General features: G+C 41.6%; 1 protein-coding gene, 4 long non-coding RNA genes and 1 pseudogene across 11 annotated transcripts; all 6 read right to left on the minus strand.

The window, feature by feature from the left end:
* PONPYGV1R-PS1936 (vomeronasal 1 receptor ponPygV1R-ps1936 pseudogene) lies at positions 16,394 to 16,776 on the minus strand (annotated as a pseudogene).
* Positions 18,878 to 48,970, minus strand: LOC129051906 (zinc finger protein 728). Its single transcript, XM_054540031.2, has 4 exons — positions 48,823 to 48,970; positions 34,136 to 34,262; positions 33,130 to 33,225; positions 18,878 to 22,947 (listed from the first exon to the last, which is right to left on the minus strand). The coding sequence occupies exons 1-4, from the start codon at positions 48,823 to 48,825 to the stop codon at positions 21,302 to 21,304; spliced, it is 1,872 nt and encodes a 623-aa protein (XP_054396006.2). The 5' UTR covers positions 48,826 to 48,970; the 3' UTR covers positions 18,878 to 21,301.
* Positions 48,971 to 59,862: 10,892 nt separating this feature from the next.
* Positions 59,863 to 70,478, minus strand: LOC134760699 (uncharacterized). Its single transcript, XR_010138581.1, has 3 exons — positions 69,057 to 70,478; positions 63,448 to 63,636; positions 59,863 to 62,157 (listed from the first exon to the last, which is right to left on the minus strand). It is a non-coding gene; the product is annotated as an uncharacterized LOC134760699 (long non-coding RNA).
* An 837-nt stretch (positions 70,479 to 71,315) lies between these two features.
* LOC134760701 (uncharacterized) lies at positions 71,316 to 89,424 on the minus strand. 4 transcript variants are annotated; one of them, XR_010138584.1, is made up of 6 exons: positions 88,976 to 89,118; positions 88,127 to 88,247; positions 82,050 to 82,142; positions 77,416 to 77,570; positions 75,737 to 75,892; positions 71,316 to 71,744 (listed from the first exon to the last, which is right to left on the minus strand). It is a non-coding gene; the product is annotated as an uncharacterized LOC134760701 (long non-coding RNA). The 4 variants fall into 4 exon arrangements; XR_010138586.1 differs by lacking the exon at positions 71,316 to 71,744 and adding an exon at positions 89,127 to 89,424 and having other exon boundaries at positions 74,511 to 75,892; positions 88,976 to 89,024; XR_010138583.1 differs by lacking the exon at positions 71,316 to 71,744 and having other exon boundaries at positions 74,511 to 75,892.
* An 881-nt stretch (positions 89,425 to 90,305) lies between these two features.
* Positions 90,306 to 101,716, minus strand: LOC129051919 (uncharacterized). Of its 3 annotated transcripts, XR_010138588.1 has the most exons (5): positions 100,805 to 101,716; positions 99,261 to 100,187; positions 97,328 to 98,554; positions 97,094 to 97,240; positions 90,306 to 90,908 (listed from the first exon to the last, which is right to left on the minus strand). It is a non-coding gene; the product is annotated as an uncharacterized LOC129051919 (long non-coding RNA). The 3 variants fall into 3 exon arrangements; XR_008516471.2 differs by lacking the exons at positions 90,306 to 90,908; positions 97,094 to 97,240; positions 97,328 to 98,554 and adding an exon at positions 98,635 to 99,109 and having other exon boundaries at positions 99,261 to 100,151; XR_010138587.1 differs by lacking the exons at positions 90,306 to 90,908; positions 97,094 to 97,240; positions 97,328 to 98,554 and adding an exon at positions 98,635 to 99,109.
* Positions 101,717 to 102,556: 840 nt separating this feature from the next.
* LOC129051927 (uncharacterized) lies at positions 102,557 to 115,905 on the minus strand. Of its 2 annotated transcripts, XR_008516492.1 has the most exons (5): positions 112,575 to 115,905; positions 112,428 to 112,476; positions 111,978 to 112,095; positions 106,950 to 107,019; positions 102,557 to 105,665 (listed from the first exon to the last, which is right to left on the minus strand). It is a non-coding gene; the product is annotated as an uncharacterized LOC129051927 (long non-coding RNA). The 2 variants fall into 2 exon arrangements; XR_010138596.1 differs by having other exon boundaries at positions 111,978 to 112,476.
* Between the last annotated feature and the right edge of the window lie 5,991 nt (positions 115,906 to 121,896).

Consider the following 121,896-nt stretch of genomic DNA (forward strand, 5'->3'; position numbering starts at 1 on the left):
TGGAGAAATAGAAACACTTTTACACTGTTGGTGGGAGCGTAAATTACTTCAACCATTGTAGAAGACAGTGTGGTGATTCCTCAAGGATCTACAACTAGAAATACCATTTGACCCAGCCATCCTATTACTGGGTACATACCCAAAGGATTATAAATCATGCTACCGTAAAGACACACACATACATATGTTTATTGCAGCACTATTCACAATAGCAAAGACTTGGAAGCAACCTAAATGTCCATCAATGATAGACTGGATTAAGAAAATGTGGCTCATACACACCATGGAACACTATGCAGCCATAAAAATGGACCAGTCCATGTCCTTTGCAGGGACATGGATGAAGCTGGGAACCATAATTCTTGGCAAACTATCACAAAGACAGAAAACCAAACACAGCATGTTCTCACTCATAGGTGGGAATTGAACAATGAGAACACTTGGACACAGGATGGGGAACATCACACACTGGGGCCTCTTGGGGGGTAGGGCCCTGGGGGAGAGATAGCATTAGGAGAAATAGCTAATGTAAATGATGAGTTGATAGGTGCAGCAAACCAACATGGCACATGTACATCTATGTATCAAACCTGCGTGTTGTATACATGTACCCTAAAGTATAATAATAATAATTAAAAAGATTTGTAAAAATCTCACTTCATGGTCAAACTGGTTAAGATTAAATAGAATTGTCTATAATTTCATTAAAATTGCAGGTAACATTAATAGTAAACTAATGCAATGGTAAAATTTGGCTTTCTCTTTTTAACAGGATTTTTATGTAATAGTAAGGGCTAATAAAAGGTTTTTGCTTTTTCAATTTTTAATTCTTCATGTTGGCTAAACAAACAACTTATGATAATCTAAAATTCTATTCCATAAGATTAACTGTTTTATACCTGTAACATATTTAACAAGCTCCCCAAAATCAAACTTCCATCTCAAGGTTGTCTTTTCTGAGTCCTGGCTTTTTGGTGCTACAAACAGTCCCTAAAGCATTCAAAAGAAAGGCAAACAGAATTATTTAATATGTTTAGGAACATGGGATTGTCAAAATGATGTCTAATTTTTTTCAGTTTATATTTGAGTATATAATATTAACATATGTTCCAAAACCAGCTAGGCGCGGTGGCTCACGCCTGTAATCCCAGCACTTTGGGAGGCTGAGGCAGGCAGATCACCTGAGGTCAGGAGTTCGAGACCAGCCTGATCAACATGGAGAAACCCTGTCTTTTTTTTTTTTTTTGTATATATCTTTTGTTTTTATTAAACTTTTTTTCCCACTGCACTTACAAGTAAATTTGTCATGGACTATGGTAATTTTTATTGTAATCTTACTGTAGGTACATTCTGTTAGCAGGTTAAATAAAATACATGATAAAAGTCAAAAATATATGCAAGGAAAATATAGAAAATTTAAGTTATAAAAAGCTACTGTTGGTCACCGGTGGCTGGCAGGCTGGCAGTCCTAACACAGGCAGGGCTGCGAGTGCAGTCGCCCAGGTCTGCAGCAGCAGCAGGCCGAGGCCAGTGGAGACGACCCCGATGAGCCCACTTCAGGTCAGGGTTGAATGTGGGTGCATGTTCCTCAGCAGCATGTGACCCAGTCCTGGCCAGCCGCCACCCTCTGCATGTGTAAGTGTCCATGGGTCCCAGGGCTGCCAAGAGGCCTTCTGCCTGGGTCAGTATCAAGGCCGCAGAGTGAGAAACCCTGTCTTTACTAAAAATACAAAATTAGCTGGGTGTGGTGGTGTATGCCTGTAATCCCAGCTATTTGGGAAGCTGAGGCGGGAGAATCGCTTGAACCCAGGAGGTGGAGATTGCGGTGAGCCAAGATCGCGCCATTGCACTCCAGCCTGGGCAACAAGAGTGAAACTCTCTCTCAATAAATAAATAAATAAATATGTTCCATAACCATATGGGGTGTCTAAGGTTCTAATGTCTAAATATGTGCTATCAATCAAAATTAAGGTTGTTATGTTGGGTTATTGTAAACTACAAAGATAACCAAATGTTTTTGTCAATCATGTTTCTAACTGTAACCCTGGACATTTTGTCATTGGCAGACAATTTTCTTGTTTTTAATCCTCTTAAAAAATGGTTTATAATCAGCTGTGGAACTTTAACAAGTGCTCTCAAATGCAGGTTTCTGATAACAGATAAAAGTACAGAACTCATAAAAAGCTAAAATGTTTATGGATATCAAGCAGAACAAAGTTAATAGAATGGATTTAGCTAATAGAAAACTAAAGCAATGTTTTTAACTTTCACTTAAAACATTGCTAATTTTTATTTTGTTTTTCAGAGTCAGAAAAACTTTCTTGAAAGTTTTAAACTGAGCAAGGTGTACTGCTGTAAACATAATTTGGACCATGTCTGTTTCTCTTTGCCTGGTTCTGCTAAAAATAAAAAACTAGTTATAAGTATTCTTAACTTAAAACAATATAGTTGTTTGCATCAGTGAAACAAAAATCCATTTTCTTTTTTTCTGAGACATAGTCTCACTCTGTCTGTGGCTGATGTGCAGTGCCACAATCTCAGCTCACTGCAATCTTGCCTCCTGGGTTCAAGTGAGTCTCCTGCCTCAGCCTCCTGAGTAGCTGGAACTACAGGTGTGCAACACCACAGCCAGCTAATTTTTGTATTTTTAGTAGAGATGGGGTTTCACCATGTTGGCCAGGATGGTCTCAATCTCTTGACCTCGTGATCTTCCCACCTCAGCCTCCCAGACTGCTGGGATTACAGGCATGAGCCACCATGCCCAGCTGAAAAATCCACTTTCTTATGCAGTGAAACACAATAGAAAAATGCTAGTTGTTTTACCAAGGCTTTAATGGAAGGGTGTGTGTGTGTGTTTTTTTTTTTAAGAAATCAAGTTTAAGTTGCAAAGCCAGTAACAACTTCTTGGGAAAGCTGGCCTCATACCTTGTCTACACAGTCCTCATACAGAATTCCTGGCCTGTGGTGAGTAAAAAATGTCAATTTCTAACAGGCTCAGAAACACTATGATCTTGGAACCTCAAAAATACAGTTTACCCAACTCACAGGTATTTAAGGGTACAAATCCATGGCTTGGCCCAGCTTCAAAAAGTCCTATCTAAGATTTCTTTTGGAACAGAGTTTCATCAAAGCCTATCAAAAAGGCCTACATAGCGGTAGTTATTCTTGCTGCACTGTGATCATATAGTCAGGCCAAGTATAATACTAAAGTCTATTTTGCAAACAATTCAGTCTATTTTGAGTTGTTTTTAACAAAACAAAATCTAAAAAAAAAATCTTTCAAAACTTACCACACATTTCTCATGAACTTCTAGTCTCATTCATTGTTTTAAAGTTTTTGATGACATTTTAAACTAACCCTGCTTATTCCTGTAAACTAACCAGCAATCTCTGCCTGCAGCTCAGAAAACATAGAAAGGGATGGGTAATGTAAAAATCTAAATCAATATTCTAGTTCTAAGCAATTAGTCTGCAAATTCTGCTGGGTGATGAGAATAAATAAGGTGCCAATAACCCAGATGTTTCTTTTATCAGAAAGTAAAATCAAGGGAGCTAACCAAAGCCAAACCTCATGCACCCAAATCTCAGCAAACATAACTATAGCTACCAGTTATCAGGGTGTGTCAGCAGCCTCAACATTTTTAGGCTTTTCCTACTCCCCTTGTTTCATTTCAATGAATGTTCTCTACTAAACCAGATTGTTTCTTTTTTCCTAAAAACTATCGAGCTCCAAGTGGTAATGAAAATGGAATGATGCATATACACACGTTTCTTCCAAGGACCCTTAAACCAACCCTGGAAGAAATCCTAGCTGCTGTTTTCTACACAGCACCCCTCTCCAGCAAGGAATAGCCAAAAATATCAATGCCTATTCTCCCTAACAGCAGTTAGGGTCTCCACTCCTGAGGGGGGACTGAGAGGGATTAGCTAGCTAGCCTAAGGTGGACAGCAAGGGAAGGGTCCCCAGAGAGGCCCCAACCCATGAGTCTGTGCCTCATAACCACATACCTACCAAGCCGGGCATTATGGCACACTCCTGTAATCCCAGTGACTCAGGAGGCTGAGGCATGAGAATTGCTTGAACCTGGGAGGTGGAGGTTGCAGTGAACTGAGATCACACCATTTCATTCCAGCCTGGGCAACAGAGGGAGACCCAGTCTCAAGAAAAAAAAAACAAAACTCATCTTTTATCAATATTTTAATAGTTTTATGTCTGAGCACTTAAGCGTCAAGGACAGGACACTGAATGATGATAAGTGCATATTTAAATTTATAAAGTAAAAAATGACCATGAGAGTCTAATAAGTGATGAATACAGCAACATCATACTTCACAAAATCATTCTGGGTATGTTTGACAAACAAGAAGGTTGCGTAGGACCTTCTTGTGCTACTCTTGTGAAGTGTTCTCTCTCACTTTAGTCTCAATTCCCAACCTTACAGCTACCACATACTCACATACAAAGAATAAGAAAAATTAACTTATTTTCTTAGAAGGCTGCGATTCACATTTTATTCTATTACATCTTTTACACATTGCTGTTACAATACTGTTGAAGTGCACCCTCTTTGACCACAATAATACTTTTGTGAATGTGAATAGACTGACACTGGAGAAGACCAGCTCAGCACACTCACTTGAATGATCCCTTTGCTTTTCAGGCAGTAAAAATGCCTTCGAGGAGTGAAAATAAAGTGACTGCGGATTAAGCAGAGAGTTATACATGGAAAAACATTTGTCAATTGTTTGAAGATTACATTGCATGGTCTACAACTTTTAAAATATAAAATGCATAACATAAATACTGCACAAGAAAATAGAATAAAAATGATGTAGTTGACCACAAAGGACAGCCAAAGCTGTATTATAGCAATACAGAAAAATATATATCTGGCCGGGCACGGTGGCTCACGCCTGTAATCCCAGCACTTTGGGAGGCCGAGGTGGGCAGATCACGAGTCAGGAGATCGAGACAATCCTGGCTAACACAGTGAAACCCCATCTCTACTAAAAATACAAAACGTTAGCTGGGCGAGGTGGTGGGTGCTTGTAGTCCCAGCTACTCGGAAAGCAGAGGCAGGAGAATGGCGTGAACCCGGGGGCAGAGCCTGCAGTGAGCCGAGATCGCGCCACTGCACTCCAGCCTGGGTGACAGCGAGACTCTATCTCAAAAAAAAAAAAAAATATATATATATATATCTCTACTGCCAGAAGGTAACTTGAAGTATTTGAGAGATGTTCTCTAAGAATCTAAAAATATTTTTAGTTTTAGGTTCTATAAAAAACTTAAGCATTTTTAATTTTCAAAAAAATTTGAGTGCATTTTTTGTCAGCTTAGTTTTCCTGAAGAATTTAAATATAACAGAGTAAAATAATACATATTAAAAATGACTTTTCTGGTAATAGAGCAGTTTAATTTTTAGATTAAAAAAGTAAAATTTTACAAAATTATATGCTGACCAGTTTAATCAGAAGCTTCTTTCTTACAACTGTGAGAAATGACACAAAGATTCAACTTTTATGTCAGGTGGGAGAGAAAATGATTACTAGGGGCTAGAAAATTGTTTTTTCACTAATCAATGTCGATTTTTATTGCTATTTTGTCTCAAATTATGTTAATAATAAAGTAATGGCCTTGATCCAAAAAAATTTTTAAAAACGTATTTTTTCTTTTTTTTTTTTTTTTTTCTTTTATTATTATTTATTATTATTAAACTTTAGGTTTTATGGTACATGTGCGCAGTGTGCAGGTAAGTTACATATGTATACATGTGCCATGCTGGTGCGCTGCACCCACCAACTCGTCATCTAGCATTAGGTATATCTCCCAGTGCTATCCCTCCCCCCTCCCCCCACCCCACAACAGTCCCCAGAGTGTGATGTTCCCCTTCCTGTGTCCATGTGTTCTCATTGTTCAATTCCCACCTATGAGTGAGAATATGCGGTGTTTGGTTTTTTGTTCTTGCGATAGTTTACTGAGAATGATGATTTCCAATTTCATCCATGTCCCTACAAAGGACGTGAACTCATCATTTTTTATGGCTGCATAGTATTCCATGGTGTATATGTGCCATATTTTCTTAATCCAGTCTATCATTGTTGGACATTTGGGTTGGTTCCAAGTCTTTGCACAATAGCAAAGACTTAAAAACGTATTTTTTCAATCAGCCAAAATATTAACCAAAAGGATAGAGGTATTTAACAGTCATAATTTATAGTATAAAATTAAAATGTTTCTAGAAATAAAAAAGGAAAAAAGAGAGATATAAGAAATAAGAAAAGGAAAAAAGTGGATTACTCACAATAGCTAAGGTATGAAATCAACCTAAGTGTCCATCAACAGGTGAATAAATTTTAAAAAGTGGTATATTTACACAATGGAATGCTATTTATTTCTTAAAAAGAAAGAAGTCTTGGAGGTGGGCTCAGCAGTCTGTGTCCTAGAAAGCCTTGCACACTGAAGTTTGAGCGTCACTAGAATGGATAGTGTCCATATGATTGCTGGGTCACCCGACCTATCCTGAATGTCAGGAACATCCCAAGTGAGACCAGTCAGTATATTGCAGCTCTTTCTCCAGCCACAACCAGAAAGTCTTTGCTTCCCCTTTGCCTTCCACGATTGTAAGTTTCCTGAAGCCTCTGCAGCTGTGCAAAACTAGAAAAAGATGCACACCCAAAAGCCTCGTTTGAAACTTCCAGAGAGAAAGCCAAGCATTTGGAGAGCCTCTTTGGACAGTTTTAAACACAATTGCGGAAAAGAAAGCAACTCTACTCAGTGTGAAGATGATGAGAATGAAGACCTTTATGATGATCTACTTCCACTTAATAAATAGTGACTTCAGAATCTTTAACACAGCACTCAGCTACCAATGCCAATGAATAAGATTTTGCATCACAGTTGAAATCTGTTCTCCATTCCTTTTGTAAATGTTCTGAATTGGTTACCAGAAGCCAATTGTCTCATTATTAAGATGGCTTCTAAACTGATTCATTTTTGTGACACATACTGACTGTTAGTGGAGGTCTAGTTGTATGGTAAAAAATGCTGATGAAAAATGTTGTCTACAGAGAGGATAGTCAACTAAAATTAACTGTGAGTTATGCTAAGGAGCTATACTTAATTTGTTTAGACTTTATTTGGCCAGGTTTTTTTAATATTTCAAAGAAGAAAATTTTTTTTAAAAAGTCTTTTTATTTGCAACAACATTGATGAACCTGGAAGACATTAGGTTAAGTAAAATAAGCCAGCAATAAGCCAGCACACACACAAAATAATAGCAAATTATCACACTTCTATGTAGAGTATTAAAAAATTCAAACTCACTCCAGGTGTGAAGTGGCGGCCTTGTGTGTAATCTTTCTGCCCTCCCCAAGTTTGCATTTTCGACATTAAAGTCTACTTTTTAATTAAAAGCTTTAAATTGGAGAATAAAAAAAAAATGGAAACTCATAAAAGCAAAGAGTAGAATGATGATTGCCTGAAGCTGGAGGTGGAGATGTTGGTCAAAAGTAATGAGTCTTTCCTACATCTCTTACCTTAACAAATAAGTTATTCTTCTCTTTTTTAAATCACCAGGGAATTGAATATTTCCTGAAGAATTAAAATTGAAAGAATAATATGTTTATTAAAGCAATGCAGGTTGTATACTGAAATTTCAGAGGCTTAGTAAAATAATATATATTCTGCTAAAATCACCATTTCCTTTTTTTTCTGATTAAGAGGACTTTTTTATGATCTTTCAGGGATTATGTTTTCTTTCACCTTCTATCTGCATTCTCTTTCTTCAGCCAACTGATTAAAAAAAGAGGCAGAGAACACACATTTTCTTCTCATCCACACATCACTTCCACTTGCTATTAGTCAATGTGAGTAGAGCTGAGAATAGCTGTTTTCTAGCATAACAGCAACTTCTCAGAAATAAAAAACACTCTGAAACAAAACTATAAATCTTTCATCAAAAGCTAATGTATTTTAAACAAAATAAGCAGACGCATCAATAATAAAATGCTTGTGGTAGAATTATTTATTTTGTTGATTTCTATTGAGTTCAGATAAGATTTGACTAAAAGCTAGCAAATATAGAGCAGAAAAAAGAATATTATCTGAAATCAGAATAAGGTAAATGAAGTTAATTTGTCAATAGAAATAAGAGTATTATGACCTCATGCTAATAGTCTCATCTAAAGTTGTACAACACTAAATGCTACATTTTATTATAAACTGTATTTCACATAACTATTCAATTTATATCATCCTCTTTCACCATTTCAATGCCTTCTCCACTGTGTGTCAGTGGAAAACAGGCCAGCTGCTTCCAGGAAAGCAGCCAATGCTCTTCTTACTTTAACAATAATGATGAAGAGCACTTGTTTTGGTGATGCCCCCGTGCCAAAAACTGTTATTTTGGTGGAAGTACTAGTTTTCTATTTTTCTCTATATTTATTAATAATAAAATTCTTAACCAAGAGGAATTTATCTCATTTAAGTTTTAAGGAATTTTATCTACATTTAAGTGTTTCTGACTTTCCTGGAATATTGAAATTTTTATGAATCTAAGCTAAGTACTATAAATAAACAATCTTTTACTAAAAGACTTTTTGAAGTGGGGTGATATTTATAAAAACTTTTCATAACATTGAAGATATGTTTTAACCATGTTCCCAGTAATCACTCTGAACATAGAATTTTCAATTTTCACTGAGTCACTCAGGGGAAATTGATATCTTTACAAATGGGCAAAAAAAAAAAGGTGCTGAGTGGAGGTGCAACACATTGCACATCAATGCTTTTCACATGCAACTATTAGGGTCTTAATTTAATTGAACTGTCATTTGCATAGCTAGACACTTACTGAATCTAGTCATACTATTTTTTGGCAACTAGTGCCATGTTTGTCACCTATCAGTTTTATACACTTATTTGCTTGACTGAAAAAATAAATCTTCTCTTAATTTACTCTAAATTGAGAGACTAGATTTACAGTCTGGAGCTATAATAGAAGTTGAATGTTTTTAATACTATTCTTGGCAAATTCTCATATATTCACATATAAATTTTATGAAAAGATAGGGAGTTGACAAAAAGTAAAAAATTTCAAATAGGTTAAGCAATTTTGAGATCTGTTGCACAGCAGGGTAACTATAGTAAACTATAAAGTATTGTATATTTCAAAATAAGAGTAAATTTCAAATGTACCACCACAAAAATTATAGGTAAGCAAGTTCACAGATATTTTATTAAACTAATTATTCCATATTTTATAAATATACTAAAACATCACATTGTATCCCATAAATTTATGCAACTGTGATTTGTCAATCAAAAATACTACTACTTTTTTTATGAGAGTGAAATAAGCTTTAAGATATTGCACCAGAGAAAAATGTGTTTGTTCATCTTAAAATTTTAGAAAACGTATACATACATATTTTTTATTTCAAATGGCTTGCTCATTTACTGATGTACGTAAACTTTTAATATCATGAACAGTCAGAACCCAGCACTCAGAAGTAGACTGTTGATTTTTAGTGTTCACAATAATATAATACTTTAAAAGACAGACTCTAAAGCAACTGTTTAGAGTAAAATTCTCTTTAAATTTTTAAATAAATGATTTCCTTCACTTGTTAGAAAAAAACTTTAATATGTTTTTAAACTACATTGAAATTTATCAAATTAACACAAATTTATTAGACAAGTAAATAAAAAACAATATGCCTTCTTCTAATTATAAAACTGACAGACACTCTGCATTTAACCAAATACTTTGGTAAACGGATTTTAACGATGTCTCTAATGACTTAAAAGGGCCACTAGTTTTAATTTAGAAATATATTAAAATCTAGGATTAGCCTATTATTACATAGAAAATTTGTGGTCTGCATGTACATCATCATCGAGTGGTCTACAGTTTTGGAGTTTCAGAAACACTAATATAAGAATACTTCTTCCGATTGAGTAATTTAAGTTTTCTCAGTTACTAAAAAAGATTGGAATTACTGATCACTCACTTACAATGTGGTTTTAAATGTTATTTAATGAAGATATATAAAGTTTCTTTTAAAATCATTTTAACAACTTATTTCTTTTGCTTTTTCACTTTTATTAGAAAATAAGTATGAAAATTTATGTTACTACAAACCCATACATTTTATTTAAATCTAGACATAGTGCTAATCTTAAAAGATCTGTATATTTAAAATTTTGGATAACCTATTCACACTTAGAAGATAAATAACTGCTTTCCAGTAAATCTAATGGAGCAATTCTGACTCTCAATTATAAGCTATTAAAATATTAATACTATCATCTAGGTGGAAATTTTAGGTATCTGCATGTTCAGGTTGTTTAGCATATAATAAATCAGAAACTATAAATTTTTATAAACTATAAATAATAAACTAAAAATATAAAGTATCACTTTCTTTTTCTCAGTTTTGAAATACTGTCATTATCTCTAGGTGACATAACACTCAATTACAGAGGCTGTGGCTGTTGAAATTAGAAATGTCATGGTTCATTCTTCTTTACTTGCTGCCTTTTTATTTCACACAAACACAGCAGCAAAAGTAAGGCAAGAAAGGCTACACTTTGATTGCAAACACATCAGTGCCCTTCTAGGGAGAATAAATGTGTGAGCATATTCACTTGAAATTCATGGCATCTTTTGTTCAAGTACAGACTTTCATATGGAAAGTAAAAAAGACAATAATTTCACAGCAATAGCATAAGAAAAGTATTCTAAAAATACCTTCTGACCCATTATTTCTATTTTTCACAAGAATGATTGTGATGGAATGAGCATTTGCAGCACTGTGGTCTTAACCTCCACTTTCTGTTTAATTATTTTTGGAATACGACCATAAGACTTTTGTGCCTTTTTTTTTTTTTTTTAGAAAAAATGTTTTATATTTCTAATTCAGTAATTTAGCATAATTTTTTGTCTCACACTTTCAAAAATAGTTCATTGTGAAAAAAATGATTAAACCACTACTTACCACTTTTTCCCCAAAAAGAGTAGAGTAACAAATTAAGTCTATAGTCTAGTGTATGGTTAATACATAAATAATAAAGGTGTAATGTGTTTTAGTTGTACACTTGAAAATGAAACACTTTTTGGACTATAGCCCAAGAGTTTTCAGAGAGGTTAGCTTGTAACATGTGAGGAGACCTGGTATAGAAACATTCACCCTTATGCCTTAAGAGGTGAAAATTTGTCTTTCACTCCTGATTTCAACTATTAACCCAGAGCTGGAAAAATAGAACATGTCATTATACCAAAAAGCATTTTATTATTTTTATATTTAAGGGGTACATGTGCAGATTTGTAAAACAGGTATACTACTTGATGTTGAGGTTTGGACACTTAATTATTCCATTGCCCAAGTAGTATACATCATACCTAAGCAGATTTTCAGTGCTTGTCTCCCTTCCTTCCTCCTTCTCTTTAGAATTCCCAGCGTTTCTTGTTTTCATCTTTGTTTCCATGTGCGCCCAATTTTTAGCGTCCATGTATGAGTGAGAACATGTGGCATTTGTTTTTCTGATGCATTAATTTGCTTAGAATAATGGCCTTCTGCTGCATTCATGTTGCTGCAAAAGATATTACTTCATTCTCTTCTGTTGCTGTATAGTATTGGAGGTTGTATAAGTACATCATTTTTTCTTAACCAATAAAAGATTCATGGGTAACTGGTTTAATTCTGTTTTTTTACTATTGTGAATAGTGTTGCAATTAACATGTGAGTGCTGGTGTCTCTTTGGCAAAATTATTTTTTCGGGGCAGATCCCCAGTAATGGTTAATTGGTCAAATGGCAATTGTATTTTTAGTTCTTTGAGAAGTCTCCAAACTGCTTTTCACAGGGCTGAATCAATTTGCATTCCGATCAACAGTGTAGAAATATTTCCTTTTCTCCACAACTTCAACATCTTATTTATCTTACTTTTAATAACAGTCATTCTTACTGGTGTGAAATGGTATTGCACTGTCACCCTGATTTACATCTTTCTGATAATTAGGAATGTTGAGCAATTTTTATGTTTACTGGTAGCTCTGTCTTCCTTTGAGAAGAAGCTGGCTATTTATATCATGTTTGCTTTTTTATTAAAAGTTTTATAGATTCCATATATTAATCCTTCATTGTCTGCAGTTTGCAAATACTTTATTTCATACTGTAGGTCATCTATTTACTTTGTTGGTAGTTTCTTTTACTGTGCAGAAGCTCTTTGGCTTAATTAGATGCCATTTTTAATTTTTATTTTTGTTGCACTCATTTTAGATGTTAGTCATAAATTCTTTCCAGAGGCCAATATTTTCTAAGTGTTCTCCCAAGATTTTTGTAGCTTGAAGACTCACAGATCAAGTCTTTAATCTATGTTTTTTTTTTTTATATAGAAAAAGGTAGTTCAGTTTTCTTCCACATACAACTAACCAGTTTTCCCAGTATTATTTACTGAATAGGGAATTAATTCCCCTTTTATTTCTGTTGGCTTTGTAAAAATAACCTGGTTGTAAAGTGTAGCTGAGCTCAGGACTCTCTCCCATTTCATTGGTCTATATGTATATTTTTGTACCAGAACCATGTCATACTGGTTACTCTGCTGCAATCTTGGCTCACTGCAACCTCCACCTCCCAGGTTCAAGTGGTTCTCTTGCCTCAGCCTCCCAAGTAGCTGAGATTACAGTCACGCACCACCACACCTGGCTAATTTTTTGTATTTAGTAGACACTGGTTTCACCATGTTGGCCAGGCTGGTGTCAAACTTCTGACCTCAGGTGATCCATCTGCCTTAGCCTCCCAAAGATGACAGGCATGAGCCACCACACTCAGCCCAGATTTATTCCTTTAGTCTGAAGTAGTCTTGGCTATTTGAGCTCTTTAATTCTTTTGTATATATTTTAGAATATTTTTTCTAATTCTATAAAAAAGCATCATGGATAGTCTGATAAAAATAGCACTTAATCCGTAGGTTGCTTTAGGCAGAATGACCATTTTAACTATATTATTTGAATCCATGAGCATCCAGTATTTTTCCATTTATTTGCATTCTCTCTCATTTCTTTCAGCAATGTTTTGTGGTTCTTTGTCGATATGTTTTACCCCCTTGATTTAATGTATTTCTAGGTTTTTTTTGTTGTTGTGGCTATTGTAAATAGAGCTGCTTTTCATTTTGTTCTCAGTTTATTATTGGTGTACAGAAATTCTATGCATTTGTGTTGATTTTGTATTCTGAGATTTTTTTGAAGTCTTTAGGCTTAGGAGTCTTTTGGTGAAATCTTTAAAGTATTCTAGGTAGAGAAGTTTGTCGTCAGTAAAGATAATTTGACTTCATTTTCTATTCAGATTCCTTTTATTTCTCTGGCTACAAGTCCATAACTATGTTCAGTAGGATTGTTTAGAATGGATATTCTTATTTTTATTCTTATGGAGAATGCATCGAGTTTTTGTTTGTTTTAGTATCATGTTGGCTAAGGATTTGTCACAGATGACATTATTTTGAGGTATGTTTCATCAATGTCTATTGTGTTGAGAATATTTTTGTCAATATTGGATTTTCTTGAATGCTTTTTCTGCACCTATTGTGTTAAATATTTTTTTCTTTTAATTATCTTTACATGGTGAATCACATTAATTGACTTGCCTATGATGAAACACCTTTGTTTTTATGGAATAAAGCTCACATGATTGTAGCAAAATAACTTTGATTTGCTTTTGAATTCAGTTTGCTAGAATTTTATGGATTATTTTTCCAATGGTCACCCAGAATATTGACCTGTTGTTTCCTTTTTTTGTTATGTCTTCACTAGATTTTAGTTTCATATATTTCACTGATTTCATATAGTTAGGTTGAAATGCTACCTTGATTTTTTGGAATACATTCAGTAGGATTAGGACCAGCTTATCTTTGTATATGTAGTAAAACTTGGCTGTGATTTCATATGATCCAGGGCTTTTTATGGTTAGTAGTTTTATTATTACTTGTTCGAGGTCATTATACATTTTACATTTTTGCTTTGTTAAAGACTTCTGTTATTTTCTGTCAATATTGGGAAGTTTTGTGTATCTGGGAGTTTATTTTCTCTAAATTTTCTATTTTGCATGCATGTTCATGGAAGTCTCTGAGGATATTTTTAAATCTATGTAGAATTAGATGTGATTTATCATCTCTAACATTTAAATAAATGCAGAATAAGAGTTTAACAAAATTCAACATTTCTTCATAAATTTCTGAAAAGTAGGTATAGGACAAATGAACCTCAAGCCAATAAATGTCACATATAACACATACACACAAAAAGCACAGCTAATAACATACTAAACAGGGAAATCTTGTAAGCTTTTACTCTAAGATCAAGAAGACAAAAATGCCCACTTTTTTCAGTCTTATGAAACATAGTACGAACTATCCAAGACAGAAAAATTAGAAAATAAAATCAAAGCACTGAGATTAGAAAAAATGTTAAATTATTCCTGTGTAATTTTTCATTTCTATACATAATTTTAAGTAAACAAAAGCCTAAGACATTACTAAAAATTAGTAGGACTAACAAATTTATTAAATTTGCAGAATACAAAAGCAACACCCAAGTGTCAGTAGAATTTCTATACATTGACAACTATCTTTAAATGAAATTAAAGAAATTAATACACAATTGGAAAAATATTACTTTCGTAAGTTGGCATTAATATTGTTAAACATCTGTATTGTACAAAATTATGTACAGCTACAATGCAACCTCTATCAAAATACCAGAGACATAATTAACAAATTTTTAAAAATACATCTAAAATTTACAGGATACCAGAAAAGGCCCTGAATAGCCAAAGCAACCAAGCAATAGAAAAAGTGAAGGTATCACTCTACCAGACTGAACTGAAATATACTAAAAAGCTATAGTTAAAAAAAAAAAAAAAGTATAGTACTTGAATAAAAACAGACACACAGGTGAGTAGAGAAGAAAAAGGAGATCAGAAATATATTGATGTTTATATTGATTTATTTACAGCCATCTGATTTTTAAATAAAGGTGGCAATTTCTTAGGGAAAAGGCAGTATATTCAATAAATGGTGTTGAGAAAACTTTATATCCACATGTAGAGGAATATAATAAGACCCTCAACTCACACCATATATAAATAAATTAGATACTTAAATAAAATAAAAACATAAAATAAATTAGATACTTAAATGGAAGGTCTAAAACTCTGAAACTACTATAAAAAACACAGACTGAAAGCCCTGTAACATTGGTTGGGCAGTCACTTTTAAAATTTGACCTCAAATCCCAAGAAGCAAATTGAAAAAATAGACGAATCAGATTATTTTAAATTTAAAAACTGCTGCATGGAATATAATACAATCAACAGGATGAGGCAACTAAAAAATGGAAGAAAATATTTGCAAATCATAAATGTGACAAGGGATTAATATCAAAACTATATAACAAATTCAAATGACTATACAATAAAAACAAATATTAAAAATGAGAAAAAGTCTTAAATATTTTTCAGAAAAAGATATACAGGTATATTTTTTAAAATGCTCAATGTCAATTATTATCAGGGAAAGGCAAGCAAAAAAAGAAGTATGAGATATCAACTTACTTCTGTTAGAATGACTCTAATTAAGAAGAACAAGTGTTGGCAGAATTCTGAAGAAAAGAAAATGCTTGCACACTGTTTGAACATAAGTGAGGACAGCCATTATGAAAAACAGAGTTTTCTTAAAAAACTTAAAAATAAAACTACCATATGACAATTGCACCATTGTATATCCAAAACAAAGGAAATTAGAATGAAGAAACATTCACACTTCTAGGTTGTTTGCAGCACTCTTCACATGTAAAATATATAAAACCAACAGTTCAACATCTAATGAGTAAATAAAGACAATGTGGTAGATATACACAATGGAATAATATTCATCTTTAAACAACAAAAATTCTATTATTTTCAATCACATAGATTCCCCTAGTGGACATTATATTAGTTGAAATAAGCAAGGCACAGAAAGATTAATGTCTCATGATTTCACTTACACATGGATTCTAAAAAAGTTAATCTCATCGATGTAGAGAGTAAACTGGTGACTACCAAATGCCAAGGCATTTAGAAGAAATGGCATTGAAAGATGTCTGTCAAGGAATACATAATTATACTTGGATAAAAGAAATAATTTCAAGAGATTTATTGTACAGCATGGTGACTATAGTTCATAATGTATTTGTATTTTTGAAAAATGCTTACAATTTCATGTTGTCTAACCACAAAAATGTTAACAATATAAGATAAAGCATTAATTACCTAGAACTAAGCATTTGACAATGTACATATACTTCAAAATGTTGTTTAACAAAAGAAATACACATTTTGTCAAGTTAAAAATATATTTTTAAGACACTATAGAAGGATAACAATGTTTCACATACTGTCTGTCTCTTTGCTGTTTTCTCATGTCAGTCATAACCATAGGAACTTTGATGTTTAACAGCATGTTCTGAACCCAGCACAGTGCATGGGAGAAGCCAATGACTTTAGGGCTTTTATTTTAAGCTTGGGGTACCTGGAGTTACTGGTGCTTATGGTGATAATATGAAAGACACGAAAACGGAAGGCTTGCTTATGCTCCCATGACTGGCCACTGTGTGATCACAGTAAACTGGTTTGCATGCAAACTAACAGGGAATGTTTTAATCCAAAAGCTGCCATTATCTCCAAAAGTTTTCAGAGAAAATCTAGGAGATCGCTAGTTAGGTGACTAAGAATATAAACTGTAGACTAAACTTCAACCACTAAAACATTTTAAAAATGAGTGATAAATGTCTCCAAATTGTAATATCAATATGGAAAATAAATATTATTCCAAATTTACAGAGGTCATTTTATTGCTTTGCAACCTTTAACATTTACACTTTAAAATAGAGGATTTTGCATGGAAATGTAAGTTGTGCTGTAAGTACATCCTAAATAAATTTTAAACTGCTCACTTACTATTCTCTTAAAAATTTAATTTTTATGTTTGTTCTAGCAAATTACATATTTGCCACACTTTGTAGAAAAGCCTAACATTTTTCTTTTACAAAGAAATACCATGCTGATTTAATCCTCTCTTCGGTAGGCAGTGTATGTCTTTTATGTTAATTAGCCAATCTTAAAGTTGTATTCATATGCAAATCTTCCAGTTAAAACCAATTTTTCAGTGCATTTAAAAATATCAATGTTCTCCTTAAAACCTACAACATATCTTGTGAATCACATGGCATGAAAACAATAGTGAGAAAACTATAGCCATAACACAGAAAAAGATGGGCTGTGATGCATATATGGTTTGAATGCAAATAAAAAAACAAAACTTAGATAATTAGGACATGAATGAAGCACTTCTCTTTAAATTCAGCAAGATTCAACTTTGCAGCCTGGAAAAAATGTCCTCTTCAATGTTATTTCTTTGCAACTGATATCTTCCATCTCTGACTTGAAGTTATAAACTAACTTTAGCAGGAATATTTATGACGAAATATGGAGCATCTGTTACACACTGAGCACTGTCATGTTTTGTTTGCTACATTTATATATAAAAGCATCCACATGACTTATGAAGCTTCCCTAGTACTTACTGAAACAAATTGACTCAATAAATAAAATTTACATATGTCACTTATAAAAAGTTAAGGGAACAATAACTTAAGAAAAGTAAGCTTATATGGGGTTCTCCCATAGAGGCTAATGGAATGTTTTAACTAAATAAAATGTAAAAATACACAAATTGTGGAATTACATCTAGAAATAATTTTGTGTGCATGATGAAATTTTATAAAAAATATTCTTATAACTACAAATCAGCTCAGATAAATATTTCATAAACTATAAAACAAAAACATAAGAAACAAAAAGATTGTGGGTCTAGGCTGGGCGTGGTAGCTCATGCCTGTAATCCCAGCACTTTGGGAGGCTGAGATGGGTGGATCACCTGAGGTCAGGAGTTCGAGACCAACCTGGCCAACATAGTGAAACCCCATCTCTACTAAAAATGCAAAAATTAGCTGGGCATGGTGGCACATGCCTGTAATCCCAGCTACTCAGGAGGCTGAGGCAGGAGAATTGCTTGAGCCCACGAGGTGGAGGTTGCAGTGAGCCAAGACCACACTATTGCACTTGAGCCTGGGCAACAAGAACGAAACTTGGTCTCAAAAAAAAAAAAAAAAAAAAAAAGATTATGGGTCTAGCATGAGTATCACGCAAGTAAAAACAGAAAATTTGCATGGAAAGATTCTAAATGATAAGCTGTAAGATAGTGTAATAAATTGAATACAAAGCAGAGTATATACATTTGCTTTTAGCATTTTTGAGGATTTTTGTTTTCTAGTAAATTAGACATCTTATTAAAATGCTTTGTTTCAATATTGCTCTTTTCTTCTGAAAACAGTTACAAACTTATATTCAAACACCTTACTCCTTAAACCTGTTATATCTTTAGACTAACAGATGTGTAAAACTAAAACTCTATTATGTGCTCTCAGGCAGAGGCCACATGTTCAAAAAATACATAATAATAAATTTTTGAAAATTATTCAGGACTCAGAAATATGTTGATTTTATTTACGCTTGTATATAATTTTTATGATGACCATAAAAATAACCATGTAGCCAATAACAATTTAACTGTACAACTTAGAATAACTAAGACTGTAGAATTGAATTGTTTGTAATACAAAACATAAAAGCCAGAGGTTATAGGTACCTTATTTATCACAATGTGATGATTATATATTGTATGACTGTACTAAAATATGCCATATATGGCATAAATATATACACATGTAAACACAAAAACTAAGAAAAATAAATTTAAATGTAAAAAAAATTTAACCTATAGGAACCATATTCTTCAACTTATTTGTAGTTTAAAGCCACTGAAAAAGAAGAATACTAGAGATGTTGGTCTATTATCAAATAGTGTACGGTAACCATCTTTTAAATATACCCTCGAGTAAGGTGGAATAGGTTAAAATTAGTGGCATAACAACACTTTATTGAATGTATAACAGTATTTAACATTATCAATGTTGAATTGAAAAATTAACACAATCTAAAACTTTAAAAAAAAGTTTTCTCACATAAAAGTACAATTAGTAAAATGACATAGTAATTTTGATTTAATTTTAACTATAAGAATGATTTTCTCTCATAATAACGCATTAGAATATTACTTAGGGCTGGGCGCAGTGGCTCACACCTATAATCACAGCACTTTGGGAAGCCAAGGCAAGCAGATCACTTGAGGTCAAGAGTTCAAGAACAGCCTGGCCAACATGGTGAAACCTTGTTTTACTAAAATAGAAATATTAGCTGGATGTGGTCAGGGGCACCTGTAATCTCAGCTACTTGGGAGGTGGAGACAGGAGCATAGCTTGAACCTGGGAGGAGAAGCTTATAGTGAGCTGAGATTATGCCACTGCACTCCAGCCTGGGCAACAGAGTGAGATTCCCTCTCAAAAAAAAAAAAAAAAAAAAAAGGAATATTACTCGGAATGCCCTACATCACTCAATTCTGTAAGTTAACCACAAACAGCCTTTCTACTTAGATTTTCATCATGCATCTTACATTTTAATGTCCTTAGTCATCCATAAGGTAATAAATAATGACCACCTAATAAAGTCTCCCAAATCTGTGATGCAGAACTGATCACATTTTTTTTACATGTGAATACAACAGAAATGAAGAAATAGCATGAAATAATTTAAGAGTTGAATTCCATCATTATTCAGTTTCCAAATAAGCTGTTTTTTTTTTTTTTTCTTTTGAGACAGAGTCTTGCTCTGTCACCCAGGCTGCAATGCAGTAGCAACATCTCAGCTTACTGCAACCTCTGGCTCCCAGGTTCAAGTGATTCTCACGCCTCAGCCTCCCAAGTAGCTGGGACTACAGATGTGCACCACCATGCTTCGCTAATTTTTTTATTTCTTTTTAGTAGACATGGGTTTTCACCAAGTTGGCCAGGCTGGTCTTGAACTCAGGTGATCTACCCACCTCGGCATCCCAAAGTATTGGCCTTACAGATGTAAGCCATTGTGTCTGGCAAAAAAAATCTGTATTTTCAAGACAAAAGTGTACTTTAAATGAAATTATAACTCTTCAAAGATCTACTTCTTTCAAAGTTATATACAAATAATTTTTCTTTTTACCAACTTTAGTTTTGGATTTTTTCCTATACTCAGCAATCTGATTAACTGTAATGTCTGAAGTTTGAGACACAGATATTTCTACTGTGAATTCTCTGATATTTACTTAATTTTGGATTAAATTTTTTAAATATTTACTTCATCTGCAAAAATATATTTTAGTATAAACTTTCATGTTTTATAATCTGTAGTTTTTGAAAAAATGTTTGTCCAAATTCATTAAATTTGCAGGGTTATTCTTCAATATAAATTCCCTGATGTTGAGCAAAGTTGGAACAACTACCTCAGGGTTTTCCTGTAGTACAAAATGTGTACAATAAAACCTGTGATACACGTAAAGGTACTACAACCCTCTTTATATTTATAATGTGTTTCCTCAAAATAAATACTCTTCTGTACTTTAAGGGCTTATATTTTCTGAAAGATCTATTGACAGCAATTGCACTTTTAATGCTTTTATTTAGTATGAACTCTGATGCTGAATAAGATGTGAGAAGATATTAATGACGTTCACATTTTCTTCCCCCAGACAGAGTCTCCCTCTGTTGCCCAGGCTAGTGTAAATGCTTTCCTTTGCAATAAGGCATGAACATTGGTTAAATGTTTTGCCACATTGTTTATTCTAGCAGTTTTCTCCAGTATGAGTTATCTTACCTACAATCAAATGTGACAACCATTTAAAGGCTTTGTCACATTCTTCACATTTCTAGGATTTCTCACCAGTATGATTTCTTTTATATTCAGAAAAGTTTCAGGTGTTGCCAAAAGCATTGTCACATCTTTCAGGTTTGTAGTTTCTCTCTAGTATGAATTAGCTTATGTCTGTTAAGAATTGAGGATCTATTAGAGGCTTTCCCACATTCTTCACACATGTATGGTTTCTCTCCAGTATGACTTGTCTTGTACATAGTAAGCCTTAAGGACTGGTTAAAGGCTTTGCCACATTCCACACAACTGTAGGAATTCCCTCCAGTATGAATTACCTTATGTTTAGTAAGGACTGAGGAACAGTTAAAAAATTTGCCACATTCTTCACATTTGTAGGGTTTCCCTCCTGTATAAATACCCTTATGTTCAGTAACGGTTGAGAACTAATTGAAAGCTTTGCCACATTTTTCACATTTGTAGGGTTTTTCCTCCAGTATGAATTCTCTTATGAGTAGTAAGGTGTGAGGATTGGTTGAAGTCTTTACCACATTCTTCACATTTGTAGAATTTCTTTCCAGCATGAATTTTCTTATGTTTGTTAAAGACTGAGACCCAGCTAAAGGCTTTGCCACATTCTTCACATTTGTAGGGTTTCTCCCCAGTATGAATTCTCTTATGTTCACTAAGTCTTGAGGACCAAATGAAGGCTTTGCCACATTCTTCACATTTGTAGTGTTTCTCTCCAGTATGAATTACCTTATGTTTAGTAAGGTTTGCAACCTTACTGAAGGCTTTGCCACATTCTTCACATTTGTAGGGTTTCTCTCCAGTATGAATTCTCTTATGTTCCATAAGGTTTGAGGACCACTTAAAGGCTTTGCCACATTCTTCACATTTGTAGAGTTTCTCTCCAGCATGAATTGCCTTATGTGTAGCAAGGCTTGAGGACCAGCTGAAGACTTTGCCACATTCTTCACATTTGTAGTGCTTCTCTCCAGTATGAATTACTTTATGTTTAGTAAGGCTTGAGAACACAGTAAAGGCTTTGCCACATTCTTCACATTTGTAGGGTTTCTCTCCAGTATGAATTATCTTATGTTTAGTAAGTGTTGAGGACCACTTAAAGGTTTTGCCACATTCTTCACATTTGTAAGGTTTGTCTCCAGCATGAATTCTCTTGTGTTCAGTAAGGCTTGAGGGCCAGCTGAAGGCTTTGCCACATTCTTCACATTTGTAGGGTTTCTCTCCAGTATGAATTACCTTATGTTTAGTAAGGGTTGAGAAGTTACCAAAGGCTTTGCCACATTCTTCACATTTGTAGGGCTTCTCTCCAGTATGAATTCTCTTATGTTCCATAAGGTTTGAGGACCGGTTGAAAGCTTTGCCACATTCTTCACATTCGTAGGGTTTCTCTCCAGCATGAATTGTCTTATGTGCAGTAAGGGTTGAGGCCTTACTAAAGGCTTTGCCACATTCTTCACATTTGTAGGGTTTCTCTCCAGCATGACTTCTCTTATGTTCAATAAGGCTTGAGGACCTGGTGAAGGCTTTGCCACATTCTTCACATTTGTAATGTTTCTCTCCAGTATGAATTACCTTATGCTTAGTAAGGATTGAGAACTTACTAAAGGCTTTGCCACATTCTTCACATTTGTAGGGTTTCTCTCCAGTATGAATTCTCTTATAATACGTAAGGGCTGAGGACCAGTTTAAGGCTTTGCCATGTTCTTCACATATGTAGGAATTCTCTCTAGTATAAATTCTTTTATGTTGAGATAGGTGTGAAAGCATGTAAAATGATCTGACATATTCTTTACATTTCAAAAGTTTCTTTCCAGTATGCCTTATCTTATGTCTTTTTGAATTTGAACATTTATGAAAGATGTTTGCATATTTGCCACATTGAAATACTTTGCTTTGTGTAGTTGTCAAACTCTGGTTAAGCTTATTATAACCTTTTTTGTGCACCTTACAGTCATCCACATTGGTACAACCAATTTTTAACTGTAAATTCTCATGTCCACATTTTTCATATCTTCTCAATACCACTTTTTGGAAAGAATCTTCTTTGCCCTGCTCTGGCCAAAGGTGTTGAGCAAAATGAGAACGTGTAACTGAAAAGAAATAAAAACAACAAATTAGTCCACTTATTAGACTCAGATAAATATAGTTTCCAAATTTAACCTATAAAATTATTCAAACTGCATAAGCAAGATGACATTGCATTATGACACAGGCCCTAATTCTTCACAGACATATAAACGCAATAAAAGCATACAGACCAAAATACATGTGTGGATAATTTATACATGAGTTAAGTGTGTACAGTGTCTGAATTAAGCCCAATGCAAAGAGCCACATAGAAAAAAAGAAAAGTTTGTTAAATTTACCCAATCAACTCTTTCTGCTCCTCAATATTACCTAGTCCCTTCAGAAGTAAATTGTCAGCTTCTGTTTTTTTTTCTAAAGGCAAGTAAAATATTGGCACATACAACTTAATTTCTGTCTTCTATGGGCCTTTCCACACACTGGTTTCTGTCTCCCATGACATAAAGTGCTGAAAGATATGGTGGTATACTTAGAAATGACAGTTTGAGTCTGCTGAGACCAAAGGTAAATACACCGCAGCAGAGCACTGCAGTGCTGCAGAGAGAACAGGTGTACCAAGTAACTACTTTTCAGAAGAAACATAAATAATCTCTTTTAACTAAAAGTAAGCAAAATTTCAGACAAGACAAATCTGAAGAAGATGTTTGAGAGACCCACATAATCTCTAGCCAAGACCATTGTTTTCTGACTACACCAGGACAAAGCTACATTATAAATTTTTAAATGTCCAAATCTCAAAGATTACAATCTATACAAAATAGGGCAATATAATCCCATCAAAAATATTATAAAATTTTCAGAAAGAAACCATTAAAAATGTACATACTAATTTTAAAGATTGAATAATACTCTGAGTGAAATAGGAACACAAAAGACTATAGAAAATCAGAAAAATGAGGATAAGAACAAAAATATCTACATTGTGGTGATAAAAAATACAAAAAGAAATAACTGCTTCTAAAATTAAGATAAAATAATGTAAAAATAAAAAACAAGCTCAAAAAGCAAATTAGGATACACACAAATACATTTATAACAAAAACATATTTATAATCACAATTTGAATAGTTACAGACAAAAAGAGAATCTTGGGAGCTGCAAGATAAAAGTGATTTGCAAACAGTCTTACGAGATAACCAGTGAATTGTCAACAAAAGATTTACAGGCCAAAAGAGAACTGTGTGATATAGTCAAAGTCCTAAAAAAAAAAAAATAGCTATCAAGTGAGAATAATACCAAATCAGCAAATCTGTCCTGCCTAATAGAAAAAAAACCTTTCAAAATAACCAAATTCATAAAAAGTATATTGGCACTGCATATGTCTTCCATAGGAAAGATGCTGAAAGCAGTTCTTACCACTGAAAATAACATAATGTAAAAAAACAACACCTAGCATTTGAGCTCTGCTAAGGGTCAGACTGCCACCTCAAGTGGGTCCCTGACACCCATGTCTCCTAATTGGGAGACACCTCCCAGTAGAAGCTGACAGACACCTCATACAGGAGAGCTCTGGCTGGCATCTGGCGGGTGGCCCCTGGGACGAAGCTTCCAGAGGAATGAATGGGCAGCAATCTTTGCTGTTCTGTAGTCTCAGCTGGTGATACCCAGGAAAACAGGGTCTGGAGTAGACCTCCAGCAAGCTCCAGCACATCTGCAGCAGAGGGGCCTGACTGTTAAAAGAAAAACTAACAGAAAGGAACAGAAGCAACGTCTACAAAAAGGATGTTTACTCAGAGACCCCATCTGAAGGTCATCAACATCAAAGACCAAAGTTAGATAAATTCATAAAGATGGGAAGAAGCCAGTGTAAAAAGGCTGAAAATTCCAAAAACCAGAATGCCTTTTCTCCTACAAAGGATCACAACTCCTCACCAGCAAAGAAACAAAACTGAACAGAGAATGAGTCTGACAAATTGACAGAAGTAGTCTTCAGAGGTGGGTGGGTAATAACAAACTCCTCCGAGCTAAAGGAGCATGCTCTAACCCAATGCCAGGAAGCTAAGAACCTTGAAAAAAGGTTAGATGAATTGCTAACAGGAAGAACCAGTTTAGAGAAGAACATAAATGACCTGATGGAGATGAAAAACACAGCATGAGAACTTCGTGATACATGCACAAGTATCAATAGCTGAATCGATAAAGCGGAAGAAAGGATATCAGAGACTGAAGATCAACTTAATGAAATAAAGCAAGAAGACAAGATTAGAGAAAAAAGAATAAAAAGAAATGAACAAAGCCTCCAAGAAATATGGGACTATGTGTAAAGACCAAATCTACATTTGATCAGGGTACCTGAAAATGATGAGGAGAATGGAACCAAGTTGGAAAATACCCTTCAGGATATCATCCAGGAGAACGTCCCCAACCTAGCAAGACAGGCCAACATTCAAATTCAGGAAATACAGAGAACATCTCAAAGATACTACTCGAGAAGAGCAACCCCAAGACACATAATCGTCAGATTCACCAAGGTTGAAATGAAGAAAAAATGTGGATGGCAGCCAGAGAGAAAGGTCGGGTTACCCACAAATGGAAGCCCATCAGACTAAAAGTGGATCTCTCTGCAGAAACCCTACTAAGCCAGAAGAGACTGGGAGCCAATATTCAACATTATTAAAGAAAGGAATTTCAACCCAGAATTTAATATCCAGCCAAACTAAGCTTCATAAGCGAAGGAGAAATAAAATCCTTTACAGACAAGCAAATGCTGAGGATTTTGTCACCAGCAGGCCTGCCTTATAAGAGCTCCTGTAGGAAGCACTAAACATACAAAGGAACGACTGGTACCAGCCACTGCAAAAACATACCAAATTGTAAAGACCGTCAACACTATGAAGAAACTGCATCAACTAATGGGCAAAATAACCAGCTAGCATCATAATGACAGGATCAAATTCACACATAACAATATTAACCTTAAATGTAAATAGGCTAAATGCCCCCAATTAAGACACAGACTGGCAAATTGAATACAGTCAAGATCCATCTAAGTGCTGTATTCAAGAGACCCATCTCATGTGCAAAGACACACATAGACTCAAAATAAATGGATGGAGGAATAGTTACCAAGCAAATGGAAAGCAAAAACAAAACAAAACAAAACAAAAACAGGGGTTGCAATCCTAGTCTCTGATAAAACAGACTTTAAACCAACAAAGATCAAAAGAGACAAAGATGGGCATTACGTAATAGTAAAGGGTTCAACGCAACAAGAAGAGCTAACTATCCTAAATATGTATGCACCCAATACAGGAGCACCTAGAATCATAAAGCAAGTTATTAGGGACCTACAAAGAGACTTAGATTCCCACACTATAATAGTGGGAGACTTTAACACCCCACTGTCAATATTAGCCCCATCAATGAGACAGAACACTAACAAGGATATTCAGGACGTGAACTTAGCTCTGGACCAAGCAGACCTAACAGACATCTACAGAACTCTTTACCCCAAATCAACAGAATATACATTCCTCTCAGCACCACATCACACTTCTTCTAAAATTGACCACATAATTGCAAGTAAAACACTCCTCAGCAAATGTAAAAGAATGGAAATCATAACAGTCTCTCAGACCACAGTGCAATCAAATTAGAACTCAGGATTAAGAAACTCACTCAAAACCACACAACATGGAAACTGAACAACCTGCTCCTGAATGACTACAGGGTAAATAACAAAATGAAAGCAGAAATAAAAAAGTTCTTTGAAACCAATGAGAACAAAGACACAACATACCAGAATCTCTGGCACACAGACAAAGCAGTGTCTAGAGGAAAATTTATAGCACTAAATGCCCACGAGAGAAAGCAGGAAAGAACTAAAATAGACATGATAAAATCACAATTAAAAGAACTAGAGAAGCAAGAACAAATAAATTCAAACCCTAGCAGAAGATAACAAATAACTAAGAACAGAGCAGAACAGAAAGAGAGAGAGACACACAAAATACCCTTCAAAAAAAAAAAAAAATTTTCAATGAATCCAGGAGCTGATTTTTTGAAAGATCAACAAAATAGATAGACTGCTAGCCAGTCTAATAAAGAAGAAAGGAGAGAATCAAATAGATGCAATCAAAAATAATAAAGGGGACATCAGCACTGATTCCACAGAAATACAAACTACCATCAAAGAATACTATAAACATCTCTAAGCAAATAAACTAGAAAATCTAGAAGAAATGAATAAATTCCTGGACACACACACCCTTCCAAGTCTAAATCAGGAAGAAGTCAAATCCCTGAATAGGCCAGTAACAAGTTCTGAAATTGAGGCAGTAATTATTAGCCTATCAATAAAAAATGTCCAGGACCTGATGGATTCACAGCTGAATTCTACCAGAGGTACAAAGAAGAGCTGATCCTATTCTTTCTGAAACTATTCCAAACAATACAAAAGGAGGGAAGCCTCCCTAACTTTGTATCAGGCCAGCCATCATCCTGATACAAAAACCTGGCAGAGACACAACAACAGAAAAATTTCAGGCCAATATCCCTGATGAACATGGATGCAAAAATCCTCAATAAAATACTTGCCAACTGAATCCAGCAGCACATCAAAAAGCGTATCCACCACGATCAAGTCGGCTTCATCCCTCGGAGCCAAGGCTGGTTCAACATATGCAAATCAATAAACGTAATCCATCACATAAACAGGAACCAATGATAAAAACCACATGATTATCTCCATAGATGCAGAAAAGGCCTTCGACAAAATTCAATACCCCTTCATGCTAAAAACTCTCAATAAACTAGGTATTGATGGAATGTATCTCAAAATAATAAGAGCTATTTATGACAAACCCACAGACAATATCATACTGAATGGGCAAAAACCAGAAGCACTCCCTTTGAAAACCGGCACAAGACAAAGATGCCCTCTCTCACCACTCCCATTCAACATAGTATTGGAAGTTCTGGTGAGGGCAATCAGGCAAGAAAAAGAAATAAAAGGTACTCAAATACGAAAAGAGGAAGTCAAATTGTCTCTATTTGCAGATGACATGATTTAAAAAACCCCATTGTCTCAGCTCAAAATCTCTTTAAGCTGATAAGCAACTTCAGCAAAGTCTCAGGATACAAAATCAATGTGCAAAAATCACAAGCATTCCTATACACCAATAATAGAGAGAGCGCTAAATCATGACTGAGCTCCCATTCACAATTGCTACAAAGAGAATACCTAGGAATACAACTTTCAAGGGATGTGAAGGACCTCTTCAAGGAGAACTACAAACCACTGCTCAAGAAAATAAGAGAGGACACAAACAAATGGAAGAACATTCCATGCTCACGGATAGGAAGAATCAATATCGTGAAAATGGCCATACTGCCCAAAGTAATTTATAGATTCAACACTATTCCATCAAGCTACCACTAACTTTCTTTACAGATTTTGAAAAAACTAAATTTAATATGGAACCAAAAAAAAGCTCATATAGCCAATCCTAAGCAAAAAGAACAAAGCTGGAGGCATCACACTACCTGACTTGTAGTATCAAACTATACTACAGGCTACAGTAACAAAAACAGTATGGTACTGGTATCAAAACAGATATATAGACCAATGGAACAGAACAGAGGCCTCAGAAATAACAACACAGATCTACAGCCATCTGATCTTTGAGAAATCTGAAAAAAACAAGCAATGGGGAAAGGATTCCCTATTTAATAAAAGGTGTTGAAAAAACTGGCTAGCCATACTCAGAAAACTGAAACTGGACCCCTTCCTTACACCTTATATAAAAATTAACTCAAGATGGATTACAGACTTAAATGTAACACACCAAACCATAAAAACCCTAGAAGAAAACCTAGACAATGCCATTCGGGACATAGGCATGGGCAAAGACTTCATGACTAAATCACCAAAAGCAATGGCAACAAAAGCCAAATTGACAAATGGGACCTAATTAAACTAAAGAGCTTCTGCACAGCAAAAGAAACTATCATCAGAGTGAACAGGCAACCTACAGAATGGGAGAAAAATTTTGCAATCTATCCATCTGACAAAGGGTTAATATCCAGGATCTATAAAGAACTTAAACAAATTTACAAGAAAAAAAAAAACCATCAAAAAGTGGGCAAAGGATATGAACAGACACGTCTCAAAAACAGACATTTATGTGGCCAACAAACATGAAAAAAGCTCATCATCACTGGTCATTAGAGAAATGCAAATGAAAACCACAATGAGATACCACTTCATGCCAGTTAGAATGGTGATCATTAAAAAGTCAGGAAACAACAGATGCTGGAGAAGATGTGGAGAAGTAGGAATGCTTTTACACTGTTGGTGGGAGTGTAAATTAGTTCAGCCATTGTGGAAGACAATGTGGCGATTCCTCAAGGATCTAGAACTAGAAATACCATTTGACCCAGCAATCCCATTACTGGGTATATACCCCCAAAATTATAAATCATTCTACTATAAAGACACATGCATGCATATGTTTATTGCAGCACTATTCACAATAGCAAAGACTTGGAACCAACCCAAATGCCCATCAGTAATAGACTGGATAAAGAAAATGTGGCACATATATACCACGGAATAGTATGCAGCCATAAAAAAGGATGAGTTCATGTCCTTTGCAGAGACATGGATAAAGCTGGAAACCATCATTCTCAGCAAAGTAACACAAGAACAGAAAACCAAACATAGCATGTTGTCATTCATAAGTGGGAGTTGAACAGTGACAACACAGGGACACTGGAAGGGGAACATCACACACTGGGGCCTGTTCGGGGGTGGGAGGCTAGGGGATGAATAACATTAGGAGAAATACCTGATGTAGATAACGGGTTGATGCGTACAGCAAACCACCATGGCACGTGCATACCTATGTAACAAACCTGCACGTTCTGCCCATGTACCCCAGAATTTAAAGTATAATAAAAAAAATCAAAACAGAATATTAACAATGAAACGGACTACTTAAAGGTGGTATAAAACAACTATTTATGACAGAGGTATAGAGAGCACTCCTCAACATCGGGATATACACCCTTCTCAATAGCTCATACAACATATTTCTTGATAGACCACCTCTTAGGCCAAAAAAGAAGTCTTACCAAATTTTTTAAAACTGAAATTTTATGAATTATTTTCTATGACTAAACTCAAATGCAAGTATACAACAATAATAGAAAAAAATTGAAAAAAAAAATATGCCAGGCATGGATGGCTCACGCCTGTAATCCCGGCACTTTGGGAGGCCCAGGTGGGCGGATCACCTGAGGTCAGGAGATAGAGACCATTCTGGCCAACATAGTGAAACCTTGTCTCTACTAAAATGTGAAAAACTAGCCAGGCTTGGTGGCATGCACCTGCAGTCCCAGCTACTCAGGAGGCTGAGGCAAAGGAATCGCTTGAACCTGGGAGGCGGAGGTTGCAGTGAGCCAAGATTGTGCCACTGCACTCCAGCCTGGAGATAGAGCAAGACTCCATCTCAAAAAAAAAATACACACACACACACACACACACACACACACACACATACACACACACATAGGAATTTAACAAAACACTCAAGCATGCTCTTATGCAAAGGTTGTAATAGTTAACATTGTAAAGATGTTCATCCTGGTCAATGTAATCTACAAATTTAATGAAATGTTTTTCAAATTTCTCATTGCATTTTTGAAGAAATAGAAACAGTAACCCCAAAAGTATATAGAATCTCAAAAGACAATAAAGTTCCCAACAATCTTAAAATAATAATAATAATAAAGCAATGTTACAGGCATTAAAGTTCCTGATTTCAAAAGACATTCCAAGCTACAGAATTAAAACAATCTGGTATAAGGATGAAAAATTAGACTAATGAAATAGAATGCAACACATATATATACTTTAACATGTATGGTCATATGAGGAGTCATTTACAGAGCAATAATTATTACTGTAAGCTAATAGGTAAAGGCAATGCAAATTTCTGTCACCAAGTCATTCAGTAAATATAATCTGAAATACAAAAATACTGTAATATCACTCAGTTTGCAAAAAGGAAAAAATGTTCTACCAATTATAAAGATAAATCTTGATAACATTACACAAAATGAAATGAGTCAGCCACAAAAAGACATAGATTATGTGAGATATACAGCTATAAAGCATTTACACTCTTAGAAGCAGATAAAAAGAAAAAGGTGCCCTATTTGCTTAACCCCCAACAGCAAGAAAGTCTGTCAATCATCCATGACAAAAATGTCTTAATGAGAGAATCAGGCATCATGGTTAACATCTGTAATGACAGCTACATGGTACAGTAAGGTTGAAGAATTGCTTCAGGCCAAAATTTTAAGACCAACCTGGGTTATGCAGTGAGACCCCATCTCAAAAATAAGTGCCTTTAAGAGAGCTTTGAGATCCAGGGAGGCAATTGGGAAACTTTGCTAAAGCCCAAGATTGAGGAGCACCCTTTTCAGAAGGCAAGCTTTCATTCAGGTGGCAAACTACAGGACCCCTGCTCTTGACTACAGACCAGAAAATGTCCCACCCAACTTGGTCCCACTGAGAATTCTGAACTTACTCTGTAATCATCCCAAACTCCTCCCAGCCACAGTCTGTGAGAGGTCTTGGGTCTTCCAGAGGCCTGGAGAGTGATACCCATTTAGAGCAATGCTGGCAGGCCTGCAGACCTTGGTCCCAATAGCAGTTCCATGACTCAGTTCCAGCTTCCTAAGCCACAGTTCATGGCCAGTTCTGCCTATGTAGAAACCACAGTGACCTCAGAAATCCTCTCTGGTACTCAGTGAAAGCCACAATAACCCACATCCTAATATAAAGCCCACCATATGCAGACCTGACTGCAGAAACCTGCCCTAGCATCTACCCTACTGAGCAAAGTCCTGAAGGATATTTACTCTGTCCAAAAATAAAATGGGAATTACAACTACCCAAGCCCCTTGTAATAAGCCAACCCTAGTGCAGAGCCAGCAGCCTTGTGACCAAGCTACAACCCTGCTCTACTACAAACCCAGAGGGCATTCTATCGCCCTGGAGGCCCAACAAAAGAAGATTTTTACCCTCTGAAACCAGTTTATAAAAACTTTAAGAGGTGTTTGCACCTTCAAATTCAGACACCAATGCAAAAGTATATTGTGCCCATTGTCAATGCTTCTATTTTAACACAGCACTTGATGTATGTGGAAGAAAAATTAGTCAAAAAAATTTTAAAGTCATTGAAATTGAAGACAAATAAATAAAACATTGCTGCTTGTAGATCATGCAATGTTCTCTATAAAAAAAAACCATAAACAGTACATTAAAACCTTTTAAAATACACTCAGTAAATTAGCAAAATATAAAATTAACATACAAGTTATGATTCCATACACTTGAACTATCTGATAAAATAGAGGAAGAAAACAATCTTATTTACAATAGCACTAAAATAATAAATATCTGAGAACAAATTTAACCGAGGAGCTGAAAAACGTTTCAAGTGAAAGATTTATCAATGAAAAATGGGAGAACACAAATAAATTTAAATATATTTTGTCTATCGATTCAAAGAATAAATGTTAAAATGCCATATTATCCAAAGTGGTCTCTAGATTCAATAAACTCTCTATCAATATTCCAGTGGTTTTTTTTCACAGTAATGAAAAATACAATCATAAAATTTACATGAAACTACAAGAAACTATGAATAGCCAAGGCAATCTTGAGGAAAAAGAAAAAAGCAGGACAACATACTTTATAATTTCAAACTGTATTTCAAGACTATAGTAATAAAAACAGGATGAAATGTGCAGAAAAATGAACCAAAAACACCCAATGATACAGAAACCACTACTCTCACACATTTCAGAGATGATGGAAAAAGAGAACTTAAAAGATAGTTTAACATGGAGTACCTTAAAATTATGGAAATATCTGTGTCCACAAAAACAAAAACAAAAAAACTCAGATTGTGCACTCTCTTGTATGCCATGAACAGTACTTTGGCTGTCACTGTAAACTTGAAGGAAGATTACTGAAGGGAAAGAATTCTTAGAAATTTTAAAAGCATAAGACAGAAGATGCCACTGTGTGAGAGAAAATTAAAAAATAAAAATAAAAATTAGGCTTTCCAGAAACTACTTCTTTTGGAACACAGCTTCCCATATCACTTTAAGGACTGGCTTTCTCCTTGACTTTGGACCTCTCATCCATGTTGTCTGTATTCATTCTCACCTACCTGGCAGTTCTTCCACCATCTCATGTCTCTTCATATTCCAGGGCTCTTTTCCTTGCTCCAGAAAAATGATCAGGTCTGGCTTAGGGGCAGCAATACCTGTTTTATTAAAAATAAGTAACATGCATCTTGCTCATATTCTCCAATTAACAACTTAGTAATGTGTTCAGTAAAGAGGATGTAATAGAATATTCTAATACATTTATCCCAAAATACTAAATTACAACAGAAATTTCTAAATATTTAGAAAATACTCTAATTTTGTAAGTTCTTAATTTTATCACCTGCTACTACTGAATTAAAAATTGGTGGTGGCAATTAGATTTTAAGGTGTGAGCACCAGTATTTTATGCCAGTAAAATTTTGAAATTACCATTAATCTAAAGTGAAGGACAGAGATCACCTCAAGAATGTGGTAAGTTAAGGTCAAGATGAAACATCTTGAAATTTTTTCTCTATGGAAAAATCCCTATGATTTTCTTGAAAACAGAAATCTGAAAGCATAAATTACCAAAAAGAAATTATACAAAAGATAAATGATGTTGGGAGCCGAAAGGCTGAGGGTTGTGACCAACTCAGCATGCCACTGGAGGCTATATGATCAAACAGCAAACTGTTTATCATGAATGCAGAATGTGGGCAAATTCGCTTCTGCTCCTGCCGCCAGAAGGTACACTAAGGACAGTCATTCCCTGGTGCCATGCTCCTTGAGGTTATCTACTGGAACATCTGGAGAGTAGTGTTTAAAGAATACAGTCATGCAGGCCTGTACTAAGTCAAGCAGCTGACCACAACCTCCCCCTTCTCCCTATCTCCTTTACTCAATCTATAGAAGCTCAGGGCCCTTATTCACTAGAAGCAAGGAGCCCCCTGGTGCCGTCTTCCAAATACACTCTTTTGTCTTTGTCTTTATTCCTGCGTTCATCCTCCTTTGTCCAGGCCAATAAAGTCCACAGCAAAATGAAACCTATAGTGTATACTAGGAATTGCGTATTAAAGTCATTCTCACCCAGGAAGGCCAGGTTTCTGTAGTTCTCTAACATCACATTCCTATATAAATTCTGCTGTGCAGTGTCCAGGCATTGCCACTCCTCCAGAGAGAACTGTATGGCCACATCCCGAAATGTCAACGATCCCTGGAAAACACACACAAACACACATATTTACCAACTGGTCATGGGCAGAATTTTTAATTTGACTCAAGGTAAAATGGAGAGAGTAAAAAGAGCTGGTTCTCACTTACAAGAGTGACTGAAATCATTCATAAAATAGTTTTCAACACAACAATATTCTCTAATGTATTCTCTAACTCTGAGAAAAGAAAGTGGTATAAGATCCATAACATCCGTGTATATATAGTACTTTTCTAGATAATAAAGTGTAAACTTGAGGGCATAAACACTAACATGTACAATTTTGAGTGCTATATTTACATCATACAGAATTAATTGTGTGCCAGGCGTGGTGGCTCATACCCGTAATCCCAGCACTTTGGGAGGCTGAGGTGGGCAGATCACCTGAGGTTGGGAGTTGTAGACCAGCCTGACCAACATGGAGAAACCACGTCTCTACTAAAAATACAAAATTAGCTGGGTGTGGTGGTGCGTGCTTGTAATTCTGGCTACTTGGGAGGCTGAGGCAGGAGAATCGCTTGAACCCAGGAGGCGGAGGTTGTGGTGAGCCGAGATCGAGCCATTGCCCTCCAGCCTGGGCAACAAGAGCGAAACTCCGTCTCAAAAAAGGGGAAAAAAAATTATTTGTATTTTTCAGATGGAAAAGACATAGTTTTGTATATCATTCAGATGGAACAGACATGTTGAGTTAGAAGGTATCACTCAAATTTTAATGTGTACAATAAGCTGGAGATTCCATTAATGCAGATTATTTTTTTTCAGAAGATCAGGGATAAAGTTTGAGTTGCTGAATTTTTAACAAGCTCATCAGTATGTCAATGGTTTTGGCCCAAAAAGACTATTTTGTCAAATATCCAGTAATTGAATGAACCTGTGTTTTTCTCAGTTTTTCTGGTTTGTAAACAAAGATGAGAGCCTTCATTTCCCAAAAACAGACAAATGCAAAGGAAACCTAAGAAAGAAGGGCAGCTGCCAGATTAAATGTGTTGGTTTGTTCACATCAGCTGCATAAAGATACTTAACGATGAAGAGAAAAATAATTCTATAGTGAAAAAATGTGTCAGAGAGCTTATCAACAAGTGATTTATTAACATCAACTACACTAGAACAAATTTTTATAATGTCCTGATGCACCCAGAAGGATACAGCATTACTGCTGAGATATTGCCCCCCGAAAGGTAAATTATAGTCTGAATTTAACCATAAGGAAACATTAGTTTTATGGAAAGTTCAAGATAGAGATATCTCCCATGTTCTGTAATTTTTAATAGTGATTTTAAATAGTCTTTCTTTAGCACTGTAGACAGCAGTTATCTCCTAACAATTTTTTAGAATTTTCTGGGTAATAAATACCATATACTGCTTCAATGAGTGTTTTCTTCATCCTGTACTGCACAGACATAATAAGGAACACAGACGAAACCTCAACATTACATGTTCTCTGCCTTCACTAAAAACCCCAGGTTTTCCCCAATAGGAATTTTGAGTATCTACACCTTCCCATGTTCAACAGCCACAAAAGGACATTTTTAATATCGCAGAATATAAAATCATAGTGAGATTTCTGCACAGCATATAAGAAGCTATAATGTAGAGAAGGCTCTGGTATATAGAAAAAATTATTTTTCAGAGACTTTTGACTATTGTTAAGAATTTTTTAAAGTAGTTAAGACAAACTCATTAGGGAGGAAAAACACAAGTAGAGAAGTACAGGTTTGCAAGTACTAAACGTATGTTTCCTGGAGGAAGCAGAGCGGACACAGATCTTGATCTGAGACACATTTAGCTGAAAATAAAAGGCCATTTTTTTCTCTTTCTCAGATAAAATTCTCTGGACAAATTACACCTGCATCTTGAGAATATGCCTTTAAAAGGGTCAGCACCACAGGTCTACCTGCTGTCACCACATCCATAGGCAGAAGGACCAAGACAGAAAAACTCCACCCAATTCTGTCCTTTATAGCAGAAGAGATGAAGAAACAATGAGTAGCTCCAGAGAGATAAAAATATGCTTTTCTTTATTTTGTCCTCAGGAGTCATCCCCTGACACAGGCACCAGCAGTTCTACTACAGTAATGGAAATATGGGCCACGCTGTCCTGCCCCTACCAAATTCAAACAGAACAGGTTCTTGGACCACCCTTTAATGCAAAGATGGAACTTAACTCTCATGAATGTATTTTGAATTCCTCATACTTGATTCTGGCCTCACCTTACAGTCACATGAGCCACTTAATTAAAACAACATGGATGCTTCCACCAAGAACAATAAACAGAATCCATGGAAAGGGCACAAGTAAAAAGAGTTCTGCAAAATAGCCAAGTGATACTACTTAGAGGCCTGGGCTGATAACCCCTTAACTAAGACTAAACATTTCCTCTCAAGCTCTAACGAGCTTATAAACCACTTGGTAATTTTCTCCCCACTCTATGAAATGTAATTCTGAAGGTATGGAAAGGGTCCATAAATGAGTCTTTTAAACAAGTGCCCTGTCAATAATGATGTTGCTCCCACTGGGTTTATTCTACCATTAGTTAGAAAAATGAGGCACAACACAGAGTCCCTTACACCCAGCACTCTTGTCACAACACAAATACTTCTGGTACAAATGAAGACAATCATTCTTCATCCTAAAGTATTACATTCTTTGCTGGCTCTAAAGTTTACAGAGAAAACAGAAAGCAGCAATTTCTGAGTAAGTCTGCGTTTGGAAACAACATGTTCACATATACTAATGCAATTTTTATTAAGTAGGTATTATATGCTCAATAGGACATTACAGAGCGCTGTGATACCACATTATGTGATTTAATCCTAATAACACCCTGTGAGTTGATATTAAGTGTTCAGTAATTCCAACACTTTAAAGGACCCAGCATTTTTATTTCTATTTCTGTTTATCTGTCACTGATTTTTTCAAAAAATGCATAGAATAAAAGGCAAAGATAGACAGATGAAAGGGATACAGATGGAAAGAGTTTAATGCAATTTAGATAAATTTTTATTGTGTTTATATTTACTTTCTTGTGACTTGTGAATCAACTACTAGATCTGCAGGAACAGAAAACAGTTGCTAAATAATGTCTCTGCAAGCACTGGTTTTAATAAAAAATTTGAAAAGTAAGATCCTACAATACATACTTTATATTTCCCATTTATCTGCTTTTGGGTTTCAGAAAATGTTGAGCACCAGCTCTAAAAAGGCAACAGGATTCATGACTCAAAACTCTGATTTCCTCTAATCAGTTCTGTGAGGCAAGACCCCAGGGTAGAGCCAGACATAGATAAGGCCTCCAAAAAGGGTGAATATGAACAGGGCTGGGGCAGAGCGTACAGCCAATGTACAATTATGTTCTCTATGCCACTGGGGGGTATTGTCAGTTCTTTTTTTTAAAGCTTACTTAAGTAAACTTAAATCTGAGTTTGTATAATTTTAATCTTTTTTGCCACTGTCCTGTGAATTTTATATTATATGCTAATAAGCAATTAAAAAAATGCCTTAAGGTTTTCTAGAATAATTTTTTAGAAGAAAAATAAGTATTCTTAGCAGGGTAAAATAAATACAAATAACAATGACGACTCTTCTAAGTTCAGTTGTAGACATCAGAAGCCACAATATAAAGTGGCCCAAATAAAGCCCAAGTTTTTGCACACATCTATTTATTGTACCCACCATATGATGTATAATTCAACCATATTTCCAGTTGCTAGTCTAGACTAAAACTGCCAGGATGGTAGGAACCATGACTGCTTCATCTATTTTTCTTTTCTTTTTCCTTTTTTTTGAGACTGAGTCTCACTTTGTTGCCCAGGCTGGAGTGCAATGGTGTGATCTCGGCTCACTGCAGCCTCCACTTCCCAGGTTCAAGCGATTCTCCTGCCTCAGCCTCCCAAGTAACCAGGACTATAGGCATTAGCCACCACACCCGGCTAATTTTGGTATTTTTAGTAGAGACGGGATTTCACCATGTTGGCCAGGCTGGTCTCGAACTCCTGACCTCAGGTGATCCACCCACCTTGGCTTCCCAAAGTGCTGGGATTACACGTATGAGCCACTGCACCCAGCCTGCTTCATCTATTTTTTTTTATGACTCTATGAAATGGAAGCAATTAGTTTATCTGTTTGAGCCCAATTAGTTTATCTGTTTGAGCCTCAAGACCTCCTGATTTTTTACCCAAGTACCAGGGAACTTGAAAAACTCTCTTCTGGGTACCAATCAAAGATACTTCTGGTATAAGGGGAGAAACAAACACAAGATGACTCATTTCTCTCACAATGGGACAGAAGCAGAATTTGTCACTCTTATCAGCCTGACACAATTCTGTTCTGGACATTCTCAAATGTCTCAAAAATTCAGAGGTGATTGTGAGAGGGTTCCCCGTGACCCTGGGCTGATGGTCCACTGATAAGCCAGGCAGAGAAGACTCAGGATGATTCTAAATAAAAAATGGAACTGCCTTGGTTGAACTCCAGAACCTGGGTCATCCATCCTGATTTGCTAGCTGTCCTGATTTGCTAGCTGGTGGGTAAGTAGAAGGACAAGAATACTCTACTCCAGTATCACATTTTACAGGTAGGTATAGTTGTGGTTGTGGCTCTGGATACTTTGTGGCCTTAAGATGCTTGTTTACACTTAACAGATTCTGCCATCAGATTCTATTTACTCCTGGAGCCTCTCACATACCTGTGGCAGGTTAATGAAAAAGATGCGAAAAGTTCAAAAAGCCACACTCTCAAAAGAGGAATTTAAAATGTCTATGTTGATGTCTTACAATGCAGAAAATGCCTCCTGTTGGTTTTCTGTAAATTCTCAATCCAAAGTCTGGCCCTGCCTTGTAAATCCCAGGCAGACGCCAGCCAGACCTTATTTGCAGATTCTAGGTGAAATCAACCTCACCCTGCATTTTTGGGTGTTACAGCAAGTAGAGTGAAATCAAAGGAGAGATTCCCTCATAGAGGCTGCTCTAGAACATTCTAAATAATATTTTACCTTAAAAAAGCTGACACAACATGAACATAAGCAGACAGTTTATTTGGGTCAAGCTTAAGGATTTTAACTTGAGACAAAATATTCAAGTTGCCTGGAATCTACATTTTGATTAGCAGCACTTACAAGTGGATTTGCAAAGGCAAAAAAAAAAAAAAAAAAAAAAAAAGGAACAGTTAGTGAGCTGATACAAAATTGGTTGTGAGAAATTCTTATTTATGTAAAGAAATAACTTTAATAATTGATTGGATATACATTGTTAAGGTTAAGGATATGGAATACAGTGTCCAGTGCGGAATTACTAGTTAAATTTATAGCTACTTATGGCAATAGTGAACAGTTTCAAGAGATACATAGCTGAAAAAAAGGGAGAAAAACATGATTGTGCTCTCATTTTAATGTCTCTCTGAGTTTGATAACTAAAAGGACTTGCATTCCTCAAACAAAAACTTTTTCTTCTCAGTTCTCAAGACCTAGATTTAGAATTTGGAGCTGCAAATTCAGGTCCTGCATGGGTAAAGTAGCAGCAAGTGTTACCTGAACAATTGTGGGCATTTTAGCATGAGGAGGGAGGGAGAAGTGGATTCTCATGTCTACAGGTCTGCTCAATGCACATTTTACTCTGATTGGGCCCCATGGTCACTGAATCAGTTTCAGGTCTGAGGACACAAGAATCACTGAAAGAGGTAAAATGGTTAATATCTGACCAATGAAGTTTGTAGAAATCTGGTCTAGCCTCTCTAAAAGTGACTCTAGACATGATAGATACCAAGTAGGCAAAGACACAATTCCACCTGCATATTTAGGGGACAGCACGCACTTCACAGCACAATTGTGAACTGACTGGAAGCCGAAAAGGCCCATCTAGAATAAAGCTTAGTTGGCACCTTATGTGTTTACATTATGTCTGGTAATTCTAGACAGGATTTGGAAAATATAATTAAAAGCAAAATTTTCTTCAGCCCCAGAGGAACTGCACAGTAACAGAACAGAAAGAAAACTATTTTATTACACAATTACATGTGAATGTGACATGCATTACAGTCAATTTGCTCAAGAGATTGCAAAGACAGAAAGACAGTCACCATAATTAGTCTACAAGTAGAATTTACAGCACCATATCATACATAGTTCATGCTAAATTTACCTGGTAGTTGGGAAGGCCATCCATGTATGCTAACTGGTTATAATCAATGACAAAATAAACTTTTCGCATCTTCATGACTGGAGGTAGTTTTGCAACTTGAACCCCAGTGCCTGCTGAAGGTAGGCTGTGACTCTTCTACAAAAATTGTTGATTCAGGTGCTATATTTTTGGCTGTTTACATTTTAAAGCAATAGCTCTCTACTCCCTGAGCACTGGGCTAGAGGACTCCTGTTTCCCTCTCCTGGTGGCTAGTGTACTCTCTTGACCCCTACCATCTGCCACTGAGGCACAGCCCACAGCACAGGGCTCACAGCTGGAAACTCACATCTTAGGTGAACCCCAATTGCCACAGCAGCACTCCAGTGGCGCATCAGACAGTGAAGCCTAAGCAGCAGGAGGAGAGCCTGCAGGCCTCCTGGGTAGAAATACACCTTCACAATAATACAAAAGGGAGCAGTGTTTCAGCCTCAGTTTTTATTTATAATGGTGGCATGAAAAAAACACTGCTGGGTTTTGGCATGAGTCCACATAGAGATAGCTCTGAGAGTTCTCACTGTGACAGCCCACGTCTTTCACAGACACCATGGGACTAATAGGGTTTCTGAAACACACACATAATGCATTCGAGAGAAAAACAGCTCTCATTCTGAGAAAGATTATATTGAGAGAAAAAAGTTGAAAGTGTCTTAAGAAAAAACTGAGATTGGATATAAGACTGATCAAGTCAGCCAGAAAATATCTCCCTAAGAAGAATTTCTCTCCAAACACCCAAAGTGCATAGCTACTCTCAGCAAGAGAAACATGAGCATTATTGAATAAAGGGGGCATATTCTCAGCAGAATTTTTTTGTTGTTTTTGAGATGGAGTTTCATTCTTATTGCCTAGGCTGGAGTGCAATGGCGTGATCTTGGCTCACTGCAACCTCTGCCTCCCGGGTTCAAGTGATTCTCCTGTCTGAGCCTCACAAATAGCTGGGACTATAGGCACGTGCCACCACACCCGGCTAATTTTGTATTTTCGGTAGAGACAAAGTTTCACTATGTTGTCCAGGCTGGTCTCAGACTCCTGACCTGTTGATCCACCCACCTTGGCCCCCAAAGTCCTGGGATTAAAGGCATGAGCCACCGTGCCCAGCTCTCAGCACAATTTTTAAAGATTTATCTTCCATCTCTGCTGCTGTCTTATTTCCTAACCATTGAATGTGACATCTATATTGGAATATATCTGACAACTTCCAGCAGCACTTTTTTATAAAAAATTGAAATCTGTGTTAATATAGTAGAATATATTAGAGCTTGCAACATAGCTAACTGGAGAGCTATTATGGTTTTTGGGTAGCCATATCATCTGTCTTTATTTGTCCTGTAATAGCAGCATGCCAATTTGGTAAAATATAAGACACTAAAATTATGCTTACCTATAATTATTCCCACTGGATAAATTAATAAGCATGTCAGACTAATATCTACTGTAACGATTTAATGGTAAATTTTTTTGGATATCAGATATAAATATATAAGTATGAATAATTTTATGTACTAGTCATAAGGTATGTAATATTTTAAAAAATTATCTGAACTATAATTCAGTTGAAACACTGTATTTCAAAAGTATGAATAATATTAAAATAACTAAGGAATTCAATCAAAGTAAATATTGTGGCCTTATATTCATACTATTGTAGAAAATACTGTTTAATTTATATGAATGCAGGTTGTCTACAAACACTACACATAACTATACTAACTGTACTGAAGTAAGCCAAGGACAACAGACTCCACTGTTCAGTTTATACACTGAACTCTTCTGGCTTTTGCAGTGTAAGTATGTCAGCCTGCAAATAATCACCTTGGATAATCAGGTTTCTGCCAAAGAACTTACTCAGTATCTTTTAGTCTATATTATCCTGTATTGCTAAATTTATTCCGATCTTTGTGCTCAACTTTTTTATGCTCTTGAAATGAAGTTTACTCTGAACAAATCTGTGTCTAGTTTAAAGACTAAAGACAAAAAAAATAATCTTTTGCCAAGACAAAAAGAAAGCAATGAATCTCAGGTCCCAGATAAAGACAATTCTGAGTCAAAAAGAATGGCAAAAGGTTTGTTTCATTGTTAATATGATTTACATATATTTCAAAAAGCAGAAGAAATACATACATATAGTCTTAAACTTTTTTTAAATTAACAAGTTATCCTCCCTTATTTTCACATATGAGAATAAAGCCTCTTATTGCTAATTTGTATTTTCTCTTACAACAGCCAGGTCTCTGGACAAGTTCTTGAACTCTTGGACCTCTGAATTTTGCACACTGTGTGCACTTGAAAGGATGTTTATGAGGGAAAAAGCAGAAGAGAGAAAGATGTTATTAAAAAACCCCATGGGTTCACATGAATAAAGCAAGTTCTTAGAGACCTATGAAGAGACTTAGAATCTGACACAGTAATAATCAGAGACTACATCTGACAAGCACTAACGGACAGATCATTGAAGAAGAAAATTAACAATAATATTAGGACCTGAACTCAACACTTGACCAAATAGTCCTAATAGACATCTACAGAACTCTTCATCTAAAAATACCGTAATATACATTCTTCACATCACCACGTAGCACATACTCTAAAATTGACCACACAATCAGAAATAAAACAATTCTCAGCAAATTCAAAAATCCCAAAATGATACAAACCACACACACAGACTACAGCTTAAGAAAAATATAATTCAATACCAATAAAACAACTGGAAACCATACAATTAAATAAAAACTAAACAGCCTACACTTGAATAACTTTTTGGTAAATAATGAAATTAAAGCAGAAACCAAGAAGTGTTTTGAAACAAATAAGAACAAAAATACAAAATACCAGAATCCCTGCAATACAGCCAAGGCAGTGTTAAAAGAAAAATTCATAGCATTAAATCCTCACATCAAAAAGTTAGATCTCAGTTTAACAACCTGATATCATAAATAAAAGACTGAGAGCAGCAAAAGCAAATCAGCCCCTAAGCTAGCAAAAGACAATAACCAAAATCAGATCTGAACTGAAGGAGATTTAGACATGAAAAACTACAAAATATCAAGAAATCCAGGCATTAAATCTATTAAAAAAAAGGTAAATAAACTACTAGCTAGATTAATGAAGAAGATACGAATAAACACAATTAGAAATGAGAAAAAGAGACATTACCACTGACCTCACAAAAATATACTGAAGTCTGCTATGCACATAAAAAAAAAAACCTAGAAGAAATGAAAAAATTCTTCAAAAGGAGACAAATGTGGCTAACAAGCATACAAAAAAATGCTCATCACTGATCATTAGAGAAATGCAAAAGAAAAACCACAACAAGAAATCATCTCAAACCAGTGAGAATGGCCATTATTATAATTCAACCATTGTGAAAAGCAGTGTGGTGATTCCTCACTAAACTAAAAACAAAATTACCATTTGACCCAGTAACCTCACAATTGGCTATACACCTAAAAATATATAAATTATTCTATCATAAAGACACATGCACAATCATATTCATTGCAGCACTATACACAACAGCAAAGACATGGAATCAACCTAAATGCCTATCAATGGTAGACTGGATAAAGAAAATATGGTATGGTTGGGCATGATGGCACATGCCTGTAATCCAGCACTTTGGGGGCTGAGCCAGGTGGATTGCTTGAGCTCAGGAGTTTGAGACTGGCATGGACAACATAGCAAAATCCCATTAAAAAAAAAAAAAAGAAAAATTAGCTCGGCATGGTGGCACAAGCCTTTAGTCTAAAGCTACTTGGGAAGCTTAAGTAGAAGAGGATTGCTTGAGCCTGAGAGGTTGAGAGTCAGCACAGACCCTGATTCAGGGCTCAGTCCCACAACATTGTCCTCACTGCAGATGCCAGTCACAAACTTCATGGGCTCATCTATGCTTCTGACCTACTGTTTAAAAACTGGGGACTCCCATAACCTTTTTGAAATTCAACAATCTGATAGAGCTACTCACAGAACTCAGCAGAACACTGTAGTTATATTTACAGGTTTCAAATAAAATATACAACCCCCAAAAAGTCAAATGGAAGAAAACTATAGAACCAAGAAAAGAAGTGGGAAAGATGAAGCATATAGGTAATAAATAGCTGTGATTAATAAAATTCTCTATCCTCTGTGTTCTCCAGGAACACTTTATGAAAAGAAACACCCTTCCCATTGTGACTTAGATGGTGCTCTCTTTACTTACCTAATACACAGCCAGGAAAACACTGCATATTTTCTTTTTCTCATTAAAAAAGCAGCTGAATTTGTCTTCAGTGGTCAACATAAAATACTTCTTAATCAAAATTCACTTGTTTATTTTCTTCCCACAGGCTCCTGAACTCTGAGATATGCTCAGTCTGAGCCACCATACAACCTCATTTTATGTCCCTCCTAAGAACACACAGGCTTTAGGGTAAAACATTGTCTGATCTAAAATCTGATTATTTCACCCTTCATTTAAACATTCCCCTCACCTTTTTTCTAATCTTATTTGCTTTTCCCTAGGAAAAAAAAAGCCCTTTTCTGCCTAATCTTTGCAATCCTTAAAGATCTTATAGTTGGTACTTCCTCCTGTTGCAATACTCCTTTGGAGTTCATTTTTTTTTTTTTTTTTTACATACATCTAATTGATTTATTTTAAAACCTCTCAAAACTGCCTCAAAAAAGTAACAATTTTATCTTCAGTAAGACACTTCCAAACCCCTTCTACCTTAACCTTAACTGCATCTGCCTGTGAGGCCCCAGCTTTCCAGGGCTCTTTAGCTTCTCTCACTATAGAGGCTTCTTCCATGGCTGGGGTAAGCAGGCTGGGACATCTACAGGAAAGGCTTTCCAGAAGGAACTAACTGGGCCTTTAATAACCTCCTTTTGCCGGCTCAAAATTAACCTTAGCTTGCAGTCATTGGGCTCAAGTTTTAATTACCATGTCAGAGTCATTCACTTAGTTTTTGAAAATAAGTGTTTGAAAAATCCAGCAAAATGATTCAAAAACATATAAGAAAATTTTAAGGTGCTTACATTTTGTACCTCAGTAAGAGAAGCAAATGTATTTATTTCTTTTGGACAATAAAGTATTATTTTATTTTTTGTATTAAAAATCATGTGGTAAACAGTTATATGGGAACACTTCTAGGAGGTACCAAATTTCATCACATAAAATTTAGCATTAAACTCAGAAATCGAAATAACAGGATATAGAATAAAGATATTTACTTTAGCAAGTTTACCCTGCAAAAAAAGAAACTGATGTTTTCATGAATCTATGTAACTCACCAATTATCTACCACATTTTCTTGTGGAAATACATTAATTCTCTACAGCCAAAATGGAAGAAAAATTTTTCTTATTTTTTTCCTTGGTAGCTAACATTTTAAAAGCTAGATGGAATTCTGTTTGAAATCATTCAGCCATAAAAAACACACCTGAAGGCCGGGCATGGTGGCTTACGCCTGTAATCCCAGCACTTTGGGGGGCCAAGGCAGGCGGATCATGAGGTCAGAAGATTGAGACCACCCTGGCTAACATGGCGAAACCCCGTCTCTACTAAAAATACAAAAAAATTAGCTGGGTGAGGTGGCGGGCGCCTGTAGTCCCAGCTATTCGGGAAACTGAAGCAGGAAAATGGCGTAAACCCTGGAGACAGAGCTTGCAGTGAGCTGAGATCCCACCACTGCACCCCAGCCTGGGTGACAAAGCGAGACTCTGTCTCAAAAAAAAAAAAAAAAAAAAACCACCAGAGAAAACTCCTAAATTCACTCTGAGAAAGAAAAAGGTGAATGAGAATTTTCAACAAATAAAATATATAGATATTATTTTCTGAAACTCACCTTTTTATGCTCTTTATAAATATTTTCTTACCTTTCAAGCCCTACTAATAAAATGCAATTTACAGTTAAAAAACTGAGGTCAGCCGGGCACAGTGGCTCACACTTGCAATCCCAGCACTTTGGGAGGCCAAGGTGGGCAGATTACTTGAGGTCAGAATTTTGAGCTCAAACAGCCTGGCCAACATGGCAAACCCCCATCTCTACTAAAAATACAAAAAGTAGCCAGGTGTGGTGGTGGGCACCTGTAGTCCCAGCTACTTGGGAGGCTGAGGCATGAGAATCACTTGAACTCGTGATGCAGAGGTTGCAGTGAGCCGAGATTGCACCACTGCACTACAGTCTGGGTGACAGAGGAAAACACTGTCAAAAAAACAAAAACAAAAAAAACAAAAAAAACCCTGAGGTCAAAATAACTTAACAATGCATTTAATCATTTCAAGGTACAGATATGTCTGACTCATGTGTCAAGTCAGGCCATCCAATTACTTGAGAGATTCTCCCACCCCATCCTGTTCACTTAAGTGCTCAATAATCATTCTCTCAGGAGACTCTGAACTATGCCCCAGTGAGTGCCCCAGGTATATTTTACTTTGCGAGTTTTCGCACCATCTAACTGGGGTCAGTTTTTTTGTCTTTGGAGTGCTATTTCATTTCACAAACCTTTTACCATTTTTCTTTCACTATTTTTCTGTCCCCTAAGAAAATGCAGGGGCAAAAATTATTTTGGTTTCCCCTTCAATACCAGCATCTGATTGTCTGAACAGCAATGTGTCTCCAAGAAATGAAAGCTGGGTTGGGTAAAGACAACATTAATACCTCAAGGGGGTAACTTTCCAAAAAAACAGCACACCATAAGATGCCTCTCAGCCCCAGGGCATTCACCTGCTCTCTTGAGAGGCTACGCTCCATATCTCAGGTCGTCTTATGGGAGAGGAGAGGCTACATTCCATATCTCAGGTTATCTTATGGGAGATGAGAAGCTACACTCCATACCTCAGGTTGTCTTATGGGAGAAAATGACCCAGGAGCTGATATTCACTAGACACTCTCACAGACATAGCCATGGCGGGTATCTTGGTCTTTCCCCAGACAGTACTGAATCTCAGGTCCAAGAAAAAACTGAAGGGTGGCTGAGGACACATCTCCCTATAAAGTTTCCAAAGGGAAACCTTGACCCAAAAACATTCTGATATCTGTCTCTACGGAAAACAGAAGAAAAAATATTTACAAACAGAAAACAAATCTTTTTAAATGTGCCATCAAATGCTTTGTCAAAAAATGATTAAAATAGGTATCAAAATGTACACTAAACTACTTGTTGATAATATGAATAAGGGAGGGGAAATTGGCATTTGGGAATGTCAGAAGGAAGTGAAAATCAAGTATTTTACTGCAAGCCAGAGTCAGGCTGGAGAAATAGGGGATGGGGGATGCACTTGAGGCCCTACTTGGGACACATGTGAAAAATGCAAGGAAGCAGCAGTTCCCTGTGATGTGTGAAAATAATTAAGTGGCTGGCAGTTAGACTGAGGAGGTTGTAGTTCCTAATTTCTACTTTTAAAAAATCTAATTCGGCCAGGCGCGGTGGCTTACACCTGTAATCCCAGCACTTTGGGAGGCCGAGGCGGGTGGATCACTTGAAATCAGGAGTTCAAGACCAGCCTGACCAAGACGGTGAAACCCCGTCGCTATTAAAAATACAAAGTTAACAGGGCGTGGTGGCGCATGCCTGCAATCCCAGCTACCTGGGAGGCTAAGGTAGGAGAATCGCTTGAACCTGGGAGGCGGAGATTGCAGTGAGCCCAGACGGCGCCATTGCACTCCAGCCAGGGCGACAGAGGGAGACTTTGTCTCAAAAAAAAACTAATTCAAATGCATTTTTTTGTAAATTACTATATTGGGGAAAAAATTCAGGCTTAACAAACTACAAACTGCCAATTAACCTCTGATTACACAACCAAGAAATTTCCATCTTGATAGTACGAATTAAGAAACTACGTAACTGTACCTAACCAATTATTGAATTTGGTTTTCTTCATTAGGCACCTTATAAAACTTCCATCAAACCCCTTCAATAGACCATAAACTACAACCCATAGCTGGGTGCTCTACAATTTTGGAATCACTCTTTGGTTAAATTATTTAATACTTGTGCGGTGACTTCCGTAAATTTTTAATAGGAGAAAACAGGAGCTGGGAACCTCACGGACCAAAGCTCTTTCCATTCTTGAACCCACACACCGAGTCAGGATTCTCCTGTGACGACCCTCCCATGGTCCCTGCACATCTGAGAGAGACTCCGCGCGGCGGGTGCAGAGCTGCCCCAAGAGGGCTCCAGGCCAGGGCACAATCACAGCGCAGGGAAAAGACAGGACGCCCGGGGACCGGGTGTCAGCGCAGCCGCCATCTTATGGCGGAAGCGGACTGAGGTCGAGCTAGGCAAGGAGAACTCGGGGCACAGATTGTGGAGCTGACTGCGAGGGGGCCTGAGTCCCGCCACAGCCACTTCCCACCGGTTCTAACCAGCCCCGGCCACTCTCTCGGGATGTCGGACCCGGCACACTCACCATTTCTAGGCTTCCGGGAGTCCTGGGACTTAGTTGTGAATCTCCCAATACCTGCAGGTCACAGGGCCATAGAAGCTGGGCCTCTAGGAGCAGACGACACACAGCAGTTAAGAACGACACTTTAACCTCCGGATGCAGCGAGAGCCAAATGTCCTACCACATCCGGGAAACCGCCCTGTCCGCTCCAGCTGCGTGTCTGATTGGACGGTCGCAGCCCAGCGTCCCTGATTGGGTAATGTTTAAGGCCCCGCCCCTTCAGGCCCTGAGTGACGGAAGATGTTATCAAATGCTGGGCTGACTGAAGAGAGCCAGCCCAGTCAGCCGCCTTTTCAGGCAGGGCTTCCTCCCTGAGCTGAGCCAGGCCCACCCCAGAGCATGGGAAAATTCTATCTCTTCTTTACTCTCTCTCTTTTTAAATGTATTCGAAATGTGAACAAATATAGCTTACTGTCAGGTTAATAATACATAAAATGTTTGTTCAAGAGTAAATCGATTTTTACTTTAGTAATAATTATCAATACTAAAGTCCGGGCGCGATGGTTTACGCCTTTAATCCCATCAGTTTGGGAGGCCGAGGCGGGCGGATCACCTGAGGTCAAAAGTTCAAGACTAGCCTGGTCGACCTGGTGAAACCACTTCTCTACTAAAAATACAAAAATTAGTCGGGCGTGGTGGTGGGCGCCTGTAATCCCAGCTACTCAGGAGGCTGAAGAAGGAGAATCATTTGAACCCAGGAGGTGGAGGTTGCAGTGAGCCGACATCGGGCCATTGCACTCCAGCCTGGGCAACAAGGGTGAAACGCCATCTCAAAAAACAAACAAAACAAAAAAACCCTAATTTTAGTAAAACCTTATAAATAAAGCCATCAAATTTGTCATTTTTGAACACTCTAGATTTTCATATATATTTTATAATCTCTTTTTTTTGTTTGTTTGTTTTTTTGAGACAGTCTCCCTCTGCCGCCCAGGCTGGAGTGCAGTGGCACGATCTCGGCTTACTAAAAGCTCCGCCTCCCGGGTGCAAGTAATTCTCCTCCCTCAGCCTCCCCGGGAGCTGGGATTACAGGCGCCCGCCACCACGCCCGGCTAATTTTTGTTTTTTTAGTAGAGACAGGATTTCACCATGTTGAGGCCAGGCTGGTCTCAAACTCCTGACTTCAGGCAATCCGTCCACCTCGGCCTCCCAAAGTGCTGGGATTACAGGCGTGAGCCACGGCGCCCAGCCTTATAATCTCTTATAATTTTTTAACTCTTTTGATTTATTTTATTAGACTTTTTTTTTTTTAACTTGAAACAACCTTTATTTTATTTATTTTTTTTTTTGAGACAGTCTTGCTTTGCCGGCCAGGCTAGAGGGTAATGGCATGATCTCAGATGACTGCAACCCCTCTTGGGTTCAAGCGATTCTCCTGCCTCAGCCTCCCGAGTAGCTGGATTACAGGCGCCTGCCACCACACCCAGCTAATTTAGCATGGTGGCCTGAACCTGTAGTAGCAGCTATTCAGGGGCTGAAGTAGGAGGATTGCCTGAGCCCAGGAGGTTGTGGCTGCAGTGAGCCCTGATCAAGCCACTGCACTCCATTCTGGATGACAGAATGAGACCCTTTCTCAAAAAAAAAAAAAAAAAAAAAAGCCAAAGCATATAAACTTAAACTTACGGGAGTTTGGGGGTTTTTATTTTTGTCTTAAATTATTATATTTCAATAGTTTTGGGGTACAGGTAGTATTTGGTTACATGGATAGGTTCTTTTGTGGTGATTTCTGAGATTTCGGTGCACCAATCTCCCAAGCAGTGTGCGCTGTACCCAATGTGTAGTCTTTCATCCGTCACCGCCTCTCCCACCCTTCCCACTGAGTGCCCAGAGTCCATTATATAATTCTTTTTAATTTTTAATTTTTTTTTTTTTTGAGACGGAGTTTCACTTGCCTCGGCCTCCCAAAGTGTTGAGATTACAAGCGTGAGCCACCGCGCCTGGCCACATTTTGTGATTTTTATGCCTTTGCATCTTCATAGCTTAGCTCCCACTTATAAGTGAGAACTTACAATATTTGGGGTTTTATCCCTTTTTTCTTTTCTTTTTCTTTTTTTTTTTTTTGAGATGGAGTTTGCTGTGATTACAGGCACGAGCCACCGTGCCTGGCCTATTTTTTGATGTTTTAATTATGGTCTTTTCTGTTTGTTTGTTTGTTTGTTTGTTTTTGAGATGGAGTCTCGCTCTGTCAATCTCAGCTCACTGCAACCTCCGCCTCCTGGGTTCAAGCGATTCTCCAGCCTCAGCCTGCCGAGTAGCAGGGATTACAGACACACGCCATCGCGGCCTGCTAATTTTTGTATTTTTAGTAGAGGCGGGGTTTTACCATGTTGGCCAAGCTGGTCTGGAACTCCTGACCTCAGGTGATCCACCAGTCTTGGTCTCCCAAAGTGCTGAGATTACAGGCATGAGCCACCATGACCAGCCAATTATGGTCATTCTTGTGAGAGTAAGGTGGTATCACATAGTGGTTTTGATTTGCATTTCCCTGATCATTAATCATTAGTGATATTCAGCATTTTTTTTCTATCTTTGTTGGCTATTTGTATATCTTCTTTTGAGAATTGTTTAAGTCCCATCTGTCTTTGTTTTTGTTGCATTTGCTTTGGGGTTCTTGGTCATGCACTCTTTGCTCAAGTCAATGTCTGGAAGAGTTTTTCCAATGCTTTAGAATTCAAGTAGTTTCAGGTCTTAGATTAAAGTATTTGATCCATCTTGAGTTGATTTTTTTATAAGGTGAGAGATGAAGATCCATTTTTTTTTTTTTGAGACGGAGTCTCGCTCTGTTCCCAGGCTGGGGTGCAGTGGCACGATCTCTGCCTCCTGGGTTCAAGCAATTCTCTGCCTCAGCCTCCCGAGTAGCTGGGATTACAGGCACCCGCCACCACATCCGGCTAAATTTTTTTTGTATTTTTAGTAGAGACAGGGTTTCACCATCTTGGCCAGGCTGGTCTTGAACTCCTGACCTCGTGATCCACCCACCTCGACCTCCCTAAGTGCTGGGATAACAGGTATGAGCCACTGCACCCAGCCGAAGATCCAGTTTTATTCTTCAATATGTGGCTTCCCAATTATGCCAGCACCATTTATTGAATAGGGTGTTCTTTCCCCACTTTGTATCTTTGTTTACTTTGTCAAAGATCAGTTGGCTGTTAAGTATTTGGGTTCATTTCTGGTTTTGCTATTCTGTTTCATTGGTCTACATGTCTATTTTTATACCCATACAATGCTGTTTTGGTAACTATAGCCTTGTAGTATAGTTTGAAGTCATATAATGTGATGCCTTCAGATTTTTGTGTGTGTGTTTTTGGTTTTGTTGTTTTTTTTTTTTTCTTAGTCTTGCTTTGACTTTGGAGGCTTTCTTTTTATTTTATATAAATTTTAGGATTTTTTTAGTTCTGTGAAGAATGATAATGTTATTTTGATGGAAATTACATTGAATTTGTAGATTGCTTTTGGTAGGTTGATCATTGTCACAGTAGGATTGCTACCCATCCATAAGCATGAAATATGTTTCCATTTGTTTTTGTTGTCTATGATTTCTTTTAGCAATGTTTTGTAGTTTTTCTTGTAGAGATCTTTCACCACCTTGGTTAGACATATTCCTAATTATTTTTTTTTTTGCAGCTATTTTAAAATGAGTTGAGTTCTTAATTTAATTCTTAGTTTGGTCACTGTTAGTGTACACCAGTGCCACTAACTTGTGCACATTGATTTTGTATCCTGAAATTTTACTGAATTGATGTATCAGATTGAAAAGCTTTTTTCTCTTTTTTCTCTTTGAGACAAGGTCTTACTCTGTTGCCCAGGCTGGAGTGCAGTAGCATGATCTCGGCTCACTGCAACCTCTGCCTCCTGGGTTCAAGTGATTCTCCTGTCTCAGCCTCCCTAGTAGCTGGAATTACAGCCTCTTGTCACTGTGCCTGGCTAATTTTTGTATTCTTAGTAGAGACGAGGTTTTACCGTGTTGGCTAGGCTGGTCTTGAACTCCTGACCTCAGGTGATCCATCTGCCTCCACCTCCCCAAGTGCTGGGATTACAGGCTTGAGCCACTGCACCTGGCCCTAAAAGCTTTTTAGATGAGTATTTAGGGTTTCCCAGCTATACAATTATATCATTGGTAAACAGTGACAATTTGACTTCCTCTTTACCAATTTAGATGCTGTTTATTTTTTGCTTTACTCTGATTGCTCTGGCTAAGACTTCCATTACTGTGTTGAATAGAAGCGGTGAGAGTGGGCATTATTGTCTTGTTCCAGTTCTCAGAAAAAATCCTTTCCACTTTTTCCCGTTCAGTGTAATGTTGGCTGTTTATCATAGACAGCTTTTTTTTTTTTTCTTTTTTTCTTTTTTTTTTTTTTCAGACGGAGTCTCGCTCTGTCACCCAGGCTGGAGTGCACTGGCACGATCTCCGCTCACTACAATTTCCGCCTCCCGGACTCAAGCGATTATCCTGCCTCAGCCTCCCCAGTAGCTGGGACAACAGGCACCCACCATCATGCCTGGCTAATTTTTGTATTTTTGTACAGACCAGGTTTCACCATGTTGGCCAGGCTGATCTCAAACTCCTGACCTCAGGTGATCTGCCCACCTCGGCCTCCCAAAATGCTGAGATTACAGGCATAAGCCACCGTGCCCAGCCTGTCATAGATGGCTTTTATGACCTTACAATATGTTCCCTCTATCCCAATTTTGCTGAGGATTTTAATCGTAAAGGGATGCTGGATTTTGCCAAATGATTTTTCTGTGTATTTTGAGATAATCATATAATTTTTGGTTTTAATTCTGTTTATTTGGTGTATAACATGTATTGACTTACCTATGTTAAATCATCTCTGCATCCCTGGCATAAAACGTTCTCAATTATAGTGTACTATCTTATTAATATGCTGCTGTGTTTGGTTAGCTAGTATTTTATCGAAGATTTTTGCATTCATTAGGAACATTGGTGTGTAGTTTTCTTTTATTATGTCTTTTCCTGATCTTGGTATTAGAGTGATATTGGCTTCATAGAATGATTTAGGAAGGATTCCCTTTTTCTCTGTCTTTTGGAATAGTTTCAGTAGGACTGATCCCAATTCTCTGAATGTTAGATAGAATTGAGCTATGAATCCATCTTGTCCTGGACTTTTTTTGTTGGCAGTTTTTTTTTTCTTGAGTCTTGCTCTGTCACCCAGTCTGGAATGTAATGGTGCAATCTTGACTCACTGCAACCTCTACCTCCTGGGTTTAAGTGATTCTCCTGCCTCAGCCTCCCAAGTAGCTGGGATTACAGGCCAGCTTGTAACCTGGCTAATTTTTGTATTTTAAGTAGAGATGGGTTTTGCCATGTTGATCAGGCTGATCTCAAACCCCTGACCTCAAGTGATCCACCCACCTCGTCCTACCAAAGTGCTAGGATTACAGGCATGAGCCACTGCACCCAGCTGGCAATTTTTTATTACTAGTTTAATCTTGCTACTTGTTATTGGTCTGTTCAGAGTTTTTATTTCTTCCTGGTTTAATCTAGGAGGTTTGTATATTTTCAGGAATTTATCAAACTCCTCTAGGTTTTCTAGTTCGAGCATGTAAAGCTATTCATGGTAGCTCTGAATGATCTTTTATTTCTAATTGAGCATATTTGGACCTTCTGCTTTTCTGGGTTAATCTCACTAATAGTCTATCAATTTGGTTTATCTTTTCAAATGACTAGCTTATTGTTTTATCTTTTATATTTTTTAAATTTCAATTTTATTTAGTTCTGCTCTGATCTTTGTTATTTTTTTTTTCTGCTGGGTTTGGTTTGTTCTTGTTTCTCTTGTTCCTTGAGGTATAATCTTAGGCTGTTTATTGTGGTTTTTTGCACTTTTTGATGTATGTATTTCATACTATGAACTTTCCTCTTAGCACCACTTTTGCTGTATCCCAGCAGTTTTAATATGTTGTGTCACTATTATTCAGTTTAAAGAATTATTTAATTTCCATCTTGATTTCATTGTGGACCCAATAATCATTCAGGAGCAGTTTATGTAATTTTCATGTATTTGTATGGTTTTGAGTGTTCCTATTGGAATTGATTTCTAATTTTATTCCACTGTGGCCTAAGACAGCACTTTATAAAATTTTAATATTCTTAAATTTATTCAGGGGCTGGGCATGGTGGCTCATGCTTTAATCTCAGTACTTTGGGAGGCTAAGGCAGGCAGATAACCTGAGGTCAGAAGTTCAAAACCAGCCTGGCCAACATGGTGAAACCCCATCTCTACTAAAAATACAAAAATTAGGCACGCATGGTGGCACATGCGTGTAATCCCAGCTACTCAGAAGGCTGAGGCAGGAGAATCCCTTGAACCTGGGAGGGAGAGGTTGCTGTGAGCTAAAATTGCACCATTGCACTCCAGCCTTGGTGACAGAGTGAGGCTCTGTCACACACACACACACACACAAAATTCAGACTTGTCTTGTGACTTATCATATGGTCTATCTTGAAGAATGTTTTGTGTGCTGATGAAAAGAATGTATATTCTGCAGTTGCTGGGTGGAATATTCTGTAAGTATCTGTTAAGTCCACTTGTTCTAAGGTATAGTTTAAGCCCATTGATTTTTGTTTGTTTGTTTGACTTTCTCTCTTGATGGCCTGTCTAATGCTGTAAGTAAAGTATAAGTCTTCCACTGTTTTTGTGTTGTTGTCTATCTCATTGCATTTCTTAAGGGACAACTTAGGTGAAACAAGAAAATTTATATTTCTGAAGCGTAGAGTTAATATTTTAGGCTAAAATATATTTTTTTCTTTGAGACAGAGTCTTGCTGTGTTGCCCAAGCTGGAATGCAGTGGCATGATCTTGACTCGCTGCAACTTCTGCCTCCCAGGTTCAAGTGATTCTCCTGCCTCAGACTCTTGAGTAGCTAGGACTGTAGGTGCCCACCACCATGCATGACTAATTGTTCTGTTTTTAGTAGAAACAAAGTTTTACCACATTGGCCAGCCTGCTTTCCAACTCCTGACCTCAGGTGATCTGCCCTCCTTGGCCTCCCAAAGTGTTGGGATTATGGGTGTGAGCCACTGCACCTGGCCTTAAATGTACTGTTTATGGTTTTTAAAATATATAATATTATATGATCTGCAAACAGCAACTCTTTATTTACATGTCATCAATTTCAATGGCTTTAAACAATTTTTTTTGCCTAACTCTTCTGCTACATACTTCCAGGGTTATGTTAAAATGGAAGCATTGACAATGGGGACAATATAGTTTTGCATTGCATTGGTTTTTGTAAATTTCATTGAACGAAAACCTCTTCAAGTTTATATAAAGTGGTTACAAGAGGTAAAGATCCCATATTTATAGGATGCCCTCTTCATTTGTAATAGACAGAGGTGGTAGGTTGGTCACAAGGCTGCTTGTTCTACATAGGATTTACCTTTAGTTGGCTTGCTAAAAAAGGCCTGGGTAGTTGTAATTCCCGTTTTATTATTGGACAGACTGAATATCCTTCAGGACTTTCATCTGTAGAGCAGACACTAGGGGAAGTTGTTGCAGTCAGGTCTGTATATGGTGGGGCTTACATCAGGATGTGGATGAGGATTCCTTTCACTGAGTACTAGAGAGGGTCTTCCCAGGTCACTGTGTGGGATTCTACCAAGGCGGAATTGGCCATGAAGTGTGGCTTGGAATTAGAAGTAAAACATTAAACTGTATGGCTACAAATGGGTGTCTTCCTCCAGGTCTCTGGAAGAGCAGGAGCTCTCCCAGGCTGTGGCTGGGAGGAGTTTGGAATGGTTATAGAGTAAGTTCAGAATTCTCAGTGGGAGCAAGTTGGGTTGGCTATTTTTTGGTCTGTAGCCAAGAACAGAGGTCCTGTAGTTTACCACCTTAATAGAAGCCTGTCTCCTGAAAAGAACATTCCTCAATCTTGGGCTTTAGGAGAGTTTCACGACTCCATCCCTGGATCTCAACTTACCTTTTACCTTAGAAGGAATATCTTGACAAGCCCTAGACCACTGGACCCCTAGAAATTTTACTGAGCTAGAAGGTCCCTAAATTTTAGTCAGTTTTATTTTCCATCCTCTAGAATGTAAATGTCTCATAAATAAGTCCAGTGTGTTTGCTATTTCTTGCCCATTGGATTCAATCAGCGTAACGTCATCAACGTAATGGACCACTGTAATATTTGCAAAAGCAAAAAGCTACAGAGGTCTCTTTGAATAAGATTATGACACAAAGCCAGAGAATTGATATATCCCTGAGGTAGAACAGTAAAGGTATATTGCTGACTTTGCCAGCTGAAAGCAAATTGCTTCTGGTGGGCCTTATGGACAGGAATGGAGAAAAGGGCAACTGCTAAGTCAATGTCTGCATACCAGGTATGAGGAGATGTGTTAATTTGCTCAAGCAACGAAACCATATCTGGTACAGCAGCTGCAACTGGAGTCATCACTTGGTTAAGCTTGCAATAATCCACTGTCATTCTCCAAAATCCATCTGTCTTCTGTACAGGCCAAATGAAAGAGTTGAACGGGGATGTGGTGGGAATTACCACCTCTGCATCTTTTAAGTCTGTGATGGTGGCACTAATCTCTGCAATCCCTCCATGGATGCAATATTGATTTTGGTTTACTATTTTCCTAGGTAGAGGCAGCTCTAATGGCTTCTATTTGGCTTTTCCCACCATAATAGCCCTCACCCTACTAGTCAGCGAGCCAATTTGGGAATTCTGCCATCTGCTAAGTATGTCTATGCCAACTGTGCATTCAGGCACTGGGGAAATGACCACAGAGTGAGTCTTGGGACTCACTGGACCAACTGTAAGTTGGACCTGCTCTAAATCTCTATTAAGTACCTGACCTCCACAAGCCCCTGTTTTAACTGGAGGACCACAGTGATGTTTTGGGTCCCCAGGAATCAATGTCAGCTCAGAGCCAGTGTTTAGTAGTCCCCAAAATATCTAATCATTTCCCTTTCCCCAGTGCACAGTTACCCCCGTAAAAGGCCAGAGATCTACTTGGGGAAAGATGGGAGAAAGATTCACTGGATAAATTGTCGGTAGTGTAGTGGGGTCGCTCTTCAAGAGAATCCGGCCTCCCCTTTATTCAAGGGGTTCTGGGTCTGTAAACTGGCTCAAGTCTGGAAATTGATTGAGGGGCCATGATTCTCTGTTTTTATATTTCAAATTAGTCTTTTGTCCATTCAACCTAGAAGTTTTCTGCTTGTATAAATTAAGTAGGAATGCAGTAGGTTTCCTATCAATTTTACTTCTAGGAACATCGTGATGAATCAGCCAATGCCAGAACTCTACACAAGTCAGACTATTCTGATTGCCATTTTGCCTCTGCTGTCCATTACAGTAGCTGTGCCCACCTTGCCTTTGATGGTTGAGTGCCACCACTTGGTCCCTGCCACCTCGGGATCCAATTATTCCCATTGTATTTACATTTTTTAGCTGAGTGACTGCGGTTCCCACTGTTGGATCTGACATGCAGAGAAGAGCAATTACAGGGCTCTTCAAAGATTCAGGTGCTGCCCTCACAAATCTATTTTGCAAGGCAATGGTAAGGGTATATCTTTTGGATCTTCCCTGCTGGAATTAGTAGGTCTAAAGTGACTAATCCACTCCAGTATCACAATCTCTCTTAGCCTTTTGATCCCCCCCTCTACATTAAACCAAGGGACATCAGGCATTTCCAGCTCACTCACAGTGGGTCATCTTTTAATCCACATTTCAGCTAACCAAGCCAATAAACTATTAGAAACTTGTTTAACTCTCCAACCTGTAACATTAAATGCAGTGTTCCTATTTAGTGGGCCCTAATAAATAAATTCAGCCTGATTCAACCCTATGTTCCTTCCACAATTATCCCACACCCTTAACATTCATCCCCAAGCCTGTTCTCCAAATTTCTATTTATATAAATTAGAAAACTCAAGCCTTCTTTTTGAGTGTAGTGTGCCTCCTCATGGGGCACACTCTCAACCTCACCTCTGAAGGTCTGCTGGGACTTTAGTCTACTTATATGCCTAGAAGCAAACAGGGGTGTTGAGGGTGGCTCCTGAGAAGAATCAACATTATTTTGCCTGGGAACTGCCTCAGGGAGGGCCATCACTGTTGCCTCAGGCAGTGCAAGGTTTATTTCAGACAAAGGTGGAAAGGCAGCATGGATCAGAAAGGGGATGTTGCCACTACTGGGGATGGGGAAGCTGTTTCTTCTAACAGAAAAGGTTCATCGAAGTTTGCAAACTCAGTCACCCTGGCTTCATCAGGGTCCTTCCACACATCCCCATTCCAAGTGGCAGGGTCCCATTCTTTTCCAATAAATGCCCTCACTTTAATAGTAGACACCTGGTGAGGTTGTCCATACACCTTTTGTTGCAGATCAGCCACTAGCATAATAAGAGTTTGTGTCTGTTTTTCCACAATTTCAGCTCTTTCTCTACAGGAGATGAGACTCACTCAGGGTGATCTTAGCAGATTTGAGGCTCAGTATCTGCTTCTAAAGCCAAAAGATAGAATCCCTGAGTTCATTATTTTCTATCGTCTCTCCATCCACTGAACTTAGGACAACCAGATTCATTATGTTCCTTTGTTCTCCACTATGGTCAAAGGTTGTTTTTGTTTTTGTTTTGTTTGTTTTGAGATAGAGTCTCACTCTGTCACCAAGGCTGGAGGGTGGTGTTGTGATCTCAGTTCACTGCAACCTCCGCCTCCCGGGTTCAAGCAATTCTCTGCCTCAGCCTCCGGAGTAGCTGGGATTACAGGCTCCCGCCACCACACCCGGCTAATTTTTGTATTTTTAGTAGAGATGGGGTTTCACAATCTTGGCCAGGCTGGTCTTGAACTCCTGACCTTGTGATCCACCCGCCTCGGCCTCCCAAAGTGCTGGGATTATAGGTGTGAGCCACTGCGCCCAGCTGGTCAAAGGTATTATGTATAGAGTTGCTAAACTCCTTGCCTCCCATGAGTGATAAATCAAGAGTGTCAAATGCATTTATTTTACATAACTTCTTAAACAGTTCATCCCAAGGGCTATCAGTGTTCTCCATACTATTAGAAGTAGAGTCTTTAGCATTTTTGGGTCTAATCATATTAAGCAGCCAACTCCAGAAACCCCAGAATCAAAAAAGAATTCCATCCTTAATATTCTGTTCCTCTAGAACCACTCCTGGTACCAAAATCTGTATTAGCCAGGGTTCTCTAGAGGGACATAATTAATGGAATATATATATATAAAGGGGAGTTTATTAAGTATTAACTCACACAATCACAAGATCCCACAATAGACCGTCTGCAGGCTGAGAACGAAGGAGAGCCACTCCGAGTCCCAAAAATGAAGAACTTGGAATCTGATATTCAAGGGCAGGAAGCATCCAGCACAGGAGAAAGATGTAGGCTAGGAGACTAGGCCAGTCTCTCTTTTCACATTTTTCTGCCTGCTTATATTCTAGCCATGCTGGCAGCTGATTAGATTGTGCCCATCCAGATTAAGGGTGGGTCTGCCTTTTCCAGCCCACTGACTCAATTGTTAATCTCCTTTGGCAACACCCTCACAGACACACCCAGGATTAATACGTTGTATCCTTCAATCCAATCTAATTGACACTCAGTATTAACCATCACACCTAGTTAAAAGAGTCAACATCTCTCCATTTGGCTGAGTCCAGGTGAAACAGTCATCACCATTTTTCTAAGCTGAATCCAGAAATGAGTCAGCATTCCACCTATGGGCAGACTCACATATCACAGTCACAATTCCAACAGTGAATTTTTTTGATGTGTGAGATTTAGAACCTTACCAGTGGACTCTGTTTATATGTGAAGGTGACAATACTAACTGTTAGCTTTGTTTGTATATTAAAGTCACAATCTCACCTGTGTGCTGGGCCTGTGATAAAACTTTGTACTGCCAGAGGGCTTCATGTAATTTCCATTAACTGTAATAATCTTCTGTGAGTCTCATGCAGGTAGGAGACCAAGGACCCTACCAGTTTCCTCAAGCCTAGCTATAATAGTCAACATATCTTTTATTGGCTGGATCCAGGTATGAGAGTAATCAATGTGCCTGTGAGCTAACTTTATAAATAGGTCAACATCACACCTGTGGCTGGATCTACATATGACATTCCAACTGTGGACTGTGTCCATGTACAAGATTCTTGTCCATGTACAAGAGACCTAACCAGAGGTCTCTGTACATGTGTGAGGGTGACACTCATAACTTTTGGCAGGATGAGCATACGAGATGCTTCACCCATGTGCTGGGTGTAGTTATATGTCAAAATCCCACCTGTGGAAAAGAAACAAGCTAAGAGAGTTACATATTTTAAATTCTAGGCTAAAGATATGTTAAAATATGCCTTGCAGGCAGGGCTCAGGAAAGAGAGTTACATCACCTGAGTGCTGTGACCGGTGATATGTCACACTGCCTTCTATGGGCATGGCTCAGGCAGGAGTTTTACATTATTTTTGTGTTGGCTCTATGATATGTCACAATCCCCCTCCATTTGCATGACCTAGAGAAAATAGAAGAGTCACAGCACCTAAATTATGACCACAGAGATATATCACAATACCTCCTGTGGGCAGAGCCTAAGATAGAGGGTCACATCACCTGCAACCTGGACTCAGTACAATGTTTCAATCTCCCCTGAGGCCAGTGGGCCTGTGGTATGTCACAGTTCATTTTTGGGGGGTGCAGAATGCAGGCAACAGAGGAGTGTTACATCATCTAGGTAATGAGTTCAGAAGTATTTCACAATACCTACTGTGGGCAGGGCCCAGGGCAGTACAGTCACATCACGGAGGTAGTGGGCTCAGTGACATCTCACAATGACTTTGTGGACAGGGCCCAGGCTAAAGATAAGAGTCACATGACCTAAGTGCTAGGCCCAGTGAAATTTCACAATACCCTCTGTGGGTAGGGCTCAAGCAAGAGAGTCACATCACAATCTCTTCTGAGATCTGGGCCCAGGCAGGGAAGTAAAATCACTCAGGTGCTAAGCAAAAGTATATGTCACAATCATACTTGTGGGAAGATCTAGGGCTAAGATTCACAATTCCACACATGTCCCAGCTTCAGGTAAAAGTGTCAACACCTCCTGTGAGTTGCATCCAAGTACATGAGTCATAATATCAATGATGAACTGGATCCATGCATGAGAGTCCGTCCCAATTCCACCTGCAGACTGTGTGTTATGTTGGCTCTATATGTCACAATCCACCTCCATTTGCATGACCTAGAGAAAGTAGAAGAGTCACAGAGCCTTCTGTGACTGGTATCAGAGTCAAAGCCTTCTAGGTGTGTTGAATCCTGGTCTTAGAGTCATCATCCACCTGTAGACAAAATCCACGTAAAATAATTATAATCCCAACTTTCAACTGCATCCGAGTGTGAGATTCAGAAGCTCAACAGTTTTCTGTACCCATGCAGGAGGATGACAATTTTTACTGTGGGCTGGAAGTGCATATGAGGATTAAAATCTCAGCTTGTTCTGGGTCCTTTTATGACACTCTCTGTACCACCCGAGGGCTTTACATTGTTTGGGTGAGAGTCACCATCCCCTGTGAGACATTAGTGCTGGTATAAATTCATGATCTTGCCTGTTGCCCTAAGCTTAGGTATGAGAGTCAACATGTCTCCTGTTGTCTGGGTCCAGGTATGAAAGTCATTGCTGTGCCTCTTAGTTGGGTTTTATGAGTCACCCTCCCACCTGTGGCTGGATCCACACATGATATTAAAAATTCCAACTGTGGACTGTATCTGTAAGTGAGATTCAGGACTTCACAAGTGGGTTCTGTCCATATGTGTGGGTGACAATTCTTACTGTTTGCTGGGTGTGCATTTGAGAGTCACAATCTCAAATTTTGCTGAGTTATGTAATGACACTTTTTGTACAACTTGCAGGCATTATACAATATTAGTGAGTGTAGTAATCCTCTGTGATGTTTATACAAGTAGAAAACCCAAAACCTCACCTGTTACCCTAAGCCTAGGTACAAGCATCAACATATCTTCTGTTGGCTGGGTTTATTGTGCAAGTGAATTAGGTTCAGAAATTTGCCACCATCCAACCAGTGGAATAGGTTCATGTGTGAGGTTCAGGACCTCACCAGTAAGCTTGGCCTATGTGTGAGGGTGGCAATTGAAACTGTTGGCTAGGTGTGTATAGGAGAGTCACAATCTCACCTGTGTGCTCAGTCTTGTAATGACACTCTGTATTGCCCAAAAGCTTTATACAATATGTGTTGAGTGTCATAATCTTCTGTTACCTTCCTACAAGTAAAAAACCTAGACCCCTAAGCCTACCTACCAGAGTCAACATCTCTCTTATTGGTTGGGCCCATGTTTGAAAGTCATCACCATTTCTGTGTGCTGAATCCAGAAAAGAGTCACCACCCCACTTCTGGCAAGATATACATATGACAGTCACAATTCCAGCTGTTGACTGCATTCACTCATGAGACTCAGGACCTCAACATTGGTCTTTGTCCATGTGTTATAGTGACAATAGTAACTGTTGTCTGGGATTGCATACAAGAATAAAAATTTCGTCTGTGTGCTGGACCACGTTATATTTCACAATCTTATCTGTGGGAAAGGCTAAAAAATGAGAGTAAAATCACCTGAATTCTTCACCTGCAATATGTCTCAATCTCCCCTATGGGCAAGGCCCAGGCTGGAGAATCAGATCACTTGCATGTAGGGCCCAGTGACATATTATATTTTCTCTAGGCACAGCCCGGGCAGGAGAGTCACAACATTTGGGTGCTGGGCTCAGAGATATGCCACAATGCCTTTTTTGGGTATGTCTCCTGCAACAGAGAAGAAGCACATTATGTAGAAAATTGGTTCAGAGATTTGTCACAATGTCCCCTTTTGGTGGTGCACAGGCAGGTGAGGAGAGTCACATCACCCAGATAATGGGCCTAGCAATATATCACAATGCCCCCTGATGGAAGGGCAAAGAAAAGAAAGTCACAAAACCTAGGTGAGAAAATCTGACATAGGTCACAATGCATGTTATGAGTAGGGATCATGGAAAAGAGGAGAGTCATATAACCTAGGGGCTGCACCCAGATATATGTCATAATCATCCCAGTGGGCAGGGCCTAAGCATGAGAGGAGAGTCACATCACATAAATGCTAGGCCTAGTGATATGTCACAATGCCCACTGTGTACAGGTCCCAGAGTAAAGTAAAGAATCACATCATCTACATGTTGGGACCAAAGATATGTATCAATGACACCTGTGGGCAGGGGCCAGGCAGAAGACCCACAGCACCTGTGTGCTGGACCCTGTGATAAGTTACTATTTATCTGTTGGCATGGCCCAGTCAGAAGAGGCAAATCAAACCACCTGGGTGCTGGGCCCAGTGATATGTCACAATGTCTTCCATAGGCAAAACCCAGGTAACAGAGGAGACTCACATCAAATAGTTGATGGACCCAGAGATATTTCACAATGCCCCCTGTGAACAAGGGCCAGGCAAGAGACTCACATCACCTTGGTGCTGTGCCACTATCTTTTGTGTGAGCAGAACATAGGAAAAAGAGAAGCGTTGGCCAGGCGCAGTGGCTCATGCCTGTGATCTCAGCACTTTGGGAGGCTGAGGAGGGTGAATCACCTGAGATCAGGAGTTTGAGACCAGCCTGACCAACAAGGTGAAGCCCCGTCTCTACTAAAAATACAAAATACACCAAGTGTGGTGGCAGGCGCCTGTAGTCCCAGCTGCTCAGGAGGCTGAGATAGAAGAATTGCTTGAACCCAGGAGGCAGATGTTGCAGTGAGCCGAGATCATGCCACTGCACTCCAGCCTGGATGATGGAGAAAGACTCCATCTCAAAAAAAAAAAAAGAAAAAAAAAAGAGAGAAGCATCACATCAGCAGAGTGCTGAGCCCAGATATGTCCCAATCCCCCTGTGAGCAGAATGCATGCAGAAGAAGAGAGTCAACATACATGGACGATGGGCATAGAGATATTTCATAATGTCCACTGTAGGAAGGGCACAGGAAGAAGTGTAACATCACTTGAGTGTTGGACAGTGCAATATGTCAAAATAACCAGTGTGGTTAGGGCACGGGCAGAAATCACATAACCTGGGTGCAGGGCCTGACAGTGCATCACAATGCCCTCTATGGGCAGAGCCAAGGCAGGAGAACAGGTCACATCAGCTAAGTGCTTGGCCAAGTGATACGTCATAATCCCTACTGGGGGCTGGACCAAGGCTGGGAAGTCAAATCACTCAGATGCTGGGCAGAAGCATACCTCAGAATCACACCTGCAGGAAGACCCTGAAATGAAATTAACAATCCCACACATGTCTCAGTTTCAGGTATAAGAGTCAACACCTTCTGTAGGTTTGGTTTAAGTACCTGAGTCACAGTTTCAACAATGGGCTGGATTTGTACACAAAAGACCCAATCCCTCCTGAAGACTGTGTCCCCTTATTGAAGCCACAGCCTCACAGCTGTGGGGAATTTTGGTCTGAGAGTAACCAACCAGCCTATGGATCAGATCCACATGTGAGGGTTAATTATTCAACTTCCCATTGCCTCTGGGTGGGAGATTCAGAGCCTCAACAGTGGGCTGTGCTCATGTGAAAGGATGACAATATTTGCTATTGGCTACCTGTGCATAAGAGTGTCACAATATTACCTGTGTGCTGGGTGCTGTAAGGACACTCTCTGTACCATTCAAGGGCTGTACATGCTATGCATGAGAGTCAGAATTTGCTCTGAGAACTCCATGCTAGTATGAACCCATGATTGTCACCTGTGGCCCTAAGCTCAAGTATGAGACTCAACATCTCTTTAATTGACTTCATCCAGATAGGAGATTCCTCAACTGCCTATGAGATGGTTTTAGAAATGAGTCACCATCCCAATTGTGGTTGGATGTTTACACATGACAGTCACAATTCCAACTGTAAACTGCATCCATATATGAAGTTCAAGACCTCACCAGTACACTGTGTTCTTGCGTGAATGCAATAATCCTAATCATTGGTGGGGTGTGCACACAAGATAAAGAATCTCACCTGTGTGCTGGGCCCTGTGAAGACACTCTCTGTATCACCTGAGGGCTTTATACAGTATGTGAGGGAGTGGAAATAATCTATGACCTTCCTACCAAAAGGAGACCCAGGATCTTACCAATTTCTCTAAGCTTAGCTACAAGAGACAGTATCTCTCCTGGTGACTGCTATGAGAGTCATTATTGCATCTGTCAGCCAGGCCAAGATGTATGTTACAATCCCATTTGTCAGTAGAGAGTGAGCAGGATGGTCACATCACCTGAGTGCTGGGAAAGGGTCATGTCACAATCATTTTTGAGGCCACGGACCAGTGATAAAACAAACATCACCTCAGTGCTAGGCCAAGGGATATATTCCACTGTTTTCTGTGGGCAAGGTGCAGGCAAAACAAACTCATCACCTTGTTGCTGGGCCCAGTGATATGTCACAATTTTCCCTGAGGTCAAAGTGGAGGCTAAAAACAAGGGTCATATCTCTTAGGTCATGATGCAGAGATACATCACAAGGCCTCCTGTGGGCAGGCCACAGGTAGAAATTGCCAATTTCCTAGGTGTTGGAGCCCACGATATGTCAAAATGCACAATGTATGCAGGGCCCAGGCAGGAGAGGAGTCACATAACTTAGGTACTGAGCCTAGCAATACATCCCAATTTCTTCTTGGACAGAGCCCAAGAGATAGAAGAGTCTTATTACCCAGGTGTTGGGTCTAGCTATGTGTCAAAATATTCCCTGAAGGGAGAGATAAGGGAGGAGTGTAACCTCATCTAGGTGAGAAGCCCAGAGATGTTGCCAATTCTGTGTAAGGCTCAGGAATAAGAGAAGAGTCAGGTAACCTAGAAACTAGGCTAGATTATATGTTGCAATTACCCATGTGGGGAAGGTTCTCATGAGAAGAGAGTCACATCATGTAGCTGCTGAGCTAAACGATGCATCACAATTCCCACTGTGTACTGGTCCCAGAAAGAAGAGGAGAGTCCCATCATCTAGGTGATGGGCCCAGAAATATGGCATATGGATCCTGTGGGCAAGCAACAGGCAGAAGTATCTCAGCATGTCTGTAGTAGGCCCGGTATTAAGTTACTCTCCCTTCTATGGGCATGATCCAGGCAGAAGAAGTCACAGCACCTAGGTGCTGGGCCCAGAGATATATCACAATATCTTTTGTGGGAAAAGACAAGGTAAAAGAAGAGACTCACATCAAATAGTTGATGGGTCTAGAGATATGTTACAATCTTTCTGTGGGCAGAGTCTAGGCAGGAGACTCAGTCACTGTGGTCCTGGGCACAGCACTATGTAAAAATGCTTTATTTTGGAAGAGCCAAGGCAGAAGAATATCACCTGTGTGTTAGCCTAGCGACATGTCACAACATCCCCTGAAAACCAAACCTTGAAAGGAGAGTAGAGTAACGTCAGCTAGGTGCTGGTCCCAATTATTTGTCAAAATCCTTCTTTTGAGCAGGAATTGGTAGAAGAGGATTATCAAAACACAAAGTTGATTGGTGCATAGATATGTCACAAAAACCTTGTAGGCAGGGCCAGGCAGGAGAGTTACATCACCTGGGTATTGGACTCAGCAACATGTCAAAATGGCCCATATGGGCAGGGCACAGGCAGGGGAGTCACATAACCTGAATGTGGTGCCAAGTGATATGTGACAGTGCTGCCTGTGGGCAGCATGAAGGCAGAAGAGACTCATATCACCTGGGTGCAAGGCCAAGCAATACGTCACAATGCTCCCTTTTGGCAACTCTATGGCAGGAGTATGCAGCTGCATCACCTAATTGTTGGTTTTGGTGAAATTTTATAATTTCAGCTGTGGGCTGGGCCCAGGGAGTAGAGTTAAATCACTCATGTGACGGGCAGAATCTATGTCACAATCACACCTGCAGGAATATCCAGGTATGTGATTAACAATTCCATATATATCTAGGTTCTAGGTGTAAGATTCAATAGCAGGCCAGGCACGGTGGCTCATGCCTGTAATCCCAGCACTTTGGGAGGCCAAGGCAGACAGATCACCTGAGGTCAAGATTTTGACCTCACATGGCCAACGAGGTGAAACTCCGTCTCTACTAAAAATACAAAAATTAGCCAGGTGTGGTGCCAGGTGTCTGTAATCCCAGCTACTCTACTCAGGAGGCTGAGGCAGGAGAATTGCTTGCAACCAGGAGGTGGAGGTTGCAGTGAGCCAAAATCATGCCACTACACTCCAGCCTGGGAAAAAAGAGTCAGGCTCCATCTAAAAAAAAAAAAAAAAAAAAAAAAAAATTCAGTAGCTCATGTATGTTGGACCTAAGTAAAGGAGTCACAATCTAAGTGGTAGAGTAATCTGTCCATGAGACCCTTAATCCCTCCTGTGACCTGTATCTCCTTAGTGAAGTCACAGCCTCAGACTTGTGTTGAATCTGAGACTCACCATCCCACCTGTGAATGGGATCCAGGCATGAGAGTCAACTTTCCAACTTTCGACTGCCTTCGAGTCTGAGATTCAGAAGCTCAATCATTGGCTGTTTCATGAGAGAGAATAACAATCTTTACTGTTGACTGGGTGTGCATATGAGTGGCACAATCTCACCTGTGTGCTGGGCTCTGTTGTAACACTTTCTGCATCACCTGAGGGCTTTATACAGTGTGCATAAAAGTCACAGTCTGCTCTGAGACCTTTCTGCTTTTATAGACCCATGGTCATACCTGTGACCCTAAGTTCAGGTGTAAGCATAGTTGGCAGGGTTCAAATTAGAGAGTCCTCACTCTCTAGTCAGCAGGGTCTAGATTGGAGAGTCTTCACCTGCCTACGCACTGGATTTATTAATGAGTCACCACCTTAATTGTAGCCAAATGTTAATATATGACAGTAACAATTCCAACTTTGAACCGTATCCACCTGTAAGATTCAGGACCTCAACAGTTGGCTTTTGCCATGTGTGAGGTCGACAATCATAACAGTTGGCAGTTTGTGCATTGCAGAAACAATCTCACCTGTGTGTTAAGCCCTGTGGAGACTCTCTTTGTGCCACCCAAAAGTTTATAGAACACACTAAAGATTGGTAATTCATTATGACATTCATAAAAAAAGGAGGCCCAGGATCTTGTTTCCTAAGCCACACTACAAGAGACACTATCTCCCCTGTTGGCTGATTCCAGGTATCATCATAGCACCTATGAGTTGGGCCAAGATATTTGTCACAATCTCACCTGTAAGTAGAAAATGAGCAGAAGAGTCACATCACCTGGATGCTGTATGAGGGATGTCACAATATTTCCTGGAAGCAGGGCACAGGCAGAAGAGTCACATAATCTGGTGGCTGAGCCCAGTGATATTTCACAATGCTCCCTGTGGGAAAAGACTTGCCAGAAAAGACACATCACCTGGTAACTGGGCCCAGCGATATGTCACAATCTTCTCTCTGTGCAGGATGCAGGCAGAAAAAGAGTCACATCACTCAGGCCATAGATGCAGACATATGTCACAAGGCCATCTATGGGCAGGGCTTATTCAGTAGCCTCTGATCCAATCCTGTAGGTGTTGGGTCCAGGGACATGTCACAATACCAAAAATATGCATGGCTCAGCAGAAGAAAAGATTTACATCATCTAGGTGCTGGATCCAATGATATGTCACAATCTTCTTTTTTGGCATGGCTCAGGAAGAAATAGAGAGTCACATCACCTAGGTGCTGGACCAAGCCATATGTCACAATACACAATAAATGCAGGGCTCATGAAAAGAGGAGAGTCAGATCTGTTAGGTGTGGAACAGTGGTACATCACAATTTCTCCTTTGTCAGAGCCACATCACCTAGATGGCTGGTCCAGTAATATGTCACAATTACCTTGAGAGGTGAGCCCAGGCAAGAGAGCCACATTATTTAGGTGAGAACCCCACAGATGTGTCACTATTTTCCCTGTGAATAGGGCTCAGGAAGAAAAGGATAGTCACATCATTTAAATGATGGGCCCAGAGATGGATTACAATGGCTCCTGGGTACAAAAACCAGGCAGAAGAATTACATCACCTGTGTGCTGGGCCCAGGGATAAGTCACTTTCCCTTTTGTGGGCATGGCTTCAGCAGGAGAGAAGAGTCACATCACTAAGGTTCTGGTTCCAGAAATATGTCACAATCTCTCTTATTGACAAAGTATGCGTAGGAGAGGAGGGTCAAATGAAGCAGTTGATGGGCCCAGAGACATGGCACAATGCCCCCCCCAGTAGGCAGAGTACAAGCAGGTACCTCCCAATTCTTTAGATGTTGTGGCCAGGGACATGTCACAATACTTAAAAAATGCAGGACCCAGGCAATAAAACAAAGTCACATCACCTAGGTGCTAGGTTCAGCAATATGTCACAATTCCTAATTCAAGAGTAGAGATAAAAAGATTCACATAACCAAGGTGTTAAATGTAAAGATATATCATAATATTCCTGTGGGCAGAGACCATTCAGGAGAGTCACACTACCTTAATGTTGGACCTGGGCATATGTCACAATACACGGCATATCCAGGGTTCAAGCAGGGAAGAAAAATCACATCGTCTAGTTGCTGGGTTTGATAATATGTCACAGTCACCTGTTTTTGTAGAACCCAGACAGAAAAGAAGAGTCACATCTCCTACTTGACAGATGCAGAGATAAGCCAAAAGGCTCCTTATGGCCAGGACCCAGGCAGGAGGCTCTCACACCCTAGGTGTTTATCTTAGACATACGTCACAGTACCAAATATACACAGGGCCCAGGCAAACAAGGAGAGTCATAACACCTTGGTGTTAAGTTTAGTGATACGTTACAATCCCCACTTTTGGCAGGGCCGGGACACACACACACACACAAAGTCACATCACCTAGGCAGTATAAAAAAAGATATGTCATAATATCCTCATAGGCAGGGTCCTTTCAGAAGAGTCTCATCACTTAGGTTTTAGACTCAGTTATTTGTCACAATACACAATTTATGCAAGACTCGGTCAAAAGAGGAAAGTCACGTAACCTAGGTGCTGGGTCCAGTGATACATTACAATCTCTCCTTGGGTAGAGTCCAAGCACTAGAAAAGACATTACCTAGGTACTTGGTCCAGGAATATGTCACAATACCTCCTGAGGAAAGAGTCCAAGAAGGGGAGTCACATCACCTAATCACGGGGTCCAAAGATATTTCCCAGTGCTCCTTGCAGGTAGAGCTGAGGATAAGCAAAAGTGTCACATAACCTAGGGGCTGGGCCCAGCTGTATGTCACAACTACCCCGGGTGGCAAGTCTCTGGTATGAAAGGAGAATCACATCACATAGATACTGGGCCAAGCAATATGTCACAATCCCCACTGTAGGAAGGTCCCAGGAAAAGGGACGAGTCACATTATCTGGGTGATGGGCACAGGAACATATCACAATTACCCTAGGCTTAAGTGTTACTGTCATGCGCTTCCACGTGAAGAGACCACCAAACAGGCTTTGTGTGAGCAATAAAGCTTTTTAACCATCTGGGTGCAAGCGGGCTGAGTCTGAAAAAAGAGTCAGCGAAGGGAGATAGGGGTGGGGCCATTTTATAGGATTTGGGTGGGTAGTGAAAAATTACAGTCAAAGGGGGTTTTTCTCTTGCAGGCAGAGGCGGGGGTCACAAGGTGCTCAGTGGGGGAGGTTCTGAGCCAGGAGAAGGAATTTCACAATGTTAATCGCTCAGTTAAGGTGGGGCAGGAACAAATCACAATGGTGGAATGTCATCAGTTAAGGCAGGAACCAGCAATTTTCACTTCTTTTGTGATTCTTCACTTGCTTCAGGCCATCCGGATGTATTCGTGCAGGTCACAGGGGATATCATGGCTTAGCTTGGGCTCAGAGGCCTGACAGTTACATCACCTGTGTGTGAGGCCCAGTGATAAGCCACTCTTCCTTTTGTGCACAGGGTCCAAGCAAAAGATGAAAAGTCACATCACCGAGGTGCTGGGCTTACAGAATTGTCTCAATCTCTTCTATGGTCAAAGCCAATTTAAAGACATAAATCATATTAGCTGCTCTGCCTAGGGAGCAACCTTTTTTTGTTTCTTTACTTCTCTAATAAACTTGGTTTCACTTTACTGAATGGACTCACCTTTACTTCTTTCTTTCTTGCATGAGGTCCAAGAACTCTTTCTTGGGGTGTGAATCAAAAGCCCTTTCCAGAACAGCTTTTTGGCAAACTATAAAGGGACTATACTGGGGAGAAATCTGACCCAAAGGAAGTAACTACAGCACCAATTAGCCCACTTTGGGTAACTAGTGGGGTACATTTTTTTCACGCACGTCCATGTGAAGAGACCACCAAACAGGCTTTGTGTGAGCAATGAAGCTTTTTAATCACCTGGGTGCAGGTGGGCTGAGTCTGAAAAGAGAGTCAGTGAAGGGAGATAGGGGTGGGGCCATTTTATAGGATTTGGGTAGGTAGTGGAAAATTACAGTCAAAGGGGTTTGTTCTCTGGTTGGCAGAGGTGGGGGTCACAAGGTGCTCAGTGGGGGAGCTTTTGAGCCAGGATGAGCCAGGAGAAAGAATTTCACAAGGTAATGTCATCAGTTAAGGCAGGAACTGGCCATTTTCACTTCTTTTGTGATTCTTCACTTGCTTCAGGCCATCTGGATGAATATGTGCAGGCTTGGGCTCAGAGCCCTGACGTTTATTAATATTTTCTTATATTAATAAGAAAAATAAATAGTGTTGAAGTGTTGGGGCGGTGAAAATTTTTGGGAATGGTATGGAGAGATAATGGGCGATGTTTCTCAGGGCCGCTTTGAGTAGGATTAGGGGCAGTGTGGGAACCTAGAGTGTGAGAGATTAAGCTGAAGGAAGATTTTGTGGTAAAGGGTGATATTGTGGGGTTGTTAGAAGGAGCATTTGTAATATAGAATGATTGGTGATGGCCTGGATGTGGTTTTGTATGAATTGAAAAACTAAACAGAAGACACAAAGTCTGAATAAGAGAAGGAGAAAAACAGGTATCAAAGGACTAAGAATTGGGAGGACCCAGGACATCCAATTAGAAAGTGTCCAAGGGGGTTCAGCATAATTACTCACTTTGTTGGCAAGTTTTTGGGCTCTATCCTTGACAGAGTCCTCCTTTTTAAGTCAGAGGCTGAGTTTGGTGAGGTGTGTTTTTAAAAGACTATTAGTCTGTTCTACCTTTCCTGAAGATTGAGGACGGTAGGGAGTATGAAGTTTCCACTGAATACCAAGAGCCTGAAAAACTGCTTAGGTGATTTGACTAATAAAGGCTGGTCCATTATTGGACTATATAGAGGTGGGAAAGCCAAACCAAGGAATTATGTCTTACAGAAGGGAAGAAATGACCACAGTGGCCTTTTCAGACCCTGTGGGAAAGGCCTCTACGCATCCAGTGAAAGTGTCTACCCAGACCAAGAGGTATTTTAGTTTCCTGACTTGGGGCATGTAAGTAAAGTCAATTTGCCAGTCCTGGGCAGGGGCAAATCCCTGAGCCTGATATGAGGGAAGGGAGGGGGCCTGAAAAATCCCTGAGGAGTAGTAGAATAGCAGATGGAATACTGAGACTTGATTTCCTTGAGGACAGATTTCCACGATGGAAAGGAAATGAGAGGTTCTAAGAGATGGGCTAGTGGCTTGTAACCTACATGGAAGAGGTTATGAAATGATGACAGAATAGAATAGGCCTGTGAGGCTGGAAGGACATATTTTCCTTGGTCTAAGAACCATTTGCCTTGTGTGGGAAGAGATTCATAGATGGAAGTTTCAGTGAGGGAGTAGGTGGGAGTGACTGATGAGAAGAAGAAAAACTGGCCGTGAGGGACAGAAGTTGGAATGCTAGCTGCTTCTTTAGCTACCTCAGCAGTATAAGCATTGTCCTGAGCTATGAGATCTGACATCTTCTGATGGCCCTTGCAGTGAATGACTCCAGCTTCCTTTGGAAGTAAAGTGGCCTTGAGAAGAGTTTTTATTAAAGAGGCATTAATGATGGAGGACGCTTCATAGCGAGGAAACCTTTTTCAGCCCATATAACAGCAGGGTGGTGCAGGATATGGAAGGCATATTTAGAGTCAGTATAAATATTCATGCATCATCCCTTTGCGAGAGTGAGGGCTCAAGTTAAGGCAATGAGTTCGGCTTGCAGAGAGCTAGTGGAGGAGGGCAGAGTTGTAGCCTCAATGATAGATGTGGAAGATACTATAGCATAGCCTGCCTTTGCTGGTGAGTGGCGATTAGGCCTGGAGATTAGGTTTATCGATTGCCATAGATAAACCAAGTGTGATTAGAGTGAGGAACAAGAAAGAAGGAAATATGGGGAAATGGAGTGAATGTCAGGTGGATCAGAGAGATATAGTCATGGGGGTCAGGTGTGGTATCCGGAATAATGTGGGAGGCTGAATTGAAGTCTGGGCCAGGAACAGTGGTAATTGTGGGAGGTTCAACAAAGAGTGAGTATAGCTGAAGGAGCTGGGGAGCAGAAAGTATATGTGTCAGCTGTGAGGAAGAAAATAGATTTTGGAAGTTATGATAACTGTAGAGAGTGAGTTGAGCATAGTTTGTGATTTTGAGGGCCTCTAAAAGTATTAAAGCAGTGGCAGCTGCTGCACACAGACATGAGGGCTAGGCTAAAACAGTAAGGTCAATTTGTTTGGACAGAAAGGCTACAGGGCACAGTCCCAGCTCTTCTGTAAGAACTCTGACCACACAGCCCTGCACTTCAGCTGTGTGTAATGAAAAGTGAGTGATGAGTTAGGGAGAGCTAGTGTGGGAGCTGTTTTTTAAGGAATGGAAAGGGGAGTGGGGAAAGGATTTAGGATCTATAGGGTAAGCTATGTTTGCTTTTGTGAGTTTATATAATGGTTTAGTCAGGATGCTAAAACTAGGTATCCAAAGGCAGAAGTACCTAACCATGCCTAGGAAGGAAAGGAGTTGTTTCATAGAAGGGGTTGGGGTTTGGGAGATTGGCTGGACATGATTAGCAGGGAGAGCTTGTGTGTTTTCATGAAGAATTATGCCGAGATAGGTAACAGATGAGGAATAAATTTGGGCTTGACTGAAGTAATGGAGGCTGTCCATGAAGCCTTGCAGCAGTACAGCCCAGGTAATTTGCTGAGCCTGATGGGTGTCATGGTCAGTCCAAATGAAAGTGAAGAGAGGCTGGGATGAAGGGTGCAAAGGAATAGTTAAGAAAGCATGTTTGAGATCCAGAACAGAATAATGGGTTGTGAAGGGGTTGTGGAGGGAGGTATTGAGGATAGGAGAGTATATGGGTTTGGCTCCACAGGGTGGATAGGCAAAACAATTTGGTTGATAAGCTGCAGATCCTGAACTAACTTGTAAGACTTGCCTGGTTTTTGGACAGGTAGAATAGGGAAATTGTAAGGAGAGTTTATGGGCTTTAAAAGACCATGCTGTAACAGGTGAGTAATAACAGGCTTTAATCCTTTTAAAGAGTACTGTGGGATGGGATATTGGCATTGAGCGGGGTAGGGGTGGTTAGGTTTTAATGGGATGATAAGGGGTGCATGATTGGTTGCCAAGGAGGGAGTAGAGGTGTCCTATACTTGTGGATTAAGGTGAGGAGAAACAAGGGGAGGATGCAAAGGAGGCTTTGAACTGGGGAAAAGGGCAGCAATGAGGTGTGGCTGTAGCCTAGGAATAGTCAGGGAAGCAAATAATTTAGTTAAAATGCCTAGACTTGATAAGGGAACAGGGCAGGTGGGGATAACTAAAAAGGAGTGCATAAAAGAATATTGTCCAAGTTGGCACCAGAGTTGGGGAGTTTTAAGAGGTTTAGAAGCCTGGCTGTCAATACCCACAACAGTTATGGAGGCAAGGGAAACAGGCCCTTGAAAAGAAAGTAATATGGAGTGGGTAGCCTCCCTATTGATTAAGAAGGGGACCGACTTACCCTCCACTGTAAGAGTTACCCAAAGTGTCTGTGATGGTCCAGGAGGCTTCCGAGGCAATCAGGCAGCATCAGTCTTCAGCCGCTAAGCCGAGAAGATATGGGAAGGAGTCAGTCAGAGCCTTGGGCCAATTGGACAGTCCAATTTCCAGTGGGGTCCTGCACAGATGGAACATGGCTTAGGAGGAATCCTGGGCTGTGGGCGTTCCTTGGCCCAGTGGCCAGATTTCCAGCACTTGAAGTAAGATCCTGGGGGAGGAGGTCCTGAAGGAATGCCTGACCGCTGTGGCTTAGGCGTTTTGAGGTTCTTGTGTGCTGGATATGTGGCTGGAGTTTCTCTCACAGAAGAGGCAAGTAATTCCAACTCTTCTCTATTATTGTACACCTTGAAGGTAAGGTTAATTAAGTCCTGTTGCGGGGTTTGAGGGCCAGAATTTAATTTTTGGAGTTTTATTTAATGTTGGGAGCAGATTGGGTAATAAAATGCATATTGAGAATAAGATGGCCTTCTGACCTTTCAGGGTCTAGGGCTGTAAAGCGTCTAAGGGTTGTTGCCAAACGGGCCATGAACTGGGCTGGGTTTTTATATTTGATGAAAAAGAGCCTAAACGCTAACTGATTTGGGAGAGGTTGGATAAAGAAAAAGGAGCATTAACCTTGACTATGCCTTTAGCTCCAGCAACCTCTTTAAGAGGAAATTGCTAGGCAGGTAGGGGAGGGCTAGTCACGAAACAAAACTGTAAGCCAGACCGGGTATGAGGAGGGGAGGTGATAAAAGGATTATAGGGTTGGGGAGCAGAGGCTGAGGAAGAATTGGGACCAGGCTCAGCCTGGCAAGGAGCAGCCTGGGGAGGAGAGGACAGATGGATCTGTAGAAAAGGATTCAAAAGACTCAGTGATGCTTGGGGTTGGGACTGAAGGGACAGGCGGGAGGGAAGGAAGGAGGATTTGGGATGAGTCACATTGGGAACGGAGACTAGGGAGGGGCCAATGTGTAAAAGAATGCCTGGACGTCAGGCATCTCAGATCATTTGCCCATTTTTCGACAAAAATCATCCAGGTCTTATAAAATGGAGAAATCAAAAGTGCCATTTTCTGACTATTTAGAATCATTATCGAGTTTGTACTGGGGCCAAGCAGTGTTGCAGAAGAAAATAAGACACTTAGGTTTTAGGTCAGGCGAGAATTGAAGAGGTTTTAAGTTTTTGAGAACACAGGATAAGGGAGAGGAAGGAGGAATGGAGGGTGGAAGGTTGCCCATAGTGAAGGAGGGAAGCCCAGAAAAAAGGGAGGGTAGCGACACGGAGAAGGGGTGGGTAGTGAGCAGCCCTGGGCTGCAATGTGGGTGAGCAGCCAAAGCAGGCATCCCCACAATTGACTTGCCACTAAGGAAATCTGGGCGAATGACCAAGGCAGGCATCTCTGTGGTGATCAGACACCAATGGAGTGTGGGTGAATAATCAGGCAGGCATCCCAGCAGTGATTAAACACCAAGGGAAGACTGTCTTCCCGAGTCTGTGACCGGCGCCGGAGTTTTGGGTCCACAGATAAAAGTGTCTCCTTTGTCTCTACTAGAGAGGAAAAAACTGGAATTGGAAGGACAGGGAGATTGAAGGGTAGCAGGAGAGGGAGATTGAAGGGTAGCAAGAGAGGCTGGAGAAGAGAGTGAAAAGACCGCTTACCTGATTTGAAATTGGTGAGATGTTCCTTGGGCTGGTTGATCTGAGGACCAGAGGTCGTAGGTGGATCTCTTTATGGAGTGAGAGTGAGGACAGGGGACCGGTCTCCCAAAGGAGTCCTCCTATCCTGGGTCTTCGGCACCAAATGTCATGTGCATCTGTGTAAAGAGACCAGCAAACAGGCTTTGTGTGAGCAACAAGGCTGTTTATTTCACCTGGGAGCAGGCGGGCTGAGTCCAAAAAGAGAGTCAGTGAAGGGAGATGGGGTGGGGTTATTTTATAGGATTTGGGTAGGTAGTGGAAAATTACAGTCAAAGGGGGTTATTCTCTGGCAGTCAGGGGTGGGGGTCACAAGGTGCTCAATGGGGGAGGTTCTGAGCCAGGAGAAGGAATTTCACAAGGTAATGTCATCAGTTAAGGCAGGAACAGGCCATTTTCACTTCTTTTGTGATTCTTCACTTGCTTCAGGCCATCTGGATATATACATGCAGGTCACAGGGGATATGATGGCTTAACTTGGGCTCAGAGGCCTGACAAAAATCAAGAAAAATACTTCAGTCAACTGAGAAAAAACCTTTTTCCAACAAAACAACATCCAAGAAAGAAAAACATTAAGGCCTTTTTTTTTTTTTTTTTTTTGAGACAGAGTCTCACTGTGTCACCCAGGCTGGAGTGCAGTGGCACAATCTTGGCTCACTGCAACCTCTGCCTCCTGGATTCAAGCAATTCTCCTATCTCAGCCTCCTGAGTAGCTGAGACTACAGGTGCATGCTACCACACCCGGCTAATTTTTGTATTTTTAATAGAGACAGGGTTTCACCATATTGGTCAGGCTGGTCTCAAACTCCTGACCTCAGGTGATACATCCACAAGACCTTTTAAATATACTTATAACTTGGATGTCCACTTTTAATTAAGCTGATCACTCTTTAAGAAAATTCTTTTATTACTTATAAGTATAAAATATTACTTATAAGTATAAAATATTACTTATACTTATAAGTATAAAAATCCCTTATTACTTAACTTTAGCCATGCCAAGCAGCCATTATTTCTGGCTTCCAAATTTTATTAAAGGTTCAGAGAAAGGAGAATCGAAGGCAGTTCATAAAGGAAAAAAGAATTAGCCAAATGCAAAAGTCACAGAGACATCAAACCAGAAAGAACTCACTTTCTAAGCCAGGATTATACCCCAGACAACCATTGTAATATCGCAAAGGCTAGAACAAAACATTACCACTGTCAGGCCTCTGAGCCCAAGCTAAGCCATCATATCCCCTGTGACCTGTACATATACATCCAGATGGCCTGAAGCAAGTGAAGAATCACAAAAGAAATGAAAATGGCCAGTTCCTGCCTTAACTGATGACATTACCTTGTGAAATTCCTTCTCCTGGCTCAGAAGCTCCCTCACTGAGCACTTTGTGACCCCCGCCCCGCCCGCCAGAGAACAACCCCCTTTGACTGTAATTTTCCATTACCTACCCAAATCCTATAAAACAGCCTCACACCTACCTCCCTTCACGGACTCTCCTTTCGGACTCAGCCCGCTTGCACCCAGGTGATTAGAGCGCTTTATTGTTCACACAAAGCCTGTGTGGTGGTCTCTTCACACGACAGCCCTGTGGTGATGGGTCTTGCTCCCAAAGACTTAAAACCAGATGGAGGCCTCCAGCAAAGTTTGCTACAGACCATACAGCGCACAAAGCACACCAGACTGGCTACAGCTTAAGATCAGCCTCACAAATTTTTTCTCACAATAAAAACTCTACAGAAGATATAAACAGTGATGTTCATCATTCCTGGATCAACAGAATGTCCTCCAAAGAGAAAAAAAAGAAAACACGCTTAAAAGTCAACTACTGGCTGTGTGTGTGGCTCATGCCTGTAATCCCAGCACTTTGGGAGGCCAAGGTGGGTGGCTCACCTGAGGTCAGGAGTTTGAGACCAGCCTGGCCAACATGGCGAAACCCTGTCTGTACTAAAAATACAGAAATTAGCCAGGCGTGGTGACGCACGCCTGTATCCCAGCTACTCATGGAGGCTGAGGCAGGAGAATCACTTGAACTCGGGGAGCAGAGGTTGCAGTGAGCCGAGATTGCACCACTGCACTCCAGCCTAGGTGACATAAGTGAAACTCTATCTCAAAAAAAAAAAAAAGAAAAGTCAACCCTGACAAGGTAGAAAAAAAAGAAAAGATGCCTGGGGAAGAACGTTTTATTCTTATGCAAATGGGCTTCTCTACCAGAGAGAGAAACTTCATTGCTCTCTAATAAAGTGGGATCTTTTGGCTGGGGGAGGGGAAGCCTCTATGGATGCATAGCAGGGAGTGCTGGCAAGCCTGGCATCGGGCACCCTGTAACCATGCACTCCAGCCCTAGTTGGGAGTGGTGTGGGGAAGCTGCCATTCCCTGGTCCATCCTCCACATACCTGCAGCCATTGGGGTGGGGTGGTGTGCACTTTCAAAGGAGGTCTGAAGAGAAAAAGGCTTAGAAGTAAAAGGAAAGAAGGTTTTTGAGTTTGTATGGTACTCACCCTTCCTCAAGCCCCACGTCTGGAAACCAAAAATGTTATAGGAAAAAAAACAGTTTCTTGTAAAACTACCAGGAAATATTAGGTTCACAGACACATAGAGGGGCGAGGAGCAGAATTTATTAGGCAAAAAGGAAAAAGAAAAAACAACTCAATAAAGTGAGATGGGGTCCTGCTAACAAGCTCTCCACCTCACTGATTGAATTCCAGGTCCCCATACAGGAACAGGAGAGGCCAGGAACCTCCTCCTGCAGATGATGTGAACTTCCTGAGGCTCTGCCCCATCCTCCCCATGCATAGGCCGGTTTGAGATTCTCTGAGGACTCATTTTTACTTGGCTGTCTCAATACATAGGCATTAGCCTTGGAAACTGACTTCTAGAAATCTGCTATGCAATTACAAACATTTAAACAAATATTTTATCATTTAATCTCTGTGGTTTTCTTTTTTTTTTCCTTTTTTCTTGAGAGAGACTATCTCTGTCACTCAGGGTGGAGCGCAGTGGCACAATCACAGCTCATTGCAGCCTCAACAATCTAGGCTCAAGCACTTTTGCTACCTCAGCCTCTGAGCAGCAGAGATCGCAGGCATGTGCCACCATGCTCAGCTAATCTCCCATTTTTCTTTTTGTAGAGATAAGGTTTCACTATGTAGCATAGGCTGGTCTCGCATGTCATTCGCATAGCCCGTGAAAAAGCTGGCCCTCCTACTCTAGCCCTTTAATATGCAAAGGGAGGGCATCATGGATGTTCTACACATGTGGAGATATGTGGGGGTGGCCATGTTGCCAGGAACATTTGGGGCAAGGGCAAGAAGGCCACGAGGGAATTGCCAAATTGGGTGGACCAAGTTTCTAAGGGCCTGCATTTGTATATGAAAGGTTGCCAGTCTGGCTGTAAGAGCCGGGGCTATACAAGAAACTTTTCCAGAGATGCTTCAAAATATGAAAACTTCCCAAGGACCTATTTTCCTCTAATCTGCCTAAAATAATTTCTTAATAACTCCTACCACACAGTGCTAGGATTACAGGCATGAGCCACTACCTGCAGACTGAGGTTTTATTTTTATATCAAAATATAAAAATAGCATTAGCCAGGCACGGTGGCTCCTGCCTGTAATCCCAGCACTTTGGGAGGCCAAGGCGGGCAGTTCATGAGGACAGGAGTTCGAGACCAGCCTGACCAACGTGGTGAAACCCCATCTCTACTAAAAATACAAAATTAGACAGGCATGGTGGCACACACCTGTAATCCTAGCTACTCAGGGGGCTGAGGCAGGAGAATTGCTTGAACCTGGGAGGCAGAAATTGCAGTGAGCCAAAATTGTGCCAGTGCACTCCAGCGTGGGTGACAGAGCAAGGCTCCATCTCAAAAAAAAAAAAAAAAAAGGAAAAAAAAAAAGAAAAAATTAGCCGGGTATAGTGGCACATGCCTGTAATCCCAGCTACTCTGGAGACTGAGGCAGGAGAATCACTTGAACCTGGGAGGCGGAGGTTGTGGTGAGCCGAAATTGCACCATTGTACTCCAGTCTGGGTAACAAGAGCAAAACTCCATCTCAAAAAACAAAACAAAACAAAAAAAAGAAAGCAAATTCAAATAAATAAAAATAACAAAATATCATGTAGTATAGATAATATGACCAGAAAGAAAAAAAAGGCTTAGCTTTCCTAACTTTAAGTTGCATTAGTACTATAGTACTAATAGAATATCCTTAGTGAAGACTATTCTATTTCCATAAAAATTCAACATAAGATAATTTTCAGGTTTTAGAAACTGATGAATAACATAAAAATATAGAAAGGCAGCAATGTGTTCCCATGATGTAGTATTTTTGCGGGACAATCAGAGATGGGAGAGACTGAACAGAGTTCAGGAAAGCCTTTATTAAGGTGATCACCTGGCTCAGGAGGACTAGAGTCCAGGAAAGTCTGAGCCCCGGACAAAGAAAGCAGCCGCCTTTTAAGCAGTCAGCGGCCAGGAGCTACATGATGCAGGAAGCATACTTACAGACGCAAGAACAAAGGCAGTTGATCAGTCTTTTACATTTATCTATACTACATGTTGCACACCCTTGGGAAACCATGCTTCTGTAACATATGCTTACCAACTTTGTAACTCTGCAGCTGCACTAGGGAGGTGAAGCAGGAACTCATTGAACCTCAAGGAATGTGAAACTGGTGAGTACAGATAAGGCTCTCTGAGCACAGAAGGAAAAACAGGCAGTTAGTATTCTCTAACTTAGACTATGGGTGGGGTGGGGTGAGGGGCTACAATACACTTAGCTTTTGAAGGAAAAAGTAAAAATTTCTCGGTTGTCTTTGATTATACTTGTAAAATTGATGAATTCCTTCTTCAGTATTACTTGAAATAAAAACTGAGCAAATACAGCAAAATACATTTTAAAGTTAATCTCATGTCAAAATAGACACAGAAGTTCTAATAAAATAAATGGAATCCAGAAATGTATTAAAAATAATATGTTGTATATATATGTATTGTATTATTAGAATGTCAGTGCAATTAAAGATGGAAAATATGTTGTTTAATTACATGAAAAGTTTAAAAAGTGACCATTCTCTGTGATTCTGAAAGCAGGAATTGTCTAAACAGATGTGTTTTTGCATCGACATTTACCTACACATATTTTATATGACATCTATCTATTCTTTATCCATTCATAGAATGTATAAAAAAAGAATGGATTTAAAATGAATAGCATCTGATAAAAGAAGCACTTAAATGTATTATGAAAGTTACCTTATTACATAGTGTCCGGATACTTATATGTTCACTCAGAAATTATAAGATTGTATCAACTCTTCCAGATAATCTAAGAAAATATTTTTAAAATATGTGGCGAAGGTTATTAGTTAAAAATAAGAGAGAATACATTTATTTGCACAGATAATGAAAACACTTTTTAAACTGGATAGAAAATACAAAAAGTGTGACTGAAAAATGCAGATAATGTACATTATCTAAAAAATAAACAACTCAGTGCTATAAGATTTATGCAGCATAGAGAAATTATATACAAATATCAACTATTTATATGTACTTTTTTGAGACAGGGTCTCACTCCATTACCCAGGCTGGAGTGCAGTGGCTTGATCATGGCTCACTGCAGCCTCAATCCCCTGGGCTCAGGTGATTCTCCCATCCCAGCCTCTTAATTGGCTGACACTACAGGTGTATGATACCTCGCCCAGCTAATTTTCTGTACTTTTTTGTAGAAATGAGGTTTCGCCACGTTTCCCAGGCTGAACTCAAACTCCTGAGCTCAAGCAACCTGCCTGCCTAGGCTTCCCAAAGTGCTGAAACTACAGGCATTAGAAACCATGCCCTGCCTAAATATGGATATTTTAAATAACTTCAGTGTGAAATACTAAACATAGTTCAAAATGTATTTTACTTCTATGCAATGAGTTGAACAAACATTCAAGAGCTAAATGATGAGTAAAAACAAGGCCCAACAACCAGGGGCATGACAATGCAAACAGCTAATGTGTGGAGAACTCTTGCTTTGCCAACCTGTGTTTCAAAGCATTTTAAATATTTTTGCTCATTAAATCCTCATCAGCAAAAACTCTGTAAGTTTAATTATTCCCCATGTCACAGACAAGTGACTGAAGGAAAAAAAAATCAGGGACTTCTCCAAGACCACCCATATAGGGAGTGGTTGAGCTAAGGTGTGCTCTGACCTCCTCTTCTCTGCTTCTCTTGAATAGACAGTGCTATCATTCATTGACTAAAAAAAACTACTCTTGGCCAGGCATGGTGGCACATGCCTGTAATCCTTTGGGAGGCCAAGGTGGGCAGATCACAAGGTCAGGAGATCAAGATCATCCTGGCCAACATGGTGAAACCCTGTCTCTACTAAAGATACAAAAATTAGCTGGGTGTGGTGGCACATGCCTGTAGTCCCAGCTACTTGGGAGGCTGAGGCAGGACAATTGCTTGAACCCAGGAGGCGGAGGTTGCAGTGAGCCAAGATTGTGCCACTGCACTCCAGCCAGGTGATGGAGCAAGACTCTGTCAAAAACAAAAACAAAAAAACTACTCTTTGAGCACCTGCCATGGACCAAGCACTGTGATTGGCACTAGGAACATAGTGGTAAACTAGACACAGCTCCCAAGAGCAAAGACATAAAGAAGTAAACAGCAAACCCCAAGATCATTTCAGAGAATGTGAAGTGCCAGGACATGCTGCTGTTATAAAGAATGTGTGTGCACTGGGATACTGGGGGTGGGCTCTAGTTAAAATGAGGTGGGTAAAACAAAGCTTCCCAGGGAGAGCCAGAGCTGAGCCAGGCCTGGAGGCTCCTATCAGTGTGAGAATGTGGTTATATTCTGTCTCAGTTTCTTTGTATGCAGCCCTTAAAATCTTTGGAATGTCTGATATGAGAAATGTCTTTTGTATGCTAATGAGATTACTGCTTTCCAGGGGCTTCTGGACAGCCTCAGGATGGGGATTTGTTGCCAGAAAAACCAATCATGTAATAGAGACTTAAAACTTTCAGCTTAACCCCTTATCTCCTGGGATGTTAGAGGAGCTATCTTGCTTTTGTAAAAGTAAAAATAGTACCTTACACCATTCAAATGAATAGATAAATTGTTCAAAAAAGGGGCATATCATTGAAAAGTTCCTCCGCCCCAGCCTGACTACTTAAAGTACTCATTAGGGGAAGTTTTTCTGGTATCCTTCTGAAATTGCTTTCTGTCTTTCCATGCATACCATCCTTAGCAAAGGGCACACTCTTTTTTTTGAGATGGAGTCTTGCTCTGTCTCCCAGGCTGGAGTGCAGTGGCCTGATCTCGGCTGACTACAACCTCCACCTCCTGGGTTCCAGCGATTCTCCCGCCTCAGCATCCCAAGTAGTTGGGATTATAGGCACCTGCCACCACACCCAGCTAATTTTTTGTATTTTTAGTACAGATGGGGTTTCACCATGTCAGCCAGGCTGGTCTTGAACCCCTGACCTCAAGTGATCTGCCTACCTCTCCCAAAGTGCTGGGATTACAGGTGTGAGCCACCATGCTCGGCCTGGGCACACTCTTAAACCAATCTGTAATCTCTGTTCCTGAGGTTTTAGTAACCTGATATTTCTCTCCTGTTGGAGACAACCCTGAAGATGAGTTTTCACCTCAGAGAACAGACCAACAAAAGGTCAAGTGTGCTTAAAAAAGCTGGTGGGGGGGAGTTGTGTCCAGAAAGGGCAGGCTGTCCATACATTTAGGGGCATCAGTGTGACTGTCTTTGCAATTAGGAGCCAGGCCCCAGAGAGCTTCCCACTGCATGTGTGTTTGACCTATGCTGGGCCCTGATGTTGATTCGTTTCCTCCACTGGGCAGGTGGCTCATGGTTGGGATATTATATCCAGGAGAATGTTCCAGGCCAGCCCCCAGTCAACTTAAAATAATCAAAAAGGTCAGAATCAAATTCGAAACAAATTTATTCAAGGTCATATATTGAGGATCACTTCAATAAGGATACATTTAAATTGCCCTGAATATATATTCTGATTAGCAGCCATTACAAGTGGGTATTTCTGCAAAAATGGGAAGGCCGTTCTTAAGTTGTTTACTAAAAATTTACATTAAAATACATAAGCTATTGATTGGCTATATATTTTTCTGTGTTTTACAAATTTCCAAAAAAAGAAATAATGGGTGAGACAGCCAGTCAGAAACACAATGCAAGGTCCTCTGAACCAGCTACACCATGGTGGAGCCATGTGACCCCTGTGACCCAAAGCCCGGAGCAACAGGAGAACCACTAAAGAAGAAGAAACAGCTAGTTCCTGCCTTAACTGATTAACCAACCTTGCAACATTCCACCATTGTGATATGTTCCTGCCCTACCCTAACTAATCAATTGACTTTGTGATATCGTGCTTTGTAACCTCCCCCTACCTCATGACTGTGCACCTTGTGACATTCTTCCCCTGCCCGAAAAAAACTGCCCTAGCTGTAACTTTCCACTACCTACCTCAAACCTATAAAACCAGTTCCACTAACACCACCCTTCACTGACTCCCTTTTCGGACTCAGCCCACTTGCACCTGAGTGAATAAACAGCTTTGTTGCTCACACTAAGCCTGCTCAGGTGGTCTCTTATATGGATGCGCATAACACATAACATCTTTTTTTTTTTTTTTGAGACAGAGTCTCACTCTGTCGCCAGGCTGGAGTGCAGTGGCACTTTTTTTGGCTCACTGCAACCTCTGCCTCCTGGGTTCAGATTACAGGTGTGAGCCACCATGCCCAGCAACACATAACATCTTTAAACAATTGACCCTGGGCACAGGTGTGGAGTGAGACCGAAGTCCTAGACTCTCATGTTTCTGGACTTGATGAACTGTGCAGAACTCAGAGCTGAGACTGCCATGAGCTATTTTTCTTCTCTCACTCCCTTGCTCAGGTCACATGAACTACAGACAGGAAACAAATTCAAATTAGAAACTTGTCAACCCACAAAAATAATGCCTGAAGATGCCTTCCAGGAATCTGGCTCCTACCTCCTTTCCTCACCCTGCCATCAACTCGCCTTACACACACACACCCTGGATCACAAGAAAGACAAAACCATTCCACCAGTTACTGAGAGAGGAGCCACAGAAGGACCCAGAACCCCTGCATGGCCACCTTGGACCAGCCTAGAATGTACTAACAGCCATTGTTAGCACCCAGGAACTGTTTATTCCCATCTTCACACTACACTAAAGAATTTTTTTTTTTGAGATGGAGTCTCGCTGTGTACCCAGACTGGTGTTCAGTGGCTTGATCTCAGTTCATTGCAACCTCTGCCTCCCAGATTCAAGAGATTCTCCTGCCTCAGCCCCTCTTGTAGCTGGGATTACAGGTGCCTGCCACAATGCCTGGCTAATTTTTGTATGTTTTTTAGTACAGACAAGGTATCACCATGTTGGCCAGGCTGGTCTCGAACTCCTGACCTCAGGTGATCTGCCCACCTTGGCCTCCCAAAGTGCTGGGATTACAGGTGTGAGCCACTGGAAACCAGCCTGGCCAACATTGCGAAACCCCATCTCTACTAAAAATACAAAAATTAGCCGGGCATGGTGGCGCATGCCTGTAATCCCAGCTACTAGGGGTTTGAAGCAGGAGGATCACTTGAACCCGGGAGGTGGAGGTTGCAGGCATTCATAGTCACAGGATGAGATAGGAGACCAGCACAAGACACACTGCACCTAGCAATATGTCACAGTCTTCCCTGTGAGCAGGGCACAGGCAGAATAGAGGAGTCACATATTTAGGTCATGGATGCAGAGATTTGTCACAAAGGCCCTGTGGGTGGGGTCAAGAAAGGAGCTTCCCATCCCCTAGGTGTTGGGCCCAGCAACATATCACAATACCCAATACACAGGAAAAAAGTAGAGTCATATCACCTAGGTGCTGGGTCCAGTGATATTTCACAATTGTTCTTTGTGGCAGGTTCTAGTCACAACACTTAAGTGATGAAAAAGTAATATGTCATAACACCTTTCTGAACAGAGATGATGCAGGAGACTCACAATGTATGCAGAGACCAGGCACAAAAAAACAAAAACAAAAATAAGTCATGCCAGGCATGGTGGCTCACGCCTGTAATCCCAGCACTTTGGGAGGCTGAGGCAGACAGATCACAAGGTCAGGAGATTGAGACCATCTTGGCCAACATGGTGAAACTCTATCTCTACTAAAAATACAAAAATTAGGCTGGGCATGGTGACTCATACCTGTAATCCCTACACTTTGGGAGGCAGAGGTGGGTGGATCACCTTAGGGCTGGAGTTTGAGACCAGCATGACCAACATGGTGAAAGCCTATCTCTAGTAAAAATACAAAATTAGCCAGGTGTGGTGGCACATGCCTGTAATCCAAGTCACTTGGGAGGCTGAGGCAGGAGAATTGCTTGAACCCAGGAGGCACAGATTGCAGTGAGCCAAGATCGTGCCACTACAATCTACTCTGGTGACAGAGCGAGACTGTCTCAAAAAATAAATACAAAAAAAGTCCAATTTTGGGGCCAGGTGCGGTGGCTCACACCTGTAATCCCAGCACTTTGGGAGGTTGAGGCAGGTGGATCACCTGAGGTCAGGAGTTCGAGACCACCCTGGCCAACATGGCAAAACTCCATCTCTACTAAAAATACAAAAATTAGCCAGGCGTGGTGGCAGGTACCTGTAGTCCCAGCTACTGGGGGGGCTGAGGCAGGAGAATTGCTTTAACCCAGGAGGCGGAGATTTCAGTGAGCAGAGACATGCCATTGCACTCTAGCCTGGGCAACAGAGTGAGACTCCGTCTAAATGAAAAAAAAAAAAAAAAAAAAAGGTCACATTTTGTGCAGAGCCCAAACAGTAGAAGAGAGTCATATCACCCAAGTTCTGGGTCCAGAAATGTCACAGTACCCTCTGAGGGAAGACCCCTGGTAGAAAAGTCACATCATCTAGGTGAGAGGCTCAGAGATATGTCACAATGACCCTATGGGTAGGGCTCAGGAAGAAGAGAAAGATCACATAACCTAAGAGCTGGGCCCAGCTACATATCACAACCACCTAGTGGGCAAGGCCAAAATATGAGAAAAGAGTCTCATCACATAGATGCTAAACCAAGTGATATGTCACAATCCCCACTGTGGACAGGTCCCAGGAAGAAGAGGAGTCACATCATTAAGGTAATGGGCCCAGAGATATGTAACAATAACCCCTTGGAACAGGAACCAGGCAGAAGTATTACGTTCCCTGTGTGCTGATCCCAAGGATAAGTCACTCTCTTTTATGGGAGCATGGCAATGGCAGGAAAAAAGAGTCACATAATCTAGGTGCTGGGCCCAGAGATATGTCACAATCTCTCCTATAGGCAAAACCTAAGTAAGAGAGTCACATCACATAGATGATGGGTTCACAGATATGTCACTATGTCTGCCATGGGCAGGGTTCAAGAAGAAGGCTCATAGCACCTCGTTTCCGAGCCTGACAATATGTCACAATGCATGATGAGGAAAGGGGCAAGGCAAAAATGTAACATCACCTTGGTGTTTGGCCCAGCAGTATGTCACAATCTACATTGTGAGCAGAACCTAGGTAGAAGAGAAGAGGCACATCAGCTAGGTGTCAGGCCCAGTGATAGGTAACAATCCTTTCTGGAGCAGGGACCTGGTAGAAAGAGAGAGTCACATTACCTGGGTAATGGGTACACAGATAGGTCATAATGCTTCCTGTAGGCAGGACCCAGCAGGGAGAGTTACATCACCTGGATGTTGGACATAGCAATATGTCACAATGGCCCATGAAGGCAAGGCACAGGCAGGAGAGTCACTTAATCAAGTTGTGGGGCCCAGTAATATGTCACAATGCCCTCTATGGGCAATATTGAGGCAAAAATATGGATCACACAACTTAGGTGTTGGATTCAGCAATGTGTCACAATTCAATTTGTGGCCTGCAAACCAGGCAGGTGAGTCAAATCACTCAGGTGCTGGGCAGAGGTGTATGTCACAATCACAGTTGCAGAAGAATGTAGAGATAAAATTAACAATCCCACACATGTCCCATTTCTAGGTATTAGAGTCAATACTTTTTTTTTGAGATGGGGTCTCACTTTGTCACCCAGGCTGGAGTACAAGTGGTGCGATCTTGGCTCACTGCAACCTCCACCTCCTGGGTTTAAGTGATTCTCCTGCCTTGGTCTCCTAAATAGCTGGGACTACAGGCATGCACCACCACGCCTGGCTAATTTTTGTATTTTTAGTAGAGACGGGGTTTCACCTGACCTTGTGATCCACCTGCCTCGGCCTCCCAAAGTGTTGGGATTACAGGTGTGAGCCACCGCGTCTGGTGAGTCAAAACCTTTTGTTATGTTCAGTCTGAGTACACGAGTCACAGTCTCAGTGGTTGACTGGATACAGTGATGACAGCCTCAATTGTTGCTGGTTGACTGTGTCCCCTTAGCGGAGTCAAAGCTGCATGGGTATGCTGAATCTTGGTCTGAGAGTCACCAACCCACATTTGAACAAAATCCGTGTATGAGAGTCAATTTTCCAACTTTTGGCTATGTCCAGGTGTGATATTCAGTACTTCAACAGCTGTGCTCATGTGGAAAGATGACAATCTTTACTGTTGGCTGGGTGTGCATAGGAGTGTCACAATGTCACTTGTGCATTGCGCCCTGTTACAGAATTCTCTATACTAACTGAGAGCTTTATACAATATGCACGATAGTCACAATTTGTTCTGGGACCTTTGCTGTAGTATAGACTCAATCGTACCTGTGGACCTAAGCCCATGTATTAGAATCAACATCTTTCCAATTGGCTGGGTCCAGAGGGAAGAGTCCTCACCTGCCTATGAGCTGGGTTTAGAAATGAGTCACTAACTTAACTGTGGTCACATAATCACATGTGACAGTCACAATTTTTACTGTGGACTGCATTCACATGTGAAATTAAGGATCTCTTCAGTGGGCTCTGTCCATGTGTGAGGGCTGCAAGTTATGGAAGTCAACATGGTTTGGATGTTGGGTGTAACTACACAAGTCACAATCTCAGCGTGCATGGATCCATGCATAACAGCCTCAATCTCTCTGCAAACTCTCTCTCCTCAATAAATTATAGCCTCACAGGCATGCTGAATCTTGGTCTGTGAGTCACCAACACCCCTGTGGACCAGGTTCACATATGAGAGTCAATTTTGCAACTTTCCATGTGGTAGGTTGTGCATGAGAGAAACACAGTCTCACCTGTGTGCCTGGTTCTGTGATGATGCTCTTTGTACCATGCAAAGACATTACACAATATACGAAAGAATGACCATCCTTTATGACATTCTTACTACAGAAGACTCAGGAGTTATTCATTTCTGTAAGTCTAGCTACAAGTGGCAGTCTCTCTCCTATTGGCTGGTTTGTGGCATGAGTGTCATCATCATAACTATGAGCTGCACTAAAGTGTATGTCACAATCCAACCTGTGAGTAGAAAGCAAACAGGAGAGTATCATCACCTGGGTGCTGGTTAGGAATATGTCACAATTTTTCCAAGGCAGGGACCAGGCAGGAGAGTCCTATCACCTGGTTGCCTGGGCAGGGTTATGTTACAATTCCCTCCTGAAAGCAAGACACAGACAGCAAAGTTACACCATTCTGGTGCTGGGCCTAGCTATGTCAGAATTCTCTCTGTAGGCAAGGTCTGGGCACAAGGGACACACCACCTTGTTGATGAACCCAGAGATATGTCACAATCTTCTGTGTGGACATAGTGCAGATAGAAGAGGAGTCACATCTCCAAAGTAATGGATGCACAGATATGTCACAAGACCTCCTATGGGCAGGACCCAGCAAGAATTTTTCACCCATTTGGTTTGACCCAGGGATATGTCATAATACCCAAAATACAATGAACCCAGGTGAAAAAGGAAAGTGATATCACCTAGATGCCAGGTCCAGTGATATCTCACAATCCCCCCTTTTTATAGGGTTCAGGTAGAAAAGGAGAGTTACATCACTTAGGTGATAAACAAAAAGATACGTCCTAATTCCCCTATTAGCAGGGCCCATGCAAGACAGTCACGTTGCCTGGTTGTTGACTCCAATCATATTTCAATATACACAGTTTTCTTTTCTTTTCTTTTGAGACGGGGTTTTTGCTCTTGTTGCCCAGGCTGGAGTGCAATGGCATGATCTTGGCTCACTGCAAACTCCGCCTCCAGGGTTCAAGTGATTCTCCTGCCTCAGCCTCCCGAGTAGCTGGGATTACAGGCATGCGCCACCAAGCCTGGCTAATTTTGTATTTTTAATAGAGATGGGGTTTCTCCATGTTGGTCAGGCTGGTCTCGAACTCCTGACCTCAGGTGATCTGCCCGCCTCGGCCTCCCAAAATGCTGGGATTACAGGCGTGAGCCACCGCGCCTGGCCAATATACACAATTTTCAACATACACAATATAAAATTTGTAAATTTAAATATGGCTGGGTCCAACATCTAGGTGATGTGACCCCCCGCATGGGCCCTGCTAAGGGAATTAGGGCATATCATTTTGTTTGTCACCTAAGTGATGTGACTCTTCCTTTCTACCTGAACACTGTAGCAGGAGACAAGAGTCACATCACTAAGGTGCTGGCCCCAGTGATACCTTACAATTCCTCCACTGGCCGAACCCAAGCAGTAGAAGAGAGTCACATAACCTTGTTTCTAGGTCAAAAAATATAGCACAATATTCCCTGAAGAAAAAAAAAAATGAGCCCATGCAGCAGAGTCACATCATCTAAGAGAGGACTCCAGAGATATGTCAAAATGACCTATGTGGGTAAGGCTTATGAAGAAGAGAGGAGTCACATAACCTAGGAATTGGGACTAGTTAAATGTTACAATCACCCCAGTGGGGGGACCCAGGTATGAGATGAAAGTCACATTATGAAGATGCTGAGTCAAGTGACATGTCACAATCCCCACTGTGGACAGGTCTCAGAGACAAAAGGAGATGCACAGCATCTAGTTTATGGACCCAGAGACATATCACAATGTCCCCTGTGGATAGGGACCAGGCAGAAAAATTACATCATCTGTGTGCTGAACCTAGTGATAAGTCACTCTCCTTTCTGTGGTCAGTGCCCAGGCAGGAGAGAAGAGAAACATCACATAGGTGCTTGGCCCAGATAGGTTATAATGTCTCCTAGGGAAAAGCTCACGTAAAAGTAGAGAGTGACATCAAATAGACGATAGGTCCAGGAATATGGCAAAATTTCCCCTGTAGGCAAGGTCTAGGAAGGAGATTCACATCACCTCGGTGTTAGACCCAGCAATATGTTGCAATAGCCCATGTGGGTAGGGCACAGAAAGGACAAACACATTACCAGCATGCAGGGACCAGTGACATGTCACAATGCCCTCTGTGGCAGCACCAAGAAAAAAGCATAGATCCACATTATCTACATGCTGGGTTCAATGATGTGTCACAATCCCACAATCCCATCTGTGTGCTGGGCCCAGGCAGGAGAATCAAATCACTCTGGTTCTGAGAAGCATGTGTCACAATCACACCTGCAGAAAGGCCCAGGGATGAGAAGAACAATTCCTCACATGTCCCTGCTCTAGTTATGAAAGTCAACATTGTTTGGATGTTGGGTGTAACTACACAAGTCACAATCTCACTGTGCATGGATCCATGCATAAGAGCCTCAGTCTCTCTGCAAACTCTCTCACCTCAATAAATTATAGCCTCACAGGTGTGCTGAGTCTTGGTCTGTGAGTCATCAACCCCCCTGTGGAACAGGTCCACATATGAGAGTCAATTTTGCAACTTTCCACTGCCTCTGGGAATGAGATTCAGAACTTCAGAAGTGGGTTGGGTTTATGTAAAAGGATGACAATATTTACTGTTGGCTGGTTGTGCATACGGGTGTCAGAATGTCACCTGTGTGTTGGGCCGTGTAAGGTTACTCTATCTGAGGACTTTATACAATATGCATGAGAGTCACAATCCACTCTGAGACCTTTGTGGTACTATGGACCCGTGATTATACCTGTGGCTCTAAGCCAAGGAATGAGAGTCAACTTCTGTCCAATTGGTTGATCCATAAAGGAGAGTCCTCAACTGTCTGTGAACTAGGTTTAGAAATTAGTCATCATTTCTATTCTGGCTGGATGTTTGCATATCACAGTCACAATTTCAACTATGGACTGCATCTGCATGTGAGATTCAGAACCTCACCAGGGAGCTCTGTCCATATTGAGGTAACAATCATAATGGTTGGCAGGGTGTTCATTTAAGAAACATGATCTCAGCTATGTTTTCAGCCTGTCATGAAGCTCTGTGCCACCTGAGAACTGTTTACAATATTTAAGAGTGGTGGGCCAGGTGCAGTGGCTCATGCCTGTAATCCTAGCACTTTGGGAGGCTCAGGCGGGCAGATCATGAGGTCAGGAGTTCGAGACCAGCCTGGCCAACATGACGAAACTCTGTCTCTACTAAAAATACAAAAAATTAGCCAGGTGTGGTGGCAGGCACCTGTGATCCTGGCTACTCAGGAGGCTGAGGCAGGAGAATCGCTTGAACCCAGCAGGTGGAGGTTGCAGTGAGCCGAGATCATGGCACTGCATGCCAGCCTGGGTGACAGTGTGAGATTCCATCTTAAAAAAAAAGAAAAAAAAAAGAGTGGTGACTCTCTATGACCTTTGCAAATAGAGGAGACTAGGGATTATGTTTGTTTTTCTAAGCCTAGCTAAGAGAGGGTGTATCTCTTTTATTATCTGGTTCGAGGTATGAGAATTATTATAGCAACTGTAAGTGGAGACAAGACATATGTCACAATCACATCTCTGGGTAGGGAGGGGGCAAGAGACTCACACCTGGGGCTAGTTCAGAGATATGTCACAATATTTTTTGAGGGCAAGGACCAGGCAGGAGAGTCATATCACCTAGGTGCTTGGCGAGAGATGCATTAAAATCTGTGCCTGTAACATGGGCGCAGGCAGCAAGTCACATCATCTGGGTGCTGGGCCTAGTGATATGTTACAATGTTTTCTTTGGGCATGATGCATATAGATGAGGAGAGTCACATTTCATAGGTGACAAATGCCAAAATATGTCACAAGACCCCCTGTGGGCAGTGCCCAGACAGAAGCCTCTCATTTCCTAATGTCAAACCCAGTGATATGTAACAATATGCAAAATATGTAAGATCCAGGCAAAAGACGAATGTTACATCATCTAGGTGCTAGGTCCAGTGATACATCATAATCCTTTTTTGGCAGGTCGCAGGCTAAAGAAGAGTCACATCACTTAGGTGATGAATGAAAAGATAGGTCATAAACTCTTGTCGTCAAGGCTTATGTAGAAGACTCACATCACTGGGCTGACAGACCCGGCTATATGTCACAATACAAAATCTATGCAGAACCCAGACAAGAGAAAAGAGTCCTGTCATGTAGGTCCTGGGCCCAGTGATACATCACAATCCCTTCTTGGTCAAAGTCCAAGTAGTAGAGGAAGAGTCACATCACCTAAATGCTGCATCCAGCAATATTTTACAATACCCCCTGAGAGGAGAGTCCAGGCAGAGAAGTCACATCACCAAGGTTAAAGGCCCAGAGATATTTCGTAATGTTATCTGTTTGTAGGGCTCCAGAAAAATATAGGACTCAGATAACATAGGAGCTGGGCACACCTATATAGCACAATCATCACAGTAGGTAAAGGCTAGGCACGAGAGAAGAGTCACATCACATAGGTGCTCGGTTACATTTCCCACTGTGATATGTTACATTTTCCACTGTGATATGTTACATTTCCCACTGTGGACAGATTCAGAAAAGAAAAAAAAAAAGGAGAGGTCTATCATTAGGTAATCAGATTCAGAAAAAAAAAAGGAGAGATCTATCATCTAGATAATCGGCCCAGAGATATGTCACCATGACCATCTGGGCAAGGACCAAGCAAAAGAATCACATCCCCTGTGTGCTGAACCCAGCAATAAGTCACTCTTCCTGCTGTTAGCATGACCCAGGCCCAAAGATATATTACAATCTAACCTATGGGCAAAGCCCAGATAAAAGAGGAGAGTCACATAAAATAGCTGATGGGCTCAGAGATGTGTCAAAATATTTTCAGTAAGTGGGGTCCAGGCAGAAAACTCACATCATCTAGGTGTGGGGACCAGCAATACGTCACAGTGTCTTACATGGGCAGGATCAAGAAAAAAAAAAGAGTAATATCCATTTGGTGCTAGCTTCAGCGATATTCCACAGTCTGTTTTTCAGGAAAAACTAAGAAATAAAAGAAGAGTCACATCAGCTATGTGCTGTGAAAGGTCACAATCCTTCCTGTGAGCAGACAGTAAGTAACAGAAAAGAGTCACATCACCTGTGTGATTGGTGCAGTCATTTCAAAATGCCCCCTGTAGGCAAGGCACAGGCATAAAAGTCACATCACCTGGGTGTTGGACCCAGCAATATCTCACAATGGCCCAAGTGGGCAAACCACAGACAGAAGAGTCACATAATGTCACTGCAGGGTCATGCAATATGTCACAATATCCTCTGCAGGCAAAACCAAGAAAAAGATTAGAGTAACATCAGCTAAGTACTGGGCATAGCAATATGCTACAATTTTCCTGTAAGCAAAGACCAGGCAGAAGAAGAGAATCACATCACCTGGGTGCCGGGCCCAGTCATATTTCAACAATCTTTCCTGTAATAAAGACCCAGGCAGGAGAAACACATCATCTGGTTGCTGACCACAGCAATATGTTACTATTTTTCCTGTAGGCAGGGTGCAGGCAGAAGAGGAGAGTCACATCTCCTAGGTGATGAGTTTAGAAATATGTCACAATGCTCCCTGTAAGAAGTGCCCAGATAAGAGATTCCCATCCTTTAGGTGTTGAGCCTAGTAATATGTCACAATACCCAAATATGTGTGGCCTCAGAAAAAGAGGAGACTTACATCACCTAGACAGGCCAGTGATATTTCACAATTTCTCTGTGAGCAGAGACCAGGCAGAAGAAGAGAGTAACATCATCATGGTGATAGGCATTCAGTTATGTCACAAAGATGCCTCCTGGCAGGGCCCAGGAAGATAATGTTACATCACCTGGGTGTTGGACCCAGCAATATGTAACAATGTCTAATGTGACATATTTTGCCAAAATATGGCACAAAATACAGGGCACAGGTGGCAGTCACATAACATGGGTGCAGGATCCAGCAATATTTGACAATACCCAAAATTTGTGGGGTCCCAAAAATAGAGGAGAGTCACATCACTTAGGGGCTGGCTCCAGTGATATATCACAATCTTACCTTTGGGCTGTGACCAGGTAGAAAAGTCAAGTCACTCAGGTTCTGATTAGAGGTGTATGTCACAATCATACCTGCAGGAAGGTCCAGTGATGAATTAGCAGTCCTGCACAGGTCCCAGTTCCAGGTATGAGAGTCACCACACTGTCTATGTTGGGTCTAAGTATGATAGTGACAATCTCACTAATAAAGTGGGTCCATGTATGAGATTCTATGTACCTCCTGTGAACTGTGTTTGCTGTGGCCTTAAGCCCAGGTATGGGAGTCAACGTGTTCCCCAGTTGGCTGGGGAACACGTTGACTCCCATACCTGGGCTTAGATAGATAGAATACTCATGAGTTCAGATAGAAGAATTCTCACCTGCCTATGAACTGGATTTAGAAATGAGTCGTCATGCCAGGCCCAGTGGCTCATGCCTGTAATCCCAGCACTTTGGGAGGCTGATGCAGGTGGGTCACCTGAGGTCAGGAGCTTGAGACCAGCGTGGCCAACATCATGAAGCCCCATCTGTACTAAAAATACAAAAAATTAGCCAGGCATGGTGGTGGGCACCTGTAATCCCAGCTACTTGGGAGGCTGAGGCAGGAGAATCACCTTAACCCAGGAGATGGAGGTTGCGGTGAGCCAAGATAACGCTGTTACTCCAGCCTGGGCAACAAGAATGAAACTGCATCCCAGAAAAAAGAAAGAAAAAAGTCATAATCCCAACTCTGGCTGGATGTTCACATATGACAGTCACAATTTCAACTGTGGACTGTGTTCGTGTGTGATTCGAGACCTCAACAGTGGGCTCTGTCCATATGTGAGGGTTACAATTTTAATAGTTTCTGGGATGTGCATATGAGAAACACAATCTCACCTGTGTTCTGAACCCTAGAATGACACTCTCTGCACAATTAGAGATTTATATAGTATGCAAGAAAGTGGATATTCCCTATAACCTTTATAAAAGAAGGAGAGCCAGCATTAAACTCATTATTTTAAGCCTAGCAATAAGAAGCAGTATCTCTCCTACTGGCTGGTTTGAGGTATGAAAGCCACGGCGCCCAGCATGATGACTCATTTCTAAATCCAGTTCATAGCCAGGTGAGAATTCTTCTATCTGACCCATGAGGTATGAGGTATGAGAGTCATCATCACACCTGTGAGCTGGGCCAAATTATTTTAAAATCTCACCTGTGAATATGGAGCGACAAGGGTCACAACACCTGGGTTTTTGGCCAGGAATACATCTCAATCTTTTCTTACAGCAGGGACCACACAGGAGTGTCACATCAACTGAATACTCAGCCAGGAATATGTTACGACTTTCTCCTGAAAGCAGGACACTGACAGTAGAGTCAGACCACCTGGGTGCTGAGCCCAGCAATAGGTAACAATGCTCTCTGTGGTCAAGTCCCAGGTAGGAGAGACACATCACCTGGTACCTGGGCCTAGTGACAATTCACAGTTTTTCCTGTGGGCAGAGTGCAGGCAAAAATGGAGAGTCACATCTCCTAGGTGATTGATGAAGAGATATGTCACAAGTCCCTCTCTAGACAGGGCCCAGGCAGGAGCCTCTGATTTTATAAGTGTTTGGCCTAGTAACATGTCCTAACATGTGAAATATTCAGGGCACAGGCAAAAGAGAAGAGTCACATAACCTGCGTGCAGGGCTTAGTAGTACGTCATAATCCACCCTGTGGGCAGCACCAAGGCTGGAAGAGAAAGTCATATCTTCAAGGTGCAGAGTCAAGCGATATGTCACAATCTTATCTGTGGACTGGGTCAAGGCAGGAGACTCAAATCACTAAGGTGCTTAGCAGATGCATAAAATCACACCTGCAGGAAAGTCCAGGAATGAGGTTAGAAATTCCATACATGTCCGGGTTCTAGGTATGACAGTCAACACCACCTGGATGTTGGATCTATTTATTTATTTTGTTTTTGCTTTTGTGTTTTTGAGATGCAGTCTCGCTCTTGTCCCCCAGGCTGGGGTGCAATGGTGTGATCTCAGCTCACTGCAACCTCTACCTCCCGGGTTCAAGCGATTCTCCTGTGTCAGCCTCCCGAGTAGCTGGGATTACAGGTGCCTGCCACCACACCTGGCTAATTTGTGTATTTTTAGTAGAGATGGGGTTTCACCATGTTGGCCAGGATGGTCTTGAACTCCTGATTTCCGGTGATCTGCCTGCGTTGGCCTTTCAAAGTGCTGGGATTACAGGCGTGAGCCACCGCGCCCAGCCTTGGATGTTGGATCTAAGCGTGTGAGTCACAGTCTCAATGGTTGACAGAATTTTTGCAAGACAGCTACAGTTTATTCTGCAGACTTGTCCTTTCAGTGCAGTTACAACCTCACATGTGTGCTGAATCTTGGTCTGAGAGTCACTAGCCCACCTGTGGAGCAGATCCACATATGAGAGTCAATTCTCTAACTTTTGACAGCCTCCATGTGTGATATTCAGAACCTCAACAGTGGGATGTATTTATGTGGAGAATGACAATCTTTACTGTTGCCTGGGTGTGCATTCAAGAAGCACTATCTCACCTGTGTGCTGTGTTCTCTTATGACACTCTCTGTGTCACCTGAAGGCTTTATACAATATGCAAGAATGGTGATCCTCTGTGACCTTCATACAGGAAGGAGATCCAGAGTCTTTCCTGTGGTTCTGCGTCCAGATATGACAGTCAACATCTCTCCAATTTGTTGAGTCCAGATAGGAGAGTCCTCACCTTCCTACGAGCTGGGTTTAGAAATGAGTCACCATTCCAACTATGGCCAGATGTTCACTTATGACAGTGAAAATTCCAACAGTGAACTGCATTCACGTGTGATTCAGGACCTCACCAGTGGGCTCTGTCCATGTGTGAGGATAACAATTCTGAAGGTTAGTGGGGTCTGCATAGGACAAACACAATCTCACCTGTGTGCTGGGTCTTGTTACGACATTCTCTGTAACATACTAGGTCTTTATAGATGTGAGAAATTGGTAATTCTCTCTAACTTTTGTACAGAAAAAAGACTTCTTTATTTTCCTAAGCCTACCTAGGAGCAACATTATCTCTCCTATTGCCATCTTCAAGGTATGACAGTCATCATTACATCTTTGTGCTTGGCCATGATATATGTGGGTAAAGAGCAAGCACAAGAGTGACATTAACTGTGTGCTGGGCCAGGGTTATGTCACAATCTTCCCTGAGGGCATGGACCAGAAAGGAGAGTCACATCACGGGGCACTCAACCAAGGATGTTACAATTTCCTCCTAAAAGCAGGACACAGGCAGAAGAGTAAGATTACCTGGATGCTGGGCCAGGAGCTAGTCACAAGGCTCACTGTGCGTGAGGCCCAGAGAGGACAGACACAATACCTGGTTGCTGGGCCCAATGATTGTCACAATTTCCGAGTGGGCAGAATGCAGAAGTAGACAGTTTCATCTCCTGGGTGATGGATACAGAAATACATCACAAGGCCCCCTGTAGGAAGGGCTCAGTCAGGAACCTTCCAACCCCTAGGTTTTTGTTCTAGTGATATGTCACAACATCCAAAATATGAAGATCTCAGGCAAATGAGGAGAGTCATATCGCCTAGGTGCTGGACCCAGTGATCTGTCACAATCTTTTCTTTTGGCAGGCCTCAAGCAGAAGAGAAGAGTCACACCACCCAGGTAATAAATACAAAGATGTGTTATAATATATCTGTGGGAGGGCCCATGCAAGACAGTCACATCACCTCAGTGTTGGACAAAGAGATGCGTTGCAATACACAATGTATACAGGGCCCAGGCAGTAGAGGAGAGTCACATCACCTAGGTTCTCAGTTCAGCAATATTTCACAATACCCCCGAGGGGAAGGCCTAGGCAAAAATGTCATATTACCTAGGTAAGAGGCTAGGGATATGTCACAATGCCTTCTGTGGGTAGGGCTCATAAACAAGAGGAAAGACATAACCTAGATGTGGGGCTCAGCTTTATATTCCAATCACCCCATTGAAAAGGGCCCAAGAATGAAAGAAGAGTCACATCACAATTCACACTGTAGACAAACCCCAGAAGAGGAGAGTCACATCATGTAGAAAAAAGAGGGCATTTACCTGGGCTTTGCCCATAGGTGAAATTGCAATGGGTCAAGAGGTATGTTACAGTGCTTCCTGTGGTCAGGGTTCAGGCAGATAACTCACATAATCTTGGTGCTGGACCCAGCAGTATGTTTCCGTGTTTTCTAAGGGCACAGCCAGAGCAAAGAAGTAACATCACCTTAGGGTTAGATGCCATGATATGTCACAGTCTCATTTGTGGGCAGACAGTACCCCCTGTGAGTAGAGAAAAGGCAGGAAAAAAAAAAGGCACGTTCCCTCAGTGATTGGTGAAGATGTATATTACAATGACTTCTGTAGACAGGGTCCAGAATGAAGTTACATCACCTAAGTGTTGGACTCAGCCATATGTCACAATAATCCATGTGGAAAGGACACAAGTAAGAGAGTCACATAACCTAGGCCTAGCAATATGTTACAGTACACCTGTGGGCAGCATCAAGAAGAGGAGACTCACATCACCCAGGTGCAGGGCCCACTGATATGCCACAATGCCCCCTGTGGGTTGTATCAAGGCGAAATAGAGTGACATTACCAAGGGTCTGGGTCCCATGATATGTCACTGTGAGCTGGGCCCAGGTGAGAGAGTCAAATAACTCAGATGCTGGGCAGAGTCACATGTCACAATCATACCTGTAAGAAGGTACTGTGGTGACATTAAAAATGACATTGCCAGCCAGGTGCAGTGGCTCACACTTGTAATCCCAGCACTTTGGGAGGCTGAGGCAGGTGGATCACCTGAGGTCAGGAGTTTGAGACCATCCTGGTCAACATGGAAAAACCCCATCTCTATCAAAAATACAAAAATTAGCTGGGTGTGGTGGTGTGCACCTGCAGTCCCAGCTACTCAGAAGGCTGAAGCAGGAGAATCACTTGAACCTGGGAGGTGGAAGTTGCAGTGAGCCAAGATTGTGCCACTGCAATCCAGCCTGGGTGACAGAGCAAGACTCCATCTCGAAAAAAAAAAAAAAAAAAAAAAAAAAGGGGGGCCGGAGCAGGGTCTCATGCCTGTAATCCCAGCACTTTGAGAGGCTGAGGCGGGTGGATCATGAGATCAGGAGTTCAAGACCAGCCTGCCCAAGATGGTGAAACCTCATCTCTACTAAAAATCCATAAAAATTTGCCTGGCGTGGTGGCATGTACCTGTAATTCCAGCTACTTGGGACGCTGAGGCAGAGAATCACTTGAACCCGGGAGGTGGAGGTTGCAGTGAGCTGAGATTGCACCACTGCACTCCAGCCTGGGCAACAGAGCAAGACTCCATCTCAAAAGAAAAAAAATGACATTGTCTTGAATCAAGGAATGAGAGTCAACACCTCCTACCTGTTGGGTTTCAGTACAAGAAGTCATAATCTCAATGGTGGACTGGATTTGTGAATGAGCCTCAATTTCTCTTGCAAACTCTGTGCCTTAGTGAAGTTACAGCCACAAAGGTGTGCTGAATCTTGGTTAAAGAGTCACCAACCTGGCCGGGTGCAGTGGCTCATGCCTGCAATCCCAGAACTTTGGAAGGCTGAGGCGGGCGGATCACGAAGTCAGGAGATCGAGACCATCCCGGCTAACACGGTGAAACTCCGTCTCTACTAAAAATACAAAAAATTAGCCAGGCACGGTAGCAGGCCCCTGTAGTCCCAGCTACTCGGGAGGCTGAGGCAGGAGAATGGTGTGAACCCGGGAGGCGGAGCTTGCAGTGAGCCGAGATTGGGCCACTGCACTCCAGCCTGAGCAACAGAGCAAGACTCTGCCTCAAAAAAAAAAAAAAAAAAAAAAAAAGAGTCACCAACCCAACTGTGGACAGTATCCATGAAAGAGTCCATTTTCCAACATTCAATTGCCTCCAAATGTGAGATTCAGAACCTCAGAAGTGGATTGCATTCATTTAAGTGAATGATTTGCTGTTGGCTGGGTGTGAATATGAGTGTCACAATCTCACCTGTGTGCTTGGCCCTGTCAGGACACACTGTACCACTCGAGGGCTTTATATGGTATGCATGAGTTGCAATCTGCTCTGAGACTTTTGTGCTCCTATGGACCCGTGATCTTATGTGGCCCTAAGTCTAGGTATGAGAGTCAACACCTCTCCAACTGGCTGGGTCCAGAGAGGAGAGTACTCCTCTGCCTATGAGATGGGTTTAGAAATGAGTCACCATCTCAACTGTGGCCAGATGTTCACATATGATAGTCACAATTTCAACTATGGACTGCATCTGCGCATGAGAATCATGAACTCATCAGTGGGTTCTGTCCGTGTGTGAGAGTGATAATTCTAAAAATTGGCAGAGTGTGCTTAAAAGAAACACAATCTAACCTGTTTGCTATGTCCTCATCACTCTCTATACCATCCAAGGGCTTTATACAATATATGAGAGAGTACTAATTATCTATAACCTTCATACAGAGAGGAGACCCAGGATTTTACCCCTTTTTCTAAGCCTAGTTGTGAGAGACAGTATCTCTTCAATTGGCTGGTACAAAGTCTTAGAGTCATCATCACACCTGTGATCTGGGCCAAGATATATGTTACCAACCAACTTGTTGGCAGAAAGCACCCCGGAGAATCACATCTCCTGCGTGCTGGACCAATGATATAAAAAATTCTTCCCTGAGGGCAGTGACCAGGCAGGAGAGTCACATCACCTGGGTTCTAAACCAGTGATAGGTTACCATTTCTTCCTGAAAGTAATGCACTTGGAGGAGAGACACATCACCTGGTGGCTGGACCCTGCAATATGTCACAGTCTTTCCTGTGGGCAGGTAGAAAAGGAGTCACATCTTTTATGTAATGGATGCAGATAAATGTCACAAAAACCCTTGTGGACAGGGCTGAGGCAGAAGCCTCCCATCTCTTAGGTGTTTAGCCCAGTTAAATGTCACAATACCCAAAAATGTGGTTCTCAGGCAGAAGAGAAGAGTCATATTGCCTAAGTGCTAGTTCCAGTGATATGGCTCAATCTTTCCCTTTGGCAGGGTCCAGGGTGAAGAGAGGATTCACATAGCCTAAGTGATGAAGGAAAATATATGTCCTAATATGCCCATGAGCAGGGCCTATGTGAGACAGTTGCATCAGCTGTATGTTGAACCTAGTGATATGTCAAAACATACAATTTATGCAGGGCCCAGGCAGAAGAGAGTGTCATAACCTAGGTGTCAGTCCCAGTGATACATCACGATGCCTTATTTTTTTGTTGTTTTTTTTGTTTTGTTTTGGTGAAGTCTCACTCTGTCACCATGGCTGGAGGGCAGTGGTGTAATCTTGGCTCACTGCAACCTCCACCTCTTAGGTTCAGGGTCCAGGGATATGTCCCAATCCCTCTTTTTGTCAAGGCCCAGGCATAAGTAGAGTGTATCATCACCTGGGTGATGAAATAAAAGATATGTCATCATACCCCTGTGGGCAAAGCCCATGCAGGAGAGTCACATCACCTAGACGTGGGGCCCAATGATATATTAAAATCTCCTCTTGGGTATATCCCAAGCAGTAGAGGAGAATCACATCACCTAGGTGTGGGGCCCAATGATATATTAAAATCTCTTCTTGGGTATATCCCAAGCAGTAGAGGAGAGTCACATCACCTAGGTTCTCAGTCCAGCAATATGTCACAATGCCCCTTGAGGGGAGGGCACAGGCAGGAGAGTCACATCACTTAGGTTAGGGGTGAAGAGACATGTCACAATGTTCCCTGTGGGAAAGGCTCAAGAAGAAGAGGAGAGTAACATGACCTAGGGGCCTGGTCAAGCTATGTGTCACAATCATACCTGTGAGCAGGGTCTAGGCGTGAGAGGAGAGTCACATCAAGTAAGTACTGGGCCATGTGATGTATAACAATACCCATATAGACAGGTCCCAGGAAGACATCACCTAGGTGCTGGGTCCAGAAATGCGTCACAATGTCTCTTATGGGCAAACACCAGGAAAAAAAGGGGAGGGGATAACATGAACAATCTGATGGGCCAAGAGATATGTCACAATGCCCACTGTGGGCAGGGTCCAGGCAGGAGATGCACATCACCTTGGTGTTGGGCCCAGGAATATGTCATAATGCCTTCTGAGGGCAGGCCCAAGGTGCCCAGCAACATGTTACAATCTCTGCTGCAGGCAGAACCTAGAAAGAAGAGTTGAGTCACACTAGCTAGGTACTGGGCTCAGCAATATGTCACAATAGTTTGTGTGAGAAGGAACTAGGCAGGAGAAGAAAGTCACATCACCTGGGTGATGAGCAAAGAGATATGTGACAATGACTCCTATAGGCAGAACCCAAAGAAATTAGTTACATCACCTAGGTTTTGGACCCAGCAACATGTCACAATGGCCCATGTTGGCAGAGCACAGGTAAGAGAGTCACATAACCTGTAGGGGACAGCAGCTATATGTCACAATACTCACTGTGGGCAGTACCAAGGCAGAAAACAGAACTTCCATCATCTGGATGCTAGGACCAATGATATGTCACAATGCCCCAGTGTGAAAACACAGAAGCAAGAGAATAGAGTCACATCGCCTAGTTTCTGGTCCAGCGATATGTCACAATTTCATCTGTGGGCTAAATCCAGGCAGGAGAGTAAACTATACAGAGGCATATGGCACAATCACCCTTGCAGGAAGGTCCACAGATGAGATAAACAATTCCGTACATACACCGCTTCTGTGGGCACCAGGGAGGCAGGAGAGGAGACTCACATTACCTGGGTGCAAGACTCTGAGATATGTTACAATGTCCTTTTTGGGTAGCAGGAGAATAGAGTTACATCACCTAGGTGCTGGGTCCAGCAGTATGGCACAATCCTATCTGTAGGCTGGGCTGGTGCTGAAGAGTCACATTACTCAGGTGCAAGGCAGAGGTGTATGTCAAAATCATACCTGCAGGGAGGACAGGGGATGACATTAACAATACTGTACATATCCCATTTCTAGGCATGAGAGTCAACACCTCCTATATGTTGGTTCTAAGTATACTAGTCACAATCTCTGAAATGAACTGAATCAGTGCATGAGAGACTCAATCTCTCTTACCACTGTGTCTCCTTAGTGGAATCACAGCCTCACAGGTGGGTCAAATTTTAGTCTGAAAGTCACCAAGTTACCTTTGAACTGGATCCACATATGAGAGTAAATTTTCCACCTTGCAACTGCATCTGTGTGTGAGATTCAGAACCTCAACTGTAGGCTGTTTTCATGTGCGAAGATGACCACAACCTTTACTGTCGGCTGGGTGTACATATGAGTGTCAAAATCTCAACTGTACTCTGGGCCCAGTTAGAACATGCTCTGTACCAGCCAAGAGTTTTATAAGGTATGCATAAGAGTCACGGTCCTTTGTGACTGGGAGACATTTGTGCCAGTTTGGACTCATGATTGTGCCTGTGGCTCTATGCCCAGTTATGAGAATTAACATCTCTGCAATGGCTCGGTCCAGATATGAGAGTTGTCCCCTGCCTATAAGCTTGGCTTACTAAGGAGTCACCACCTCTGCTGTTGCCTGATGTTCACATACGACAGTCACAATTTCAACTCTGCACTGCATCCACCTGTAAGATTTAAGACCTCACCAGTGGGCTCTGTCCATGGATGAAGGTGACAATCTTTTTTATTTTTATTTTTATTTTTGAGACAGAGTCTCGCTGCATTACCCAGGCTGGAGTACAGTGGTAAGACCTTGGCTCACTGCAACCTCCACCTCCCAGGTTCAGCCAATTCTCCTGCTTCAGCCTCCTGAGTAGCTGGGATTACAGGCGCTCACCACCATGCCCAGGTATTTTTTGTATTTTAGTAGAGACACGGTTTCACCATGTTGGCCAGGCTGGTCTTGAACTCATGACCTCAAGTGATTTGCCCACCTCAGCCTCCCAAAGTGATGGGATTACAGGCACGAGCCACCACCCCTGGCCGACAGTGGCAAAGTGCGCATACAAAAAACACAATTCCACCTGTTTGCTGGGCCCTGTTATGACACTATATTACCCGAGGGCTTATACAATATGTGAGAGAGTGTAATTTTCTCTGACCATCCTAAAGAGAGCCAGGATTTTATCCATTTTCCTAAGCCTAGCTGTAAGAAACAGCATCTCTTCTATTGTCTAGATTGAGGCATGAGAGTCAACATCGCACCTATGATCTAAACAAAGATATATGTCACAGTCTCACCTGTGGGTAGGGCGTCCACAGGACAGTTACATCATCTGGGTGCTGGGCCAGGGATATGTCACAATCTTCCCTGAGAACAGGAACCAGGAAGAAGAGTTATCACCTGGGTGGTTGGTCAGAGATATGTTACAATTTCCTCCTGAAAGCAGGGCACACTCAGTAGAGTCACATCATTTGGGTTCTAGGCCCACTGATATGTCACAATGCTCCCTGTGAGCCAAGCTCAGGCAGGAGAAACACATCACCTGATTTCTGGGCCAAAAGATATGTCACAATCTCTCCTATGAGCAAAGCCTTGGTATAAAAAAAGAGTCATATCAAACAGTTGATACTCCCAAAGATATGCCACAATGCTCTCTGTTATCAGGGTTCATACAAACAACCCAAGTCACCTTGTTGCTGGGCCCAGCAATACATCACAGTGCCTTTTGAGGTCCAGGCCAAGACAAAACAGTAATGTCACATTGTTGTTAAGCTCCACAAGATGTCTTAATATCTCTTGCAAGCAGAACTTATGAAGAGTCACATTTATTTGGTACTGGGACAAGTAAGGTGTCAAAATTCCCCATGTGAGCAGGGACCAGGTAGGAAATGAGAGTCACATCATCTGGGTGATGGGTGAAGAGATATGTCATGATGTTCTAGAACCTAGGCAGTAGAATTACATTACCAGGTGTAGGACCCAGCAATATAACACAATTGCTTATGTGGTCAGGGCACAGGCATGACAGTCACATAACCTGGGTGTAGGCCCAGATATATGTTGCAATGCCCCCTATGGGCAGTGCCAAGGCAGGAGAGGAGACTCACATCACCTAAGTGCAGGGCCTGGCAATATGTCACAATGTCTTTGGCAAGCAGCATCAATGCATAAGAACAGAGTCAATATCTGAGATCTGGGTTCAGCAATATTCACTATCCCATCTGTGGGCTGGTACCAGGGAAAAGAGTCAGATTACTCAGGTGCTGGGGAGAGGAAAATGTCACAGTTAAATCTGTAGGAAGGTCCAGGGATGATACTAACAATCCCATATATGTCATGATTTTAGGTATAGGAGGTTAACCCCTTCTATATGTTGTGTCTAAGAGCAGGAGTTATAATCTCAACGGTGGACTAAAATTGTGTCTGAGAGCCTCAACTCCTCCTGTGGACTTTGTCTAATTAGTGAAGTCACAGCCTCATAGGTGTGCTGAATCTTGCTCTGAGTGTTATCAACTCACCTGTGGACTGGATCCACATCTGAGAGTCAAGTTTCCGACCTTTGACTGCCTATGGGTGTGAGATTCAGAACCTCAAAAGTGAGCTGTGTTCATGTGACAAAATGACGATGTATATACTGTTGGGTGGGTGTGCATACAACTGTCACAATCTCCTGTGTTCTGGGCCTTGTTACTACCCTCTTTATACTACCCAAAAGCTTTATACATTATGAATGAAAATGACAATTAACTCTGAGATCATGTTTGTAAGCACCTATGACCATACCTATGGCCCTAAGCCCAGATATGAGTGTCAACATCTCTCCTATTGGCTGGGTCCAGACAGTAGAGTCCTCATCTGCTTATGTTCTGGGTTTAGAAATGTGTCACCATTCCAACTGTAGCTGGAGGCTCACATATGACAACCACAGTTCCAAGTGTGGACTGTGTTTGCATGGGAAATTCAAGCAGTGGGCTCTTTCCACATGTGATGGTGATAATCCTAATGGTTGATGAAGTGCACATATGAGAAACACAATTTCATCTGTTTGCCGTGCCCTGTGATGACACTTTCTGTAACACCTGAAGGCATTATATGATAGGTAGGTGGGTGGCAATCCTTTATAACCTTCATACGAAGAGAAGACCCAGGATGTTGTTCATTTTTCTAAGTCAAGCTATGACAGTATTTCTTCTAATAGCTGATTTGACGTATGAGAGTCATCATTGCACTTGTGAGCTGACTACAGTATATGTCACAATTTCACCTGTAGGTAGGGAGCTAGCAGGAGAGTCACATCACCTGGATTTCAGCCAAGGATATCTCACAGTCTTCCCTGAGGGAGGGAGCCAAGCAGGAGTGTCACATCACCTGGGTGCTCAGCCAGGGATATGTTACAATTATCTCCTGAAAGCACAGCACAGGCAACAGACTCACATCACCTGGGTGCTGAGCTCAGCACTATGTCACAGTGCTCCCTGGGGGCAAGACAAAGCAGAAGAGCCACATCACCTGGTGTCTGCTTCCAGGGATATGTCACAATCTTTCCTGTGCAGGCCAGGGTACCGGCAAATATGAAATGTCACATCTTCTAGGTCATGCATGCAGATACATGTCACAAGGTCCCTGTGGGCAGAGCCTAGGCAGGAGCATGCAATCCCATAGGTTTTGGACCTAGTAATGTTTTACAATACCCAAAATATGCGAAGCCCAGGCAAAACAAGAGAGTCACATCACCTAGGTGCTGGGTTCAGTGATTTGCCACAATTCCCCCTTTTGGCAGGGTCTAGTCAAAAGAGGAGAATTATATCATCTGGGTGATGAATGAAAAGATATGTTATAACACCTCTGTAAGCAGGGCCCATGCAGGAGATTCACATCACCAAGGTGTTAGAAACAGTCACATGTCACAATACGCAATGTACAGGAGGAACCAGGCAGGAGAGGAGAGTCACATCCCCTAGGTGCTGGACCCAGCAATATATTACAATCCCTTCTTGGGAAAAGCCCAGGAAGTAGAGGAAAGTCACATTACCTGGGTACTAGGCCCAGTGATATGTCTCAATGCCCTCTGTGAAAAGCACTGAGGCAAGAGAAGACTCACATCACCTAAATGCTGGGTCCAGCAATATGGTACAATCCCATCTGTACGCTGGGCCCAGGCAGAAGAGTCAAATCACTCTGGTGCTGGGCAGAGGTGTATGTCACAATCACATCTGCATGAAGGTCAAGGTATGAGATTAATAATTTAACACATTTTCTAGATCTAGGTATGACATATCACACCCCGTGGATGTTGGGTCTAAGAACATGAGTCACAATCTCAATAATGGTCTGGATCTGTGTGAGAACCTCAATCCCTCCTGCAAACTGTGTCCTCTTAGTGGAGTCACAGACTCACAGGTGTGCTGGATCCTGGTCTGAGAGACACCTCCCTTATGAATGATAGTTACACATGAGATTTGATTTTTCAAGTATGTCTGCCTCTGGGTGAGATTCAGAACCTCAACAGTGAGCTATGTTTATGTGGAAGGATGGCAGTCTTTACTGTTGGCAGGCTATGCATATGAGTGTCACAACCTCCCCTGTGTGCTGAGTTCTGTGAGGACATTCTCTGTACCTCTTGACAACTTTACACAGTATGTGAGAGAGTGTTAATTCTTTATGATCTTCAAAGAGGAGACCCAAGACATTACTCATTTTCCTAATCCTGGCTATGAGAGGCAGTATATCTGCTATTGGTTACTTTGAGGTATGAGAGTCATCATTGCACCTGTAAGCTGGGCCAGGATATACATCACAATCCCACCAGTGAAGAGGGGCTGAGCAGTAGAGTCACATCACTCTACTGGGTTTAGGAGCAGTGATATGTCACAATCTTCTCTGAGGGCAGAGACCAGGCAGGAGTGTCACATCACCTGGGTGCTGGGCCCAGTGATATGTTAAAATGTTCTCTGTGGGCAAGGCCCAAGCAGGAAAAACACATCACCTGATTGCTGAGACCAATGATACGTCACAGCCCTCCCAGTGGTGAGGGTGCAGGCAGAAGAGGGGAGTTAAATCTCCTAAATTATGGATACAGAGATATGTCACAAGGCCCCCTGTGTGCTGGGCCCAGGCAGGAGCGTTCCATCCCATGGCTGTTGAACTCAGTGAAATGTCACTATACCCAAAAGGTGCCAGGAATAGGGAAAATAAAAGGGTCACATCACCTAGGTGATGAAAAAGATATGTCATAATACTTCTGTGGGCAGTTCCCATGCCTTAAAGTCACATCACCTTGGTGTCGAATCCAGGCATATGTCACAATACGAAATGCATGCAGGGCTTAGGCAGAAGAGGAGAGTCACATCACCTAGGCGGTGGGCCCAGCAATACATCACAATTCCTTTTTGGGCAAAGCCCAATCCGTAGAGGAGAGTCACATCACCTATGTACTGGGCTCAGCAATATGTCACACTGTCCTTTGTGGGGAGGGCCCATGCAAGAGAGTCACATCACCTAAATGATGGGCTCAAAAATATGTCAAAATGCCCTCTGTGGGTAGGGCTCAGAAAAAAAAGAAAATCATGTAACCCAGGCGCTGGGTCCAGCTATATGTAACAAACACCCCAGTTGGCAGGGCCCAGCATGAGAGAAGAGTCACATCACCCAGGTGCTGGGTTCAGTGTACCATACTGAGACCTTGTCTCTACTAAAGTAACAATAGTTTTTGGCGCGGCCCAGGCAGAAGAGGAGTGTCACATCACCTAGGTGATTAACAGAAAAATGTTTTATAATATCTCTATGGGTGGGGCCCATGCAGGAGAGTGGCATTATCTAGGTGTTGAAGCCAGTGACATGTCTCAATACACAATGTATGTAGGTCCCAGGCTGGAGAGGAGAGTTACCTCATCTAGGTTCTTGACAGTGATATGACACAATCCCTTTTTGGGTAGAGACCAAACAGTAGAGAATAGTTGCATCACCTAGATGCTGGGCTCAGCAATATGTTACAATACCCCGAGAAGAGGGTAACCAAACAAAAGAGTCATACCATCTAATTGAGGGTCTCAGAGATATGACATAATGCCCCCGTGGGTAGGGCTCAGGAAGAAGTGTGGAGTCACATAACCTTGGACCTGGGCCCAGCTACATGTCAAAATCACCCCCAGTGGGCAGGGCCCAGGCATAAGGAGAGAGTCACTTCATGTAGGTTCTGGGCCAAGTAATATGTCACATTCCCCACTGTGGACAGGTCCCAGGAAAAAGAGAGTCATATAATCTCAGTGATGGGCCAAGATATACGTTACAGTGACTTCTGTGAGCCGGAATAAGAATCATATTACCTGTGTGCTGAACTCATCAATAAGTCATGCTTCAGTGGGCAAGTCCCAGGCAGGAGAGGGGAGACATCACCTCGGTGCTGGGCCCAAAGTTATGTCACAATCTCTTTTTGGGCAACATCTAAGTAAGAGAGGAGAGACACATAAAATAGTCAAAGGTCCCAGAGATATGTCACAATGCACCTTGTAGGCAGGGTCCAGGCAGGAGACTCACATCACATTGGTTCTGGGCCCAGCAATATACCACCATGCCTTCTGAGGGCAGTGCCAAGGCAAAAGAGTAATGTCACCTGGCCGGGCACGGTGGCTCACACCTGTAAACCCAGCACTTTGGTAGGCTGAGAGGGACGGGATCACCTAAGGTCGGGTGTTCGAGACCAGCCTGACCAACATGGAGAAACACCGTCTTTACTAAAAATACAAAAACAAACAAACAAACAAACACAATGTCACCTTAGTATTAGGCTCACTGACATGTCACAATATCCCCCGCGAGCAGAACCTAGGACAAGGAGGAGAGACATGTTAGCTAGGTATGAGCCCAGTGATATGTCACAATCCCTTCTGTGATCAGGGCCAGGCAGAAGAGAGCCGCATTACCTGTGTGATGGGTGCAGGTATATGACACAATGTCCTCTGTAGGCAGGGCCTAGGCAGTAGAGTTACATCACCTGGATGTTGGACCCAGCAATATGTCACAATGACCCACATGCACAGGGCACAGGCAGGAGAGTCATATAACGTATGTGTGGGGCCCAGCGATATGACACAATGTCCCCCGTGGAAGGACCAAGGCAGGAGAGAAGATTCATACCACCTGGGTACAAGACCCAGTGATGTCACAATGTCCCCTGTGTGCAGTGCCAAGGCAGTAGAATAATCACATCACCTCAGTGTTGGATCCAGTGATATGTCACAATCTCTTCTGTGGGCTGGGCCAGGGCTGGAGCACCAACTCACTCTGGTGCTGGGTAAAGTCATATGTCATAATCACACTGTCAGGAATGTTCAGGGGTGAGATTATGCATCTGGACTGGGAAGAAGCAACACATCAAAAATATGACCAGACCATCCAAGGTGGCTCATGCCTGTAATCCCAGCACACTGGGAGGCCAAGGTGGGAGGATACCTGGAGCCCAGGAGTTCAACACTACCCTGGGGGCTATATGGGGAGACATCTTTATTAAAAAATGATAATTAAAGTTTAAAAAGTAATATATATAACCAAAGCCTTGGCAACATACTGAGACCATGTCTCTACTAAAAAAAATAGATAGATAGATAGATAGATAGATAGATAGATAGATAGATAGATAGATAGAGCCAGGCACGGTGGCTCACGCCTGTAATTCCAGCACTTTGGGGGCCAAGGCCTCTCTCAGAAAGAAAAAAAAAAAGAAGAAGAAAAAAGAAATCTAAAACAACAGCAACTTCAGTGTGCACGAAGGAGCATGAGAGAGATAAAAGAAAAAGGAAAATAAATAAATAAATAAAAATAAAACAGCAGCCGGGCGCGGTGGCTCACGCCTGTAATCCCAGCACTTCGGGAGGCCAACGCGGGCTGATCACCTGAGGTCGGGAGTTCGACACCAGCCTGACCAACATGGAGAAACCTCGTCTCTACTAAAAATACAAAATTAGCCAGGTGTGGTGGCGCATGCCTGTAATCCCAGCTACTCGGAAGGCTGAGGCCCGAGAACTGCTTGAACCCAAAAGGCGGAGGTTGCGGTGAGCCGAGATCGCGCCATTGCACTCCAGCCTGGGTAACAAGAGCAAAACTCCATCTCAACAAACAAACAAACAAAAAACAGCAATTCAATGTACTGTGGAAACAAACTTGAAGTGGGGCTAGGAAAACAAAAAACAAAACAAAGAACAGAAAGATCCCCAGAGCCTCAGCTACTCGGGAGGCCGAAAAGAAAGGATTGCCTGCGTGAGCCCGGGAAGGTGGAGGTCGCAGTGAGCAGTAATCGCACCCTCTACTGGATCTTAGCGGTTCTGCAGCCGAGGAGAGCCATCTGGTCCGTCTTAAACATTTCAAGCTGGTGGCCAAGTCCTACACTCTTGGCAGACATCTGGTGGACCCGGCGGCCGGACTGAGAAGCCAGCAGGCAGAGGCCCAGCGGATGCACCCTACAGGCCAAGGGTGGCGCTCGCGGCCTGAAGCTGTTTTTCTGGCATCTAAGTCGCCAACCTTCCTTCCCACCGCGCCCCCAACCCCCGTCTGCTGATCGATGTGGGCGGTGGAAAGAGGAGAAAGGGCTCAAGCGCAGGGACTGCCCCCCCGGTGACCACCCCACCCGCGGGATGGGAGAGGGCCGGGACCCAGACGGCCACCCCTGGGCCCTCACGGCCGTACCTGGGATGGGGCCTGCCGGGCCACACCCCCGGACACTTGCAACTCAGCTATCCACACCATGCTCCCCCAGCCCTGTCCCAGCCGGGGGATCGAGCTGCCACCACTCCCACTCCCAGGAATGAGGGGAGGAGCCAGGAACCAGAGGGGTGGGAGGCCAAGCAGGGGAGCCCCCCAACCCGAGGCACCCACCGCGCTGCACGCCGTCTCTTTCGGCGCTCGGAAAGCCCTCTGGCGAACCCCTCCCGATCCCACCCCTCCCGGGACCTCAGAAGATGGCACAGGACGGCCCCTGACTCTCCATGGGGACTTGGGAATAAACTCGGCAGGCGCCTCAGACAGTCAGGACCCGCGTGGGCGTCCCTGGCCCCCTGCGTCAGGCCTGGTGGGTCCCGCGGGTCGGGCCTCGACAGTTGCGGTGCGCTTGGGATCCGCCGGGGCAGCCCCACACTCGGCTAGGGCTGGGAGCGCGGGGACAGCCTCCCAAGCCACAGCCCTGCACGCCCGACCTCCGACTCACAAGGGACGCGCCAGAGTTCTGGCTCCGTTGAGACAGTTCAGCTGAAGGCTGCGGGCCTTCCCGAGCTCCGCCCAGCTCACAGCGGGGACGGTCTCTCCCTCGGCAGCTGCCGCTGGAGCTCCGGAGGACAAGAGAACTTAGAAAGGTGGCCTCAGTGGAGCCCGACAACCGGCGCAAACGTCAACAAGACAGATCGAGATGGCAAGGGCGGCTCGTGGGCGAAATGGATCCACCCGACCCCAGAAATGATCCCCGATACGTGGCTCTGCGTAGACCAGGACAGAGTCCAGTCAAAGACAACCCGTGGGTGTGGCTGTTTGGAGATGCTTGGAGATGCATCTCAGCGGGAGAAAGAATGACCAGGACTCGGTAGTGGGTGGTTTAGGACACAGGGAGATACAGAATGAGGAAACTGTCCCAGAATCCACACAAAGACGGACAGACGACAGACGGAAGGAAAGAAATAAAGCAGAAAAAAAAGAAAGAGAAGAGAGAGAAAAAAATGAAAAAAGAGAAATATCAAAATAAAAATAGAGAAAATAATGGAAAGAAAAAGGGAAGATGAAAAAGGAAGGAAAAAGGTGGAGAGACACAAAAAGAAAATAGAGGAAGAAATGAAGGAAAAAAGGAAAGAAGAAAGAGAGAGTGAAAAAAAGAACACAAAGAAAAAAGAAGAAAATAAAAGAGGGCAGGGCATGGTGGCTCACGCCTGTAATTCCAACACTTTGGGAGGCTGAGGTGGGATAATCACTTGAGCCCAGGAGTTTGAGACCAGCCCTGACAACATAGTGAGGCTCTGCCTCTACTAAAAGTTAGCCAGGCGTGATGTGACATCCCTGTAGTAGGAAGGAAGGAAGGCAGGAGAGAAGGAGGAAAAAAAGGGAGGAAGGTAGGAATGTTGAGAGAAAGGCAGGAAGGAAGACAGGAAGGAAGGAAGGAAGTTAGGGACCAAGTTCTACAAGGAAGAAATGTTAAAAAGAAACAGAAAAAGAAAGGAAGAGAGAAACACAGGAAGAAAAAGGGAAGGACAGTAAGAAAGAGACAGAAAGGGAGAAATTATGAAAATAGAAAAGGAAAAAAGTAGAAAGGTGAAAATACATCTCTTAAAGAATAATAGGCGGGGCATGGTGGCTCATGCCTGTAATCCCAGCACTTTGGGAAGTCCAGGCGGGTGGATCATGAAGTCAAGAGATTGAGACCATCCTGGTCAACATGGTGAAACCCCATCTTTACTAAAAATGCAAAAATTTGCTGGGCATGGTGGTGCGTGCCTGCAGTCCCAGCTACTTGGGAGGCTGAGGCAGGAGAATCACACACACACACAAAACCTGCTGCCTCAGGCTTTAAACACACACATGTGTTCTGTAATCCAGGCTCATTTGATTTTGAGGGCTGTTGTCAGAAATGTTACTAAGAGAGGAATATGCATAAATTAGATCACATTTAAGGTTATGCTTATAATGCCACTTGAGTGGGAAGTAAGAGAGTGGAGTTACAGGCACCCAGCTGGGGGTTTACCCACACCAGGTTGTTTCTTTCTCTTTTTTTTTTTTTTTTTTTTGAGACAGAGTCTCACTCTGTCACTCAGGCTGGAGTGCAAAGGCATGATTTCGGCTCATTGCAACCTCCGCCTCCTGGGTTAGAGCAATTCTTGTGCCTCAGCCTCCCGAGTAGTTGGAATTACAGGCATGTGCTACCATGCCCGGTTAATATTTGTATTTTTAGTAGAGACAGGGTTTCACCATATTGACCAGCCTTGCCTTGAACTCCTGACTTCAAGTGATCTGACCGCCTTGGCCTCCCAAAGTGCTGGCATTACAGGTATGAGCCACTGCACCCGGCCAACCAACACCAGTCTCTAGGCTCATGAGAGTGTGGCACAGGTAAACATCACCTGTCATTGGTGGCGGAAGAAAAAAGGCTGGAGGGAAGACCAGGTTGAGGAGAGGTGCTAGGCTGTGGGGCTACGCCTTGGGCATGCTGGACCCATTAGGTCACTGAACATCTATCCGGCTGGCCACCTGCCCCTTCACGTCAGTTGAGGAAAGGGGATTGGGCAGCTCTCTCCTTAAGTCCCACTGTGCTGTGAGAATGGAGGAGTGTCTACAAATTGCCATCTTAGGGTAGGTTTCAGAGTGAGCTGGACTCTCTTGGACAGCTAATGAGATGGGAGGAAGACAGTCCGCCAAGTAAACCTTAGGGACAGAGCCTGTGAAGTAAGAGGGGGTGTGTGGAGGTGGCCTGTCCCTATGAGAGGGGGAGTTTAAAGCTATTACAGGATGGGCGCGGCGGCTCACGCCTGTAATCCCAGCACTTTGGGAGGCTGAGACGGGTGCATCACTTGAGGTCAGGAGTTCGAGACCAGCCTGGCCACGACAGCGAAACCCCAGCTCTACTAAAAATACAAAAATTAGCCGGGCGCTGTGGCACGTGTCTATAGTCCCAGCTACTCGGGAGGCTGAGGCAGGAGAATCGCTTGAACCTGGGAGACCGAGGTTGCAGTGAGCTGCGATGGTGCTACTGCACTCCAGCCTGAGCGACAGAGTCTCACTCTGTCTCAAAAAAAGAAAGAAAGAAAAGAAAAAGACATTTCAATTCTAATATCTGTCAGTTCCTCTGAGCCAACTGGAAAATAGATGTCCTTCACCTTGAAGTTTTCTTTTGTTTGTTTGTTTTTGTTTTTGTTTTTTTGTTTTTTTGAGACAGAGTCTCGCTCTGTTACCGTACTGGAGGGCAGTGGCCCGATCTCGGCTCACTGCAACCTCCGCCTCCTTCAAGCGATTCTCCTGCATCAGCATCAGCCTCCCTAGTAGCTGGGACTACAGGCGCACACCACCAAACCCGGCTAATTTTTGTAATTTTAGTAAAGACGGGGTTTCACCATGTTGGCCAGGATGGTCTCTATTTCTTGACCTCAAGACGCACCCGCCTCAGCCTCCCAAAGTGCTGGAATTACAGGCGTGAGCCACCGGGACTGGCCACCTTGAAGTTTTAAGTGACACCCAAGGATAGCCACCAGTGTCTTGGCTATGGAAGCCTCCTACATGCTTCCCGTTCCCAGTTTGATTTGCAGGCTCCTGGTTGTGTTGTTGTAAACACGCTTTCCTCTGGCCTTGTCCAATGAATACGGTTCACACGGCTAACAGCACTTCTTGAGAGGGGTTACCATGTAAAGCTGAGAATAGATTGGGTTTAGGTAACATTGTGCCTCCTTATCACCTGAGAGGCCATTGCTCCTGGTTGATTCTGTAAGTGTATTAGTGCTGTCAGACATCTTTGGACAATTCAGATGAAAAGGGGCTGTGGTTTTATAAAGGAAACAAACGCTTTAGATGTGAAATCCTTCTTTTATTCTCCACTTCTTTTAGGTGAAAATTTTTATATTATTTATTTATTTTTGAGACAGAGTCTCACTCTGTCACCCAGGCTGGAGTGCAATGGTGCGATCTTGGCTCACTGCAACTTCCGCCTCCCGGGTTCAAGCGATTCTCCTGCCTTAGCCTCCCGAGTAGTTGGGATTACAGGAGCCCACCACCATGCCCGGCTAGTTTTTGTATTTTTGGTAGAGACGGGGTTTCGCCATGTTGATCAGGAGGGTGTCGAACTCCTGACCTCAGGTGATCCGTCTGCCTCTGCCTCTCAAAGTGCTGGGATCACAGGCGTGAGCCACCGCCCCGCGACGCCTCAGCTCATTTGTTAATTAGCAGTAATTCCCTGGGCAAGTGACACCTCCTACTTGAGCCTGTTTCCCTGTCCATAAAATGCGCTAACACTGGGGAGGGTGGGATTGGGAGGTGGGTCCTGGAGCTCCATCCAATCAGTGGCACTGGTGTAGGAACCGCCCAATCAGGAGCGCAGTTGGAGAGGAGGGCGTGGCTTCCGGCACTTGGCGGGGTCTTTGTCTCTCGATCCCGCCAGAGTTTGGGATCGGTTTCCTCTGTTCCGCGTGCTCTACCTCGGAACCTCCCACCCCCGCCCGGGGACTTTGTCACAGCCTTTGTTGCTCTGTGATCTGCAGGTCCTGGGAGAAGCACAGCTAAGATGCCAGGGCATCCTGGAAGCTGGGAAGTGGTGCGTATGCGGGGTTGGGCATCCCGAGAGGGGAGAGCAGGCTGTGAAACCGGCAGGACCGGCCTCCCCACAGTCAGCTCCCGGGTCCGCCGACCTCAGTCCTCTCTGGCGCAGCTCGGCCCCAGGCCTCTCTGGATGCAAGATGGCGGCTGGGCCCGCAGCCGGGACCCCCAGCGTCTCACCGCGTCCCTGCTGGGCGCCGCGTCTGGACCTCCCTGGGCAGCTCTGCGCCCGCAGACCCGAGTATTTCCCAGAGTGTTTAGGGATGCCAGGCGGGTCATCACGGCAGAATCCCGACTCGGTGTATGCGTGGGAGGAGCTGCCACCCGTGGGGTTCCCAAGCTTTCCTGTTAATTTTTTTTTCTTTTCTTTTTAGACAGTCTCGCTCTGTCGCTAGGGTAAAGTGCAGTGGTGTGACCTCGGTTTCTGTAAGCTCTCTCTGCCGGGCTCAAGCCTCCCAAAGTGCCGGGATTACAGGGTTGAGCCACCGCGCCTGGCCTAATATATTAATTTATAAGAAATGCATTCGACTTCGGTTTTAGATTTTTTTAATTTATGAACACAGAGGACTAGAGTCACTTTAGTCTAATTTCCTGCTCTTTAATGATTTTAACACTCCACAGGAGGTCTCGTTTTCTTCTGTGCCTTCCTAATGTATGGCAAGCGGGGCTCTAATCCACCACTTTTTTCCTTTAGCCTAACTCAGGCTTGCAGTAAAATTATAAATTTCCACTTTTGTTCCTACATTCTCAAATGTGGGATATGAGACCAACTTCCCCTCTCCAGTTTACCACACTATCAATTATTTGTCCTTTATTGTACATTAGAGACACAGTATTTTAATTGTTAATCATAATTTTACACAGCAGTGGATGGTGGCAGGTTTTTAAAGATTTGTTTTCTTTCTGTAAACATTTCACATGAGAAAAAAGTAGAAAATAATCATCTGACACTCCACTGTAAAAAATAAAAATAAAAATTATTTCTGCCTCTCCCACTTTTATATTCCCTAGGCACACACACCTTATTAGTACGTCTTTGGGTTGAAGTTTTGCTTTGGAGAAATTACAGGGCCCTTTACAGCAGCCCTCGGATCTTTTCTTGGTCATGAGTTTCAGAACTGTCTGGGATAACCCAAGATGCCCGTAGTGACCATATCTCTTGGAGTGTCTAATGAATATCATCCCCTGGGTCATTTCTTAGAGGGCAGCCTGAGGAATGGGAGTATAGCCTCTCAGAGGAGCAGCTGGGTGGCCTGGGCCTGAGGACAGTCTCCTGGTATACCATTTGTCTAAAAAGCTAACCTCTTAGAACATTAAGATTTTTTTTTGTCAAAGGAATGCTTAGGCACCATTGGTGGGAGTTTAAATTAGTTCACCTACTGTCGACAGTGTGGCCATTCCTCAGAGACCTAGAGAAAGCAATACCGTTCAACCTAACAATCCAATTATTGGGTATATACCCAAAATAATATAAATAAATCATTCTACTATAAAGACACATGCATGTGTATATTCATTGCAGCACAATTCACAATAGCAAAGACATAGAGTCAACCTGAATGCCTATCAATGATAGACTGAATAAAGAAAATGTGGTACATATACACCATGGGATATTGTGCAGCCATAAAAAAAATGAGATCATGTCTTTCGCAGGAATGTGGGTGGAGCTGTAGGCCGTTATCCTTAGCAAAGTAACACAGGAACAGAAAACTAAATACCACATATTCTCACTTAAAAGTGAAAGTTGAATGATGGGAACACATGGACACAGAGGGGAACAATCCATACTGGGGTCTATTAGAAGGAGGAGGGAGAGGATCAAAAAAAGTAACTAATGGGTACTAGGTTTCATACCTGGGTGATGAAATAATCTTCACAACAAACCCCCATAACACACCTATGTAAAACGTGTATAGATAAAAATGTGTCTCAAACTTCTGACCTCAGGTGATCTGCCCGCCTTGGCCTCCCAATGTGCTGGGATTACAGGCATAGGTTTTTTAAAAATTTAGGTAGCTTTTCTCATAATTCCCTAAGAGATTTTTTTTTTTTTTTTTTTTTTGGGAGATGGAGTCTTACTCTGTCACCCAGGCTGGAGTGCAGTAGCAGTGTCTTGGCTCACTGCAACCTCCAACTCCTGGGTTAAAGCAATCCTTCTGCCTTAGCCTCCCGAGTAGTTGGGATTATAGGCATGTGCCAGCCAACACACCCAGCTAATTTTTGTATTTTTAGTAGAGATAAGGGCTTTACCATGTTGGCCAGGCTGGTCTTGAACTCCTGATGTCAAGTGATCTGACCACTTCGGCCTCTCAAAGTGTTGGGATTACAGGCGTGAGCCACCATGCCCAGTCTATGTGGGGAAAAGAAAGATCAGACTGTTACTGTGTCTATGTAGAAAGAAGTAGGCATAAGAGACTGTCCATTTTGTTCTGAACTAAGAAAAATTCTTCTGCCTTGAGATGCTGTTAATCTGTAACCCTACCCCCAACCCTGTGCTCACAGAGACAAGTGCTGTGTTGACTCAAGGTTTAATGGATTTAGGGCTATGCAGGATGTGCTTTGTTAAACAAGTGCATGAAGGCAGTATGCTTGTTAAAAGTCATCACCACTCTCTAATCTCAAGTACCCAGGGACACAATACACTGCAGAAGGCCGCAGGGACCTCTGCCTAGGAAAGCCAGGTATTGTCCAAGGTTTCTCCCCATGTGATAGTCTGAGATATGGCCTCATGGGAAGGGAAAGACCTGACCATCCCCCAGCCTGACATGGGTAAAGGGTCTGTGCTGAGGAGGATTAGTAAAAGAGGAAGACCTCTTTGCAGTTGAGATAAGAGGAGGGCATCTGTCTCTAGACATGTGTCTTTATAGTAGAATATAGTAGAATAATGATTTATATTATTCCCTGGGCAATGGAATGTCGCGGTCTAAAACCCGATTGTATGTTCCACCTACTGAGATAGGAGAAAACCGC

This window comes from Pongo abelii, chromosome 20, assembly GCF_028885655.2.
Source record: "Pongo abelii isolate AG06213 chromosome 20, NHGRI_mPonAbe1-v2.0_pri, whole genome shotgun sequence".
Classification (NCBI taxonomy): Eukaryota; Metazoa; Chordata; class Mammalia; order Primates; family Hominidae; genus Pongo; species Pongo abelii.

Coding starts and splice junctions, on each gene's coding strand:
- LOC129051906 (XM_054540031.2), bottom strand. Junction 33,226..34,135: donor CAGAAACCTGGCCTTCCTGG/GTGAGAATGACT, acceptor TTAATAAAACAG/GTATTGCTGCCCCTAAGCCA. Junction 22,948..33,129: donor GATGGTGGAAGAACTGCCAG/GTAGGTGAGAAT, acceptor ATTTCTTTTCAG/TTACACGTTCTCATTTTGCT.